This window comes from Ursus americanus, chromosome 8 (assembly GCF_024610735.1).
Source record: "Ursus americanus isolate L20-20 chromosome 8, mUrsAme1.1.p, whole genome shotgun sequence".
Taxonomy (NCBI): domain Eukaryota; kingdom Metazoa; phylum Chordata; class Mammalia; order Carnivora; family Ursidae; genus Ursus; species Ursus americanus.
Genome location: NC_142134.1, coordinates 18,899,859 through 19,022,613, shown reverse-complemented (window position 1 = coordinate 19,022,613; position 122,755 = coordinate 18,899,859). Strand labels below are relative to the sequence as shown.

The 122,755-nt window shown below is 41.7% G+C and overlaps 2 protein-coding genes, 1 long non-coding RNA gene and 1 other non-coding gene across 6 annotated transcripts; all 4 read right to left on the bottom strand.

Annotated features, from left to right (window-relative positions):
* Positions 1-18,470: 18,470 nt before the first annotated feature.
* Positions 18,471-41,030, bottom strand: LOC123787838 (placenta-specific gene 8 protein-like). Of its 2 annotated transcripts, none has more exons than XM_045790756.2 (5): positions 40,901-41,030; positions 26,858-26,987; positions 25,196-25,320; positions 21,022-21,136; positions 18,471-18,906 (listed from the first exon to the last, which is right to left on the bottom strand). In XM_045790756.2, exons 2-4 carry the CDS (start codon positions 26,955-26,957, stop codon positions 21,032-21,034), a joined length of 330 nt encoding a protein of 109 aa, XP_045646712.1. In that variant the 5' UTR covers positions 26,958-26,987; positions 40,901-41,030; the 3' UTR covers positions 18,471-18,906; positions 21,022-21,031. The 2 variants fall into 2 exon arrangements, with proteins under 2 accessions (XP_045646712.1, XP_045646721.1); XM_045790765.2 differs by lacking the exon at positions 40,901-41,030 and adding an exon at positions 28,108-28,213.
* Positions 32,258-32,388, bottom strand: LOC123789862 (small nucleolar RNA SNORA18). Its single transcript, XR_006778935.1, has one exon. It is a non-coding gene; the product is annotated as a small nucleolar RNA SNORA18 (small nucleolar RNA).
* A 3,728-nt stretch (positions 41,031-44,758) lies between the features above and the next one.
* LOC123787849 (uncharacterized) lies at positions 44,759-74,633 on the bottom strand. The gene is made up of 3 exons (XR_006778349.2): positions 72,892-74,633; positions 48,186-48,240; positions 44,759-45,129 (listed from the first exon to the last, which is right to left on the bottom strand). It is a non-coding gene; the product is annotated as an uncharacterized LOC123787849 (long non-coding RNA).
* An 18,313-nt stretch (positions 74,634-92,946) lies between these two features.
* COQ2 (coenzyme Q2, polyprenyltransferase) lies at positions 92,947-115,546 on the bottom strand. 2 transcript variants are annotated; one of them, XM_045790793.2, is made up of 7 exons: positions 115,266-115,546; positions 109,997-110,163; positions 103,784-103,905; positions 102,475-102,560; positions 100,948-101,081; positions 99,717-99,905; positions 92,947-96,909 (listed from the first exon to the last, which is right to left on the bottom strand). In XM_045790793.2, exons 1-7 carry the CDS (start codon positions 115,510-115,512, stop codon positions 96,862-96,864), a joined length of 993 nt encoding a protein of 330 aa, XP_045646749.2. In that variant the 5' UTR covers positions 115,513-115,546; the 3' UTR covers positions 92,947-96,861. The 2 variants fall into 2 exon arrangements, with proteins under 2 accessions (XP_045646749.2, XP_045646738.2); XM_045790782.2 differs by lacking the exon at positions 92,947-96,909 and adding an exon at positions 97,165-97,818 and having other exon boundaries at positions 115,266-115,545.
* Between the last annotated feature and the right edge of the window lie 7,209 nt (positions 115,547-122,755).

Genomic DNA, 122,755 nt, shown 5'->3' with positions numbered 1-122,755 from the left:
TTTGTAATTATTGAACCACCCTTGCAACTCAGGAATAAATCCTACTTGATCGTGGAGAATGATTTTTTTAATATGTTGTTATATTCAGTTTGCTAATATTTTGTTGAGGATTTTTGCATCTATATTCATCAGGGTATTGGTCTGAGGTTCTCGCTCTCTCTCTCTCTTTTTTTTTGTAATGTCTTTATTTGGTTTTGGTATCAGAGTAATACTGACCTCATAGAATGAATTTGGAAGCTTTCCTTCCTCTTCTATTTTTTGGAATAGTTTGAGAAGAATGGGTAATAACTCCTCCTTAAATATTTGGTAGAATTCACCTGTAAAGCCATCTGGTTCTGAACTTTTGTATGTTGGGAGTTTTTTGATTATTGACTCATTTGTATTGCTGGTAATTGGGCTGTCCAAATTTTCTATTTCTTCTTGATTCAGTTTTGGGAGGTTATATGTTTCTAGGAATTTATTCATTTCTTCTAGGTTGTCTGAGTTTTTGGCATATAATTTTTCATAATATTCACTTACAATCCTTTGTATTTCTGTGGTGTCAGTTGTTATTTCTCCTCTTTCATTACTGATTTTGAGTCCTCTCTCTCTTTCTCTTACTCTCTCTCTTTATTTTTTTTTTTTGGATGAATCTGGATAAAGATTTATCAATTTTGTTGAACTTTTCAAAGAACCAGCTCCTGTCTTTCAGCTTCTGGCTGGTTTCTTTGATCTTTTCTATTAGTTTTTTGTTTTTGTTTTTATTTTTGTTTCTGTTTTGTTATTTCTGCTACAATCTCTATTATTTCCTTCCTTCTACAGGTTTTGAGTTTTTTTTTCTTTCTTTTTCTAGCTCCTTTAGGTGTGAAGTTAGGTTGTTTATTTGAGATTTTTCTTCTTTCTTGAGGTAATCCTGTATTGCTATAAATTAAGTTCTGAAATAATTTTTGACTTCACAGAAAAGTTGCAAAAATAGGATAGAATTCTTATATGCCCTTCACCTAGCTTTCCCTAAAATTAACATCTCATATAACCATAGTAAGATTATAAAAAACAGCATAATCTTCTCTGGTCCCCTAATCCCTTGTCCCACCACACCCCTCACACTCTTTTCCTACCCATCCCCTGTAGGTAACCAATCTGTTTACTTTCTGGTTTATCTTCTTTTATTTCTTTTGTACTCACGTGGAGAGGATCTGAGACCCAGCCCACAAGCCCATCTGAATTCCCAGCTCACGGTCAGCACCAACTTGTCATTTATCTTGAAAGCAGAGTCTCCGGAGCTGATCCTGTCTGGAAGTAGATGCACTGTTTCCTCTGAGCTTTGCCTACATGGCGGATTTGTGAACAAAATGAGCAATTGCTAGTTTAAGCCACCAAACGTTGGGCTGGTTTGTTTCCAGAAACATATACCTGATGGAGCAGAGGGCAAACAATGTAATGTAGATGCACTTTAAAAATTTTTTACTATGAAGGAGGGAAATTTGGCACTTGAACAGATTTACTTCTGCCCACTCGAGTTCCCCATAGATAACAACCTTAAGAAATGATATGAAAATTGAAGAGGGAAAAAATTCACCCTGTACCATTACAAATTCATTTCTAAAGAAACAGATATATTCTTCAATCATCTCTGAACTGTGATCTATATTTACACAAAGCATTTTCAAAATAAAATTAACCTTTTCCTGCTCTGGATATGATGCCAGAGTATGGTGGGTAGGTGGCTGCTATATTTCTATGCTCTTTTCTATTGTACTGTTTTCTATTGTTTTTAAATTTCTTGTCTTCCTTCCTCCAATGTGTGTCTTCATATGTGCCCCTACAACTAGCATGCCCTTATGATGAGAAAAGGGATTTGATAAATGATTGTTAAGTGATGAATGAATAGATGAGTAAACATTATGTATGAATGCTGTTTTTCAGTTTTTCAGCAATTTATTTAATCTCTTGGTTTATAGTTTACTGCTCCCACTACACACATAAAAATATGTAATGTTTAATTTGGTAGTTTATATAGATCAGGAGAAAAGCCAAACAAAAAAACTGTGAGTTGAGACAGAAGGTAGATTAGTGGTTGGCAGAGGTTGGGGAGAGGGAAGGTAGGAAATGACTGCCAATGAGTACAAATTTTCTAAAAAAGAAAACATTCTGGAATTAGATAGTGGTGATAGTTGCATAATTTTGTGACTATACCAAAAATCTCTGAATGATACTTTAAAGGGGGGAATTTTATAGTATGTGAATTATATATCAAAATTTTAAAAGCTGTGAGTTGGAAATCCTTTTCTTTCCATGTTTAAATTTTATTTATTTTTTGTTTGTTTATTTACGTATTTAATTTAATTTAATTTTTTTAAAGTAATCTCTGCACCCTACATGGGGCTCAAACTTACAACCCCAAGATCAAGAGTTGCATACTCTAACAACTGAGCCGGCCAGATGCCCCTCATCTTTTCTCTTTCTATATGAAAAGAAAATTAACAGATGGAGCTAAACTCTTCATTCAATACACTTTTTTTTTAAAGATTTTTTATTTATTTATGTGACAGAGAGACAGCCAGCGAGAGAGGGAACACAGCAGGGGGAGTGTGAGAAGAAGAAGCAGGCTCATAGCGGAGGAGCCCGATGGGGGACTCGATCCCGGTACGCCGGGATCACGCCCTGAGCCGAAGGCAGACGCTTTAACGACTGCGCTACCCAGGTGCCCCTCAATACACTTTTCTAATCAGCATTTGGAATAACTAGAGCTATCATTCATATCAAACAGAAGGCCAGTTGCTTGTGAAATCATTATTCTTGTGAAATCATTAATATTCTCCTAACCAGAAAGCTGACCATTACATAAATATTTTCATAGAAAAACTAAACATTTGCAGATGTGAATGAGGACAAAGCATTTATATTCCTTGATAGGCTTTTATCAAGTCATGTGTAAATGAATCTGAATTTCATTCACTTATACTCTGGGCCCATTGTTATAAACATTGTTGGAAATCATGGCATTTCTCCAGATGAAGTAATATCCTAAAAGAACTGATGGCAAAGCTCATTTTGGCTTATTGTCCCTTGTTTTTTAGTTAAAGCATGCAGACTAAATACAAATCATAAAGCTTACTGGGAATGGAAGACTGAAGAGTCTACACCTTCTAAATGCTGAGGAACCCACTTTAACAATAAGCATGGTGCAGAGTAGTCTGGTTCACATAGTTATTTCCCTAACCAAACATTCTCTCAGTGGGAAGGAATATGAAATGAACAAAGACCAAATGATTTACATTCACTTGCTAAAGGAGAAGATGAATATTATAGTTTCTGTGGATCTGTTTCTGTGGTGAGAGCCTTTTTCACTTCCAGGTTCTGCCGGCATCTAAAGTCAATTAATTTATGTCTGGTGGAAACATAGTCCCAGAAGGTTATAACCAGGAATATGGTTTTATGATAATGAGTAGGTGCTATGGAAGAGGTTGTGAGATTTGTTTCCTTGGGTAAACTATATCTTTATTGTGGGGCTCCTCCCTGCAGACTAAAATACTCGATGAAAGACTCTCCATGGCTTGGGGAACATGGGCTCCATACTCAGTACGTAGGCCCAGCTTTCTTCATGAAATTTGATAACTCTTATTAGGAAGGGACCACGTACAGGCTACAGGTAACAAACAGAATCCACTTACCTGCCCGTCTTCCTCAAATAAAACAAAACAAGACAAAAAAGAAAAGAAAGAAGAGCCCGAGGGCAGAGATATAAATAGTCGTTAGAAATAACCAGAACCAAGAAGTTGAACAGGGTTGAGATCTCTATTTGTCATTTTTGTTCTTTTTTATTGCAAACTGGCTTTTTCTGAAATAGTGAGTGGTCACATGGCTCTGGATAGACAAAAAAATCATATAAAAAGATGGGATTCCTTGGAGAGCTTGGGTGGAGCAGTCAGTTATGTGACTAACTCTTGATTTTGGTTCGGGTCATGATCTCAGGGTTGTGAGATTGGTCCCAAGTTGAGCTCCCCTCTCAGCATGGAGTCTACTTGCGATTCTCTCTCCCTCTCCTTCTGCCCCTCCTGCTTGTTCTCTCTCTCTCCCTCTCTCTAAAAATAAATAAATAAATCTTAAAAAAAAAAAAAAAAGACGGGATTCCTCAATACAGGCTGGAGCAGAAACTGCAAGGATTCTTTGCCTGGCACTTGGGAGAAGCATGGGGAAGAAGGCACAGGTGTCCCAGTGTGTCTCTTGGTCCTTGTGTAATGGCTTAGGAGGAACCTGGGATCTTAGCTGTGTCTTTCTGGTTTCATGGGCACCACACCGCTGTCAGATATTCTAAGATGATTTAACTCAGCTCTGTTATTAAGCCCACAGACCCTCAAGAGATCTTAAACTTCCTCCCCAACATCAAGGAGGCCTCCTGATTCCTCTTAGCTTCCTCCCCATCCCAATAGGAAAGAAAACTAAGGTGTGTATGAGAAATTGTATCTATGGTGGAAGCTTCTGGAGGCATTAGAAAACTAATGATTGTGCAAAACTGCTAATTTGGGGGAGGAGGGGGAGAATATAGGATTAAAACAGTCCTCAACCAAGGCTTGAGGACTCCCAGGAAGGTGAGTCATTTGTACCCAACTCCTCCCTGTATCATAGGGAAATTTAATCTTTTTTTTTTTAATTGAAGTATAGTTGACATGCAGTATTATATTAGTTTCAGGTGTACAACACAGTGATCTGACAATTCTGTATATTACACAGTGCTCACCACGATAAGTGTAGTTACTATCTGTCGCCATGCAAAGTTATTACATTATTGACTATATTCCTCAAGCTGTGCTTTTCATCCTCTCACTTCCTTATTTTATAAGACATTTAGTCGTTGAGAAGTTGAAACAATTTAAGATGCCAATGATGGCAAATTATAGTAACCACTTAAGAATTTCACAATTGTAAAGTTGTCTCAAGAAAAAAGTGTAAATGTATACTTTTTACAAGTTTTCATTTTTCTTCAAAATAGTACAAGCAAATAACTAAAAGTTTTCAAATACTGTAGAAGGTTTTATAATGAAAAGCAGCAGCTTCATGTTCCAGCCTTTCTGTTGTTGAAATCCCGCTCCACAGAGGAAGTATTTTTAGATTTTATTTTTTATTTAAATTCAATTAATTAACATATAAAATATTATTAGTTTCAGGGGTAGAGGTCAGTGATTCATCAGTCTTATGTAATACCCAGTGCTCATTACATCACGTGCCCTCCTTAATGTCCATCACCCAGTTACCCTATCCTCCCACCCCCATCCCCTCCAGCAACCCTCAGTTCATTTCCTATGATTAAGAGTCTCTTCAGGTTTGTCTCCCTCCCTGATTTCAACTTGTTTTATTTTTTCCTCTCTTCCCCCATGATCCTCTGTTTTGTTTCTTAAATTCCACATATGAGTGAGATCATATGATAATTGTCTTTCTCTGATTGACTTATTTCGCTTAACATAATACCCTCTAGTTCTATCCACATCATTGTAAATGGTAAGATTTGTTTCTTTTTTTTGATGGCTGAGTAGTATTCCATTGTATGTACACACCACATCTTCTTTATCCATTCATCTGTCGATGGACATCTGGGATCTTTCCGTAGTTTGGCTATTGTGGACATTTCTGCTATAAACTTTGGGGTGCAGATGCCCCTTCAGATCACTACATTTGTATCTTTGGGATAAATGCCCCTATGCTGAATCATAGGGTAGCTCTATTTTCAACTTTTTGAGTAACCTCCACACCATTTTCCAGGGTGGCTGCACCAGCTTGCATTCCCACCAACAGTGTAAGAGGGTTCCCCTTTCTCCGCATCCTCTCCAACATGTGTTGTTTCCTGAGTGATTAATTTTAGCTGTTCTGACCGGTGTGAGGTGATATCTCATTATGCTTTTGATTTGTATTTCCCTGATGCCGAGTGATGTTGAGCTGTTTTTCATGTGTCTGTTGGCCATTTGTATGTCTTCTTTGGAGAACTGTCTGTTCATGTCCTCTGCCCATTTCTTGATTGGATTATTTGTTCTTTGCATCAGAGGGAAGTAATTTTAACTCACTTGTTTCTGTTTCTGTTTCCTGAGGTTTATCTCTGTATCTCTGAATGATATACGGCTGTGTCTTGGTGATTAACTTGAGGCATTTTCTCTGACACTGCACGATAGAGGTGGATTAGGCAATTACAGTTCTCCCCTTCCTCCTCTTTCTCAATATAGCACCAGCTCTATTTTTAGTTCCCACTTTAATTCCTTTATAACTTTAAATGCAATATGTAGACATTTATTTTTGGCTCTGTCTACTTTAGGCAGTATCCCTTGACTTCCCATTTTTTAAAAAATGATTTTATTTATGTATTTGAGAAAGAGTTAGCAAGCGTGGAAGAGAGGGAGAAACAGGCTCCCCGCTGAGCAGGGAGCAGGACACGGGGACTTGATCCCAGGCCCCTGGAGTCATGACCTGAGCCCAAGGCAAATGCTTAACCAACTGAATCACCCAGGTGCCCTTGACTTCCCATTTCTAGGGTGAGAAGAGCAATGTACTATGCCCTGCTACTCTCCTCCCCATTTCTATCTCCCAACTTCTGTAAATCTCTACTTTTACTTGTATATTTTCAAAGGTGATAAAACTTATCAGAACATTCTGTTCTGTACCCATAATTAAGTAATTTGTACTTTGCTTGATGGTTGAAACTCAATACTTGAAAAGGCGATATTAACATTATCGTGACTATGAGAATATCGCTAAGGGCATAGCCGAGCTTCAATTTTCTTTTCTTTTCTTTTCTTTTTTTAAGATTTTATTTATTTATTTGACAGAGATAGACAGCCAGTGAGAGAGGGAACACAAGCAGGGGGAGTGGGAGAGGAAGAAGCAGGCTCATACCGGAGGAGCCTGATGTGGGGCTCGATCCCAGAACGCCGGGATCACGCCCTGAGCCGAAGGCAGATGCTTAACCACTGTGCCACCCAGGCACCCCCAAGCTTCAATTTTCTTTATCCATTTACTAAACCCTTACTTATTGCTAGGCACTTTTCTAATTGCTCTGTAATTGTTAACTAACTTAGTCCTATAATAGCCCTTTGAGGAAGCACTATTTTTAACCTCATTTATTAGTGATGAAACTGCCAGGCAGAGAGGTTAAGCAAATTGCCAAAGGTCACAGAATTAGCTGGTGAGTCAGGAATGTTTTTTCTTTGAAGCTTCTATTCATTTTTCCTTACAACAGTTTCCCCCCCTTGTGATGAGAACTTTTAAGATTTACCTTCTATTCAACATCCAAAACTGTGAAACATTATTAGAGACTATTGTCCCCATGCTGTATATTATATCGCCACGACCTATTTATTTTATAACTGGAAGTTTGTACCTCTTAACCCCCTTCATACATTTCATTCGCCCCCCCCCCAATTCCTTACCCCTCTGGCAACCACCAATCTCTGTATCTATGAATTTTGTTTTCTTTGTTCATTTGTTTTGTTTTTTTAATTCCAGATATAAGTGAACTCATCATATTTGTCTTTCTCTGTCTGACTTGTTTCCCTTAGCATAATGTCCTCAAGGTCCATCGATGTTGCAAATGGTAAGATTTCATTCTTTTTTATAGAAGAATAGTATTCCATTTTACATATATATCACATCTTCTTTTTCTTTTCTTTCTTTTCCTTCCTTCCTTCCTTCTTCTCCTTCCTTCCTTCCTTCCTTCCTTCCTTCCTTCCTTCCTTCCTTCCTCCCTCCCTCCCTCCCTCCCTCCCTTCCTCCTCCTCCTTCTTCTTCTTCTTCTTTTCTTTCTTTCTTTCTTTTTTCCTTTCTTTCTTTCTTTCTTTCTTTCTTTCTTTCTTTCTTTCTTTCTTTTCTTTCTTTTTTTAAGATTTTTGTTTTTAAGTAATTTCTACACCCAATGTGGGGCTTGAACTTGAACAACCCTGAGGTCAAGAGTCACCCGCTCCACCAACTGAGCCAGCCAGGTGCCCCTATGCCACATCTTCTTTATCCATTCATTCACCGGTGGAAACTTAAGATTGTTTTCATGACCTGGCTATTGTAAATAATGCCGCAATAAACATAGAGGCACATATATATTTCCAGACTAATGTTTTTATTTTTTTTGGATAAATAACCAGAAGTGGAATTGCTGGATCATATGGTGGTCTTTTTTTTTTTTTTTTTTTTTTACAGAAACCTCCATATTGTTTTTTTGAAGGGAAAACGTCATACTGTGTCAATTTACATTCCCACCAACAGTGCAGTGCTCCTTTTTCCACCCTCACCAACTTTTTTTTTTTTTTTTTGTCTTTTTGATAAGAGCCATTCTTCCAAGTCTGAAGTGGTACCTCACTGTGGTTTTGACTGGCACTTCCCTGATGGTGAGTGATGTTGAATAGCTCTGCATGTACCTGTTGGCCACCTGTGTGTCTTCCTTGGGAAAACGTCTATTCAGTTCCTCTGCCCATCTTTTAATTGGACTGTTTTTTGTTTTTTGCTTTTTTTTTTTTTTGGTTGTATGCGTTCTTTATATATTTTGGATATTAACCCCTTATTGGATATATGATTTTCAGGTATCTACTCCCATTCCAGTAGATTGCCTTTTAATTTTGTGGATGGTTTACTTCACTGTGGGGAGGTTTTCTAGTTGATGGAGTTCCATTTGTTAATTTTTGCTTTTGTTGCTGTTGCTTCTGGAGTTAGATCCAAAAAGATATTGCTAAGGTCAATATGAAGGAACTTACCACCTATATTTTCTTGATGGTTTCTGGTCTTACATTCAAGTCTTTAATCCATTTTGAGTAATTTTTGTGTCTGATGTAAGACAGTGGTCCAAGTTCATTCTTTTGCACGTGACTGTTCAGTTTTCCCAGCACCATTCGTTGAAGAGACCGTCTTTTCCCCATTGTATATTCTTGCTTCCTTTTTTGTAAATTAATTGACCCTATATGCATGGATTTATTTCTGGACTCTCTATTTTGTTCCATTCTTCTATGTGTCTGTTTTTATGCCAATACCATACTATTTTGATTACTGTAGTTTTGTAGTAGTTTGAAATCAAAGAGTTCACTGCCTTCAGCTCTGTACTTTCTCAAGATTGCTTTGGCTTTTCGAGATCTTTTGTAACTCCATACAAATTTTAGAATTGTTTCTTCTATTTCTGTAAAAGTGCCGTTAGAATTTCGACAGGGATTGCATTGAATCCACAGATCGCTTTAAGTAATATGGACATTTTAACAATATTAATTCTTCGAATCCGTGAGGACAGAATATTTTCCCATTTATTTGTGTCTTCTTCAGTTTCTTTCATTAATGTCTTGTAGTTTTTAGTGTATAGGTCTTTCGCCTTCTTGGTTAAATTTATTCGTGGGTATTGTATATTTTTTAATGCAATATAAAGGGGATTGTTTTCTCAATTTCTTTTTCTGATAATTTATCATTAGTGTATAAAAACACAATAGATTTTTGTATATTGATTTTATATCCTGCAACTTTACTGAATTTGTTTATTAGTTCTAACAGTTTTCTGGTGGTGTCATTAGCGTTTTCTATATATAAAATCATGTCATTCTCAATAAATGACAGTTCTACTTCTTCCTTTCCAATCTGGATGCCTTTTATTACCTTTTTTTGCCTAATTGCTTTAGGTAGGACTTCCAATACTATGTTAAATAAAAGTGGTGAGAGTGGACATACTTGTTTTGTACCCGATCTTTTTTTTTTTTTTTTTTAAGATTTTATTTGTTTGAGAGAGAGTGGGGAGAGGGGCAGGGAGTAAGGAGAGGGAAAGGGAGAGAATCTCAAGCAGACTCCACACTGAGAGCCAAACCTATAGCAAGGTTTGATCATATAACCCCAAGATCATGACCTGAGCCAAAAGCAAGAATTAGATGCTTAACTGACTGAGCCACCAAGGCACCCCTGTCTTGTACCTGATCTTAATGGAAAAGCTTTCAGCTTTTCACCATTGAGTGTGATGTTACTTGTGAGCATGCCTTATATGATCTTTATTATGTTGAGGTATGTTCCATCTATATCCACTTTGTTGAGAGTTTTCATCGGAAATGGTTATTGAATGATTTTTCTGCTTCTATTGAGATGATCACATGATGTTTAGCCTTCATTTTGCTAAGGTGATGTATCATATTGATTGATTTGTAGATGTTGAACCATTTTTGCATCCCTGGAATAAATCTTACTTGATCATGGTGTATGATCCTTTTAATGGATTGTTGAATCCATTAATATTTTGTTGAGGGCTTTTGCATCTATGTTCATCAGGAATACTGGCTTATAATTTTCTTTTTTTTGTGGTGTCCTTGTTTGGTTTTGGTGTCAGGGTAATGCTGGCCTCATAAAACAAGTTTTGAAGCATTCTTTCCCCTTTAATTTTTTGGAATGATTTCAGGAGGATAAGTATTAAATCTTCTTTTTGAATGTTTGGTGGAATTCACCAGTGAAGCTGTTTAGTCCTGAACTTCTGTTCGTTGGGAAGTTTTTTATTACGGATTCAATCTTCTTACTAGTAATTGGTCCATAGATTTTCAATTTTTTCATGATTCAGTCTGGAGGATCTTATATTCCTAGGAATTTATTCATTTCTTCTAGGTTGTCCAGTTTGTTGGCAAGTAATTGTTCATAGTAGTATCTTATAATGTTTTACATTTCTTTGATATCTGTTGTAACTTCTCTTTCTTGGCTGTTTTTTATATTTGAACACTCTCTTTTTTCTTACTAAGTCTAGCTAAAGGTTTGTCAGTTTTGTTAATTTTTTTCTAAGAACGAGCTCTTAGTTTCATTGATCTTTTCTACTGTCTTTTTGTCTGATTTCAATTATTTCTGCTCTGATCTTTATTATTCCCTTGATACTAATTTTGGGCTTTGTTTATTCTTCCTTTTCTAGTTTCTTTAAGTGTAAAGTTAGATTGTGATTTTTTTCCTTGAGGGAGGCCTGTATTGCTATGAACTTGCCTCTTAGAACTGCTTTTGTTGCATTCCATACATTTTGATATATTTTATTTCCATTTTCATTTGTCTCAAAGTATTTTTTAATTTATTCCCTTATTTCTTCATTAACCCAGTGATTGTTCAGTAGCATGTTGCTTAATTTCTACATATTTGTGGCTTTTCCACTTTTCTTCTTATAATTGACTTCTAGCTTTATACCATTGTGGTTGGGAAAGATGTTTGATATGATTTCAATCTTCTTAAATTTATCAAGACTTGTTTTGTGTTCTAACATGTGATCTATCCTGGAGAATGTTCCATGTGCACTTGAGAAGAATGTGTATCCTTCCTGTTTTGGATGGAATGCTCTATATACATCTATTCAGTCCATCTGGTCCAATGTGCTGTTTAAGATCAACGTTTCCTTATTAATTTTCTATCTGGATGACCTATCTATTGATGTAACTGGGGTATTAAAGTCCCATACTACTATTGTAATGCTGTCAATTTCTCCCTTTAGGTCTGTTAGTATTTGCTTTATGTATTTAGGTGTTTCTATGTTGGGTGCATAAATATTTACAAATGTTTTATCTTCTTGCTGGATTGATCCCTTTATCATTATGTAATGCCCATCTTTTTTTTTTTTTATTAAAGTCTTTGTTTTAAAGTCTATTTTATTCTGATATCAGGGTAGCTACCCCAAGCTTTCTTTTGATTTCTACTTGTATGACACATCTTTTTCTTTCCCTTCACTTTCAGTCTATGTGCATCCTTACATCTGAAATGAGTCTCTTGTAGGCAGCATATAGATGAGTCTTGTTTTTATAAGCCATTTAGACATTTTATGTTTTGATTAGGGAACTTAGTCCACTTGCATTTAATTTTTTTATGTTTAATTATTGATAGGTATGTACTTATTATCATTTTGTTAATTGTGTTTTGTCTGTTTTGTAGCTCCTCTTTCTTCCTTGATTTCTTTTTTGTTTCTTCCTTTGTGATTTGATGACTTTCTATAATGTTTTGCTTAGATTCCTTTCTCTTTATCTTTTGTGTACCTACTATGAGTTTTTGCTTTGGGGTTACCATGAAGCTCATATATAACAGTCTATTAAAAAAATTTTTTTTAATTTATTTGTCAGAGAAAGAGAGAGAGAGAAGAGAGAGCACACAAGTAAGGGGAAGCAACAGGCAGAGGGATAAGCAGCCTCACTGCTGAGCAAGGAGCCTGATGCAGGGCTTGATCCCAGGACCCTGAGATCATGACCGGAGCTGAAGGCAGACACTTAACCAGTTGAGCCACCCAGGTGTCCCTATAACAGTCTATTTTAAATTGATAGTGGGTTAAGTTTAAACACATTCTGAAATTCTACGTTTTTGCTTACCCCTTATAGTGTATGTTTTTGATGTCATGTTTTACATCTTTTTTATTTTGTGTATCTCTCTTTTCTTGAGAGAGAGCTCATGTGCTTGAGGGGCATAAGGGGCAGAGGGAGAGGGAGAGAAAGAGAGAGAATCTTAAGCAGGCTCCACGTTCAGCACAGAGCCCAACATGGGGCTCAGTCTCATGACCCAGAGATCATGACCTGAGCCAAAATCAAGTCGGATGCTTAACTAACTGAGCCACCCAGATGCCTCTATTTTGTGTATCTCTTAACTATTATAGTTATAGTTATTCTTAGTACTTTTTTCTTTTAACCTTTATAAAGTGATTAATCTGCTTCCTCTACTACATATTTACCTCTACTAGTAAGATTTTTATTTTCATATTTTTTCCTAATTACTAATTACTACCCTTTCTTTCCAGGTTGAAGAAGTCCTTTTAATATTTCTTGTAAGGCTAGTTTAGTGTTGGGGAACTCCTTTATTTTTATCTTTTTTGAAGTTTTAATTAATTAATTAATTTGTCAGAGAGAGAGAGAGAGCACAAGTAGGGGGAGCAGCAGGCAGAGGAGAAGCAGGCTCCCTGTTGAGCAAGAAGCCTGATTCAGGACTTGATCCCAGGACCTTGGGATCATAACCTGAGCTGAAGGCAGACACTTAACCGACTGAACCTCCCAGGTACCTTTGGGGGGAACTCCTTTAGCTTTCATTTGTCTTGAAAGCTCTTTATTTCTCCTTTAATTCTGAAGGATAACCTTGCTGGGTAGAATATTCTTGATTGGAAATTTTTTCATTTCAGCACTTTGAATATATCATCTATTTTCTTCTGGCCTACAAAGTTGCTGTTGAGAAATCTCTGATAACCTTATGGGGCCTCCCTTGCATATAACAAGGTGGGTTTTTTGTTTGTTTGTTTCCCCTTGCTGCTTTTAAGATTCTCTCTTTATCCTTAACTTTCAGCATTTTAACTGTAATGTGTCTTGGTGTCGGTCTCTTTAGGTTCACCTTGTTTGGACTTTGTGGGTTTCCTGGATCTGGATGTCTGTTTCCTTCTTAGGTTGGGGAAGTTTTCAGCCATTATTTCTTCAAATACATTTTCTGCCTCTTCCTTTCTCTCTTCTTCTGAAACCTCATAATGAAAATGTGATTCTGCTTGATGTTGTCCTGTAGGTCCCTTAAACTATCTTCACTTTTAAAAATTATTTTTTGTTGTTGTTGTTGCTCTAATGGGTGAGTTCTATTACCCTGTCTTCTAGTTTACTGATTCTTTTTTTTTTTTAAAGATTTTATTTATTTATTTGACAGAGATAGACAGCCAGCGAGAGAGGGAACACAAGCAGGGGGAGTGGGAGAGGAAGAAGCAGGCTCATAGAGGAGGAGCCTGATGTGGGGCTCGATCCCATAACGCTGGGATCACGCCCTGAGCCGAAGGCAGACACTTAACCGCTGTGCCACCCAGGTGCCCCTAGTTTACTGATTCTATCTTCTGCTTCATTTAGTTTGTTGTTGAACCTCTGTACTATATTTTTCAGTTTGGCTACAGTTCAGTTCTGTGATTTCTTTTTGGTACTTTCTTATATTTTCTATCTCTTTGTTGAAGTTTTTGCTGTGTTCATTCATTCTTCTGCATTTGGTGAGAATGGTTATCACCATTGCTTTGAATACTTTATCAGGTATATTACTTATTTCTCTTTCATTAAGTCGTTTTCTGGGATTTTATTTCACTTGAAACATATTTCTCTGCTTCCTCATTTCGCTTGACTCTCATGTTGCTTCTATGTATAAGGCAAAACAACTCTCTTTCTAGTCTTGCAGGAGTGGACTTATGTAGGAGATAAGGTGGTTTAGACTTGCCCTAGCTCTTTGATGTCTCTTAATCTTTTGTGATTACCTAAGCAGTCCAATTTATTCTTGATAAATTCTAGTTGTTGAGAATGTGCTGAGACCTGTGAGTGTTTCAGAGGAAGGGATCTCAGTCAGCACCTATTTTCAGGCTGGTTGGAAACTAGACCCTTAAGGTATGCAAACATATATAGCTGTGAGATTATAATTGTAGACAATGCTAGTCTCCAGACCAAATGATCTAGAAGTGTTCCCTTAGTGACAACTGCAAAATTTGGGGCTCTAAACAAGTAAACACCTTTCTGGGAGAAGCAATAGTAAAGCCAGATGAGAGCTCAAAAGTGGCATTCCCCCAGCCTGCACCCCTGAGAGAACTTCTGTAGACTCTCAGTGTGTGGTAAACCTGAAGCCTGCCCCTCTTCTAAGGCTCCAGCTCAAGTACATAGGCCTTTTTCACAGGAAGTCTAGGGGTGTGTAGCAGTCTTGTCTATTCTTCACAAATGTATTATTATTATTATTTTGTCTAAAAAGTATAAAGGCTGTCTACTTTTGGTCACTTCTTTGAGTCTCACATGTTCAAGAATTCTTGTATATGTAAAATTAAATTTGTTTTTCTTCTGTTGATTTTTATCAATTTAATTATTAGGCCAGCCAAGAAGGGAAAAGTTCCTCCCAACCCCCAAACTAATTCATTACTGTATAATTTTCTTGATTGTGTCTCTCAGAGTTTTGACCTACATACTCTTGAAGACTAGAAACATTTAAAAAAAATAGCTATTGTTTAACTGCCAGAAATTTGTATCTTTCACACTCAGTGAAAATTGCAAATTTGTAGGGAGGATTCTTCTTTTGTTCTAGGAGAAAAAATTTTGCTTTCAGTTTTAGAAAGAAAAGGTAGTTTCTTTCTCTCTTTTTTTAAAAGATTTTATTTATTTATTTGACAGAGAGAGACAGCAAGAGAGGGAACACAGCAAGGGGAGTGTGAGAGGGAGAAGCAGGCTTCCCACTGAGCAGGGAGCTCAGTGAGGGGCTCGATCCCAGGATCCTGGGATCATGACCTGAGCCAAAGGCAGACGCTTAACGGCTGAGCCACCCAGGCACCCCGAAAAAGTAGTTTCTTGATTTGAACTAATCACCAGGTGTTTTAAAAGCAAATCTTTAACATGAAGGTCTAGAGTGCTCAGAAGCACCTAATGAGTTTTTTAAATTCAATTAGCCAAGGTACAGTAAATCATTAATTTTTGATATAATGTTCAGTGACTCATTAGTTGAGTATATCACCCAGTGCTCATCATATCACATGCCTTCTTTAATGCCTATCACCCAGTTACCCCATCTCCCCACCCACCTCCCTTTCCACATCCTTCAGTTTGTTTCCTGGAGTCAAGATAACCAGAGAAACCCAATTATCATATGGTTTCACTCATATGTGGAATATAAGGAACAGTGCAGAGGACAATAGGGGTGTGTGTGTGGGGGGGAACTGAATGGGAAGAAATCAGAGAGGGAGAAACTATATGAGACTCTTGACTCCAGGAAATGAGTTTGGTTTTAAATGTAAATAACTTAATAGTCATATCTGAACCTGAATACACAAAACAGGAAGTACTTCCCTTCACCAGCCATTCCTGGGTTGCTACAGGCCAGACTGAGAAGACTTGGTATGCGCTGTATCCTGAGAGTGTGCAGACTGGGATAGTGCTGGGATAGGTCCTAAAGGAGCATAAAGAGATAACCATTTAGGGGAAAGCACATTGGTTTCTGTTCTCAAATTTAAAACTAGAGATTGCTCAATTTCAGGGACTCAGATAAATACATCTCTATTTTGTTTTAGTCAATAAAACAAAAAAGATGAACAAGATGAACATTTTTGGGTATACTAATATAAGACCAATCTTTCTGCCAGTGTCCCCCTTTGCTATCCTCCCCTTTGCTATCCACTTCCTGCCACCATTATCTTTGGGAATATCTGGACTTTGATGAAGTTGTCCAAAGGCAAACAGATCAGATTAGGATGTTAAATATACTGCTTGATAATCTAGAAGTTGGTTCCCTAGTGGTGGTCTGGGGGACGTGGTGGGCAGGGGAAGGAGTACAGCAGGGAGATATTTTTCATAAGATGGCATGAAGCAAAGGGAGAGAGAAAGACATATTTTGGAGTTCTCTGAGTTGGGGGGAAGAGCAGGTGGGAAAAAAGGCTCTAAGAGAAGGTTAGGATTGTTGGGAGCCTGCTTCTATTTTTCTCCATTAAACAGTTCTGTATTGAGGTTATTTCTGAAGACAAGAAGTAGCATTGAATGAATTGCTCTTAAGTGTCCTTGTGTATCCTTAAGCTCATACTATGCTGTGTGGCTTTCAGAGCAGGTGCTCCACCACTTGCTGTTTCTGCGGAAATCACGTGGTCACCCACCGACGCATGTCCCCAGCTCATGGGTGTGTGATTCTTCTGCCAGGCCTTCTCTGAGGGTTGTGGCTTTGTGATGAAAGGAGCAGTCTGGATTTGCCTCCAGATGCAAATATTCAGCCCTCACTCTGACATCTTGCGCAATCTAATTTTCTTCTCTGGCCAAAAATTCTCGAAACCAATAAAGGAAACAACCCAAGGGATTACTTTGCAGGCAAAGTCCGCCATGCTGCCAGGCTTCACCGCTCCTGAAGATATCCCTTGTCACTCATTTTTATTCCAAATAAGTAGTTCTCTGGCTACATATGTGGCTATGTTATTATTGTTTTCTCTCCCCTCTTGGCAAATGAATAAGGCCAATGCTCAGTGGTGTTTTTGTGGTGTTGTGTTATAATGACTGAATTATGGAGCATAGTTCATTTTCCCATTCACAGCGTTTGTGACTAAACTCAGGTGAGCCCTTGGAGCCCAGAGTAGGAAGCACCAGGAATCTGTCTTCCCACCCAGACAAAGATTACATTGGCAGAAAAAGGCAACCTACAGAATAGGAGGACATATGTGCAAATCATATCTGATAAGAGATTAATATCCAGAATATACAGAGAACAACTCAAACTGAACATTAAAAGAATAAACAACATGATTCAAACATGGGCAAAGAACTTGAAGACATTTCTCCAAAGAAGATATATAAATGGCCAATAAGCCCAGGAAAAGATGCTCAGTATCACTGATCATTAAGGAAAGGCACATCAAAACTACAATGAGATAGTGCTTCACACTCATTAGGATGGCTACTATCAAAGAAAGAGAAAATAGCAAGTGTTGGTGAGTATCTGAAGAAATTAAAACCCTTGCGTGCTGTTGATGGGAGTGTGAAATGGTATACCCACCATGGAAAATAAAAGGGCAGTTTCTCAAAGAATTAAACAAAATTACTGGATGATCTAGAACAACCTTATCTGGGTATATACCCAAAAGAATTGAAAGCAGGGTCTTGAAGAGATTCTTGGACCTCCATGTTCATATAAGTGTTATTCAAAATAGCTAAAATGTGGAAGCAACCCAAGTGTCCACTGACCTAAGAAAGGATAAAGAAAATGTGGTATGCATACAATGGAGTATCATTCAACCCTAAAAAGGAAGAAAATTCTGGAATATGTACAACATGGATGAATCTTGAGGACAGAAAGTATTATGGTGACTGCCTGGGGCTGAGGGACATCGGGATGGGGAGTTAGTGATTAATGGGTGCAGAGTTTCAGTTTTATAAGATGGCTGATAAGGATGGATGTCATGATGGCTACACAACATTATGAATGTAGTTAAAACCCTTGAGCTGCACACTTAAAAGTGGTAATAAATTTTATGTTATGTATATTTTACCACAACAAAACACTTTGGAAAGAGTGGTAGTAGGAGCAGACAGAATCTGCCGCTGCATGGAAATTTGTGGCAGAATCGGATTTATCTACCACCTCCAGATGTTACATGAAAGCCAGAGCTGGAATTGAGTTAAGGCAAGGTTTAGGGGGCAGTTGTAGCAGGCTTGAAGATACCTTGCCTACCAGTGGTCGGAAAGTCTAAAATCAGAAAAGCCTTGGCAACATTTAAAATACTTTTTATTCTGGACATTTCCAAACATATACAAAGACAGAAAATTGGAATAAGGAATGTTTCTGTGTCAACTATACTTAAAAAAAAAAAAAAACCTTTCAAAATTAAAAAAAAAAAAAGAAAGAAAAACTCTCCATGTACCCATCATTCAGCTTTAGCGTTTTGACAACTTTGGGTTCATTAAAAAAATAATAATATTGTAATTTTTCATAAAGTTGTATTTAAAGACACCGATGAATCATTGAACACTACATCTGAAACTAATGATGTACTATATGTTGGCGAATTGAATTTAAATAAAAAATAACGACACAAGAAATGTTGAGGACATTAATTTTTTAATAGCAGCCATGTTAGAGAACAGCACTGGAAATGTATTTCTTTTTTTTTCTTTCTTTTTTTTTTAAAGATTTTATTTATTTATTTGATGGAGAGAGACAGCCAGCGAGAGAGGGAACACAAGCAGGGGGAGTGGGAGAGGAAGAAGCAGGCTCCCAGTGGAGGAGCCTGATGTGGGGCTCGATCCCAGATCGCCGGGATCACGCCCTGAGCCGAAGGCAGATGCTTAACGACTGCGCCACTCAGGCGCCCCTGGAAATGTATTTCTTTTGAAATAAACTAGAAATTAAAAATGTCTTGAAGCCATTGGAAACCATATGATTAGTTGAATTAGTTTCTAAGATTTGGGGTGAGATAGCACTCAACAGATGCAGTATGTGATTCTAGCATTTTTTTCACCACATTGTGAATATGACCTGTAGAGATCAGAAAAAAAAGAGAGAATAAATGAATGAACAAATTAGAATTTATCAGTTTCATCTTTCTTTACATTATCTTGTTCCAAATATCAAAACTTCCATTGCACCCATCCTCTACTGCCAAATTGCTACATATTTAAGATCTACATCAAATCATGGCCCCTGGTTCAGTACAATCTATTAGAAAGAGTCACAATCACCAGTTAAGATTCAGATGAGTCTCCTAAGTTAGGGCCTCATTATGCTTCCTTGCTTGAAAGTTGCATTGATTTATTCTTTCACAATATTTATTAAGTGCCTACTACGTGTCAGGCATTGTTGCTAGGTGGTTGAAGGAACAAAGAGAATGCTCTGCAGACTGCCAGAGTTAACATCTGTTATCAAATGTCAATGAGTCATCAACCATGCCAAGGTAAGAGTCTCCAACAGGCGGAGAACATCAAACAATCTTTTTCATGGACTGTACCAGTAAACTGTCACATCCTCCTTCCCTTAGGGCTATTTTGGCCTCAGATTCTGAGCTAAGTTGTTAATATAGGACTTTTAACAAATGTCACTGCTTGGAAAGAGAGACAACAGTCAATTCTCAGGAGGTAGAGTACAAGGAGGAAAAAGAAAGATAAGAAAACTCCTCATCTTGACTCTGCCTGAAACTGAGTAAAGCACTTTAGTCATTCCGGGAAGCCACCGAAACAATCAGAAGACAAATGTTAGGATACAAAAATGCAACATGAAATGAACTAAAATCGTCGTGAAGAAGACATTATTTTGTGGGGCAGGTGGCAAAATAGCTAAGAAAGAGACAGATCGGGCCAGTGACAACTTATCATACACATGAATGTACCATCCTGGTCAAACATTCTCCAAGACCTCTTGGGAGAAAGGATTTTATAGATCATAGTCCTTTCCAGGTGAAAACTAAACTGTGATTGCAAATTCCAATGGGACTGGCAATAAGAGATTGAAAGACAAGACAAGTAAACCATTACCCGCCTGTCTGAGAGAAACAGGTGCTCACTCAGAAGATTAAAAATGTGACTAAGGGACTAGGAAATAGGTAAATGAGCAACTACCCAAATTCGACAACACAGCCACCAAAAAGTCAGTAACCCCTCTTCATAGTGGGGGCTTTGGGAATTCTGGATAACTGGGTGAAATGTCCACACTGAATTTATAGAGACTAAAATAGCTTCCCTTCGCTTTGGAGGAAGGATTTTTTTTTTAATGATTTTTTATTATATTATGTTAGTCACCATACAGTACATCCCCGGTTTCCGATGTAAGGCTCAATGATTCATTAGTTGTGTATAACACCCAGTGCACCATGCAATACGTGCCCTCCTTACTACCCATCACCAGTCTATCCCATTCCCCCACCCCCCTCCCCTCTGAGGCCCTCAGTTTGTTTCTCAGAGTCCATAGTCTCTCATGCTTCATTCCCGCTTCTGATTACCCCCCTTTCTTTATCCCTTTCTTCCCCTATCTTCCTAGTTCTTATGTTCCATAGATGAGAGAAATCATATGATAGTTGTCTTTCTCTGCTTGACTTATTTCACTTAGCATTATCTCCTCCAGTGCCGTCCATGTTGCAGCAAATGTTGAGAATTCGTTCTTTCTGATAGCTGAGTAATATTGTAGGAAGGATTATTATACGAATATTCTGGTGTTGTCAAGAACACAGAACTAGGCACCTGACACAGTCGCCCTTAGTGTGACACCTCAACTGGTCAGTGTTGGTAGCAGCAGACCTAGGAACTAGACTTAGGGAAGTGAATGTCTTGTCACACACATATCTTGACTACCTCAAATCACGGTCTAGTTAAGACGTGCTTGGTTGATATGGGGCATGCTCATCTGGTACATCACACAGCTGTCCTCCTGTGGCGGACAACCTAACAAATCTCAGAATTCTTTCCTATCCTTCCAGGGTTAGCCCTCTCAGCCCATGGAAGCTGACTACCAACCGTTGGTGTAGGCTGGCAATTAAAAATCATTTGTCCTCCATTTTGTAAGGGATGTTTCATGTGTTTGTGACAGAGGACCAAGGAAATAAAGGATGTTGTTGAGCGTTTGTTTTGATACTCCTAAATCAAAGAATTCCCACCAACTTACCAAGTCCCTTTTAGAAAGCATTCATTGCTCTTCTCTTGTCAATATCTCGCTTGAGTTGACAAAGACTGCATAGAAGGCAACATCTCAGCCACAGGAAATCACTGCAGATAGATCCCTGTCAAAAAACAAAGAGTGGATCCACATATAGCCCATAAATAGAGTCAAGCAGGTCCTTGCATTTGCATAGCTTTTCAAAACTCTTTAAAAGGTACATTTTATGTTACTGGTTTATCGTGAGAATTCTCATTATCTCCATTTTTCTGATGACCCAAGTGAAGGTAAATGACTTGTTCAGATCACGTAACAAATTGGTAGCAGCACTTGGTCTTTCTTTTCTCAAGCCAGTGCCCTTAACCATATATGACACAATTTCAACCGATCTGCAGGTTGTGACTCTAGCCCTCATCCTCTAGCTCCTCTTCTGAGATGCTTCCCTTCAAAGCATCAGTTGTGAAATGCACTCATTTTTCTGTAGTTTGTGAGCAGAGCCAGATGAGGCCCCGCATTGTATCCCTCCAGCCATTTTCACTGGCGTCTCTCAAGTTCTGCAATGGAAGAAGTTTGGCGCAAAGAGGAGATACAGAAATTATGGGCAAAAGAAGAAAGAACAGAATGAATACTGTTTGGAAAGCCATGAAACAGGGGACTTTGCGAGGATTTGAGGGCCCTCTCAATGAAAGGGTCCAACTGGGTTCTCAATGACCTTCTGGGAGACATGCCGTTGAAGGGATTCCTGTTCTGATGCAGGAGGCACTGAGTGAACCAGGGAGTTATAATAATAACTGGTTTTATTACTGCGTGTCTTGACAGATTGAAATAATTTTGAGCTGCACTATTTGATAGCACTTATGTTTTTAAATGTTGAATTTAATATAATTCCCGATTTACAGTGGGAGCTCATGGGGCAGGGCGGGGGTGGTGGTGTATAGTTAGGAGCTTCTAAATGGTGAGATTATGAGTGATTTATTTTTCATGAAAAAAAGTGTTCCCATTGCTACAATGATTTTGATCGTCATCTGACAGAGTAAGCATTTGGGCCAAAGAGCCGATCCATATCTATAAAGGGAGGTAACAATTGCCACACCATAAGAGTTTGCAAGTGGTAAATGAGCGAATATATGTCAGAATGATATCCCAGCTCATGGTAGTACAATCAGCTCTTGTCTCTTTTCTTCCTCCTTCTCTCCTGCACGGGTCATGCCCTGGCCAAAGGGATGCTTTCTTGGCTATATCCACGAAGGGAGGGGCAGATCAGAGAGGCTGCGTTGTAGCAGCCCCGTAAAGATTTGCAGAGATATGAAAAGGAAACAAAGCAGAGAGCCTGAATGATACGAATCTGTCCTGGGAATTATTTTTAGGGCTGTTCTAAGGAGGAAATAGAGATACACTGTCTATAAATATACTGTTTCATTGTATGTTGAGGAAACCTACTATATCTAGAATCCTAGACCTAGAAATCATCTTGCACAACTTCCTCGTGACAGATGAGAAAACTGCTGCCACCACATGGCTCATTAGAGACCGTGCTGAGCTGTTCCCAAAGCCTTTTCTCCAGGATCCAGCCCAATGCCCCTTCCTGTAGACTATGTTGGGGTCTGGGGCTGCTTGGAGAATTTTACCATCACACCATATACATAAGTACACATGCTTGACACTTTGCATACAATCCAGGAAGTTAAAGGTCCAGGCCCAAGGTTTAGACCGGCTGTGTATTATGCTGCCTTAGGAGCAGTGTGAGTGAGAGCAGCGTTGAGCGCTGAGCAAGTAGGTAGCTGAGCAAGCACACAGGAGGAACGAGGCCAGGGCCCTGCCCACAGCTCTGCCCTGAGGAAATGGCTGAGTAGTTCTCTGAGAAAAGAACAAAAATAAAAGTAGGTGTTTACAGAGCACTTACTACTTGCCAGGTCCTGTGCTAAGCCCTTTCCATACATTATCTCACATGACTCTTGCTACCGCATTAAAGGGGAGGTATTGTTGTGACCATTTATCAGTGACGGGGTCGAGGCTTAGGGAAATTAATAACTTGCTCCTCTTCCCATGGGAGCAGTGAGTGGGGCAGAGGCTATGTTTCCGGGAAAAGAATCCATCATGTCACTTCTTTGTTTAAAACATTTCAGTGGCTTCCCTGCTCACTCCGAGTAACAGCTAAAGTTCTTACAATGGTTCTCAAGGCCCTAGTGTTTCTAAATCTTGCTCTAATGTCATCTTTTTCTATGACAGCCTACTCCCACCCTCTCACTCATTCTATTCCTACCTCTCTGGCCCCTTGCAGTTTCTGGAACATTCCAGATAAACTCTACTTTAAAGCCTTGGGTGACACTCTTTCTTCTGCCTGGCTCTTCCCCAGATGAGTCATCTTCTCATCCTTTCACTTTTGTACCAAGAGCTTCCCTGATAACCCTATTTAAAAGTAGAACAACCTTTCCAAAAATGTGGATGGGCATTGAACTTTGTTGAATGTTTTTAGTGCATGAACTGAAATGATCATATGGTTTTTCTTTTGGAATCTGTAAATAGAGTATTCTGATATTGAGCCATCTTTGCATTCCTGGGATAAACCTTGCTTGGATAAAAAGATACTTTGTGATGCTGAAAAAAAAATTAGAACCCTTCAACATTCTTTATTCCTCTTCTTTGCTTTATTTTTTTCTGTACCACTTACCAGCATCCTACGAGGTTTTTACTTAGTTACAGCATTGCAATCTTCTCCAATTAGAGGGTAAGCTCTACCACTGACAACCATCATAGTAGCAATTTATTCATGTGAGAAGCTTCAACAGATGTTAATCCCAGTGGGTGAAGGTTTGACGAGGAATAGGATTTTTACATCTCTCTACAAGGTCCCTACTCATTATAAAGGAGAAAATGGCAACCTTACCAGGGAGAATCCCAGCAGAAACTACCTTAACTAAGTAATGGAAGTAAACAACAACCATAATGGGATACACTGGTGTCATGTGCCTCTTGGTAGGAAGCACAGCGAATATTGCATGAGTTCTAGGGAGGTTCGGCCCAAGTGTAAAAGTGTAGCCATGAGGACACATTTGACACACCAAATTGAGGGATAGTCTACAAAATAACTGATCTGTATTGAGGGGGGGAAGACAAGGAAAGACTGAGAAACTATTCCTTATTGCAGGAAACTAAAGAGGAACGACAACTGAATAAAATGTGTGATCCCAGATTGATTTTCTTCTCATCCACAGAATGTTACTGGGTGAATTGGTCAAGTTTAAATCGGATCCACGAATTAGCTAATAGTACTGTATCAGAGTTAAACTCCTGATTTTGATCATTGTGTTATGGTTATATAAATGAATGTCCTTGTTATTCAGAAATACATGATGTCATAGAAGTAATAGGACATCAAGTTTGTCATTTCCTATCGATGTTTCAGAAAAAAAAAGAACAGACAAATAGGTGGAGGAAAGACTAAATAAAACGAAGGTGGCAAGATTTTAGTGTTTGGGGAACGTGGGTGAAGGGTATTCAGGAATTCCTTGTATCGTTTCTCCTCCCCCCCCCATTTATTATTTCTGCAACTTTTCTTTAAGTTTGAAACTATGTTAAAATAAGGGTCTCCAAAAGTAAGAACAAGGATGTAAGCTACATGCAGACAGGACTTTTGATTTGCTCGGTTCGCTGAGGCGCCTCCAGCCTCAGGAATGGTACTGGCCATCCGTCTACCTACAGGACAAATCGCTGCCGAATGAATGAAGACCAGTTAGGACTTAGCCAGAGGCTAGATGCTCAGTAATCCCTTTTGTATGAATGGACACTGACTTATGAGGCAGATGTGCCAGCTCCGAAGGGATCGACCACACACCCATTGTCTCCCCAAGGCTTTCTAACAAACTATCGTCCAGCCTGCAGGTTTGCAGGGTCCTGGGTCTGACCGAGTAAAGCGGGCAGAGGCTAAGGGGTCTCCGTGCCTCACCTACTCCCCTCCAGCAACTGTCTCAGAGACACATCTAACTGGAACAACGGAAGGTTTTATTACTAATACGTTCCACGGTATGAGCAGCAGCGCGGCTTTAAAAATTTAGGCTGGGAATGGAGCAAAGATGAGGGTCAAGCCATGAAGGCGAGCTGGGCAGTCACACAGATGTGGTCAGCCTGACGGGAGCCCTCGGGTGTCCGGGCTGGCGATTCACAGTGCGCGCGGGTGACTCACCGGGATGCCGTATCGCGTCCGATACAAGGTCCTCATAGCGACACTCGCTCCGCACAGACAGCATTCGTTCATGTCAGAGGCGATCTGACATGAAAGGCACAGGGGAAAGAAAGTCCCGCAGAGGCCTGAGTGCGAGGGGAAGCCACACAGAAGAGTTAGTGAAAGTCATCTTGCCTTCGACGAAATCACACCTCTTTCAAAAAAATGCTGGCTCAGGAAATGGCTTTAATGGGCACTCGGAGAAAACAATGTTTGTCACCTGGCTCTTTCTGTCTTGCTTCTAGAGCCCTCTGTCCAGGAATTGGGGATAATCTGTGAGTCACTATAGCAGGTCCAATTTAAGGGCAGAAGCTCCTGCCTTGCCAGTGTGAGCGTGTTCACATGATCTTTCTCCCCTGCCCTCCTTACATTTGGGTCATGCCTGCAGAGGAAGTTTGTGGCGTCAGGATGTCTGAGAAGCCCTCTAAAAACCATGGGAGGGTTTGAGGGTCAGAAAACACCGAGTGAAGAAATCATTAGGGACAAAGAGCGGAAATAGATTCTAGAAGGTCATTCAAGCAAAAGGACTCTATCATCATTATGAGGACTGGAGCAAGCAGAAATTAAGGGATATGGGTATCAGTTGTTTAAAAAGTTGAGCGCAATTTCACTTTAAAGAGTCTCTGCGAGGCAGAGGAAGGGCCCAAGAAAATAACAAGAAACAGGAAACTGTTCTCAAATATGCTTTGAGTAAAAGTCTATTTTGAACAGTGATGGGGTGGAGCTGTGGTATGGCTGTGCCCTCGATGTGATAACAGAGTCAGTGGTTTTTTTGATTGATTGTTTTTAAGTAAAGGCTATCTCCCAAAACCCTGGAACTTCCGTCATGCACAAAAGAAAGGAGGCTGTTTCTCACACACTATGTCAACACGAGCCCCACAGAGAATGTCTGCGCCCATACGGCCTGAGACTGAAATAAGAAAAAACCTTCTCACACCAAAGTAGAAGTCAGCAAAGCTAACAGCCTGCAGTGCTTCCTGAAACAGAACTGTGACAAGAGTCGCAAGAATGGCATTGAAAGCTGGAAGACAGAACGGCATTGTCGGGAAAGGGAGAGGTACGTAGAAGACAAGCTGGAGCCGTGTGTCAAGAGCACGGTGAGACGAAGAGGTGAAAGATGGTAGACGGAGATTGAGCTCGATAAGGATCACACACTCAAGGTCATGCAGGTACAATGAGTGAAATAGATTGGAAAAAAAACACAAAAGAGCCAATAGCGGGCATAAATAAAGACAGCAAACTGTAGAACGAGAATCTCTTTTAATGGGATTAGCTAATGCCAAGCCACAGCTGAACTCTGCCATGTGTGATGAAGGCTCATCTTTCCAGATTTTCCAATTTTCGAGAGAAGTTGGAAATCTAGACTGGAAAGCCAGGTTTTTACGTGAAATCTGATTTTTATATGTTTCCTTGCATTTTTAAATTACTACACGAAGCGAGTTCATCGTGTACAGGACAAACAAAACACCTCCGGCGGCTAAATCCACCCATGGGCCTTCAGCTTGTGACTTCCGAGCTGGCCAGTAGAGCAGGAGCTCAGTGACAGGAGAAGTAGACGAGTTTCGTTAGGTCGGGAACCTGCATTATGGGAGTCGAGGAGGAGCAGTAATTAGGTGCACTTACAAATCCCCAGGTCATCAAAGCAGTCAAATATGCCAGTTTGCCAGTCACTATTCATCACACCCCCTGAACCGTATCCTGGCTGGGAAACAACTGGATTCATTTTTCAGGCTAAGTTCCAAAAGGGCACTGCCTGTGAAAATAAAACCAAAAAGGTATTAAACACCTACAGGCATTGGTTGGATATCATGTAGATCCCAGTCGAGAAGACATTTCATCACACTTCTCCTGATTAGGGCTGGCCACCCTCAACTGACTTAGCAAGACCTTTCCAGACTATTGTCAATACTTGGTGATGAGAAACATCAAAGAAATGGGGTGAGGGTGCCTTCCGCAGGTTTTCTGGGGGCTTTGTTGCCCCTTTCTCCGGTCCTTTTTTTCTTTTTATCAGCAAGATGATTTTTTTCTTCTACTTCAAGACAACCATCCTGAACGATGTCTTTTTTGCACATGACGTGTTTTATTTAATAGTGATTGTAATAACTTTTATAAAACTATCGCACAGATATTATCTCAATTGCCCCTTCAGAGAACTTTGTGAGATAGAGTTCTTTACTTGTCCAAAAAGTTGTTATTACACCGATGCTTCTAGCTGATGTCAGTCCTCATTGCATAATTGCTAGTGGTATCCTGATAGCTAAAGTTTTAACAGAAGTCCTAGGTTACTTAAAAAACGATTAACTTCTTTTTGTGAAATTGTCAGTCTAGAATCTGAAAAAAAAGAACGGGGGTGGGGGCGCTTCAAGCTTCCACAGAAAAATCCAGTAGTTGCAAAACCACTAAGAAATAGTGTCCCTCAAACCAAGCAGAGCCTGCATACTTCTCAGATTTCATTCAGGGATCAAGTGAAGTTTCCTGGGCTCTATCCAGTCGGAAGCCCCAACGGAGAGAACGTGTTTGGTTTCGCAAGGGCTAATGTTAAAACTTTCTTCTTTACTACTTCATATCTAACCATACGCTGTGCTCTGTAGCCTTCGCCCCCACTCACCTCTAACACGTCCCTTAGCCAGGTGCAAGGAATATCCGGTCCCATTACCCGTCCACCTGCTCCTCCCTGTTGCCAGGGAAGGCCCCAATCAAAGATGCTTCCAGAGTGCATCTCAGGGCTGACTGGTTTGAAAACACACATACTTGATTCTGATTCAGTAGCTGGGGTGGACCCTGGGCAAGTAAATGTTTAAAGAGGCGACTGTGATGCGGACAGCTCTGGCGACCATTGATGACAGGTCATTTCACTCTCGCTCAGCCCTTACCAGTCGGTCTTCTTAGCTCTTCCCCTGCCCTGTTCTTTTTCCTGATTGATTTTGTCTCCACTGAGATCGTGGCTGTGATCAGTTGATTCCCTCAACAGGTGAGCCCCTGCAAAAGGGGTGGAGGTATTATGGAATAACAAAGGCCAGGGCACTGTGACCGCCCTAGAGGGCTGCCTCTCATATTTATTATCAAGAACCTGCTTTATGACACAAGGGGAAAACCACCAGACTGAGAAGGCTCTGTAATTACTGTCACCTCGCACCAGGAATTACGGTGGAAACTATGGGGCTAGATAAACATTTCACTGGAGTCCAAAGGTCTTTCTCCTCTCTGATTATTTAGGAAGACTACGCTATCTTTCCTACTATCATCTAATCGGAGTGGGCACATTGTGAACTCAGTCTACTATCTGAGAAATAGTGACAAAAGTTGAATAAATTGCACAGGTAATGTGTTGTTCGATACTGAACGTTATAGATATACCTCCAGCCTCAAGGATGAATGATCCAATACCTTCAAAATATATACTGGGAAAAGCGTGACACAAAACGTACACAAAGCTGTTGCTGCTGCATGTGTATCATTAAAGAAAGAGAAATACACCAGTAAGGCTGTATTCTTAATAGAAAATTATTTCTTAGAAGAAGCAATGCTTTGGGTAGAAAATTCGCGTAACCAAACAAATCAGTTTAGCCAACATATCAAAATGGAAAATTATGTTCAAGTTCAAGACCCCAACCCTAAAAATTATTCCAGGGCAAAGACTCTATCTTAACTATTCCTTCAGTGAGTCGTTACCCCTTGTACAGCCCTGGAAATATCTATTTGTTGTGGTCAGTAGTTTACAGTAAGTATAAAATTTGCTGTGTTTGATGTAAAAACAAAATGCCAATGAGCAGGGGCGCCTGGGTGGCTCAGTTGGTTAAGTGTCTGCCTTTGGCTCAGGTCATGATCCCGGGGTCCTGGGATCAAGCCCCCCTTAGGGGCTCCCAGCAGGTGGGGAGCCTACTTCTCCCTCTCCCTCTGCCTGCCTCTCCCCCTGCTTGTGTTCTCTTCCTCTGTCAAATAAATAAATAAATAAATAAATAAATAAATAAATAAATAAATAAATAAATAAATAAATCTTTAAAAAAAATGCTAGTGAGCAGGCTGAGGAATCCATTCTGATAGGAATCCTGAAATGGGCATCTGCTATGATTGCCCTACACGCAAATCACATCCATCCTAAATTGTACCGTGGGTGTTAATTCAATTAATTTAATTCCTAATCTAACACAGGGACTCTTGCCACTTGTTTTGCAACCCCTAAATTCCCTTTCTTAAAGTAAGAGGTTTAGAAGTATATTTTTTAAAACACACTATCTTGTATGTGCGTATGCATGTGTTGTGTGTCTATTTATAGGTTTCGTGCTTCTCTGTGTGGACGGATCTACACCGAGCAGCACCTTACGCCACACCATGCGCAGGACTCACTTGGTATCCTTTTAGAGGGTTGAACCTAATTGAGTAGGTCCAGAATGGGACCTGAGGCTTGCCTTTTAACAAGCTCCGTGGGGGTGCCAGTCCTGCTAGTGTCTGGCCCACACTTTGACTCCTCAGGGCCCAGATTGTGATTAGGAACTGGGTTCAAATCTATCTTCCACACTGTGTGTGTTCTTCAGCTAGTAAACTGACTTCTCTGTGCCTCAGTTTTGACATTTTTAATGTGAATAGATAGCACTTTTCTCACGGGTTGTTATGTCACTGTGATGAGAGTATGTCAATAGGCCATGTCTAGTCAACAATGTGTTTCCTGTATGTCGGTGAGCTGGCATAAGCACCCATATGTCTATTTGAGGCTAAATGTCCTTAAGTAGCAGGTCCTATTCCTGATTCATTGTATGGGGCCATGCCTGGGATCACAGCTCCAGAGAGCTAACACAGTGTGGTGATAGAATGAGCAATGGGGTAGGAATCTGAAAGCCTGGATTATAGTTATTGCTGGTATTTGGCAGGCTCGAGTAAGATCCCGTTATGTGAAGACATTTTGAAAACCGCCAGTCACCATATACAGGAGAGAGAGTCTACAGAGAGGGGTGGAAAATCTGAATGAGGTCTGTTGCCAATATGACGGCTTACGTTTGCAAGGAGCATTCTACTTTGTAAAGCATGTTGTTGTTTGATCTCTAGTTTAATATTCCTAGCAGACTGAGGCACGCAGGGAATGAAGGCTGATAAGATGCTTTCTACTGCAGACATGAAAACTGAGGCAAAGAGTTTACATGCCAGGGCCAAGGAAAAGTCGTGATCACTAGTCCAACATCCTGAATTTATGGATGAGGACATGAGGCTTGAGGACATGAGGACAAAGACTGAGTGTTGTCCCACATCCTCTTCCCGGTCTCACCAGGGAAAAGACATGGAGATGCCTCACAGGAAACGTTACAGAAACCTAAAGACGAAAAGGTGGAGCAGGCAGCATGATCTAGTGGTTTCCATCAAGGACACTGGCCACAGACTCCAGCTTTTCAGTCACTAGCTAATGAATGACCTTGTGCCTCAGTGTCCTCATCTGTGAAATGGGAATATACAAAGTATGTAGCTTCTAAAGCTGTCGGGAGCATTAAATAATATTTGAAAAGCCCTTAGAGCGATGTCTGGCACTGGCTAAATTCTTCACGAGTAGCAATTATATAAAAGAGAGTACTTGGCCCTAGAGGGAAATCAGCAGAATCCCTGCCCTTCCCTTACACTCTCCTATGTCTTCCACAAGACCACAGATGAAGGGGAAAGAAACAGAAAGTCAGTCACTTGTCCACAGTGACAGAGTGGCAGGGCTGGGATTTGAATTCAGTTCTTGGGACTCTAAAGCTCTTACGCTATTTCCACAGAGTCTCTCAATCTGGGATTATGAATCTTGGCCAACTAAAGTGAGCAAGACCTCCTCGGGAAGGAAAGGTAAGCATTTCTTAGGGTGTCCCCTCCCAGGTAAATTCTGGAACTATTGGAAGTTGGACAGTTTGTGATTAACTTCGCTTTCTTAAGTCTGTCTGTCGGTCTGTATGTGTGTGCTCGTGTGTATTTATCTAGGTAGGTATTTTTAGTATCTTGAACTCAGTCACTCAAAAACTTCCTCTAAGTTCCACCCTACACGTTCAGTTAACTGGTTCACAACCAGGATTATTTTGCACCTCCTCCGGGGGACATCTGGCAATGCTTTGAGATATTTTTGGTTGTCACAATTGGGGGTGAGGTGCTATGGTCATTCTAGTGGGGGGAGACCAGAGATGTTGCAAAACACAGCACAGCCCCCACAACAAATACTGTTCTATCCCCAAATGCCAACAACAGTGCTGCGGTGAGAAACCGTGGTTCGAAAACATCAAGGGCATCGTGATGCATGAGCTTCCGGAGGGGTTCTAATGGTGCCTGATTCATCTCAGGGGGGCAGAAACCAGGTCTACAGTAGCCAGACAAGCAGTCCTTGTGAGGAATGGGACCTAACACGTTGCTTCCTAGTCACACATGTTTCAAAGGCTAGAACTCAGGGATCATTACATGCCTCGGTTTCCCCATAGATTTGTTCACGCCCTGTTCTGAAATCCCTCTTCTGTATGGCACATCCTGCTAGTGGCTCCCCCCGCACCCACCTGCCTCTTTTCTCTTCCTTCTGCTTCTTGTTCCTATGTGGACAGCGAAACTTTCCGGTTCTACTTTTTCTTCCTCTTTCAATAAACTTTTTTAAAAATTTAAAGTCAATAAATTTTTATTTAAGGAATTTTACGTGTGAGTCCTTCCACTGCCAATCACCATAGTTCCTCCAAAGTCAGAATCATAATCTTCAAAGTAGCCCTTTAAAATTTTGTTCGATACGGTAGAGTTCTTTCTTTCAGTTGGACTTCTTTGATCTCCACTTGAACATGGACATACTTCAAAAATTCCCCACCTGTAATCTTTGGGGTCCAATTTCTTTACGTTAGGACCATGTTTAAGGACAAGTAGATGGAGCTGCCTGGTTCTCAGTTTCAGACACCCTCTAAACATGAATGAGTTCAAATCATACTCACTCCTAAACTATCACACCCTAGAGCTGTACAGATTATTGGGATACACCAATACCTAAGTTTTTAAAAATGTGACTATTAGGTCTTTCACATAGTTTTAGCAGATAGATGTCTTACAGTTCCTTCCCACAAATTTAACACATAGTTCTGTGAATAAAGGAAACCACACATATACTCTAGGAGGCGTTTCCAACCATGTGGGTCTACAGAAAAAGCCCCATCAGGGTAGACCTCAACTCATTCAGTAAACTTCGAACTGAAGTGCAATATACATTCAGTAAAGTGCAGAAATCATCAGCACGATTGATGAATTTAACAGTGAACAGTTCTTGTAACCACAGCCTGATTCAAGAAGAAGGACATCACCAGCACCACAGAAGTACCTCTGCTTCTGCCCGTGTTTGAGCCTTACATATATTGAATTATATGCACTATTTATTCTTCTGTGTCTGGCTTCTTTTGCACAAAATTAGGATTGTGAGATGCAACCATGTGCATACAGCAATAATTCATTTATTCTCATTGACATGTGATAAATGATCACATACCTATAATACAACTTATTTATCCATGTTACCATTGTATTGTTTCCAGTTTGGACTATTAGGAATGGTATCCTAGTGTTATGAACATTCTCGTACATATCTTCAGGTGGACTAGGTATGTATTTCTGTTGTGTCTACACCTAAGAGTAGAACTGGTGGGTCCTAGGGTTGGTAGATAGTGCCAAACAGTGTTGTCAGGTGGTAGTATCAATTTACACTCCCATCAGTAATGGATGAAGAGTTCCATTGGCCTCATCCCTGTCAATATCTGGTGATGCCACCATCTTTCTTTTTACCCGTAGGGTGCTACAAGAATCTGGGAAGTGGAAGACTAGGCTTAAGACTGAGAAAAACAGAAATTATGGTTAAATGATTAAATAGAGTTGCCACATTTCAGAAAACAAAAAATAAAGGAGATTCTGTTAAATTTGAATAAGTAAGTCCCAAACAATATTTGAGACATACTTATACCAAAACATTTTTCATTCTTTAGTTGAAATCAAATTTAACTGGGCATTCTCCATTTATCTGGAGGGTTTGGGGAATAACTTTAGAATTAGAGAATATCATGGTGGGTGGGGTAGTTTCTGCCTCCTGATTTACAGGAATGGGATTGGTGTGGGGGAGGTGAAAACAATGGGGCTTTCCTAGGTTGTGCAGGAGGCTGTCTCCCACCCCCCAGGGAGTGAGCAGAGGCCAAAGGACACTACTGGTGGCCATGATTTCTATCTAAATTCTTAGACGAGCAGTTCCTCTGGGAATGCAGTTGTTTATTCATGGATAAAGGAAGGAAACTGAAATTTCTTGAGCGGTTTTTACTGCCGGTTCCCATGTTAAGCAATCTTAGGTACATGATGGGACTTTAGCCTCATAACAATCTTTTCTCCTAATTTGAAACCAAATTCCTGGAGCAGCCTAGCCAGGTTCCTAGGCAGGTGAGCTGAAGCCAAAGTCCATATTCTTCCATTCTACCAAGTCCTATCTTCCAAGTCCTATCTTTGGAGGAGTCCCACTGACTGGCCTGGGGCCTGCATGGGCTCCATTTCTCTCAACCAGTCTCAGCTATGCTGACAGGACCCACCAAACCACTGAATATTGCTCACCTTGGGTTTCCCCAGGCTCCTCATTCCCTCTATTTCCATCCCTCCTTTTTCCTCTGGCTTTCAGCTTCCTACCAGACCATTCCATGGGTTACAAAGCAACCCATTTCTGGAAAAGCAAAGTAAATAAAGGCAATTGGGAAGGCCCTGCTTTGAGTCACTCTGAGCTTCTCTAGCACCTAAACTGCCCCCAACAGGCCTATCTTTTAGTGCTGGGTCTGAGCCTGGATCTGGAACCAGTTGTCCCACTACCCTGCATCTCAAGCAGAATTCTGCGGTCTCCGCATCGTGAGGGGACTCTGTCTTTGTGCCCGTTGTGTGTAGATCAGAAAATGTCACTCCAAAATATGCCTCTTTGGCATAAGAGTTATTTTGAGTCCATTATTTTGAGAAACAGCACACACAGGAGAAGCTCTGAAAACAGAGTCAGAGTTACTCTTCAAGGGAAATTTTCATTCATAAGGGAAAATTTCCATTTGTAAGTGTCCCCCTGTCCTGTCTGGGAGAGAGATATGACTCTATACCAGAAGAGACTCTCGTCAATGTAAAACTTATGGACTTAAATCTGCATGTCAAACCTTACCCTTATTTTCCTGCTCCCCTCCCCAGAACTGGCTTCCCCCACACCTTCTCTCCAGTGCCTTTAGCCGAAGCTGGTGTTTAAGTCCAAAGTCTAAGCCAGCTCTGAAAGTTACTCATTTTCCTGCGTATCTCCCATGTATATGAGATACACGTGTGATCAACTTCTGTTTTTCTCTTCTTAATCTGTCTTTTCTTTCAGGGGCCATAGTTGAGAACGTGGAAGGTTAGAGGGTAAATTATTTTTCTCTCCTACAGAGTCATTTCTGAAATTTTAGGCAAACCATGAAAACTCTCAGTTATGTGGAAATTTAAAAATGATTATGCATAGTCGGAAGGATGACATTTTTTCATTTAAACTAAATTATATCTGGAAACAAAAACCCTCTGGTCACTGTCCAGGGTGATGGCGTGGTGGGAGGAGGGCCTCCTGCCCAACTTAGTGAAGCCGCCATGTTGGGCCTTAGCTGAGGGTGTATCCCTTCTCCTTCTAGACCTGGACTGGGGAAAGGAGGGTCCTCACTTACCAGTATCTGGCTTCTAGGCTTCCCTCCCTCCCCAGACACACTCAGATCCCACTTCTCCCAGTAAATCTCCGTCTTTGGGCTTCTCCAGCACCAGGAAGCGCACAGCAGGCCAGCTCCCAGTCTTGGGTCTGATTGGCACCCGCAGCCGATGATCACCTACAGAGCCCTGCACTGCCTGTATCACAATAGCTTCCTTGACTAATGCATCACCAAGCACATCATTTTCTGAAATTTTAGCCAAAACAATGGAAACCATGCTATGTGTAGATTTAAAACCGATTGTGTGTAATTGAAGTTATGGCATTTCCTAATTGAAGCTAAATAATTTCTATAACCAAAAGGCCACTCCAAAACATTTCCCCTTTTGTTAAAAATGGTGCTCATGCTTGGTCATCCTTAAATGAGGAGCCCCCTCAGGAGTATTTGCATATTTGATAGGGCTCGGCTGGGAACTTTTCTGACACCAGCGTCCTTTATCCTACTTTCACTACGGAAGTAAAGGTTTTTGCTCACTGAAACATTTAACTGGGGTGAGGGTCGGGGATAAAAAGCACAGGATACATTGAATCCTCCAGGTCTCCCATCGTCCCATCATCACTATTCTCTCTGGTGACCTAATTAATTCAGCTTCTTCACTACTTTTGTCTTAAAATTTGTTAATCTGCTGGCAGGCATACATGGCTGTCAGGGAAGAATGCCTGTTCACTTCTGAACCATTTCAGGGCACCCTCAGAAAAGGACCCACCGTATTTTTTTCAGTCCTTTGATTACCATTTCTTTCCCTTATCCAGTCAGGCCAAGTGCTCACGTCTGCAGGAATTCCCTCCATCCTGCTACCGCCCTGAGCTCCTGCCCCTTGTTTCCCTACTTCTCTGTTAACATCTCATCTCAAATGCCACCTCCTCCATGAAGCCAGTCTTAATCCTCCAAGTGGGATTTGTCTGTCTTCCTACTCAACTTTTTCAACGCTCTCATGATGTGGTGCAGAGCCCGCTGGACCTGGGGGTCAGCACGCCGGGCACTAGCTACACTACATACGTGGCTACCTCTGTGCCTTTTTTGTCTAAATGCCAATAACAGTATCTCTACTTCCTTTTCCCAAGGGTCATCGGGAAAGCACTCAGAAGCTACATTAACTTCAGATACGAGATTCAGAGATGTGCAAACTCAACACTTATATTTTATTTTGTTTTCTTTTTTCTTTTTTCTTTTCTTTTTTTTTTTTTTTTTTTTGAAGGTTTTTCTGAGGGTGAAAGTGGGCTTCAGTTGTCTGGGTCCCCCCAAAACAGTGACTTGCACATAGCCTAGAAAATATTAAGTACTGGGGTTCAGGACACACTACCCTAAAATATGGCAGCTTGGCATGTTGAATGTTATTAAGCTGAAGGAGTTTGAGAAAATGGCAGAAGCTGGAAGGCCATTTTTACCTCTTTTTCTTGCCCTTCTTCCCTAAAAGCAAGAGATAAATCCGTCATGTGAAAGGTAACTTCTCAGTACCAGGAACTACTATTGACATCTAGCGGATAGAAGCCAAGGACGCACCCCCCCCCCATTCTTTCCTCCAAATCCTCTATTTAATCCCCCATTCCTGCCAACAATAAATTATTTGACCCAACAGTGTCAAGGCTGAGAAACTCTGATTCATACTCTCATTTTGTTCTTAAGAAGATTTAAGCAGCTTACAAACTTAAATATAAAACAAGATACAAAATGAAAAATGAAGAAATCAGTCACAGGGAAAATAAAGTCTGGAGCAAATTTAGCACATGCGTTGAGTCCCCTAGAGCACTGGACATGGGCTGTGTATGAGGTTTGGGGCTTCCTGCCAGGCAAAGCAAGATTGAGACCTAGAGAAATTTCTCATCAAGCTCCTCAAAAAGGAGATGGTATACGACACACGGTGGTCAAAGCCTTTAACAGTCTCTCTGCAGTAAAGGGAACGGTGACTTCTGAGAACTTACTTCCTCCTATAGGGTTCAAGTGCAATGCTGGAGTAGAATCACTGAGAGCAATCTCCAAGCCATTAAATGATCCCAGAATACTACTTACCTCTCGGATCACCTGGATGAGTCAGGATTAAAAATCAGATTTAAAATGTAAATTGTTCAGAGAGATACATGGATGCATATTCTTGGGCAACCCTCCACGAGCAGTATTTTCACCAGCTAGGATGTGATAAAAATTGGGAAGCAATGGGTCTGAATTAGAAGTCTTTGGTGAGAACCCGAGTGCGGATTCCCATGAGGGCTGCTTATTATGCACAGGAACAGGTGTGCACAAAGAAAGGCAAATGCATGGTTATAAAAATTAAATGCTGCAGTCAGGCCACACACCTGAATAGAAGGCGCCCCGTGTAGCGTGGGGGTGAGCTAATGGGCATCCTAAGTCAACGTGGACATAAGCTAAGGGCATATTCGTGAGAAAGCCTGTGTTTTCCTGGGCCTGCTTTAGCAAGTGGCCAGCGGGGAAACTGAGAAAGGAAAAAAGGTCAATACAGGCAACAACTGACATTTAAATGATCATTTAAAAGAAGCAGAAGAGGTACATCTTCCGCATGTGCTAATAATTTAGTATTATTAGTATAATTAGTAATAAATTAGTATCTGCATGTGACCAGAAGAGTAATCAAATTCCCGAAGTTGTGCACCATAGAACCTGGAAAATGCTTTTATTAGGTGTTAGCAAAACCCTCCCACTGTGACAATAAAAGAAGGCAGTAAACCCCCTGGGAGTCCAATTTTAAGTAACTAACTTCCTGGTCAGCGCCATGGAGATCAAAGAATTGCAACATGGAATCGTAGATAGCGTAAAGTGCTGACCTTTTACAAATACCAACCACTTGGCTCCGCCCTGATTCTGACCCATTAGTCTGGGTGAGGGGGTTAGTGGCCTTGGGGCGGACCTGTTTAATGCTTCCCCGGTGACTCCGAGGTGTGGTGAGGGTTGAAAATCAGTGTATTAAAGAAAGTCTAGCAGAAATGATGATTTGAGTACTGAAGTAGTGGAGCTTAAGTCTTTTACACAAAAATAAAGCACACATCCCCCCCCCCAATTTCAAATTTCCCCTACCACTTGAGTTTTTCCTGCAAATGTGTGTAATTAAAAAAATTTAGCCCAAATAATATGTTCGATGAAGATAGTCTAAAAATCACAAAAATATCAAAAGAAAAAAGTCTCTCATAAATCCACCACAGAAAGTTAACCTTATAGGAATCTGTGATGTATGTCCTTATGTTTAGCCCAATAAAAAAATATTCACGCACAGGACCATGTTTTAATGAAGATTCTCCTAATACGGCGATAAGTGCATTTCTCCTACAGGGTAGAGAAGGCTGCTGCCCTTGCTGCTTGTTACACTTGGGGAGCAAGCATTCATCTCTTCTAGAAGTGATATCCAGTCATTGTGCTCTCCAGCTCAGAAGTATTATCTGATTAGTTAAGACCCTTACTATGACTCTTGAGTTGGTATAAAAGAGCAGAGAGCGTCTTTCTTTCTAAGGAAGAGTTTACTTGGAGCTCTTCCAGCTCATCCCACAATCTACTTCTGTCTGCAGAATTGAAGGTTGAAATATTATTGAGTGAATCAATCTTTGAGTTAACTTAAAAGTCCCAACTCCTAGGCAAATATCTTGAAATCCCTCAACTAAAACCAGGTCCTTCACTTAACCAATGGTCTATTTCCCCCGACTCATGTCTTGCCTTTATGCTGTTTCTCTCTTCGTGTCCTTCCTGGGACTCTTTGTCTCCAGTAGGAGCTCGGCAGAGAGGAATCCCAAAAGGAGAAGAGGGCTTGGCTCCCCCATGCTTAGCCTACCTGGTATCTGGTATCTACCACACCCACAGGACAGCAGTCTCAGATCTAATATTTTGGCTAAAAGAACTAGAAGACCTATGAAGCATAGCGCTCTCTTTTAAATCTTGCTGCGACTCAAGTTTGAATTGGAGTTACCTGTCCTTTTTAAATATGCGGGCCAGAGGTCTCTTACCTGAGCCAATAGCTGCATCCACTTCTGGACAGAAACATCTCCAGCAGACTTTATTATTATTTTTTTAAATTTGGCTAAACAGTCCAGTTTGTTAAGTGATTTTAGATTTCATTTTATTGTAAGTGGGTGGAAGCGTCCCCTCCCCCCTCCCCCGTCCCCCCTCCCCCCTCCCCCCTCCATTGCCAACCTACTTATACTGGTGATGGAAGTAAAGAGGGCTAAGATAGTGCTGGTCCTTAACCATAAAATCAACCATCAAAACTTGCAGATTGTTGAGTTTGGGTGGTGTCTGTAATCTAAAACTTGAGCAGGACCCATCCAATACTTCATAGGAAAACAACAAAACCATTTTTCGTGCTCTAGTTGGTATAAATAGATCTCAAAACTCCAATGAAAATACAATTACTCACATCCATGAAACACTTAAATGTTGACAAATTTAGCTCAGGGAAAAAGCAGCAGACTCTACAAACACTTGATTATAAAACATTTTTTTTCTGAAAAGCCTCCAGACGTATTCTTCCAGAACATGGTCAATGAGCTAAGAGGGTCATCCATTGAATTCACACATATTTGTCTCCATTTTCACTCCGCCAGGTTAAACCCAAGTGAACTTTCATGCAATATTCGGTGCTAATGTCCCAGTAAAACCGATGGCTAACCATGGGGTGTCCGCTCAGGCCGCTGGGCTCCCTCTACATTTTGCCAACACTTCAGGTGCTCTTAAGGTTGGTTACCGACCAGGAGGTAAACTAAGCCCAACCTTAGGGCACCAAAAAAGTTGGGGCAATAAAGTAAAATAAATGAGAGAAAGTTTTAGAAAAATATTAGCCTCCCTGCTCAAATAAATGTAACCCTTGAGGGAAAGAATCATAATTATATTGGACTTTACACTTATTTACATATGAAGGGGTGAAGACAGGTAGCGCAGCGTAACTTTTTCAACGCATTAGGATGTCTAAAGATGCCCATCACATCAGCTGATTCCAGGTCCTTCTCTACTGGAGTCAGGGTCACAGCACCGCTGGTGCTGGCCATTGAACTTTTTATTCTACTATAGAGCCTGGAGCAGAGTGGATGCTCAATGGGTGTGTTTAAAAAAATAAATGAATGAACAAAGGTATGAAGATAGAAAGTGTAAGTTTCATACACACGATTTTAAAGTCTCTAGCCTAGACATCTAGATGTCAGAAATACCACCTCCCGACGCCCCCCGCCCCACACCTTATAACAACCATTTTTAAGAAATGTGCTTGCCTTAGGGGGTCTGGACAAAAGAGGGAGAAAAAGCCCATCCTTTTCCCTCTTCCTTTAACTCATGCAAGTGAGAAAAGCTTATCATTCCCTCAGCAGGCAAACGACTGAGAGCTGCCTTGGTATTATCGCTGGTAATAACAATGTTACAAATTGGGAAAGGTAACAAGTGGCCAGACCATCATGATTTCAAAAAATTTGTTTTTGTTATATAAAAACAGAGACAGAGTGAATTCTGACAATAAGATAATAATAAACCTCAAAATGAAAGCAGAAACCGTGCCTCCCTATCAGCAAAACTAATTCCAACAGCAATTCCTGAAACCAATTATAAAATAAACTTTCTAGTAGCAATTTAAAATATTCTGTTTAAACACACCGGTCATAATGGTAATACAATGATTCTTCTGTAATGATTAAGAACATTTTTTTTCCTCTTAAAAATGTCTCTCTAGTAGCACATTTTAAAGAAAACAGTCTACGATACATCTAGGCTCTTAAGAATCACTATCGCCAAATTTAATTTAAAAGACAACTGCATGTTGCAGACATATGGGTTTTCAAAAAAAAAAAAATTCACTGAGGCAAATAATGAGTGCCTACCACTCAATTCTACCCTGGCTTGTGTTAATTACATGCTAAGGTTATACTGGTTCTATGGTTTGTTTTTTAATAATTTGTTTTTCTTTTGAAAGAAGATGGAAAGACAAAAGGTTAGACAACTGAAAGCTATTATTTTGTATTGCAGTAATACTTACACACTCTGGTTAACTGGAGGACTGCAGCCCAGGCCAAACAGGAGAAGTCTCAGGAACACAAGTGCTTTGCTGGCTGCGCCTTGGCTGTTACCAGGCAAGGGTGGGGTTAGGGGTGGAGAAAGGAGGTGGGATCTAGTTGTCTCTACTGCCTTGGGTCAGTGTTTTTCTATTTTAGAAAGTGGACACTGCATTTTATCTCATTATATTTATTTTCTGTGACAATTGCCTGATACCCTTGCTCCCTTAGACAGCGAGATTCATTTGTGATTAGGCTGTGACATGTTTTATGAAGCTCCGAGTCTTGTTTATTTATTTAGGGTTTCTCTAATTTATTCACTCCATAAGGCATTTAGGGGGCATGAAATGTGTTTAAAAGTAAGCACTGAGCCGCTGGTCGGAGGTCTCAGAAATGCTAAAGAGATATACAACCTTCCATCTGGCCAGGTGGTTGGGACTTAAGTTCCAAGCTAAGGAGCTGGGTGGCGGGGACAAGAGGGGAGTTTGAAGGATAGGGAGCAGAGTGGGGACGTGGTCAGTGGCATTTCGGGGCCCCCTGTCTGGTGCCTGTGTGGAGCTTGGTTCTCGAAGGCGAGACCGACGTCAAGGAGCCCACGGTGGGAGCAATTTCATAGCGAGTGAACAAGGCAGAGGGCTCTGAGCAGGGATGGAAGGCAAGAGCATAAAAAATCATAATAGGAAAAAGTAGCTCTTTGGAATTGGGTGGAGGAACGGAAGAAGCAATGACTCACTGAGTCATTAGATAGGCACACAGATACCCAATACTGTATATAAAACTTCAATTACTTCCAGGTTGCTAACTAAAAATATGCTTGCGGGGGTTAAAATGTCCTTCATTCCTATCAGTGTGACCCTAACAAGTTGTATTTTCTTTCACGGTGTTTGAACAGAAAGCTTGAATGACTCACATCATTCAAACTGTTTTCTGTTCCCCCAGGTTAGAGATATGTACAGAGGGAGTTGCTCCTGGAGGCACAAGATAAGTGGAAAAGGGTTCTCGGCTGCTCGGTTCTCCTGAGGGACATTTGCCTAGAGTGTTCGCATTCACACCTACCATTAAGTAGAAAACTCACTATCGGTATAATAAATGTTATCTTTTTTTTTTTTTTTGAGTTATTTATTTATTTGGGGGGGGGAGGAGGAAGGGCAGAGGGAGGGGGAGCCTGATGCGGGGCTCCATCCCAGGACCATGAGACCATGACCTGAACCGAAATCAGGAGTTGGACGCTTAACCAGCTAGGCCAGCCAGGAGCCCCTATAATAAATGCCATCTTACTTCAGGATCCTGGTATGCGAGCAAGAACCACTGTATACATAGGCCATTTCCCTGTCCTGGAAGAGCGCACAGCCGGGAAGTGAGACGAACTGTACAGCCTGTGTAGAAAATATCGTAGCATCTTACAAAGCACGAGGTCATCATGTTCTAGGCCCCTGACTGTGTGGCTCTTGGACAAATCTCTTGATAAAAAATGCTGTGATTTATTGAGGACTTGGTATGTGCCAAGCACAAAATCGTTTCATTCCAAGGAATGTATCAGTATATGTCTTCACCACTTGATATTCACAGCAACCCCAGTTGTTTTTATCCTCCTAATAAAGACAAAGAAATGTAAGTGCCTTGCCCAAGAGCTCTGGAGTGGGTAATTTGGGAGGGTGAAATTTGAGACCAAGCCTATCGACCCAAAAGCCCATGTTCTGCGCCTACCCTCAACTACGAAATGATGGTAAAAACATTAGCTGTGGGGCCTGTGTGAGCTTGAATGAGATAACATGGGAGAGAGTGTGGATACCAGAAAGGTGGGCAGTAAATAGAGTGCCGTGTCCACCCCTCCCTTGTCATCCCCACTCTTCCTCACGACTCCGCTCCAGTCCCCTAAGTCCCCTCTCCCTCCACAGCAGGAGGCTCACCTGCCCTGAGCCCAGCTCCCCAGCTGGACGCTGAGCCTTTGAGGAAGGTAGGGCTTTGTCATTAGCACGACTTGACAGCTGGGGCCAAGCCAGACAGAGGCATGAAGTTCAAGGTCTCGTGGGGTAACATGAAAATGTTTTCAGACAATTTGCGGTAAACGTCTTAGCTGCACAGGAACAGAAGAATCCATCTATCAAATGGAGAAGGATCCAGGTCTGGGGGATTTTGCCCATTTCGCCCATCTATACCAATCAAGCAGGTTAAAAGAACCACACCGGGTCATCTGGGATGGAGGTGAAATCAGCCTCCCAGGACTTTTGTCCTAGTCCCTCATCCTTTTTACCGTTCATCCAACAAATACATGTTGAGAATTTGTTATATACACCAGGCCTGCATGAAATACTGGGGACACGAGAGCGACCACCAGTTTCCTGCTGTCGTGATCCCTATTCGGTCTCATTCTAATAAAGGAGAAAGACAAAAGGAAAACATGCAAACACAAAACCTAGGTACACATACAAACAGGCAAAATAGTTGCACATTGTTCTTTTTTTTATTTTAATGTTTTTTTATTATATTATGTTAGTCACCATACAGTACATCCCTGGTTTTTGATGTAAAGTTCAATGATTCATTAGTTGCGTATAACACCCAGTGCACCATGCAATACGTGCCCTCCTTACTACCCATCACCAGCCTATCCCATTCCCCCACCCCCCTCCCCTCTGAAGCCCTCAGTTTGTTTCTCATAGTCATTGTTCTAAGGGTCTCAAAGAAAATTGTCAAGGGGCTGAGATTCGGACTAAGGGGGTGGTGAGACGGGGGCCTTATCGTGGACAGGGTGGGCAGGAAGGGCCTCCAGGAAGTGGCGCCAAGGGGAGAGCAGGTGCTGGCTGGGTGGAGGAGGTGGGAGGAGCATCCTGGTAGACAGCAAAAGTCCCAGCGTGAGCTCAGTGGATTTTAAGGAACTGAGAGGGGGTACCCGAAGGACAAGCAATGAACATTCTCATTCAATATGAGGAGCCCAGGAATGGAACTGGAAATAGTTTTACAGGACTATTCAGGAAAGACTCCATGGAATGCTGTATTTTAAAGACAGATGGGCAGACTGAATTGTCTGAGGCCTGCATGTGTGTACATGCATGTGAATTCATGCTGGGAAAATCCCGGGCCATGTGTTAGTCTTTTCGTGATTGATTAAAGGAAGTGGCACGGCCATCACCTGGCTTCTGTTTCTTCTCTCTCTGCGAACAGGCTCAGCAAGCTTTGGGGCTGAGAATGGGTAGATTCAGCGATGAATGAGCCATTCCCTGAGAAACACAGTCAGGACGGGTGTGACTCCTGACATGAAAAAACTGCGTTAGGGTCATTGCCATTTTCAAAAAGGACTAAGGAGCCCTGGGCCTGTGCCATGTGGGGTAGAGCCTGGAGCGGGTTCTGTGGGACTGCTCCTGGGGGTAGCCGTTCAGCAAATGTTTATCAAGACAGTACAGCAGAGTGGCTAAGTGTGGCCTCTGGAGTTGGAATCACCAACGGCTCATGGGGCGGCCGGGGACTCATCAGTCACTGTCTCTGAGCTTCCGATTCCTCTCAGGGTTGTTGTCAGGATTAAAAAGTGAACATGTCCTCGCAGTCTGTGAGTACGTAATGGGTATTCGCAAATATTGATTTTCTTTCTTCAACCCTGAGTTAGGGAAATGGAGAAAAGGCATCATAGTGAGAAGAAACCGAGGAAGGAGAATGCTCAGACTTGCCACGTAGCATGTGGACGGGAGAGGGGAAAATCGAAACGGCTCCCACGTTTCTAGCCCAGCACACTGCTTGGTAGCTGTATCATTTAAAGCTTTCTGACTCAGTCACAGAATGTTTTTGTTTGTTTGTTTGTTTGTTTGTTTGTTTGTTTGTTTAATTTATTCAACAGAGATAGAGACAGCCAGCGAGAGGGGGAACACAAGCAGGGGGAGTGAGGGAGGAAGAAGCAGCCTCCCAGCAGAGGAGCCTGATGTGGGGCTCGATCCCAGGACTCCGGGATCACGCCCTGAGCCGAAGGCAGACGCTTAACGACTGAGCCACCCAGGCGCCCCTCAGTCACAGAATGTTAAACAAAAAAGGGACTTATTGTCTGATGTCTGAAAAAACCTGGGCACGATCAGCTTTGGGACCAACTTGTTCCAGGGCTCAAGCCTGTGAGGGCCCTGGGTCTGTCCTCCCCTTGGCTCTCCTTTTCTTCATGTGGACTCACTTCTCCTCAGACTTCACATGCCCTGGGCTGCCAACCGCTCCAGGCTTGTCCTCTCAGGTCCTGGGGCAAGAGAAAATGACAACAGTTAAGACCCATATTTGCACACCATATCATAAGTCCTGTTCTAATTTTTTTTTTTTTTAAGTAGGCTCCACACTCAATGTGGGGCTTGAACTCTCAACCCTGAGGTCAGGGGTCACATACTCTACAGACTGAGTCAGGCAGGTGCCCCCTGTTCTAATTTCTTTATATATATTTTTAAAGATTTTATTTATTCATTTGGCAGAGATAGAGACAGCCAGCGAGAGAGGGAACAAAAGCGGGGGGAGTGGGAGAGGAAGAAGCAGGCTTCCAGCAGAGGAGCCTGATTAGGGACTTGATCCCAGAACGGCTGGATCACGCCCTGAGCCCAAGGCAGATGCTTAACGACTGAGCCACCCAGGCGCCCCTTAATATATATTGATACTTGTAAGTGTCACAGAAATGAGGTAGGTAGGAAAACTGCGACAGATTAAGTAATTAACCCAAAGTTACAAATAAAGGACAGAGCTAGGGTTTGAACTAGTGGTCTAGTTTCAAAGTCTGTGCTCTGAAGAGCCTCTTCTGAACAAAACAGAGGAGCATAGAGGAAAGGAGGGAAAAGTCAAACAAGATGAAATCAGAGAGAGAAACAACCATAAGAGACTCTTAACTCTAGGAAACAAATTGAGGGTTGCTGGAGGGGAGGTGGGTGGGGGGATGGGGTAACTGGGGAATGGGCATTGAGGAGGGCACGTGATATAATGAGCACCGGGTGTTATATAAGACTGATTAATCACTGCCCTCTACCTCTGAAACTAATACTAGATTGTATGTTAATTAACTGAACTTAAATTGAAAAAAATATTATGGTAAAAAAAAAAAGAGAGTCTCTTCTGAAAAACAGCCACCATCTTTTGGGACCCATTTGTACTATGGTAGTTGTGTTTGGGTCCCTAAGGATGGAAGAAGGTGATGTCTACTTGGCCAGTGGCAGTCACATGGCCATCCTGATGTGGGCACAAGGAAACACCAAGCCTGGGCAAGGGGAGGGACTGTGGGGCAGGAGGGGATCTGGATACCCTATTCAGACCAGACAAACAAAACGAGAGCTTTTCATCACGACCGAGATGGAAAAGAAAGAAGAGGAGGGGGCTTTAGGGAGAAAATGACGAGCTCAGTGTTAGAGAGCTAAAGTTTGAAGCGCTCGGAAAGCATTCATGTGGAGATACGACCCATTGGACATACTGATTCATACTTGAAATGAGATGATGATAAAAGGGTGAGCAAAGAGACACCGGACAAATGAAGACAAACAGAAAGCAAGAGTGGTAGCATTAATGTCAGACAAGGTAGAACTTCGGGCTAAAAGCGCTTAGAGTATTAGGAACATCGGTATGTAGTGATAAAGGCACAAATAATAAAGAAGGCATAAGTCAAGACAGGCATCAAAGAACATAGCAACCAAATACGTAACGGCAGGAAGAAGACTTTATATACCATTATAATGAGATTCTGAAATACCTTGCTCACAGTTAGCCAGAATTAATAGAAAAAAAAAATCACTCAATTCAACAAGTAACACAATGTTATACCAGTCAAAACTTTATTCAGGTGAACTGAATAATATAATCAAATAACTTGGGATAGCACATATTAAGACTTCTTATATCCCACAGATACAGACACATTTTTCATAAAGACGAAAAATGAGGGGCACCTGGGAGGCTCAGTCGGTTAAGCGTCTGCCTTCTGCACAGGACTTGATCCCAGGACCCTGAGACTTCAGGGTCCTGGGATCAAGTCCTGCTCAGGGGGGAGTCTGCTTCTCCCTCTCCTCCCTGCTCATGTTCTCTCTCGTTATCTCGGTCCCTCTCTCTCTCAAATAAATAAATAATATCTTTAAAAAAAAAGAAAAATGATAGATACATGACAGTGATCTAAAAACTTTAAATAGAAGTGAAGGCACAAACTCTTGGGTAAGTCTTGGATCAAAGAGAAAATAAAAGGGAGTTCATTCAATCTCTAGAAACCAGTGAAAAGCAAACCACTTTCTATTGAGATCTATGGGACCCTGAAAGTAATACTAAGAGGAGCGTTCAGAGTTCCAAAATGCCTCAGCGATTTAAAAGTAAAACCAAAAAATAAAGGAATTAAATATTTATCTTAAAAATTTAGAAAAGTAAATGAGGAAACTGGGAATAATAAAGGTAAGAGTTGAAATGAATGATTTATATAGAAAAAATAAGATAAAAGCAGTAAGAAGATAACTCAGTCAAAATCTACTGAAAATGATTCCAAAAAGTTTACTGAACAGACTCTTCCTTCAGATCTTTGCCTCAGTGACATTCCCTGTCTTCCCAGGCGTGGCCCAGGGTCCCTGTCATGATCTCGAGCTGTCACTGCAAGTCCATATGCTGTGATGACTTGATCCACACCTGTCTCTCCACCCATGGGGGCAGCCTGCTGAAAGCCACAATTCGACTGAGGACATTTGAAAATCAAATTGCCTTTATTAAGCAATTCATGAATCGGGCAGCATCTCGCCTAATAAGCAGACAGATGCTCGGAGGAGCTGTTAAAAAAAAAAAAAAGGAAGGTTTTAATAACTTCCTGGGGCAAGGAAGTTTTTAGGAAAAGAAAAGGTAGAATTATTTCAGACATGGTCCCTTTCAGCTCTTCTGTTACCGTTGCTCTAAAGGGGGAAGAAACGGTGGTTTTATCATGTGGATTACTGCATCTTCCTCTGTGGGATCCAGAGGGCGCATCTGACAGATTGCCTCATTGGGACTTACCAGAAAATTCCCCACTGAGCAGTTAAAATTGCATTTCTGGGGGACTTTGAAACTGCAGTTATATTGAGTATTTAGCCTCAGTTTGATGACTTGGCCTGGCATCAGTGGCTCTGTCTTGGGCCTGTGTTTTTCCTTTTACCAACCCCAACAGTGCAGGCTGAACATCTGTTTTGCTCCCCACTGGGAGTATGGTGCTTGGTACACTGCAGTCCCTCCAGAAATATCGAGTGAATACAGGAGAAACAAGAGAGCAAAGACACCAGGAAGGATGGAGTCAGAGAAGGCAGAAGAGAAAAACCATACCTGGAGACGAGTAGGAACTTTCCATAAAGGAAGTCAGGGCCACGATGCTGAACGCCTGAAGAAGCAAACGTGAGTGAGGGATTACTCGTCTTGTTTTCCACCCTGAAGTTCTTTTATAACCCCAGTGCTAAAATCTTGACCACTTCGCTGATTTTGCCTGATGGGCTTTGAATATCTACAAAGTCCTTTCGAGCCCGCAACCACATTTGCTTCTTAGAAATGCCCCAGAGGAGGACAGTATTATTATCACCCTCATCATGTGCATGCAGATGGAGAAATAAAAGCTCAAAAAGGCCAGGTAACTTCTCCAGAGTCACAGAGGGAGAAAAGGTGGAGTCAAGGATGACACTCAGCTGTTCGGATTAAACATCCCCACAGGTGTTGGTCACAGCTAGAAGGTCGGCAGTGGCTTGGTCCTCAAGACACCCATTTGTTGAGCACGTCCTGTGCCAGGCATCCAGTATAGGGTAGTGAATGCGATGCAAGAGAGCCAGTCCCTTCCCAAGGCAGAAACTCCCAACCCCCACTAATGCTAAGCATCGCAAAGGGGGGGGGGTTTGGGAAAATAAAACACAGGAACCACCCCTAGGCTGGGGTGGGGTTGGGGGTGGGGGTGTGGAAGGTGTCACGCACTTTGTTTTCCTCAGAAAACAAAGTTTCAGGACCCTGTCCTTGTTTGCTGTTGGCTGCAGCCAGACACAGCCCAGCTCGTTTTGTTCGGGGGAGGGTTCAGTTAGTGCACAGGTGGGTTCAGCAGAATTGTGGGCAGAAACTCTGATCCCCACCCAGACCAGCTGAAACCGGTTTCAGTGTTTTCACAGCCTAGGAAATACATACTCTGTGAAGTGTGTCTGTTTAAATACACTCAGTGTGAACCAAAAGTTGGAATTAGGCCCCCTGGGTGGAGAAGTGACCCGGGACCCATCTCCGATTCTGTTAGCCTTACTTTAAGCAAGGGACGGCCATCTCTCACCTCTGTGTGAGGAAAAAAGTGCTGTTTGACTGCATGCAAATCTTGAAAAACTGACTTCTATCTACATTCCTCCCTTTCCCCAAATTGACATGTAGAAAACATTGACAGGAAAGTACTCACAAGACAATCGCAGAAGTTAACATGAACACCAGAAGGAATTCATTTCTGTTAAAGCAAAAAATAGGGGAACAAGTTTGTCTTGTCCCTTGGTTCAGCGTGTTTGCATATTACACGTACTTAATAGATGAATTGTGTGTCTGACAACACAGAAATCAGAGTCACCACAATTTGCAGCAGACGTTTAATTAGGCCAGAGTGTCCGTGGAGAATCGCCGTTCATTCGTTTGCTCGTGTACTGAGAACCGGTTACGGCGTGCCTGCAGCGAGCCACACGCTATCGTAGGTGCGAGGGGAGCAGAAGGCAACGAGACAAAATGCCTGTCCTTGTGAAGCTGACGGCCCAGGAAAATAACGTAGGGGAGGGAAATGGGAAGTATAGCAGGGGGGCTCTTAGCAGTTTTCGATAGAACAGTCAGGACACTGGCATTTGAGCAGACATCGGAAGGAGTTTTACAGTGAGCCATCTAGAAACCCAGGAAGAACCTTCTGGGCAGAGAGACTGCATATCAAAGCATGAGGCGGGACCACGCTTGACACTTACAAGGAAGGGCAAAGAGGTCAGGGTGGTTTGTGCAGTGATGGAAGCAGGAGATAACTGGGTTCAGCTCCCGTAAGAGTTTCATAGGCCATTGTAAAGACTTTTACTCTGAGTCAGAGGGGAAGGTGCAGATTTTTGATTAGAGGATATTGATGCTGATAACAGTTAACATTCATATAGCATTTCCTAGATGCTGGACACTGTTCTAAGTACCTTATGTATATTAACTCATTTATCTCCTGTATCAACCCTATAGGTATCATTCTCATTTATACAGATGAGGAAACTCTGATTCTAAAAAATTAAGGAACTTGTTCAAGGTCACACAACCAGTAAGTAATAGAACCATAATTCAAACCCAGGCAGTTTGGCTATGGCCCATTTCCTCTTTTCCAGGCCACCCAGTGAGACTGCATTTCCCAGCCTCCCTTGCAGCTAGTGTGTGGCCATGTGACTGAGTTGTGGCCCGTGGAACGTGAGCAGAAGTGAAGCACGCTATCTCCAGCTTCTGCATGCAGTCCTTCATCCTCTTACCTCCTCTTCCTGCTGGATATAGAGAACTTCAAGGTCCTAGTGGAAGGTAGACAAGATGAAAGGAGCCTAGGTTTCTAAATGACCAGGTGGAAGCCTTCCTGCTGATCAGTAATTGTCCTTTGAAATTCACAATGAACTTCTATTGTGTAAGCCACTGAGAATCAGGCATTATTTTAAAAGTCCTGAATTTAGGGGCACCTGGGTGGCTCAGTCAGTTAAGCGTCTGCCTTCAGCTCAGGTCATGATTCTGGGATCCTGGGATCAAGCCCCACATCGGGCTCCCTGCTCAGCATCAGCGGGGATCCTGCTTCTCCCTCTTCCTCTGCCAGCTGCTCCCCCTGCTTGAGCTTTCTCTCTCTCTCTGTCAAATAAAGAATAAAATCTTAAAAAAAGAAAGTCCCGAATTTAGGGTTGAAGGTGGCATGGCCCTCACATGGAAGAGTGCATAGTCTATTAAGGGAGACAGGCCTGTGAATGATGGCAACGCACTCCTCTAATACAGGCATTAAGAGAGAAGTCTGCTGCTCAGAGGGAGGAGTTCTAAACACTATCTAGGTATGTGGGGGGTATCTCTGGCCTGGTGACATTTGAATAGGGTGATGAAGGATGCCTAGGAGTTTGGGGTGAGGAAGTGTGGGGAACAGTGGTGGGGCCAATTCAGTGACAGCTGGTGCAAAGGGATAAGGAGTCTGGGAAGGATGAGATGTTCAGCCATCCAGTTTATCTCATTTTGTGCTAACTCCTGCTTTCCAGCCTCCTACCTCTGATTCTTCACATCTTCAGCTCTCTGACCCAAGGAGGCAGTATACCCCAGGGGTTAGTTATGTTAAAAATTTATTCTGATACTTGTCAAAATGGTAAAGAGGGCTTTATTCAGGACTATTGTCACAGGTGTCAGGAAAAGAGAAAACAGGGGAAAGAAATTGAGCTTAACTCCAAACACAGCAAGGCAGCTGGGGAATGACAGTCAATGAGCAGACTGTGCGTGGAAAAGTACTAAGAGAAGACATTAAGGATGGGGGTTCCTGCTGAAGACTGGCCAGACTGATGCGATATCAAGGGCGGGGGATGAGGAATTTGATCAGATGTCAAGGGGGGGAGGATTCTCTCAACTGACTTAGCAAGGTTCTTGTTACAACTAGACACAGCAAGGATAGGGTGGGGGCAAGGTTGAGGCCTAGTGGAGAAGGGGGTTCAGAGGAGTTTCAAGTTGGGTTAAAGAGAGCGTCTTTATTAGGTACTTGGGCTCTTGAACAGGAATGACTGGATCTGGATTCTCATTCTGTATCATCTTGAAATAGTTGCTCTGATCTCTGATCTCTTTGTGCCTGTTAAATAGGGATGATAATACCTATTTCATAGGGATACTGTGAGAAATAAGGGAGTTGAATATACAGAGCACTTAGAACAGGGCTGGGCATATGGTAAGTGCTCAATAAATGTTAGCTGCTGATGCTGGTGCTGCTGCTTCTTATAATTATTATTCATTTCTTTGACCATAGAACAAGCATTCAGAAAACATGGAAAGTGAAGTTTGGTCAAAAGACCTTATTTAAGTCTCAACTGGGCCATTAACTTAGGTTATCCAAAGGAACTTGCTTGACCTATGTTGAGTCTTTGGTTTTATCACTTTTAAGTGAGGTCATTGACTGTTAAAGCTCATGCCTCCTCCCTGCAAGCTTCCTGTGAGAGTCACTTTTGCAAAGTTGTAAAGCTCCATTCAAATGGGAGGGATTATAAAAGGTACCACACCTACCGTTGATTCACTTCCTGGCCCAGCCTTGATTCCACAGGCCCCACAGCAACATCTCAACAGCAGCCCCTTCCCTTAACCTCCAAACTTTGCTGGAATCTACCTTGATACTCATTCTATTAGGCCTCACTCTCTGGCCTTCCCTCCATGGAGCTGCTCATTCCATGCCTATCGCTCACAACCCAGTCTAGGTTTCAGGCTGCCCTGATCCCCGTCTCTTATGCTCGAGTTCTGAGCAGCTCAGAGTGAAGGTGTAGGCAGAAAGAATTAGGGGTCCCCAGAAAAAGAAAGACAAGACATAGCTTTCTTGACATAAGAAAATTCATTTAGGGCCCCAGCCATCTTATGAAAGAGTATAAGAACAAATAGGAGATAACCTAATCATACAGGGACAAAAAAATCAGTGGTAAAATTCTCAGTATTGGTTCAAAGATCGATCTGACACACATACTTAAGTCATCTTTGTAAGATCTAAACCCATTTGAGCACTCGGATACTAGACCAACTGAAACCAGAGAATTGATAATACTGACCCTTCCAAGCCCTCGTGACTTCAACCTGGACTCTGTCACCTTAAGATGGCTTCTGCCCCAATTCCATGCTATATTCCCATTGCTCAAGCCCCTTTATGAATATGTATGCACTCTTAGCTTAAAATTTCCCTAATTTTGTTGTTCAGGGAGACTTGGCTATGGAAAATACCCCCAGTGCTCTCCTTTACTTGTTGCAAATAAAACCCTTTATTTTCCTATTCTTTGACTTGGTTGTGTCTTCCATCTCAGCACCCACCAAGAGTTAGAGCCGGTTTTGGGTAATAAAGGTGCCCTCTGGTACCATTACCAGATGAGATACCGGAAGCCTAGTTAAATTTGAATTTCAGATAAATAATGAATACGTTTTTAGCATAAGTATGTCCCAAATATTGCATGAGACATACTTTAAAAATTCTGATTGTTGAGAGGGAGGAGTTAAGATGGCGGAGGAGTAGGGGACCCCTTTTTCAGCCTGTCCCCCGAGTCGAGCTGGATAGGTACCAGACCAGCCTAAACAACCATGGAACCAGCCTGGGACGCAGGAAGACGCATCTAGATCTCTACAAATGAACATCTCCAGCGCTGAGTATTGAGGTACGAAGCGGGGAGCCATGAAACCGTGCACGGATATCGGAAGATAAACGGAAGGGGGAGGGAGCCGCCGTGTTCGGGTGCCAGGAAGCGGTAGCCACTTGCACGGGAGAGCGGGCGGGGCTCGCGGACGGCACCCGCAAAACAGCAGACTGAGACCGTGAGCCGGGTGCGCGCGCCACCAGGCATCTCGCGGAACCCCGGAATCCCGGTGCGCTCACTGGATCCAGACTGAGACCGGGAGATCCGGGAGCACGCGCGGGGCGGCTGGCGGCATTAGAAACACAAAGGACAGAGACGCGCCGGCCCTGGAAGTGAGGGCTGGGACGCCGGGTGTGGGGCGCACATCCCGGACGCTGCAGGGTTGAGCAGCACCAACAGTAACAGAGTTAAAGTGGCCAGAACATCAGTAGAGAACGGGCCGCAATCCCTCTGTTCTGTGACAGAGGCTGAAATTCGGCCGCTGCTGCTCTGACTCTCAGAAGAGGCACAGCAAACCGCCAGGGAAAGCCGCCAGAGAACAAAAGCCTGGAAATACCGGTTCAGAGAGTGCCCATTACCATCCCCCCTCGCAGGGGACACGGAGACTCTACCCAAACAGGGTTGCCTGAGTATCAGCGCGGCAGGCCCCTCCCCCAGAACACAGAAGGCAGGTTGAAAAATCAAGAAGCCCACAACCCGAGGCGCCTGGGTGATGCAGTCACCGAGCGCCTGTCTTTGGCTTAGGGCGTGATCCCGGCGTTCCGGAAAGGAGTCCCTCATCGGGCTCCTCCGCTGGGAGCCTGCTTCTTCCTCTCCCACTCCCCTGCTTCTGTTCCCTCTCTCGCTGGTTGACTGCCACATAAATAAATAAATGAAATCTTTAAAGAAGAAGCCCACATCCCTAAGATCCCTATAAAACAAGGGGCACGGCCTGGGACCCAGTCAATAATTTGGGCTCTGGAAACCCCGCAACCTCTCTTCATCAGAATGACAAGAAGGAGAAGCCCCCCCCAGCAAAGAAAAGACAGTGAGTCTGTGGCCTCTGCCACAGAAATAATGGATATGGATGTAACCAAATTATCAGAAATGGAATTCAGAGTAACGATGGTCAAAATGATGAGTATAATTGAAAAAACTATTAACGAAAAGGTTACTGAGAATATAGAATCCCTAAGGACAGAAATGAGAACGAATCTGACAGAAATTAAAAATTCTATGAGCCAAATGCACGCAAAACTAGAGGCTCTGACAGCCAGGGTCGCAGAAGCAGAGGAACGGGTTAGTGAATTGGAGGATGGGTTAATAGAGGAAAAAATGAAAATAGAAGATGGTCTTAAAAAAATCCATGCCCACGAATGTAGGTTACGGGAGATTACTGACTCAATGAAACGATCCAATGTTAGAATCATCGGCATCCCCAAGGGGGCGGAGAAAAACAGAGGTCTAGAAGAGATATTTGAACAAATTGTAGCTGAAAACTTCCCTAATCTAGCGAGGGAAACAAACATTCGTGTCCAAGAGGCAGAGAGGACCCCTCCCAAGCTCAACCACGACAAACCTACGCCACGTCACGTCATAGTGCAATTCACAAATATTAGATGCAAGGATACAGTATTGAAAGCGGCCAGGGCAAAGAAATTTCTCACGTACCAAGGCAAAAGCATCAGAATTACGTCAGACCTGTCTACACAGACCTGGAATGAGAGAAAGGGTTGGGGGAGCATATTTAAAGCTCTTTCAGAGAAAAACATGCAGCCAAGGATCCTTTATCCAGCAAGGCTGTCATTCAGAATTGATGGAGAAATAAAGACATTTCAGAATCGCCAGTCACTAACCAATTTTGTAACCACGAAACCAGCCCTACAGGAGATATTACGGGGGGGGGGGGTTCTATAAAAGTAAAAAGGCCCCAAGAGTGATACAGAACAGAAAGTCACAGCCAATACAAACAAAGACTTTACTGGCAACATGGCATTATTAAAATCATATCTCTCAGTAATCAGTCTTAATGTAAATGGTTTGAACCATCCCATAAACGCCACAGGGTTGCAGATTGGATAAAAAGAAATGACCCATCCATTCGCTGTCTACAAGAGACTCATTTCAAACCCAAAGATGCATTCAGACTGAGAGTAAGGGGATGGAGTACCATCTTTCACGCAAATGGTCCTCAAAAGAAAGCTGGGGTAGCAATTCTCATATCAGATAAATTGGATTTTAAACTACAGACTATAGTTAGAGACGCAGAAGGGCACTATATTATTCTTAAGGGAAGTATTCAACAAGTGGATATGACAATTATAAATATATATGCAGCAAGATACACAAGATACACAAGCCAACTCTTATCCAGAATAAAGAGACATATAAATGAAAATACATTAATAGTAGGGGACCTCAACACTCCACTATCAGAAATAGACAGAACACCCTGGCAAAAACTAAGCAAAGAATCAAAGGCTTTGAATGCCATACTCGACCAGTTGGACCTCATAGATATATATAGAACACTACACCCCAGAACCAAAGAATACTCATTCTATTCTAATGCCCATGGAACATTCTCAAGAATAGACCATGTTCTGGGACACAAAACAGGTCTCAACCGATACCAAAAGATTGAAATTATCCCCTGCATATTCTCAGACCACAACGCTCTGAAATTGGAACTCAACCACAAGGAAAAATTTGGAAGAAACTCAAACACTTGGAGACTAAGAACCATCCTGCTCAGGAATGACTCGATAAACCAGGAAATCAAAAATCAAATTAAACAATTTATGGAGACCAATGAGAATGAAAATACAACAGTCCAAAACCTATGGGATACTGCAAAGGCAGTCCTAAGGGGGAAATACATAGCCATCCAAGCCTCACTCAAAAGAATAGAAAAATCTAAAATGCAGTTTTTATATTCTCACCTCAAGAAGCTGGAACAGCAACAGAGGGACAGGCCTAATCCACGCACGAGGAAGCAGTTGACCAAAATTAGAGCTGAAATCAATCAAGCAGAAACCAGAAGTACAGTAGAGCAGATCAACAGGACTAGAAGCTGGTTCTTTGAGAGAATCAATAAAATTGACAGACCACTGGCAAGACTTATCCAAAAGAAAAGAGAAAGGACCCAGATTATTAAAATTATGAATGAAAAAGGAGAGGTCACGACGAACACCATTGAAATTGGAAGAATTATTAGAAATTTTTATCAACAGCTATATGCCAATAAACTAAGCAATCTGGAAGAGATGGAATCCTTCCTGGAAACCTATAAACTACCAAGATTGAAACCGGAAGAAATTGATTCCTTAAACAGGCCAATTAATTATGAAGAAATTGAGTCAGTGATAAACAACCTTCCAAATAACAAAACTCCAGGCCCGGACGGTTTTCCTGGGGAATTCTACCAAACATTCAAAGAAGAAATAATACCTATTCTCCTAAAGCTATTTCAAAAAATAGAAACAGAAGGAAAGCTACCAAACTCATTCTATGAGGCCAATATTACCTTGATCCCCAAACCAGGCAAAGACCCCCTCAAAAAGGAGAATTACAGACCGATTTCCCTAATGAATATGGACGCCAAAATCCTCAACAAGATACTTGCTAATAGAATCCAACAGTACATTAAAAGGATTATCCATCACGATCAAGTGGGATTCATACCTGGGATGCAAGCGTGGTTCAATATTCGCAAATCAATCAGCGTGATACATCATATCAACAAGAAAAGACTCAGGAACCATATGATCCTCTCAATCGATGCCGAAAAAGCATTTGACAAAATAAAGCATCCTTTCCTGATTAAAACCCTTCAGAGTGTAGGAATAGAAGGTACATTTCTCAATCTCATAAAAGCCATCTATGAAAAGCCTACTGCAAATATTATTCTCAATGGAGAAAAGCTGGAAGCCTTTCCCTTAAGATCAGGAACTCGACAAGGATGCCCACTCTCGCCACTATTATTCAACATAGTACTAGAAGTCCTTGCAACAGCAATCAGACGACAAAAAGGGATCAAAGGTATTCAAATCGGCAAAGAAGAAGTCAAAATGTCTCTCTTTGCAGATGACATGATACTCTATATGGAAAACCCAAAAGAAGCCACTCCCAAATTATTAGAAGTTATAGAGCAATTCAGTAACGTGGCAGGATACAAAATAAATGCTCAGAAATCAGTTGCATTTCTATACACGAATAACGAGACCGAAGAAAGAGAAATTAGGGAATCCATCCCATTTACAATAGCACCAAAAACCATACGTTACCTTGGAATTAACTTAACCAGAGACGTAAAGGACCTATATTCTAGAAACTATAAATCACTCTTGAAAGACATTGAGGAAGACATAAAAAGATGGAAAGATATTCCATGCTCTTGGATCGCAAGAATTAACATAGTTAAAATGTCCATGCTACCCAGAGCAATCTACACTTTCAATGCTATCCCGATCAAAATACCGAGGACATTTTTCAAAGAACTGGAACAAACAGTCCTTAAATTTGTATGGAACCAGAAAAGGCCCCGAATCTCCAAGGAACTGTTGAAAAGGAAAAACAAAGCTGGGGGCATCACAATGCCAGATTTCGAGCTGTACTACAAAGCTGTGATCACAAAGACAGCATGGTACTGGCACAAAAACAGACACATAGACCAATGGAACAGAATAGAGAGCCCAGAAATGGACCCTCGGCTCTTTGGGCAACTAATATTTGATAAAGCAGGAAAAAACATCCGGTGGGAAAAAGACAGTCTCTTCAATAAATGGTGCTGGGAAAATTGGACAGCTACATGCAAAAGAATGAAACTTGACCACTCTCTCACACCATACACAAAAATAAACTCCAAATGGATGAAAGACCTCGATGTGAAACAGGAATCCATCAAAATTCTGGAGGAGAACATAGGCAACAACCTCTACGACATCGGCCAAAGCAACCTTTTTCATGACACATCCCCAAAGGCAAGAGAAACAAAAGATAAAATGAATTTATGGGACTTCATCAAGATTAAAAGTTTCTGCACAGCCAAGGAAACAGTCAGAAAAACTAAGAGGCAGCCCACGGAATGGGAGAATATATTTGCAAATGACACTACAGATAAAGGACTGGTATCCAAGATCTACAAAGAACTTCTCAAACTCAATACACGAGAAACAAATAAACAAATCAAAAAATGGGCAGAAGATATGAACAGACACTTTTCCAATGAAGACATACAAATGGCTAACAGACACATGAAAAAATGTTCAAAATCATTAGCCATCAAGGAAATTCAAATCAAAACCACCTTACGCCAGTTAGAATGGCAAAAATAGAGAAGGCAAGAAACAACAATTGTTGGAGAGGATGTGGAGAAAGGGGATCCCTCCTACATTGTTGGTGGGAATGCAAGTTGGTACAGCCACTCTGGAAAACAGTGTGGAGGTCCCTTAAAAAGTTAAAAATTGAGCTACCCTATGATTCAGCCATTGCACTGCTGGGTATTTACCCCAAAGATACAGACGTAGTGAAGAGAAGGGCCATATGCATCCCAATGTTCATAGCAGCAATGTCCACAATAGCTAAATCGTGGAAGGAGCCGAGATGCCCTTCAACAGATGACTGGATTAAGAAGTTGTGGTCCATATATACGATGGAATATTACTCAGCTATCAGAAAGAACGAGTTCTCAACATTTGCTACAACATGGACAGCACTGGAGGAGATAATGCTAAGTGAAATAAGTCAAGCAGAGAAAGACAACTATCATATGATTTCTCTCATCTATGGAACATAAGAACTAGGATGATCGGTAGGGGAAGAAAGGGATAAAGAAAGGGGGGTAATCAGAAGGGGGAATGAAACATGAGAGACTATGGACTATGAGAAACAAACTGAGGACTTCAGAGGGGAGGGGGGTGGGGGAATGAGATAGGCTGGTGATGGGTAGTAAGGAGGGCACGTATTGCATGGTGCACTGGGTGTTATACACAACTAATGAATCATCGAGCCTTACATCGGAAACCGAGGATGTACTGTATGGTGACTAACATAATATAATAAAAAATCATTAAAATAAAAAAAAATTCTTATTGTTTATCTGAAATTTAAATTTAACTGGATATTCTGTATTTTTATTTGCTAAGTCTGGCAAATCTACACCCAAAAGGTGGGGCAGATAAAAGTACATAGAAGGAAATGGAATTGAGACAATGAATAGAATGAAGGAGTGAGAGAGTTGTATTAAAGTTTCCAGACCCATTACTCTCCTCGTCTTACAAAATCCAAAGCCTATGGCCCACCGTGGTGCACATTTCTCTGAGCTACTCCAAGGAGAAGCATAGGGAAGACATAATCTTTCCACTACATTGCCCAGAGTGGTCTTTAGAGAATGAAAATCTGATTACTTCCTGCTTTAATGACCTTTGATTTTTCAGGGGTCTGCAATCTATGGCCTCCAGGCAAAATCCATCTGCCTTCTTGTTTTTGTAAATTAAGTTTTATCAGAACACAGCCACGTTCATCCTTTTATGTTTGTCTGTGTCTGCTTCTGTGCTACAGTGGCAGGGTCGAGTGGCTGCAACAGAGAAGCCTGCAGAGCCTAAAATATTTACTATCTAGCATTTATTTTTCAAAAGTCCCAATGTCCTTCTTCCTCCTCTTTTTTTTTTTCCCTAGTGAAATCCTGCACTAAATGTGAGATTTCTCTCTATTCATACCCTAGGATCCCTATTTCTCTGTGCCCCCATAATATTTACACCACTTTAACATTAAAAAAAAATCTTTGTAATTACAGGTTTGGTATCTGTCCTCTCTACTAGCAGTGTTTCCTTGGATGCCAGGAGCCATCTCTTGTTTTCCTTTGTAGCTCCCTGAGATCCTAGCACAGGGCAAGTACATAGGAGATATTTGTTGAATGAATGGGAAAGGTAGCTGCAATGGAAAGAGTCTGGGTGTTAGATCCAAAAGCACCTATTTTGAGGTCCAATCACTTCCTCTTACTGTCTGCTTATTTAACTGTGATTGAACACGTTACTTAACTGAGCCTCAGTTTTCTCAACTATAAAATGGGAAGAGTAATACTTAGTGAGGCTTCAATGAGACAATTCATATTAAGTGCATGGTATATTATTTCCTCTCTTTCTTCCCCCTTTGAATGAAGGAAGGGAGTAGAGAGAAGAAAGGGGAGCAGTGGTTTCCAAGGAAGGGGTAGGTAGAGGAAGTAATAAGGAGACCAAATGGACTATCTCCCTATCTGTGGCTAGTTCTCTCTGAACTTGGGGACAAGTTTAGGTACAGATACATCTGTGCTATGCAAGGGACAGTCATTGCACTACAAACCAAAGCTCTGTCTGGACAGAACCACAAATAGACACAAAGCCTCCCATGGAGATAAGCATCATGGTTTCCATAGCTGGTTCTGATGACACTTCTTCAAACTGGGCATTTCACAGCCTGCATCTTCTGAGTCTATACTGTGCAAGAGAAGAGCTCTGACATGTTTGCACCTGGTCTTCTAATCATTTGGATAGAAATGTCCCCCCAACCCCAAATTGGGAAGTTAGCTCTTGAACCAATGGGTCAAAGAATAAATCACAAGGGAAATTGGAAAATATTTTGAGAGAAATGAAAATAAAACACAACATACTGAAAACTTGTGGGATGCAGCAAAACATAAGAGATAAGTTTTACAGTGAAAAATGCCTATATTTAAAAAAAAAAAAAAGAAAGACCTCAAATCAACAACCTAATTTTACACTTCAAGGAACTAGAAAAAGAACAAACTAAACCAAAGTTACCAAAAGGAGGGAATAATCAAGATTAGAGCAGAGATAAACAAAATAGAGAATAGAAAAACAATAGAAAAAATCAGCAAAACTAAGAGTTTTTTAAAGATCAATAAAATTGACAAACCCTTAACTAGACTAAGAAGAAAAAGAAATAGGACTCAAATAACAAAAATCAGAACGAAAGAGGAGACATTACAACTGATAACCACAGAAATACAAAGGATCGTAAGAGACTAAGACTACCATCAACAGTTATATGCTAACAAATTTGATAACCTAAAAGAAATGGATGAATGTCTACCAATATACAACCTAACAAGACTGAGTCATGAAGAGTTAAAAAATATGAAAAGACCTATTATTAGTAAGGGGATAGAATCAGCAATCAAAAACCTTCCAACTGGGGCGCCTGGGTGGCTCAGTCATTAAGTGTCTGCCTTCGGCTCAGGTCACAATCCCAGCATCCTGGGAACGAGCCCTGCATCTGGCTCCCTGCTCCGCGAGGAGCCTGCTTCTCCCTCTCCAGCTCCCCCTGCTTGTTTTCCCTCTCTCACTATCTCTTGCTGTCAAATAAATAAATAATAAAAATCTTAACAAAAACAAAAAACCTTCCAACAAAGAAAAACTCAGGACTAAATGGCTTCATTGGAGAATTCTACCAAATATTTAAAGAATTAACACCAGCCTTTTTCAAAATCTTCCCAAAAATTAAAGTAAAGGGAACTTGTCCAAATTCATTTTATGACTCCAACATTACTCTGAGATTAAAATCAGACAACAATACTAAAGGAAAACTGCAGACCAATATCCTTGATGAATATTGCTGTAAAAATCTTCAACCAAATACTAGCAAACTGAATTCAATAACACATTAAAAAGATTAAACATGATAACTAAGTGGGATTTATCTCTGAAATGCAAGGATGGTTTAACCTACAAAAATTAGTCAAGGTAATATACCGTATTAGCAGAACGAAGGAAAAAACCCACATGTCTGCCTCAGCTGATGTAGAAAAATATTTGACAAAATTCAATACTCTTTCATTTACTCAACAAATTAAGGTTAGAAGGAAATTACCTGACCATAATAAAGGCTATATGTGAAAAGCCCACAGCTAACATCATAGTCAATGGTGAAAAACTGAAAGTTTTCTTTTTAAGATCAGGAACAAGGGAAGGATGCCCATTCTCACCACTTCTATTCAACATAGTACTAGATTCAGAGTAATTAGGCAAGAAAAAGAAATAAAAGGCATTCAAATCAGAAAAGAAGAAGTAAAATTATCACCATTTAAGATGACATGATCTTATGTGTAGAAAACTGTAAAGACACCACCAAAAACTGTTAGATCTGAGAAACCAATTCAGCAAAGTTGCAGGATACAAAGTTAACATGCAGAAATCAGTTGCATTTCTATACACTAACAATGAATAACCTGAAAAGGACATTAAGAAAATGATATCATTTACAATAGCATCAAAAGTAATAAAATACTTAGAAATAAACTTAACCAAGGAGTCAAAGGACTTGTACATTGAAAACTACAAAACATTGTTGAAAGAAATTTAAAAAGACACAAATAAAATGGAAAGAAATTCACATTCATGGATCAGAAAACTTAATATTGTTAAAATGTTAATACTACCCAAACCAATCCACAGATTCAATGTAATCCCTATAAAAATACCAATGGCACTTTTTCTTTGTTTGCAGAAATAGGAAAACCTATCCTAAAATTCATATGGAATCTCAAAGCACCCTGAATAGCTAAGACAATCTTGAAAAAGAAAAACAAAGCTGTAGGCCTTACACTTTCTCATTTCAAAACATATTACAAACCTACAGTAATCAAAACAGTATGGAACTGTCATAAACACAGATATATAGACCAGCAGAACAGAATAGAAACCTCAGAAATAAACCCTTACAAATGTGGTTTAACTTATCTTCAACATGAGTGTCAAGACATCGCAATGGGGAAAGCATAGTCTTTTCAATAATTGGTGCTGGGAAACCTGGATATTCACTTGCAAAAAAAAAAAAAAAGAACTTGGACCCTTACCTTACACTATATATAAAAATTAACTCAAAATGGATTAAAAACCTAAATGTGAGACCTGAACCATAAAAAATTCCTAGAAGAAAACATGCCATACATTACAATACTGTATTTGGAATGATTTCTTGATAAGATGCCAAAAGCACAGGCAACAAAAATAAAAATAGACAAATATGAACACATCAAACTTTGAAACTTCTGTGCAGCAAAGGAAACAATCAATAGAGTAAAAAGGCAACATAGAATTGGGAGAAAATATTTACAAATCACATATCTGATGAGGGTGTCATATCCAGGGTATGTAAAGAACTCCTACAACTCAACAACAAAAGCCAAACAACCTAATTCAAAAATGGACAAAGGACCCGAATAGACATTTCTCCAAAGAAGACATACAAATGGCCAACAGACACATGAAAAGATGCTCAGCGTCACTAACATCAGGGAAACGCAAACATAAACCACAATGAGATGTCACTTCACATCTAACAGGATGTCAAAACAATAGAAAATAGCAAGGATGTGGAGAAACCGGAACCCTTGCACACTGTTGGTGGGAATGTAAATTGGTGCAGCCACTCTGGAAAACAGCATGGAGTCGCCTTAAAAAATAAAAAATAGAATTACCATATGATCCAACTGTTCCACTCCTGGATATGTATATGTATAAAAAAAATCCTGAAAACAGGATCTCAAAGAGATATTTGCACATCCATGTTCACTGTAGATTATTCACAATAGTCAAGAAGTGGAAGCAACCTAGATGTCCTTTGATGGATGAATGCATACAAAAATGAGGCATATACATAAACTGAAATATTTTTCAGTCTTAAAAAATAAGGAAATCCTGGGGCACCTGGGTGGCACAGTCCGTTAAGTGTCTGACTCTCAATTTCAGTTCAGGTCACAATCTCAGGGTCCTCGGATTGAGCCTCAAGTTGGGCTGCTCACTCAGTGGGGAATCTGCTTGAGATTCTCTCTCTCTCTCTCCCCCTGCCCCTCCCCCTGCTCATGCTCTCTCTCTCTCTCAAATAAATAAATAAATCTTAAAAAAAAAAGGGAACTCTTGTCCTATGATACAAAGGATGAACCTTGAAGACATTAAGATAAGTGAAATAAACCAGTCACAAAAAGAAATACGGGGTGATGTCACTTACATGAGGTATCAAATATGGTCAAATCCACAGAGACAGAAAGAATGGTGGTTGTCAGGGGCTGGGGGAGAAAGGACTGGGGAGTTCTTGTTTAATGGGTACAGAGTTCAGTTTGGGAAGATGAAAAAGTCCAGGAGATGGAGAGTGATGCCAGTGACACAGTGATGTGAGCTTAATGGCACTGCGCTGTAGAGCTGAAAATGGTTAAGATGGTGAATTTCATGTTATGTATATTTTACCACACACACGCACGCACACACACAGTTATTCCCGACTATCATCTCCAGAGATCCTGCTTCTGTAATCCGGGGCCCTGGAATCTGCATTTGGAACAAGCAGCGGAGGGGATTTGTCTAGGGGTAAACAAGCGGTTAGGCGTACAGGGAGGTGAACCTTTGCTCACCATCTGGGAGCCCTGCGTGGGGGGCGAGCCGCGGGGTGGAGCTCTGGGTGACTGAGACGCTTCCCGCTGTGCTGATCACTTGCTGTCAAACACCATCTATGCATGAGGTGCTGTGCTAGAATATGGGTGGGGAGCAGAGAATCTAGTTTTAATCTCAGGGGAGCTGGTCAAAGTATGAAGCTCCAAAGCCCAAAGGGACCCTTTGTGACTTATGGCGTTTCAACACTCCCTTTCCTCTTCTGGGCAGTGAGGCCATGATGCGGAGTTCACAGGGCGGTTTTGCAGACAAAATGAGATCAAAGATGTGAAAGTGGTTTTTTATTTATTTATTTTTATTTCTGTAGTCGCTTATTCAGTGTTTACTTACAGGGTGGTGCTGGGATCTGGACACCGTAAAATGCCAGGGCAGAAGTTCTTAATCCTGAGTCCATATTTAACGCTACTGGGGAATTTTTTTTTTTTTTTAAACGTCCCTGTTGATCTCCTCCCCTCTGAGATACTCATTTCGCCGGTCTGGGGAAGGGCCTGAGCAGGGGTATTTTTTTTAAAAAAGCTCTCTGTTGGGACGCCTGGGGTGGCTCAGCTGTTAAGTGTCTGCCTTTGGCTCAGGTCTTGATCCCTGGGTCTTGGAATCGAGCCCTGCATCGGGCTCCCTGCTCCGCTGGGAGCCTGCTTCTTCCTCTCCCACTCCCCCTGCTTGTGTTCCCTCTCTCGCTGGCTGTCTCTATCTCTGTCAAATAAATAAATAAAATCTTTAAAAAAAATAAAAAGCTCTCCGTTTTTTCAACAGGCAGTCAGGGTTGAGAACCATCGCACTACAGAACACACAGGAAAGAAGGGTGCACTCAAACTGCAGGACGAGACGCACTCACAGAGAAGGCTGTGTTTGTGCTAGACAGTCAAAGGACATGTAAAATTTGGGGAATCATGTTTTGGACCAGGCAACATGGACACATAATATAAAATTCCGAAGTTCTAAAGTATCTATCATGAAAGGCGTATCTTCCTCTCTCTCTCCGCCTCCTCCTCTGTTCTCTCTGGAGCAAACATGACTTATCAGTTCTTGTTTATACTACCAGAATATTCTTTCAGTTGCTATTAAGAAACTTGTTAGTTTGGTAAGGGGAAAGGAGAAAAAAGGAACGGGTGTCATTTTCTCTTGCACCACCTTCCACTAGGCACAGAACGGCAATTATGTGGGAATAGTGTGATTGAGGAAGTTCATCTAATAAAAAACCAAAAAGTTGATTTTCAGAATGGGGCTTTTGGAGAGGGGGGAAAGATGGCTGAGGAGTAGGGGACCCTATTTCAACCAGTCCCCTGAGTCGAGCTGGATATCTACCAGACCATCCGGAACACCCACAAAATCTGCCTGAGACGTAAGAAGATCTGTCTGGATCTCTACAAACAGAACATCTCGGTGCTGGGTCCCGAGGTACGAACCGGGGAGCCGTGAATCCGCGCACAGATATCGGAAGATAAACGGAAGGGGGAGGGAGCCGCCGGCTCGCGCGCGGGGAAGCAGTAGCCACCTGCACTGGGGAGCGGGCTGGACTCGTGGACTGGTAGCCATGGGGAAAGGTCTTTAGGACGCTGCACCGGACTGAAACCTTGAACTCGAGCGCATGCGCGGGAACCGGAGGCGGCTGGCGGTGTTAGAAGCACAAAGGACAGAGACGGGCCAGCCCTGGAAGCGAGGGCTGGGGGGCGCACAACCTGGGACGCTGAGGGGTTTTAGCAGCACCGACAGAAACAGAGTCCGTGTGGCCAGGAGAGCTCAGTGGAGAGCGGACTGCGATCTCTCTGTTCTGAGACAGAGGCTAGGATATGGCCATTGCTGCTCTGACTCTCAGAAAAGTCACAGAAAACTGTCAGGGAAAGCCACCAGAGAACAAAAGCCCCCCAAAACCGGTTCTCACTGTGTGCATCCCCCCCCCCACAGGGGGCAGGGCAACCCTGTGGGCAGCAGACCCCTCCCCCAGAAGGCAGGCTGAAACAACAAGAAGCCCACATCCCTAAGGTCCCTATAAAACAGGTACATCTTGCTTGGGTCCTGGTCAATAATTTGGGCTCTCTGCATCCCCGCAACCTCTCCTCATCAGAATGACACAGAGGAGGAACCCCCAACAAAGGAAAGAAACAGAGGCTGCGCCCTCTGCCTCAGAACTAATGGATATGGATATAACCAAGATGTCAGAAATGGACTTCAGAGTAACAAGTATGAAGTCGATATCTAGGCTTGAGAAAAATATTATTGACAATATAGAACCTCTAAGGGCAGAAACAAGATCTAATCCGGCGGAACTTAAAAATGCTATGAATGAGATGCGGTCTAAACTGGATGCTCTGACGGCCAGGGTAAACGAGGCAGAAGGACGAACTAGTGAGTTAGAGGATGAGATGATAGAAAAGAAGGAAAGAGAGATAACGTGGGGGAAAAAACTCCATCTTCATGAAAAAAGCTATGGGAGATTACTGACTCAATGAAATGTTCCAAATGTCAGAATCATCAGCATCCCCGAGGGGGTGGAGAAAGAGAGAGATCTAGAAGAGATATTTGAGCAAATTGTAGCTGAGAACTTCCCTACTCTGGGGAAGGAAACAAGCATTCATGTCTCAGAGGCAGAGAGGACCCTTCCCAAAATCAATGAGAACAGACCGACACCACGTCATATAATAGTACAATTTGCAAATCTTAGATCCAAGGAAACAATCTTGAAAGCAGCCAGGGTGAAGAGATTTCTTATGTACAGAGAGAGGAACATCAGAATAACGTCAGACCTGTCCACAGAGACCTGGCAAGCCAGAAAGGGCTGGCAAGACATATTCAGAGCACTAAGTGAGAAGAGCACGCAGCCAAGGATACTGTGTCCAGCAAGGCTGTCATTCAGAATGGATGGAGAGACAAGGAGCTTCCAAGACCGGCAGAAACTAAAGGAATTTGTGACCACCAAGACAGCCCTACATGAGCTATTAAGGGGGGGGGGGTTCTATAAAAGTAAAAAGGCCCCAAGAGTGATACAGAACAGAAATTTACAATCTATAGAAACAGACTTCACAGGCAACATAACATCATTAAAATCATGTCTCTCAATAATCACTCTCAATGTGAATCGCCTAAATGCTCCCATAAAATACCACAGGGTTGCAGATTAGATAAAAAGACATGACCCATCCATATACTGTCTGCAAGAGACTCACTTTGAACCTAAAGATACATCCAGACTGAAAGTAAGGGGTGGAGAACCATTTTTCCTGCCAACGGACTTCAAAAGAAAGCTGGGGTAGCAATTCTCATATCAGACAGATTAGATTTTAAGTTAAGGACTGTAGTTAGAGATACAGAAGGACACTATATTATTTTTAAAGGGTGTATCCAACAAGAGGCTGTAACAATTATAAATATCTATGCCCCCAACACCGGAGCAGCCAACTACATAAGCCAACTATTAACCAAAATAAAAAGGCATGTAGCTAATAATATGTTAATAGTAGGCAACCTCAACACTCCACTCTCAGCAATAGACAGATCATCTAAGCAGAAAATCAACAAAGAAACAAGAGTTTTGAATGACACACTGGACCAGATGGACCTCATAGATACATACAGAACATTCCACCCTAAAACAACAGAATACTCATTCTTTTCAAACGCACGTGGAACTTTCTCCAGAATATACCATATACTGGGTCACAAAACAGGTCTCAACCAATACCAAAAGACTGAGATTATTCCCTGCATATTCTCAGACCACAATGCTCTGAGACGGAAACTCAATCACAAGAAAAAACTTGGCAGAATGGGGCTTTTTTTTTTTTTTTTGGAGGAGTGAGTGGGGTTGCTATTTCTTTCTTCCTGTTGTAGGTCATTCTGAGAAGCCTGATGTTTAAAATTGCACTTTTTATTTTGAGAAAACTGTAGATTCACATGCAGTGGTAACAAACAACACCGAGAGAGCCCATGTACCCTTTGCCTGTGGGACTTAATTCTAATTCTGGTACTAATAAAGGTATTTCAAATCCAATTCTCTGGTACACCAGGTTTTGAAAAACTGTGGCTGGGAACTGGGAGCGAACTTGCAGGGAAAGGGTGGGGAGTGGAGGGGAACAAAGTGTTTCGGTTTCCCTGCGTGGTTGCTGGGAAATCAAAACTAACATGTGAACTTGCTTACTTCTTCACAGTGACAGGTGCTGCCCCTCTTTGATACCATTTCCCTGTGTGTGCTGTGAGTCATGGCCACACCGGGCGACAGACGCCAGCTGGAACAGAGGCTTTCTCTAGTGGAGCCGAACCAGCAATTTCTACCTGTGTCCAGGCTCGAGGTCAGGAAGCGAGCCCTGCTCTTGTGAATCCCATCTTTCTGATTTCCAGACACGCGGGAACAAACAGGTGTAGGCAGCAAGCCATTCCCGACTCTCAGTTTTCCACTTTCTTTCTGAACTGTTAATGGATTCCTAAATAATGCAGCCCCTCTGTTAGAAGAATCATAAAGGAATCACAAAATGATAACAGGGTAGCCCTGGTCCCTTCGCTGCCTCCTCCTTTTTGAACTGATTTGGCAGGAAGGGACACTACTTGGAAAGCTTAAAAGGGGGTCGATCTTCCCTATTTACCTGTGTCCTGCATGGCTGGTGTCTTACTGATTGAAAATGCAAATTTCCAGGGTTGAGATTCTGTCAGTTGTATGAGATTTCTTGAGTTATATGTCCCCTCGCTGTGGCTGATCTCGGCCCAGCGTCTGGTTCTTACGCTGACCTCGTTTGCGTTAATTCTTCCGGCTGCAATAATATTTAGTATTTTTGTGGTGCATTTTGGTGAGGAGACAGGCACAGACACATTGGGTTTCATCATCTCTATTCCTCAAGATATTTAAGGTATACAACAGGGGGAAAGAGTGGACCCCAACCATTAATAAACGTGATCCCTGGGCTTTGTAACCATGTGAAATAAAAAGTGTGCGTATGTGTGAAATTCGGGCACATTCTTTTCTCTATGGATAAAAGCTACCATTTACTGGGTGCTTAATACAATCCAGCAGAATGTTAATGTTTTATACGCACGAGCTCATTTAATCCCTACAGCAGGTCCTGGAGACGGGCTGTTATCATCTCCATTTCACCGTTGGAGCCGCCAGTGCTGGCAAAGGTGAAGGGATTGCTCAGGGACCACAGGGCTGGGAGGCGAGGCAGGGTTTCAAGCCAGATCTGTCTAGCATAGAGCCGGGACTCTTAACCTCTTCGTGCTACGTGTAGCTAGAGAAGCCCTTGGACCTCTTCGTAGACTCATGTGTTTAAATTCAAAAAATAAAATACAAAGAATCGCAAAGAAAAGCAATTATATTGAAACATAGTTGTCAATTGTGATATGCGGCCTTGGAGGTGACCCTCAGTGGTCCTGCTTTTGGTATTTGTACCCTCGATGAATTCCCTCCTTTTGGGGATGAGCTGGACCCAGTATAGTGACTCATTTCTAATGACAAAACATGATGGAAATGATGGGATGTCACCTCTGAGATTAGGTTATAAAAGGGCTGGCTTCTCAGGTGTGTTCGCTTGCTCTCCCTCGGGTCACTCTGCACAGCGGGGAGCCAACCGCTCTGTCCTGGGGCAGCTCCGTGCACAGGCCTGTGTGGCAAGGGACTCAGACTTGCCCACGGCCACATGCGTGCGCTTGGAAGCAGATTCTGCCCCGTTCAGCCTCAAGAAGTCTGAGACCCTGGCTGATACCTCGAATCTGTCACCGTGAGAGAACCTGATCCAGAACCGCCTGGCTAAGCTGCACCCGAATTCCTGACCACGCACACCGTGAAACAGTAAGTGTTTGTGGTTTTCGATCACTAGTTTTGGAGTAACTTGTTACGCAGCAGTGAGTAGCTAAGAGGTCAACACATTAAAATAAAGCAAATTTGGGATACATGTGTGGTATTTAGTGATGAGAAAGTATGTTTCCGATATAGGCAAATTAAAGGTAAGATTGTATATTTTATAGGACACATCAGTATGAAGGCTGTTGCTCTTCAGCTTGAATAAGAACAGTAAAAACTGGGACAAACGTTGACATGTGTAATAACCACATTTTCTAGTTTCTGTATTTGATGCTATGCTATCTGGGCCTTGCTGACCACGGAGAGGCTGCCCCTCCCGGGGTTAGCCACTTCCTAGAGATGGTAAATGACAGGCTTTTCATGTGCAAACCAATCACTCCAGATCCCGTACACACCCTCTCCCACTCCACTATCCTCTATCCACTGGCCCTAATCACCCCGGGCCAGGCACCAGACAGCTAGGGACGGCTGCTATGCCCCAGGGACCACTGAATGGACTCAAACTAACCAATCCTTTTTTTTTTTTTAATATTTTATTTATTTATTCGTCAGAGATAGAGACAGCCAGTGAGAGAGGGAACACAAGCAGGGGGAGTGGGAGAGGAAGAAGCAGGCTCATAGCGGAGGAGCCTGATGTGGGGCTCGATCCCAGAACGCCGGGATCACGCCCTGAGCCGAAGGCAGACGCTTAACCGCTGTGCCACCCAGGCGCCCCCCTCTCTTTTTGCTTCTTGTTCACATGCACCGAGGAAAGGCCCTGGGAGCCTACAGGGAGAAGGGGACTGACTGTCTCCATCCCAAGGGGAGAGCTTGCACCAGTGCTAACTCTGCTGAAAACTTGACTGGGGACTTCTACCTTCTCGAACTGAGAGAAATAAATTTTCTGTTGCTTAAGCCACCCAGACTGTGGTGTTTTGTTACAGTAGCCTGAGCAGATAAATATAATAAACAGCTATCTTGTCAAGGGCAATGGTCTCTGATGTACTGGCCAGCCATACCTGAATAATAATAAAACCTATGTTTTAAAGCAACAAGGCAATATGCATGTCATACTAGACTTTCAGTGCATTTTAATTTTATGATTTGATATTCAAGGGCTAAGAACACTGTTTCACAAACATATTATTTCAAAGGAAATGAAACCTCCCCTATCTCATTTTACAAAGCAAACACAGGAGGCTTCTTGCAAGGAACAACAGAATCATCCAAGACTTAAGTACAACTCTACTTGAAATAAGCATTTTGTCAAAGATCAATAGATGAATGTCAATAGATTATCAATAGATCAATAGAGCGACTTATATTAAAAAGAAAATGATTGTAAATTCATGGTCACCTTTGATGCCATTATGACAGAAATACGTTTTGAAAGAGTTCTAAGTGTTTGTAGATGTTCTCAGCTCAGTTCAGATATCCTTTCTTTTTAAAGAAATCGAGAATTTTGTAGATGTGAAGAGCCAAGAAGCACTGTATATCTCTGACAACCAATGTAGAATGCGGGACATCTGGGCTCATATGGCTCAATGGCAATGACACACGAGAATACTGCACCACACAGGATCTGTTAGGGATCTGAACACCTCCGCACATTGAAGCAGTGATGAGTGGAGTGATATTTCAAGATATTTCTCTTTTTTAAGATTTTATTTATTTATTCGACAGAGACAGAGACAGCCAGCGAGAGAGGGAACACAAGCAGGGGGAGTGGGAGAGGAAGAAGCAGGCTCATAGCAGAGGAGCCCGATGTGGGGCTCGATCCCATAACGCCGGGATCACGCCCTGAGCCGAAGGCAGACGCTTAACAGCTGTGCCACCCAGGCGCCCCTCAAGATATTTCTAACAACTGAATTGGATATGAGAATATCTTGATTTCTAACTGGTGAAAATGTCCTGGGTTCTGTTAAAATGGCTGGAGTGTGTTGCCTACATTCATAATTGAAATACATGCTAAATTTCATTTTAAGGCTAGTGAGAAAAAAGATGTATTTGTCCCTCATCCATGTTCCAGGACCCCAGTTGAGAACCTTGCCTTCGAGCCGTGGTGTTCATACTTCCTTTTCCAGGGTTAGGGACTAGGGTGGCAGTGAACTTACCCATAAGCTTGGTTCTCATGGTCAGAAGTACCCAACCATGGTAGCTTCAAGGGTAATGGACCACAAGTGTATTTTCAACAGGGTTACAGAGAAGGGAACTGTAGCTATGCTCCGAACCTGTGGCTTTTCTAATAGTATGCAGAAGAGTGATCACACAGGATTAACCTGAGCTGGGCCAGTGAGGGAAGGGTGGTTGGTGTGTTCTAGAGGCCTTCACAGCCGGAGCCCTATTAAGACCAGCAGAGACCTTGAGACAGAAGAGATGATTTCTCCCTTCTTCCCCTTCTATGTAATTAAAATTTAAAACCATGCCAAGTCATAAAATAATTATTAGGCAGTCAAAATTTTATTTTGGAAGGAAATATCTCATTATCTTACCCAAAGCATTGTTTGGAGGCCTCTGCTTTAGTCGTCTGTTGGGTAATTCAGCTCTGGTTAGGGTATGGCAAAGCAGGGAGATCCATTTTCATCTTGGATCCAATCAAGCTCCCTGCCCAAAGGAGCAGAGGGCGCCAGTGACGGCGCCTGGCTGTAACGTGTCCCCTCCCTGGATCGGTGATCTGCTGGGCTGCCTGGACAGGGAGGGCTGATCCAGGAAGAGCACGCATTAGCGTGAGGTGCCATTCCTGACATAAGAAAGACACCAGGAGAGGTTAGAATTGGAATAACTCACATAGGAACAAGGGTGATTCTTTCAGATGCCCTAGAAGACTAGAAGAAAGGTTCCCACCAGTTCCTCATGGGCAAAATACAAATATAGACTCTAAAGCCAACCCTTCTCAGACTTCTGCACTGACATACCATTACGGATAGAGAATTGGAAAAGCACCTCTGGGAGTTTGGAAGAAATAGGCCAAAGCAGCCTATTTTGAACTCCCTAAGTTCAAAATTTCTTTGAAGTTTCACGCTTGATTTAAAAAATATGTGTAGACACTGCATTTTACCCACGGATACAGATCTACAGTTGTTTCAGGATAAAAATGCTTTCACATTGCATACCACCACATAAAGTCGCTCCTGTAAGATCCGACCCTGCCTGTGCCCTTGCCCCCCTGAGCCTTCCACCGCATCTCCCTGCGAATACGGGTCCCCTAATTTGAGAAGTAGGACCTTGAGTTATGTATAATAAAATGGAGATGTCTACATGTAAAAATTCTCAATAAAGCCTTTGTTATTTTCATAAAGAAAATAAAGAGCTCCTCCAGGGATCAATCTATCTATAAACATACTCATTATGTATGTATATGTCTATATATGCCCATATATAATACAATATACATAATAACATACCATATTATTACATTGTTTCCAGAGCTAAGTGAACACTACTCGACCATCGTAATGAAAATATTACATTACTTTACACACAAGGTAAATAGTGTTCTGTACAGAATGTTCCCTTAATGAGGTTCATGGAGGTTTTAACATATGGCCACAAATTCTTTGATACATTTCCCTTCAAAAGGTGGAGCCCAATTCACCTTCCTTTGAATGTGGGCCAGACTTAGTGACTTGCTTTTAACAAATGGAATGTTCTGGAAGGGATAGTATGTGACCAAGCTAAATTGTAAGAGCCATTGATGTTTCTATCCAGCTATCTGGATTAGGTGCTGGAGGCGGGGGAGGTGGCATTGATTTGCCATGTAGCAGGGAAGCTCTAGCAGCCTGGGGATGAGGCCTGTGGAGACGATCTTGTCAACAATCAGCACCAATGGGGGAGGTCCGGGAGTGAGTCATCTTTAAGTGGCTCAGCAGGCCCCAGTCAAATCTGCAGATGACTGCAGCCTCAGCCAACATACTGATTGCAGGAGACTTTGTAGCTGTTTGAAGAGAATGAGAAAGAGCTCTATGAAATCATATAGAATAATTTCCAGGTTATATTGTTACATGAAAAAAGCAAGTTCAGGTGGGTGCATCTCCTACGCTACATCTTGTGAAGGAAAAAGTGGAGATTACGTAAAGCACTCATACATACGTAACACACTGTTGGGCTAGTCTAAGCCTATCCACAGCGGTGCTCTCAGCGAGGAGTGCCCCGGGCCCTTTTACCTGTAGTGAGCCTTTGTAGACTTTCCCTGACTACAGCCAACGTTGGCATTGACCAGTCTTTGTGGGTCTTTGACTGCAAGATGCACCCCTCAGCAACGACCAGCAGAGGATTCTGAATAACAAGATTTATTCTCACAGGTTGTGAGGGGTACACGGCTCAGCTCGCCTGGGGCCGCACAAGTTTGCAGGTGAAGGGAAGGGGAGGGATCTGGGGCTCTGCTCCAGGGGTGTGTGCCCAGGGTCTCATGGGTTCACTCTTTACTGCCGAATGTATAACATAAAGAGCGGGAATTAGGGAGTGGGAAGGGAAAAGCAGGTCACTCAAGTGTCAGCTCTCTAGGTTACCAGGGGCTTTCTCAAAGGGCAACTTCATGGGTGGGAGCAGCCTGGTCGGTTTGCTAGTAGCTGCCATACAGTTAGCAATGTGCTTATTCAAGGTGGGTATCATTGAAATGGATGCCTGGACAATCAAGAGCTTAATGTCAGGCTCTTACCCTACAAACACTTATTTATGAAAAGAAAAAAAAATTAGAGAGACCAGAAACTAATGAAAATGGCTACCCACAGGGGATGGAGGGGGGAGTGGGGAGCGGGAAAGAGGAAGGGGGTGCAGATGTTTCTACACAGACTTTATATAGTTGTGACTTTTGAACCATGTAAATGTTTTATATATTCAAAAACACAATTGAATGAAAGTAACAAAAAAATAAACTCTAAAATTGAGCACACACAGGAGCATATAAACTCTAACTCTGTATCCAATGGATAGCATAATCACACAAAGAAAAGTATTATTTCAAGCAAATTTTAATAGAGTATTCTGATTGTATATATTTAGTGGGATATATTCGAAGGGTATAAAGAACTGCAAGGAAATTTTAGACTTCTCCCACTGGAGACTTGTTAGTAGTGATATTGGTATCATAATTTTCAAATAATTTTATGTATAATATAAAATTAAAAAATAAGTAAACACATTAACATCTTTAGGATCGTGATTTTCAGTGCAAGAGGAAATAAATATAAATATGAAATAAGCTCAGTTAAGAAAAAATTCTTTAAATATAAATTTGAATTGAAAATATCCATATGAGCTTATTAATTAAAAGAAATAGTCCATAGGTCTGTCCACTGAAAGGGTCTAGAAATGATGACACTCTAGTAGCAAGAAGTATGGCTAGCACCCAGATCTTGGTTTCTAAAAAACATCCCTCTCAGTAAAAAGAAGCAGGACTTCAGGAAATAGCCGATTCCATGTTCAGGGCCGGGAAAGGACAATGTGAACCTGGAACATTTTGTTGTGTTAGAAAGTAAGGAAAGAAAAATAGAATTCAAAAGTCATTTTGTGCTCCAATGCAGTAATAAATTTAGGCAATGACCATCAGTGAATTAGGCGAAGCTTTCTTAGGGAATGCAATATCCCCATGATGCCAAAGGATCACTCCATAGTTTGTTTACTAACTGCGAAGGGGCGAAGCGCTGCTACCGTAGACAGACCCGGCACTCACCATCTTAGCCAAGGGACCAAACGCAGCATCATTAATAATGCAGCGTTTTCTGCTTCTGGATGAAGTGCAGGATGAAGCACGTGGCATCGCTGATGGAGTACAGGTTTCTCCCACTATCTGAAAGGAGAATGTTCCTATGAAACCTTTTGTAAACTGAAATGGCATAAAGCGAGAAGTATCTCTTACTTTCTGAAAGTCTGCCTCATGCCGCTTCGCCTTTTCGAAAGACCTACACAATTGGCACGGTAGCAACTTTTTTTTTTTTAAGATTTTATTTATTTGAGAGAGAGAGAGAGCATGAGAGAGGGGTGGGGCAGAGGGAGAGGGAGAAGCAGACTCCCCACTGAGCAGGGAGCCCAATGTGGGGCTCGATCCTAGGACCCTGGGATCATGACCTGAGTGGAAGGAAGATGCTTAACCCACTGAGCCACCAGGCACCTCCTCATGGTAACAACTTTTTTCATAAAAGCAAAAATCCTCTTTGGATTTCTTTCGGTTAGTGAAAACAGGTGCTACCGGAGGTCTGTTGTGAAACGGCATAACGTGGACTTTTAGAAAGTGGGGGATACTTGTATTTCACCCCAATTAACATGGATCAAATTAAATTAAGCTTTAAGACCGAACTTCTAGTTTGACTGTGATTCCATTTTAAAATGGTAAAGGGAGGGGTGCCTGGGTGGCTCAGTTGGTTAAAGGTCTGCTTTTGGCTCAGGTCATGATCTCGGGGTCCTGGGATTGAGCCCCACATCTGGCTCCCTGCTCAGTGGAGAGTCTGCTTTTCTCTCTCTCTCTCTGCCTCTCTGTCTGCTTGTGCTCTCTCCCTCTCTCTCAAATAAATAAATAAAATCTTGAAAAAATAAAATAAAATGTCAAAGAGTGTAATTATTTACACTTTTAAGTCAGATTCTTATTAACTTTCTTAATTTAAAAATTAAAATCACCATGTTTATAAATTTGATTTATTAGATTTGTGTTCATTATTTAGATTCCCAGGAAAGTTTTAATATTAATCAAATAGTTCTATATTTATGAGGAAAATAAAATATTAGATTTCTAAAGGTACTTTAAAAGGTTTGGGGGAGTTTATTTAATAACATTTATAAATGGCAACAGATAATATTTAAGGGCCTTAAAAGTGGTTTTAAAATTTTTCTCTATTTATAAAAGAACAATAAAAATTCTAAGTTGAACTTAAAATCAAGCTAAGTTTTTAAATTGTAACACTAGTAAATTAAATAGTAATTTCTAAAGCTAACCTCTGAATAATCTTTTTCTATGCACAAAAGCTACCCTCAAGGGCACCAAAGACTCACACTGACAATTTATATTTGAACTCTGTGACCCCTGGTTAATGTGTACAGCATGCCTTCTGGAACTGGAAGGACCACGTATAATGGGTAAACTGCACTCAAAGGTCGAAAAAATGCAGCATTCTTCTTTTCTGTAATATGCTCTGGTTCTGAAAGTGCCATTTCCTCTTATGGGGAGCTGGGATGGTAGAGTGACGATAGATCACTGAGCACACATTTTTCAGTTAAAGATAATATCAGAGACAAATTTTGGGTTAACCCAATGTCTTTTGTGTAAGTGCTTTCAGGTGTTTTCCTCTTTCCCCCTCCCCCCAGCCAAAATGGTGTCTGGGAGGCGAAAAGTTTATCCACCCACATGGCACTGGGTGGAGTGAATACTGGTCACAGCGGGACTTTGTTTTACCCAGTGCGCCCTTCCTGGGGGCTCTTGGTTGCAGTGCCTTATCCCATGTAGGCCGGGACATTGGTCTCTGCTTTTATTGAATCCTCTTGGATTCCAGTACCAACTTTGCATTGACTTGGGTCTCTGCAGGTCCACTAGGCCTTTCTACTTTTGCCCACTCATCCAAGGCACAGAGGAGGCACCCTACAAAAAGACATCTCCCGTTGTCTCAAGGAGCCTTTCCAGGCTCTGCCTCTCAACTGCTCTCTCTGTTCTGCTCATCTCCTACTCCAGACCTTTCCCTTGGGATTAAGTTCTTGTCTCCTTGGACCACGTCCTTTATATCAGACTGAAAGCTGAGTTATGGGTAGCTGAGGCTTAAGCCTTCCTTTGCTCCTGCCCCAGAGTCCTGGGACAAATCTCATTCCAAGCGGAGTCCCTGGCCCGGCTCTGCAGAAATAAAGTATATCAAATCTATGAATGTCCTGGATTGCTTAAGAACTCACAAAACAAGTGTGCCTGGGTGGCTCAGTTGTTTAGGTGTCCAGCTCTTGATATCGGCTCAGGTTATGATCTCAGCGTTGTGGGATGGAGCCCCACGTAAGCGAGGAGCCTGCTTAAGGCTCTCTCTCTCCTCTCCCTCTGCCCCTCCTCCCTGCAGCATGCACTTGTGCTCTCTCTTGCTCCCGCTCTCTCTTAAAAAAAAAAAAGAAGAATTCACAAAACAGCATTTGAAAAAGATATAATAAAAATTGTTAAGATCTATGAATGTTATAGGATATTCTTTTAAAATAAAAGTGCTACTGTATGGTGACTAATATAACAAAATAAATATTACTAATAAATAAGTAAATAAATTCTACCTTTAGGAAAAAGCATATGAGCTGCAATAAATAAATAAATAAATAAATAAATAAATAATAAAAAATAAAAAGATAAAATAAAAGTGCTAAATTTCTTCCTGATAAAATTTTAAAAAATAAACGTTTACATTTGAAATAATTTGGAAGAGAAGTTTGAGGATAGATCACAGCCACTATTGGCCAAATGGTGCTTTTATGAAAATTAGAGGGAGGCTGTCCCTGTGAGGCGGGGGAGAGCCTCCAGCAGGGCCCAAGCTTGGCGAAGGAAGCGGGGCCCACACTAACTTCAGTTCCCACTCAGCCCTCGGCTGGTTGCCCCCGGGCAATAAACATCCGGCCCAACAGTACACAGTGGTCTGATGAAAATGAGGGTTCAGCGTAGAGTTTTATTCACTATCTGACTTTGGGCAAACACCTCCAACCCTTAAGGACCTTAGATGTCTCATATAACACAGTAAAGCAGCGGTTACTGACCTCAAAAGTCTTTTTTATCTAAAAACTATCATGCCCTAGGGAGCCAGCACTTTTTTTTTTTAACGTGGAAGTTTTCTCAGAACGTAGAGGAAGTAAGTACCAAGAGCTCACCACAAAAGGAACTGGTCAGAGAAGTAGAAGTGACACGAACTCATGGGAAAAAAAGTAACCCGGTGACTCTAGGGTTCATGGTGGTCAAGAAGGATTGGACGTGATTGGACACATAGCCTAGACTTCAGGAAACAGACCTGAAATTTTAAGATTTTATTTACTTTTTTATTTTAGAGAGACAGAGAGCGGGGGAGAGAGAAAAAATGGGGGAAGGAGCAGAGGGAGAGGGACAAGCAGACTCCTTGCTGGGTGCGGAGCCCGATGCAGGGCTCCATCTCACGACCCTGAGATCAGGACCTGAGCTGAAATCAACAGTCGGACGCTCAACCGACTGAGCCACCCAGACGCCCCCAGACCTGAAATTTTTTAATAAATGGGAGGAGTCGCTAGACAGACCCTCAAACGGAAGATGACAAGTGTCTAGAAGTGCTTCAAAATTGAATTCTAAATCTTGCAGGGGCGCCTGGGTGGCACAGCAGTTAAGCGTCTGCCTTAGGCTCAGGGCGTGATCCCGGCATTACGGGATCGAGCCCCACATCAGGCTCTTCCGCTATGAGCCTGCTTCTCCCTCTCCCACTCCCCCTGCTTGTGTTCCCTCTCTCGCTGGCTGTCTCTCTCTGTCAAATAAATAAATAAAATCTTTAAAAAAAAATAATAAATCTTGCAAACAAGGATGATCTTGGATAGGAAGAAAAGGGAGAATTATCTAAAGTGACACACTGGCAGCCTAGCAAATTCTCTAGAAAACTCAGCTATCAGAGGACATACACAAAAGATGGATGAGGGTTAGCTTCAATTGGTCCTGAACTGAAAGACAATTGTTAGGAAGCTCAATCCTTAGAATGATGTGATGCCTGTGAAAAATGTCCAAGGCAATAAAATGGACTTAAAAATCAAATTTATTGAGATATAATTTACATACAATAAAACACATACATTTAAGTGGGCAGTCTGATGACTTTGACAAATGACAAAATACACAACATTTGCAACAACCTCAAAGTTCCCTGGGTTCCGTTGCAGTGAGTCCTCCCCCCAGTCCCCCAGGAGACCACTGACCTGGCTTCTGTCACTATAGATTAGTTTTGCCTATTCCAGAACTTCTATACATAGAATCATACAGTCGCATGCCTCCCTTTGTTTTCTTAGAAAAGACCTAGAGCAAAGAAAGGGTTTGCCCTTAAAGCTAAGGATTCTTTTTTTTTTTTTTTAAGATTTTATTTATTTATTCGACAGAGATAGAGACAGCCAGCGAGAGAGGGAACACAAGCAGGGGGAGTGGGAGAGGAAGAAGCAGGCTCACAGCGGAGGAGCCTGATGTGGGGCTCGATCGCAGAACTCCGGGATCACGCCCTGAGCCGAAGGCAGACGCTTAACTGCTGTGCCACCCAGGCGCCCCGTAGAGCTAAGGATTCTGAGTTAATAAAAAATGAGGAAGCATGGGATTCCTTTATGCTGAGCTAGGATACTCTGAGATGAAGGCGGACTTTGAGACCACACGTGTAAAGCCTATAGAGCTTAAAATTGAAGCCTCATAAAACTCACCAGCCTAGGGCTCCTGCCCCACAAACTCCCACTATTTCCCCATTGACAAGGAGGAAGGAGGAGGCAGTAGAAGATTATTTAGAGACCGTGGGGGACCAAGGCTGGCTGTTGAAGGCTGGTTTCAGAGTTTTGACTATAGACATCATGTAAGGCAGATGACTGCCTCCAATCTAGAAGAGGAGTTGACTTGTTTTATCTGTTCATGCTATTGGACCAGACCAATCACAACTGAATGTGACTGCTATGAGTGCCTCCTAAGAATGTCCCCTGCCCTGAGTGCAAGGACACTTTGAGTTGAGAAATCCTAGGTATCTCAGATGGGGATGATGACTCAGGTAGCAAAGGATCTGGGACCTCACTTAATGGATTTCCAGATTACCAATGTGAGATACGGCACAATCCAATGCTAATGCCCTGTGTGGTAGAGCAGGGGCCCCGTGTGAGACCTGGCTTTGATCCCAGGACCGCAAGCTTCACGTAGGATTTGCCGCTGAGAAAGCCAAAGAAATCTCTGTATGATCCAATAATTCCACTGTGGGATATCTACCCAAAGAAAATGAAAACACTAATTCAAAGGGATACATGCATCCAGCCCTATGTTTACTGCAGCATTCTTTACAATAGCCAAGGTATAGAAGCAGCCCAACCCTTTTTATCCATAAAAGGATAAAAAATATGTGGTATATAAAAACAATGGAATATTATTGAACCATAAAAAAGAATGAGATCGGACACCTGGGTGGCTCCGTTGGTTGAGTGTCTGCCTTCGGCTCAGGTCATGATCCCAGGGGTCCTGGGATTGAGGCCCCCATCAGGCTCCCTGCTCAGCCTCTCTCTCTGCCTCTCTCTCTCATGAATAAATAAATAAAATCTTTAATAAAAAAAAAAGAATGAGATCTTGCCATTTGCAACAACAGGATGCAGCTAGAGTGTATAATGCTAAGTGAAATGTCAGTCAGAGAAACACAAACGCCATGATTTCACTCATATGTGGAATTTAAAGAAAAAAACAAATGAACAAAGAAGAAAAGAGATAAACAAAAACCCCCAGCCTCTTAACTACTTGGAACAAACCAGTGGTTTCCAAAGGGGAGGTGGGGGCGGGGGGATGGATGAAACAGGTGATGGGGATTAAAAGCACACTTAACATGGTGAGCACTGAGAAATGTAGAGAATTGTTGAGTCACTCTATTGTCCACCTGAAACTAATATAACACCGTATGTTAATTATACTTCAATATTAAAAACCTCAAAACTGTAAAAAAAAAAAAAAAAAAAGGAAAGAAAGAAAGAACGAACGAACGACTGAATCCACTCTGCACTTTACACAATTCTAAAGGTCCTGATGTCAATTTCCAGTTCCTCTCCTCTGAGAAACTGGCCGTAACAGTTAACCTCTGTGGCCAGGGGAATATTTCCGGGATGGCCTGGATCCTCTTTTTGGCATTTTACACTGCTCTCACTGCACAGTTTAGGGATGCCAACTTCCTTGTTCTGGGTCTTTATTATACATAAAAGTGGTTCTTGCTTTTTGTTTCAACCCTTGCTCAAGATAGTCTGTGACCACTGAGTCCTTCTCCATCCGCTGGTGTGTGATCGCATGAATGCCTGTGAAGGGGCAACATGACTAACATGTACAGCAAGGACTCTGGACTCTCTGGTCACGGGGACAGAATCCCAGCATCACCATTTACCACCTGGACGGCCTGGTCCCTCTTCCTCCATTTCCTACTGATAAAATCAATTAATAAGTGCAAACTGTTTGTGCCCTGAGTCCTGGCACACGGTGGCACTATGGTTTGGGGTTCTTATCATCAGTTTCTCCCGTAGGGGTGAGAACTTAAGTCTTCTCTTTTTTATTTTATTTTATTTTATTTTATTTTATTTTATTTTATTTTATTTTATTTTGAAGGAAACCAGTAACAAGTACTTCTATACTTTAATTATCACTCTTAGTATGTCCCATGACCTACCTCTCCGTTAGGTAACTCGGCAGCCAGATCAGATGGCTGCTAGGGTTGTTTTGTGGTTTAATGTGCTTGAACCTGTGATTCCAGCATGAAAGAAAATTGCTTCTTTATTGTCCTTTATCTGTGGCCTGCCTTCTAAACATTTACGTGATTATTAGTCTTTCTATAGGAAGAATAAAAGGGTAAAAAAATATGAAAACTGCAATAATCTTTTGTATTATTTTTTTAAAGATTTTTTATTTATTTATTTGACAGAGAGCGAGCGAGCACAAGCAGGGGGAGCTGCAGGCAGAGGGAGAGGGAGAAGCAGGCTCCCCACTGATGCTAAGCAGGGAGCCCGATGCTGGACTCAATGCCAGGACCCTGGGACCGTGACCTGAGCCGAAGGCAGATGCTTAACCAACTGACCCCCCAGGTGTCCTTGAAATAATCTTTTAAAGAAAAAAAGGCTCAGTGGGCAGGTGTTGAAAAAAGTCTGAAAGAGTTTCCACATTGTCCGTGCATTAAGTTTATCCATAGACGATTTGTTCCCGTGAAAAGCTATAGATTTTTTAATTGGTGTTAAGATACGCTGAACATTCTGAGGAAACTATTTTGAAGTCAAGTTTGTTTATGATGGACTTTATGTAACGTGGGGCCACGAGGCTGCTTCACATGAACTATTCATCCGTTGCGTTTATGGTAAATATTTTACCATCAGACTGGAATCAATACTAGTGGCTAAGATATATATAAAATTTAGAGTGTATTTTATCAAAAACATTACACATAGATTGACATACTTCATTCAATCCTCAAGGAGAACCCAAATCAGGTAAGATCTGAGCGACTCATTGTTCTGTTTCCTTGGCCTCCTAGGCAATGCAGCTGCGGGATGGGGGCAGGACACCGGGATGATAAGGGAGATAAGAGATAACAGTGGTTAAGAGTAGCGGCTGGGGGGCGCCTGAGTGGCACGGCGGTTGAGCGTCTGCCTTCGGCTCAGGGCGTGATCCCAGCGTTACGGGATCGAGCCCCACATCAGGCTCCTCCACTATGAGCCTGCCTCTTCCTCTCCCACTCCCCTGCTGTATTCCCTCTCTCGCTGGCTGTCTCTATCTGTGTTAAATAAATAAAAAAAAAAAAAAAAAAAAAAGAGTAGCGGCTGGCATTCAAATCCCTGCCCTTCCCCTTACTAGGTGGGGGGGCCCAGAATTCCACTCCGTGTACAGCTCTGGTTCGTGTGGGCCACAAGACCCTCACCCTCTTCATTCGAGGACCTCTGACTCTGTAAATTCACTTAGCTCGAAAAACTGCGTACATGGCAGTGAGATGCCAGCAAAATAACTCAAGCCCGCTACCAGGGTTGGAGTTTTCCCGGCGGTACGGATCAAGCCACATGGCAGCCTGCCCAGCTATTCTGATCACTTAGCTGCTGCCAGATCCGTGTGAGCCAAGGCATTCTGATTACTGATACGTCCCTGCCGTCCTTTACGGTGACTATGCCCCCACAGCAAGTTCTTGGCTGTTAAATGCATTTGGGGACACTGGGGTGGCTCAGTCAGTTAAGCATCTGCCTTCTGCTCGGGTCCTGATTCCAGGGTCCTGGGATCAAATCCTGCATCTGGCTCCTTGCTCAGTGGGGAGCCTGCTTCTCCCTCTCCCTCTCCCACTCTCCCTGCCTGTGCTCTCTCTCTCTCTCTCTGACAAATAAACAAATAAAATCTTAAAAACAATAAATGCTGCCAGTTGGCCTCTGATTCTCTGGGATCCCATCCATCATCCCATCCCGTTGAAATCAGCTAGCCCCTCTCCATGCTGACGCCCCCTAGTCACACCCAGCCTAAAGAAGACGGTAACCGCAGAGTTTCCAAGGGCGCAGACGCCTTAGTGCAGACAGCTGTCTTCTGGGCCTTTTCCTGCAACGTAGATGGCAGGGGGATGCGCAGCTTGCACGTGATAAACCCAGTCCAGTGTCCCTAACTCCCTAAGGTTTGGACTCCCTCCCCCTCGCCATGCCGGGAAGGCTCTTAGGAAGCACACTCCCAGCGGTGAATTTGGCCTGGCCCAGTGTTGTAGTTCCCACTTCTTGTTCTCACATCTTTAAAATGAACTCCCACACATGTTCCCCAGGTTTCTACGATACATATTAGAGAAGGGTGGCAGTTCTTTGGGCACGTAAACTCTCTCTTCCTGGGTCAGAGGGCTCCCCTGGCCTCTGGGAACACACTGATTTCACCCGAGCGGATGCATCTAGTGTAAAGGGGGGTGGCTGGGCTGGGCTGGGCCTTGAGGAGAATCAAAGTCCCCTTCCAAGAAACCGGCGCCGGACGAGGTTTTCACGGGTATTTAAGCAAAGGAAGGCTAGTTTGCTTGGACTTAGTTTGCGAGCTGCTTCCACAGCAAAGAAAGGCTCAGAAACCGTAACTTCAACCATTGTTGTAATTCAGCAACCAAGACAATTGCAAGTTATGTTTAGTTTTCAGCAATATCAGCCCTCTGGGTAAAAAGAAAAGAGTGTTTTAGGGCTATCATGGAAGCTTTCTGGCTTGAGAAACCTGAGGGTTCAAAGAGTCGCGTTTGTCATTTTATGAGCGTTCAGGTGCCCTCCCCACACTCAATCTCACACCACACTCCTCGTTGTCCTCATCAGCTGCCTCAACAGTCAGATGCAGCGACCACTTGGGCTGCTAAGACCCTTGCTTCCGTTTCCATCACAATCAAACACGGGTGATGGTGTGGCCGTGATGTCCCCGCATGCCAGGGATTCCTCGCTTCCCGTTTCTCACTGGCAAGGAGCTCGGCGCTGATCTCTAACCAAACAGCATGACCAAGCCAACCCCCAAATCCCCATTGCAGGCCTCCCTCCTGGGGCTGCCCCCAGTGCCAAATCCGTATCCGTCCGAGTGTACCAGGAGAGTCCAAGCAACATCTGAACAGGGAAAGCTTAATATAAAAATTATTTACTAGGGGCGCCTGGGTGGCTCAGTCAGTTAAGCGTCCTACTCTTGGTTTCTGCTCAGGTCACAAGCTCAGGGTCGTGAGACCGAGCCTTGCTCGTGTGGGGCTCCGTGCTCAGCACAACGTCTGCTTGAGATTCTCTCTCTCCCTCTTCCTCTGCCCCTTCCCCTGCTAGTGCCCTCTATAAATAAATAAATAAATAAATAAATAAATAAATAAAATCTTTAAAAAAAAAAAGAATTATCAAAGATAATAGGGTAATAACTCTAAGGAATAGAAAGAGGGCTAAAGAATGTCCTAGTGTGGAGAAAAGTACCCAAGGAAGAAATAAACTTGGAAGGGGTCCCTCTCCCGGAGCTGGGACGCGAACCTGGTTGGAGGAGTGGTTTCAGCCCACTAGATGGTGACCAAGTTGCTGGGTAGCCCTTGGCCAGAGCTGGTCTATAGACACTAGACAAGCAGGGAACACTCTTCTGGAGGGTAGGAGGGCTGAGCCTGGCTCGGAAATCATGGGCCAGGACTGGCGAGCAGGAAACAACCTCTGGGGTACATGTGGGCAAGGCCGGCGAACCACTCCAGAGTGCAGTAAAATGAACGCTGGCGGACGGGACTGTGCAGGCATTTGGGGCATCGAGAAGCCCATTTTCCAGCTGAGAGTCAGGGTGGCTGCAGCTAGGTGGTGGCTGGGCTGCAATGGGGCTAGGGCTTGCCCTAATGTGCACTAATGGTATATTCGTTTACTACAGCTGCTGTAACAAAGCACCAAACTGGTGGATGGAACGACAGGAATTTATTTCCCCATAGTCCTGAAGGCTAGAAGTCCAAGGAAAAGGTGTTGTCAGCGTTGATTTCTTCTGAGACAATTCTCCTGGGCTTGTGGATGGCTTCTTCTGATGTCTTCACATGGTCTTCCTTCTGTGTGGTCTCTTCTTCTTATAAGGACACTAGTTATATTGGATTAGGGCCCATCCTAATGACTTCATTTAACCTTAATCACCCTTCTAAAGACCCTATCTCCAATACAGTCACATTCTAAGGTACTGGGGGTTAGGACATCAACCGGGGAATTTGAGGGGTTCACAATTCAGTTCTTAACACCTAGGAAGGAGCATTACTGGATGTCCCCATCACATGCTGCTGACAGCCACATGTAGAAACAAGAAGGAAAGGGAAACACACCTGAATCAGGAAGAGGAGCCCTTCCTCATGCAGGGTCCCTCCAGCGCCCTCTACTGACAAAGCTTCGTATCATGCTCATTGCCAAGGAGAACTGCTTACAGGGTCCACCTCCATTATTGCAGAGCAGATAATGAAGACTGAATTTAGAGCTGAGAGGCAATAAATTAATAATTAGCATACTGGTTCTTAATTTCTGGGAGCTTCCTGATATTCTCTTGATAAATCGTCAGCCTAGGTTGCAAGTAGGAACACTGATAAATTTGTTACAGCTTCCCAGTTTTCTTTTGACAGTAGTTGTGCATATCTTCAAGTAATCATTTTGAAAGAGAGAGACCGAATTTTTCTCAATATTTTATAATTTTGATAAGTGTTAATTGGTGCTCCAGTTGTTACACAGCTTCCCCCATCACATCACGGAAACCTCTGTCCAGCTGTCATTCAGGATAGTCTCCCTGGCATCCTATAAAATATCCTCCCTTCTTGTAACTCTTTCCCTTTACCAAGCTTTGTTTTTCTTCATAATAACTTACCACTACGTCAGATTATATTATTTTAAATAGTATATTTACTTATGTACCCATGCATACTTATTTACCTATTCACTTCTTTATTTCTTATTAAAATGCCAGCTTTAGGAAGGTAGGTCTCAGGAAAGGGGTAGTTCTTCTGGAACATAAATCCATATGCAGACAGACTTACAGCAACAGAAGTTTAGCTCCTAACTGAATGAGCACAGCAACAATGTGTTTGCATTTGGGCTCTTCTCACCCCAACTTGATGAAAATGAGTCCCGTTCACTTTGTGTGTGGTATAATTAACATACCGTAAAATTTACTTTTGTGTGTGTGTGTGTGTGTGTGTGTGAGTGTGCAGTTCTGAGTTTTGACAAATGCGTACAACTTTGTAAAATCACTGAAATCAAGATACAGAACAGTTTCATCACGTCCCAAATTCCCTCGTGCTCTTTTGTATTCAACTCTTCTCCTGACCCCGTTTCTGGCAACCACTGCCTGGTCTTCCGTCCCCATAGTTTTGCCTTTTCCAGGAATCCTCCAGTACGTTGCTTTGGGAAGCCTGGCTTCTTTCACTTAGCATTTGAGATCGATGCAGGTGGCTGCATGTATCATCAGTTTGCTCCTTTTTATTGATGAGTAATATTCCATTTCCTATCTATATATGTACACAGCCACGCCCACCCACACACACCAGTTTGCTCACCCTGCACCCATTGAAGGACCTTTGGTTTTTTCCAGTTTGGACTGATTATGAATCAAGCTACTGTAAACATTCATGTGCAGGTCTGTGTGCGAACCAAGTTTTGTTTTCTCTAGTATGTAGGTGTGAGATTGCTGGATCATATGGTAAATGCATGGTTAACTGCAAGAAACTATTTTCCAAAGTAACAACACCATTTTGTCTTCCACCAGCGTTCTCACTACTGCTTTTTATAATGTAGCAAAGCTATGGAAATATGATCAGAAATTTGACCTTTTTGTTCTGCTTGATCTGTCCCTATTGTAAGGCTTCACACTTGTGGTTCCTTCTTTCTAGAACACATTTACATGTGTTACTGTAACTTTCACTGACATTGACTTTAGAGGAGGGCTTGTCTACACACATGAGAAAGACCAGCCAGAAACAAAAGGAAGAAACCAGAAACACGAATGGGGAAAGATGATGAAGCCATATGCCTTTTTCCTACATTCTTCTGCATATCCTGAGACCTCAACAATTTTCAAGGAATAGTTGATTAGTTTGTGCTAAAAACTTTCTTATTTGTAATGTTTTCAAATGAGTTTAAAGTATTTATGGAGTGTTTATTTTTAGTACTAAAATACTGGTGATCACAGACATAAACTCACTCTTGATTCTAAAGTGTTAATGTTGTTCTTATCTCTCGTGGAGGAAATAACATAAACGGAAAGCAATTTGTGTTTATGAAGCATTCCTGAAACAGGACCTGACCTCGGATCCCAGTAATTCTCTCACAGATAGTGTCATATTTCTACTGCCTAAGTATAAAGGAAGGAAGGGTCATGATAACTTACTTTTGTTGCAATGCTCTATGTTGCCTAAGGAAAAAAATTAATACATTTTATTTTATTTTATTTTATTTTATTTTTAAGATTTTATTTATTTATTTGACAGACAGACAGCGAGAGAGGGAACACAAGCAGGGGGAGTGGGAGAGGAAGAAGCAGGCTCATAGCGGAGGAGCCTGATGTGGGGCTTGATCCCATAACGCCGGGATCACACCCCGAGCTGAAGGCAGACGCTTAACCTCTGTGCCACCCAGGTGCCCCATAAATTTTATTTTTAAAAGAAGATTCTTAGAGTTTTAAACTAAGTAATCAAATAGAAATCCAATTAGCATTTTGCATCGCTTTCGAGTTCTTCACACTGAATTTATACTTTATTAATGGGTAGGATATCCCTTTGAGAATTCATCCATAATTTTAACAAGTTCTCCATTCTTTGTTCCATATTCCCCACCCCTAATAAATCAAAACCATTTAAGAAACTCAGGCTTAGGAACTGATTATTAAAATTGTTCTCCTAATAGCACCTTAGGGGCGCCTGGGTGGCTCAGTCGGTTAAGCATCTGCGTTTGGCTCAGGTCATGGTCCCACGGTCCTGGGATCGAGCCTGGTGTTGGGCTTCCTGCTCAGGGGGGAGTCTGCTTCTCCCTCTCCCCCCCTATTTGTGCTCTCTCTCTCTCAAATAAAGAAATAAAATCTTAAAAAAAATAACACCTTAAAATCAGCTGTCTCTTAAGTGAGTAGTTCCTCCTAGATGGCTTTTAGAAAGCAAGAGCGTTTGGAGAGGGAAACCAGTGCTGAAAATGGTTGCAAATGATGACAATATTTAATGAGCGCATAGCGTGCTGTTAAAAGCTCTCCATATATGATTCATTCAACAAGTATTTAGGGAGCGCTTACTCTGTGCCAGGCACTATTCCAACATTGCAGATAAAGTATTGATCACAGCAGAAAACATCTACGCCCTCATGCAGCTTAGGTTCTAGACAATGATGACATAAAACAATACCGTGTGTTTTACCACGAAGGAAAATAAAGAAGACAAGGAGAAAAGGGCATCTGTCTGTGCAGACCGTGCCGATTTAGAGGGGAGACCAGGCTGCGCTGTGGTGGTGCTCTTTGGGCAAGGACGGCAGGAGGTGAGGGCGGCCTGGACGACCCCTGGAAGATGCCTTCCAGGAGCTATTGTGAGGCCGGTGAAGGCTGGAGCCACTTTGCAAGGGAGAGGGCAGTGGGAGAGCCAGGAGGTGACAGGCAGCTGGGTCAGACAGCACCTGAGGGCCATGCTTGGGACTTTGGCTTGACACTGACAGAACGAGCAGCCACTGAGAGGTTCCGAGCTGAGGCATGGCAGGTGCTGGCTTATGTCTTAACAGGATCACCCTGGCTCTTGTGGTGAGAGTGGAATGAAAGGGGAAGGGAAGAGGAGGGAGACCAGCTAGGAAGCACTAATCTGGGGAGAGAAGCTGGTACTTGGACCAGGGTGGTACAGTGGAGGTGGTAAGAAAAGGTGGGGTTCTGCATACATTTTGAGGGTAGAGCCAAGAAGCTCTTCTAACGTCTTGGACATGGAATGTGAGAGAAAGGGGGCATCGTGGACAAACCCAAGGTTCTGGGCAGAGCAACAGGACAAGGAGATGCCATTAGTGAGATGGTGCGGAGGGTGGGAGGAGGTTTGAAGGGGAAGGTCGGGAGCTCAGTTTCAAACAGTTAAGTTAGAGATGTCTGTTTGGCACTCAGAGAGAAATATCGAGTAGGCAGTTCAATATCCAATTCTGCCCAGTTCAAGTCCAAGGGGGAAGTTAGTCTGGAGGTACAAATTTGGGAGTAATCAATATACAGAGGACATTTAGTCATGAGACTGGAGATTATTTTATTTTCTCATGCAATCCTTACACTGCCACCATAAGGTAGATGTTATTTTAATCCTCATATCAAACAAACTGAACCCAGAAAAGTTTAAATATTTTGTTCTAAGTCATACAGTTAATAACTGTATGAATTTAAATGTTCATTCTTTTTTTTTTAAGATTTTATTTATTTATTTGACAGAGAGAAAGACAGCCAGCAAGAGAGGAAATACAGGCAGGGGGAGTGGGAGAGGGAGAAGCAGGCTCCCAGCAGAGCAGGGAGCCTGATGCGGGGCTCGATCCCAGGACCCTGGGATCACGCCCTGAGCCGAAGGCAGACTCTTAACCCAGGCGCCCCTAAATGTTCATTCTTATCTCAATTCTCATATGACAATAACTTATGATTATAAGTAAATTATTTCTCTAGGTCTTGGTTTCCTCACAAGCAAAATTAGGGGATGAACAGTTTTCAAGCGGGGTTGTGTGAGAATCCCAAGGCTCCCTGGAAGTCCAGCAGGGGCTCTCTTCAACAAGAAAGGGATGGTCAGAAGGGAGGATTCAGGCCTCTTCACTCAGGTTACAGTGACATGGCTCTGCTTTCCTGTGTTTATATATTGGGGCCTATGTCAGATTTTATTTGAAAAATGTATTTCTGTTGCCTATTTAACAAAAGAGAAATTCACGGGTCTAGGTACTCTCTATGACCCCTACCTACTCCAATTGTTCCATTTATTCACCCAAAAAGCAATTAGCGCCCACTCATGCTCTTCTAGTCACGGTGCTCTCTGCTCTTACGATTCTAGCTCATCCTGAGATTTCGGATTAAAATGTCCATAGATGAGGAAGAGTAACTAAATATCTCTGTACCTAAGTGGAACAATGTATTATCTTGCCTTGTAATTGACAGGGATTAAAAAATGACTTAGTATTTCTAGACTCCGAGGAAAGACGTCCTCATGTACTGCAGATAAAAATATAGACCTTTCTTTAAAATGTGCATACCGCCATGTCTAACCTTCTCATCCCACACCACGTTCCCTGGAAATATGCACACAGAGACGTTCTGCTTCTAGTAATTTACCCCATGGAAATAATCAGAGATGTGCCCAAAGATATGAATCTATTCGTAGCACTACTGTTTGTGAGGGAGGAAAAAAGTAAAAACCCTATGTAATCAATAATAGGATTAAAAAATAGTACAGGCATATGTGATAACCTATGCAACCAATAAATGCTCATATTTTGAAAGAAAGTTTAGTGACCTGGGAAAATATTAAGTAAATAGAAGTAGATTTTGAAAAAGAAGTGCAACGCAACTCCAATTTTATTAAAAATGTTTATATGCCTATTAAAAATATAGAAAACTATCAATCTGGTAATAGTGCGTACCTTTGGACAATGATATTAAAATCAATTCTATGTTCCCCTTTGTGCTTTTCTGTATTTCTAGACTTCCCACACGTACATGTTACTTTTGCACTAGAAAAAAAATGTGGTTAATATTATTTTTAAAAGATAGAAGAAAAGAGGGCTATCAGCAACATTTCATTTCATGCCGTTTGTCAGTTATTCCCAAGGACAAAAAGGTGGTGTTGCTCTTCCTGGCCATATGTTTCTGATAACGAGGAAGGTGTGGCGACTCATTGCCCAACATTACAAGAAGCCTTTGGACATCACTGATTAAGAAACTACGTTGACTCCATAGGGAGACGGGGAAGTGACAGTTTTACAGTGTGACTTACTGGTATAGCCAAAAGGATGTTACAACTTGGGTACTCTGTTGGGGTTTATTTTCTTTGTTAGAACCGTAATTCTTTTTCAGCTGTGGGTAACGATGATCACTTAAATGAAGGCACGGAAGGCCGAGACTGCAGTTCTAGACCTTCCAATAGTCTGTAATCCTATCCTTTATTTTGGAAAGAAGTTATTAACATAATGATAATAATCTTCTTTTGTTTTTATAGGGACTACATAGAGGTGGTGTTGAAGTCTATTTTTTAAATGTAAATATTAGTGAGTAAAAATACTACTGGAAGAACTGAATGTTACATTCATAAATTAGCTTAAAACATGAAATTTAGGGCCAATGCCCCCTTAATTTTGTTATAAAGCAAAATTATAATGACTTACTACCCATGACATAGCTTTCTATTTTTGTTCCTTTAATCTCTATTATATATATCTTTACAGTTTTAATCACACGTACATGAAAATGTGTATTTTTATTATGGTGCCTCGCGTGGTGAATTTTTTATATGTTGTTGTATGGCATTGATAATTTGTAATGGTTGCACCTAACGGATGTGGCAGGTACTCAAACGTTAGCACACTAGCATTGCATAATGTATAGAACTGTTGAAACAACTATGTTGTACACTTGAAACTAATGTAACATTGCATGTCAACCATAGTTCCATAATAAAGACGAAAAAAAGCACACTGACGTACGACAAATTACAAATATTTATCGAGTGTCTATGGTATGGTGTATGGGGGCTATTTTAGTGACTAAGACAAAGTCCCAGTTACCATGGACTCTGCATTCTAGTAGATGGAGACTGACGATTTCCATGAGAAGGGCACCACCGTTAGTCCCATTTGAAGAACTGAACCCCATAGAGATCGCGTAACTGGCTCAAGTTCATCCAACCAGCAGGTGTGAGAGCAGAGATCCCAATCCACAAGATGTTTCCTGGACTTGCGTTCTTAGTGACTGCCCCGCTGGTACTGAGCACACGCTCGGGCAGTTCAGAGGACAGGTCACTCAGAGCTTGACTGGTTCTTGTATTAGTTTACTTGTTGCTGCTATAACGAATTACCGCAGATTTAGTGGCTTACAACAACACACACTTACAATCTTACAGTTCTGGACTCAGAAGTCCAAACTCAGTTCCACTGGGAGGAAGTCAAGATGTCAGCTGGTTGGTTCCCTCTAGAGGCTCTGAGGAGAGAATCTGCGTCCTTGTCTCTCTGGGCTTCTAAAAGCCATCTGCATTCCTTGGCTCGTGACCCGCCCCTTGCGTCACTTTTACCTCGTTCTTCCATTGTTCCACCTCTTGCTACTGACTTTGGTCTCCTTGCCTCCCTCTTACAAAGAGCCTAGTGATTACAATGTGCACACCTAGATAACCATGATAATCTGTCTCAAGATTGTTCTCAATCACATCTGCAAAGCCACTTTTGTATATATCCTATATATTTAGTATAAAAGGTAATACACAAACTGCTTCTGGAGGTTAGGACATGGACATCTTTGGAGGATTTTATTCAGTACACCACTGTTGTAATTACTAGAAGGGCTAAAACTTGTGTTTTAGGACAAAAAGGTAGGATTGGGTAGAAAAGAAGAGCTTTCTAGTGAACTGCATTTGAAGAGTGTCTTTTTCTGTGCTAAGTTAGGTACTGGGGCTTTGCATTAAGTTTGCTAGGGCTGCCATCACAAAATATCAGATTCAATGGCTTAAAAAAGAGAAACTTACTTTTCTCAGTTCTGGATGCCAGAAGTGTGAGATCAAGGTGTGGGCAAGGTTGGTTTCTTCTGAGGCCAATCTCCTTGGCTTGTAAGTGGTCATCTTCTCTCTGTGCCTTCACACAGTCATCTCGGGATGCAAGTGTCTGTGTGTCCAGACTTCCTCTTATAAGGACACCCATCACAGTGGATTAGGGCCTACTCTTATGGCCTCTTTTTAACTAAATAACCTCTTTATAGACTTTATCACCAAACATGGTTCCAGTCTGTTACTAGCGGGGGTAGAATCTCGATATATGAATTTGGGGGCAATACAATTCAATCTACAACAGGCTTGAACACATGCTACCTCGGTCTCATGCTCCCAACAGCCCAGCTTGGGCAGATGAGAATGCGGTGGCTGAGGGCAGTTCATCACTTGCCAGAGTCTCCAGCTGACAAGTACAACAGGGAGGACTCACACATGGGGCTGCCTGCTCCAAAGACCAAGCCCTCGCCATGTCCCAGCTGCCAGGACAGTTATAATGGCAGAGCTGGGTAGATGAGCATGGCCTGGGGCTAGTGAAGAGACTAGCCTAAGGGGGAGAGTGTATGTTGATTTGGGGGAGATAGCAGGTTGTGACCCGAGGAGGGCTTTACCATCTGGAAGAGGCATTGAGTGATTTAGCAAAGAAGTCCAGGAAGGGGAGAGACAGCACTCGTGATGGGTTATTTTCCGACTCTGTGGTCAGATTTCCTGTAGCTCCCAAGCCACGTACACCCTCACCATGAACTTCTACTAGGTAACTGTTCAGTCTACAAAGTTCTTTCACATGCTCTTGACCTCACAGTGATTCTACAGCAGCAACTTAGGGCAAGGGCCCTCTCCATGGAATGGATCTCCCCAAAACAAGATGTAATTTCACTATCTGAAGCTACGACACCCCTCATGGCCATGCAGGAAGGAGACCCCCTGGCACTAGATGACTGGATGGATGACAGCTGCACCTCTTTCCATCTCTGAATTGTTTAAAGTCCATGATTTAGAGGCTAAAAATCTACTTCATCTCTCCCAATAATCTGCCCCTTATGTATTTATACTACTTTTTCAGCTTTTCTACCTGGCAGAAGAAAGAAGAAATTAAATGTAAAGGAACTAAAATAATTAAGTTTAAGCAACTTTTTGAAGGCAAGACAATCTCTGAATTTTAATCTATATTCTCTCCTGTTCCTGTTTATCATTAATGGCTGCAATTTTGCTGATTCTAGGATTTGTCCCATATTAATGTTCATCAACCAACTTAGGAAAATAAAATTGAAATACATTGTACTTATCTTCCTCTAATTGGAATTAGTGCTAATGGGTTAAGATTTTAAGCATTTTAAAATACAGGGTGATCTGCAAATTATGCAGCCAGTCTAGAACAGCTTATGTAGACTTTGGCAAATCATACAGTCAGTCCTCAACAGAGTTATTGCTCTTTTAGACACTGGAACGTTTTCCTAAATGGAAAGGGATTCTGCTCTCAGGTGTCCTTCAGGGTACGATGTAGGGGATGCCATACCAGGCCTCGCTGCGCTAAGCACAGATCCCCACCGGCCGTGCTCCTCCACCATTTAACCTGGCCAATGTTCTTCTAGAGCCCATGCCTGGAAAAAGGCATTTAGAAATCAACATTTTTTGCTACGAGAAACAGTATTTTTTTAAGAGGCATAACCCTTTTCTACGTTCAATTTTTTCTGTTTCTTCATTTCTTTCATTATTGAAGACATCCCTCCATCTGTTTAAACTCAGTATTTTTACTATTACTGAATTTTTTAGAAAACTGTATATTTCCCTAAATAATTTTTTTCCAAAGGATAAAATATATGTATTTGTAAAACAAACAAAAACCAACCCAGAAATCAACAGATTTAAAGTTTATCTATCCTGATACAACGTGAGAATTAGATAAAATAGAAGCCGATCATATTTCCCTTAAAGTAGGATACATTTCTATTCTCCCCTTCGACTCATTGCTGCTATAGTAGAGTAGAATTATGGCCACTACTACTGCTGTAAATCTAAACACTCACTTTTGGTGATTCAGTATTTGCTGAATAAACAGTTCACTACATTTTCCTGTGCTTATTTATCGGGGCTTGGCACACGTAAGTGCTCTGTCAGCTGCATAATCACCACTAACATTATCACCATTACACAACTGAGTGTTTCCTGCCACCCACAATCCACATACACAAACAACAGCCTCCCCTGCACCCCACTATCCACGAGAGCCACTTAAATCAAGCAAAACATATTTTAGGTTAATAGTGTTAAGTTCTGAAGAGAAAAAACAGTAAAGGAAGCATAGGTAGCATTTATTATGTAATTTTATAAACAGTGGCCAGAAAAAGCCTCTGGCAAGGTAACATTTAAGAAAAGACCTGCTGTGAAGAACTGACATAATTCAAGGACAGCATTCCAGGAAAGAGGAAGTGTACATGCAAAGGCCCTGGGGCAGAAGTCCACCAGCCTGCTGAGCAGCAGTGAGGAAGCCAGCGGGGCTGGAGAGGGGTGTGGGAAAGTACCTGCAGATAAAGCCAGATCACAAAGGGCCTGGCAGGTGACAGGACTTTTGGTCTGTACTGAGGAACCTGGGAGATCCTGGAGGGTTCTTAATAGAGGAATGACGGAATCTCACATAGATTTTAAGGAAATCACTCTGGCTGCTGTGTTGAGAACATTCTGAAGGGGGCAAGGGAAGAAATTTTTAGGACACTTAACCAACATGCCATTATTCTATATATCACAATCTGAGAAGATAAAAAAAGAAAAGAAATCAACAGAAATTAAAATAGTCCCTGGGACTATGTTGATCAATTTGCTTTCGGAGCAATTCAACTCAACCCACAACCTCTGGTCACCATGGCTATACACAGAGACCGGATGTGCGAAGTAAACGTCGGGACTGGTAACAACAGAAGTACGTATGGATGCAAATTTTTATTTGTATAAATTTTTATTTACTTATTTAAATTCTCCTAAGATATAAAAAACAGAATGGTTTCCTCAATTACAACTTTTGGTAGTGAGTAAAGGCCACAACAAAGAACAATAAACCCCAACTTTCTACAGCAGCTTTTATTTTTCCCTAAAAATAAAGTCCGTTTTCCTACATTCATTCATTTAGATGAGATACAAATCAGGCGTCTTGTAAAGTGCCCAAAGTCATATCATTCCCGTCATAATGAGCAGAAGACTCAAGGTCACTCAAATCCTAAAGAGTTCCTGGTTTCTGAGACAGGGGAAGGATTTTGCTAATAAATACTTGAACTAAATCCAGGCAAATATGGTCTACGTCTTCATCTTCTGGTTCTTAATTCATTAACATATTGCAAGACTGCTTGTTCAAATCTAACTATGTGCTAACAAGACCTGAGAGTGTTTTGCCAAAGTCTGTTTTAAAGATTCCCAGATCAACGTCATTTGCTACTTTTCTATTTTACTATCTATACTTTTCTTTGCTTCATCTGTCTTCTTTTCCTTCTGCAAATTCCCAAGGACAATCCCTAACAGAAATATTAGTCCTAGTGTTCGGTTGGAGGTAAATTTATCCCAACAATCCTCAGGTCTGTGGATGTCTAGAGTGTAAATCTGTAAGAGAAGATATCAATGCTGCATCAGCACTTAGTATAAACTTCTCGCATCGCCAATAAACACATCAGTACGGAGAAGATAACAGCACTTTGTTACAGGATCTTAAGCAATGGGAAGCCCTTAATGTACCCTAAGCTGTTTCCCTGTGTAGAAAAATCTACCATATCTCTACTGGGTAACATCCAAACCGTGTCCTAACACCTTCCACTTGAGCGGTGCATGAATGCTCGGAGAGGCAACCCCTGCTATTTGTACTTCTCTTTAGAAAGCTCTGAACTAGTTACACTGACTGATCTAAAATCTGCCTCCTACCAGTCCTACCCTCCAGTTCTAGCTTTACTCCTTGCAGCCATGTTTCTTAACAGGTGGACAAGTCACCTTTGGGAAGGACAGCTCCCTACTGTGCAGGGCTGTCTAGTGCATTGAAAGATATTTAACATATCTGGCCCCACTCACTAAATGGCTGCAGTGACTTCTGCCCAGTTTATGTATGATAACCAAAATACCCCTATGCAAGTGTAAATCTCCCTCCCATCCCCACATAGAGAAAGGAATCCAGCAACCTAGATCTGCTACTAGTCACCTAGAGAAAACATATTCCTTCTTCTCCATAGTAGTCCTGTAAAAATATCAAGAAAGTCCCATGTCCCTGTCTTAGTCATTCCTAGGCTTATTAAGCATTAGCATCCCTCATTTTCCCAACTATTCTTTATTATATGGCCTGTGAACTTAAATCATGATTATTTCCTTTTTTTCCAAATCTGAGAAGGCTATGTCCATCTTAAAGTATTGTGTCAAGGACTAGATAAAAGACCACAAATGCCATTTAGAATTATAAGGTGGGTTCCAAATGTTTCTTATGGTATTTGTAATTTTCCTTGTAATTTCTGCCTTCCTCCACTAATATCCAGGTGCTTAATTAAATATGGCTACACATCCATTATCCTGATCAGACAATCAATTGATGGTGACAACCCCCGCAGAGCTGAGTTATGAGTAAGAGAGGGCTACAAAATTTTGAGGAGGAAAATGGTGAAATCTAGAGAATGCTGGAGAATCACCAGTTTCTGTCTTTTAGTTTTCCTTGTGAGGAAAACAATGAAGATGATACAGCATGGGGTTTACTTTATGGACACTGGAGTTTAGTTTCCGTCATACTGCTATGCAAGTCTGGCTTATACTGGTAAGTAATCTGCAATAATCTGTATAAAACAGATCATCTACATACAGGCTAACATCTTTTTGGATCCATCTGAAGAAAATTAAAGTAACACTGATACAGAACTAGAGTCCAATTTCAAGCAATCTATTTCATTAAGATTAGATTTAGTTCATTCATTTTACAAAAGTCACTAAAGTAGATTCACAATATAAGCTTGTGGGTGCTGGCTGGATATCTTGAAATGACAGCTTCCCTCTATCTAGGCAGAACTCTGACAAGTTAGCACTTCATGTCTTATCTGGCCTTGGTTGCTAATGCCAGGGGGACCCAAACTTATGAATGATTAGTTTCCAAACTACCATATCCATCACTGAAGACCACATAGTAAAAATACAGTTATGTTGATCAGAGTTTGCTTTCAGAGCAATTCAGCTCAACCCACAACCTTCAGACATTGCTGAAATTTTTCCAGACATGAATCAGAAGAAATTCCAGAAACATCAGAGGGGAAAAAAAAAGTCTAGGTTTTGTTTTAGAGTATTTCTCTAAAATAATACAGGTAGCTTTGTTAGATGACATGTTGGGAGCAGGGAAGGGATGGTTCAAGGTAGCATAAGCCAAAGTTGTTTTAAGAAGTACCTTGCTTGGTAAACACAGAGGCTGTTTTGGTTAAACAACTTTTACAATTTATACCAAGGAAAAATGAGGGGGAAAAGTAAGAAAAAGGTCTAACCTGGTGTGCCAGATGGGCTCCTACAGCGGCCAGAGCAGTGTAGTAGGGCGCCGTCTGACCACTGTTCACTCCCACCAGGCTCAGAGCCCCCAGCATCGCCACACCAAAGCCACTGAGCCACTGCTTCGTGTTTTCACGGAACCGCAGCGCCGTGGACTTGAGGCCAATCAGAGCATCATCTCTTTTGTCCTAACATCAGAAAGCAGTAAGACACTGTCCGGTTTTTATTGACATGCTATAAAATTCACCGTTGTCGTTGTATAACCATCACCACTATCTGATCCCAGAAAAAAAAAGAGTCTTTCAAAGGACAGAAGCTATGAAAGCCGACAGAAACCGAGACACAGGCTGGTTAGCAACGAATGTGCAGGCCGAATCGAAGGTGTCACTGCTAAGATGTCTTCCAGCTCCATTCCCACATGTCGTATTTCTTATAACCCTATTAGTGACTCTTAACTACACAGTGACTACATTCAAAGTAAAACGCAAGTCTGTTTGCAAAGCTTCTTCTTACCTCAGAGTTCTCAAATCTCAACAATTTCCTATACATTTTAGTTTCAATGTTGCTAAAATCACAGATGTAGAAAAATGCTCAACTGCCACCTAACCAAATCCATTCACGTTTCACTTCTAGCTCAATTTATTCCTTGCCTCTCCCATCAAATCCTTTCTGTGTATGCAGAGCTGGGTTTTGGTGATACACTCACATCTGACTGATCTCCTCCAGCAATTTAATTTCCAAGCATTTCCACATACTGTTGGAATTCTGGTCATGTGTTATCAGAGGCTGCACGCTGAACTCTGCACCCACCTACAGGCAGACGGCTATCCAATACACTATCTTCTGGACACCAGATCCAATAACGAACATGGGCTTAGTGTATGTGTTTCTTTTCATACTGTGAGCTCAGAGAGGAGTGTGCTTCTCTCCCTTTGCCTCCCCCCGCCCGCGCCACTCTCACACTCTCTCTCAATCTTTAAAAGAAAAAACAACAACAAAAGTATTTATATGCCTGGCACATACTGTTTGAGTGCTTGTAAATAAGAGTAGATTTCTTTAGTAAACATATATTACACATGAAACAAAAATATTTTGCTGGTATCAAGGAAGCGTGAATGATTTTCTTTTCAGAAAAAATACTTTCCCCTTAATGTGGTTCATAAAGTCCTTAAATGGCAACAATAACTAAACCAAAGTTAAGAAAAAAGTGTTGTTGTTGTTTTTTTTTACCTGGTGGGCGTAGATAGTATCATATATTAGAGTCCACATAATTCCAGAAAAATAAAGAGGCAGGCAAACAGATGGATCGCAGGAGCCCTTGACAGCAGACCATCCAAGTAATGCTCCCCAATTAAAAGTCAGCCCTACAGATGGTGAGACAGAGGACAAGTCTAAATGCACTTTCGACTCCCCAGAAGAGGAGGGGGCATCAGCATGTAGTAAGTGCTTCTATGCATTAGGCTCTGTGCACTGTTTTCTACTATGTCTCTTCCTGAAATTCTCTTGGCTCTCGTGGTGGTGACTAACTACACTGAACAAAAATGGAGACAGGCTCAGAGAGGTGAAAGGACAATTAAAATAACAAAGGTAACAGAAGGAATAATATCACCCTGATAAACAGGAGGTTTCGTGAGAACATTTACCCTCCCTAGTATGGTGCCTGGCACAGTCAATGAGTAGTAGAAGCTAGGGTTTCAACTTAGACCTACCTGAGTCAAAACCTTGTGTTCTTTCCTTTATGACTCAATTTCCCCCCTAAACTACAGAAATAAGAGTACAGGCAGGTACACTTATTTATTCTGTAAGCATCTTCTCTGAGGACTATAAACAAATATCCTCATGTGAACAGCTCCTAAATCTCCTTGTGCAACCTGATCCCTTCCCTCCACTTCAGACTAGACACTGAACTGTCTGCTGACATCTCTACCTGCAAGTCCCTCAGGTACCTCATACTCAGTGGGTCCCACGTGTCTTTTCTCAGAAACCCCTTTTCTTCTTTTATTCACTAAAAAAATAGTTCGAACAACTAGAATAGTTCTAGGAATATTCTTATTCTAGGAGTAGGTGTTTCTGCAATAGATTGTGATTTCCCTACCTATCTACCTTTTGCTCCCATTGCCAACAAATATTTATGGAATACCCGTGATATACCAAGTGCTATGCCAGACCCTGGGCCATCCCCATGCAAAGAGAGCTTTATCTGTTAGGCATTTACAATTTACAACTGGCGGGACAGAGGCAGCCCTCAGCATCTTCTCTTGTAGTTACTGCCGGTGAAACGAGTACGTGCCACACTAGAGCACCTTGGGAGCCGGAGGCAAGACTGGCTTACTTTCTCCTGGGACGTCTAAGGAAGGCCTCACAGAGATAGGCTAGCTAAGCTTTCACATACTAGCCCTGGTTCTCTTGTCTGACTCTGCTTTCTACCCCACTCCCCCAAGTCCTCAGGGCATCCAGGTTGGTGACCTAAAGAGAAGGGTAGGGTCCAATCAGTTAATTTTTTCTTCATGACATACCTCGATTTTTAAAAGAGAATTTCAGAAAATAATAATGATGAGAATCTTAATAATACGCAAAATTCCTTAGCCAATAAATATGGCTAATTGTCCTCCCTTAAAATATGAAAATCTACTCTTGGTTTAGAAAATTTCATGACTGACTTGACATTTTATCTCTACCACATTACACACATACACACACACAAAAGTACAAGTTTGAGGGTATCGAAGGAAACACTTGTAGTTATTTCAAGCTCACCCAGGGCTAATTGAGGCCAGTATGTAATTCTTTTCATTAGTGGGTAGGTGATGACAAGAAGCAGGGACGCTGCTCCCAGAGCTATACTGAAACCAAGAAAAACCATTGAAGATTAGTATCCCCATCTCTTAGAAATCACTAAAGAAGACAACAGTAGTAATACTAACTGGAAAATGACTTAAGTTATCTTTTTTGTTATGTAAAATTATTTTCTTACACTTTAATTAGGATAAAAGATGATTAGAAAATATTTTAGGTGTTACAAAACAACTGAACAAAACAGTAACACATATAGTGCTTTCATGTATTAGGCGCTATTCTAACTGCTTCACATATGTTAACTCATTATCTTCACCACAAACCTAAGAGGCAGACAGTTTTATACTATTTGTTTTTTGCAGATGAAGACACTAAAGCACAAAGCGATTAAGTACTCTGTTGACTGTCGGTAGCAGGGCCAGGATTCAAACCTAAGGCAGGATGGCTCCAGAGTCCAAGTTAAGAGCCACCATATGCTACTGCCTCTCTAAGTGCTGTTTTCCAACAGAACCGGCGTCAGGATCCCCCTCCCGATATGCACGATGGGTGTTACTTCTCGAGGAGAGGGCAGAGCAGCTATAAAAGCATGACAGCATAAGGTGTTCCTAGGTATTGCACAGCTCACCTAACACCGTCCTTCCAGGAAATACCTTCCAAAAGCATTTTCATGTGAAGCTATCAGGGCAAAGAATGCAATTAAGTCTAGTCTCTATAAAGTGACACTTATTTTTTATCTTTTTTCTTTCTCATTTCTATACTTTGCAAGCAGCCATCTGATAACCAGAAGTTTAAACCTGTCTCTATTGAAGAGACCTAGGAATGAATCCCTCCACTTTTCCCCTCTGTCATCAATTATGAGTGTGACTCTGGGAAAGACCTGGTTAATCTTTTTGCAAAATGAGTCAAATCACTTCTATCTACTTTAGAGACACTGTCAGGATAAATAAAATTATACATAAGGGCATATACACACATCCATGTATGCATCTGGAAAGGCTACGAAAGTGCCATGCGTTTCTTCGGGAACACGTAACCGAAGTACAATGGTGGTGCAGAATAAATGAAATGCTCATCTTCTCATTCCTTTGGGTGAAAGCATTCTTGATTTTAGGACATGTGGTGATTTCTTTATACTTGCTAATTTACAGATGCTCCATAAGTAGCCAATAAACAATTTTGTGATAAAGATATCTCAATTTTATTTATTTCTACTTTCTCCATTTCAAAAGAGAGCTTTCATACGTGATTCTGAAAAACACATTTACTATACCTGTAGTAATTCAGACACAGAAGAACACCCAGTGCCAAGGTCAGCTGTCCCCCGAGGAAAATAAAGGATCGAAAAATGGAAATGTCTCCAGCAGCTATTGGGCGACTTGCTGTTCTTATAACCTTAATACATAAAAACACATACCTTAGCCGCATGTAATGGTTCAATCATGGATTTAAACATGCAATCAAGAGAATGGCCCAAGGCAGGCACGAAGGCAAAAATACAAATAAAAAGTGAAATCAACATTGGAAGCACTGCCAAATATCAAATCCTCATATTTAAAACAGCTTTGAAAAGCACTAAAAATTCCCACCACTCATTCCCCTTTCTTTTCATTTCCCATCTCCGACCACACAAAACGAAGCAACTTCCTTATCTGGCTAGTTAGCTACACAGCTTATTAGCAAGTATATGTTTAATTTCCACAAAGAAAAAGGAGACAATAATACTGGTAATTCTCAGGAAAGAGAAATTGCAGTGAATGTTTTGATTACAGGAAGCACTGCAATCAGCAAACAAATGTAAATAAAGAAAGAAGACAGATTATCTGGGTTTGAAAAGGGAGTGCTATTGCCAGGCCATTTAAAGATGGATCTGTAATCTAATATTAGTTGTACCCAAATATAAAGGGCAGACTCAATATAAGAATATGAACAGACAGAGCTATTATGTGGACAAATAAGATATATTAGTTGTTCTTTTCCTGTCTAAAGATCATGAAATGTGATTATTCTAAACTGAAGCATAAAAAAAAGAGCATAACCAAAATTTTCAACATGGTTAGAAGAACTCAGGATCTGCGATCCAAGAGCCCAGCGTGTGAGTCCAGTTCCATCACCTACCAGTTGGGTGAATTTTGGCAAATTACCTAACCTCTCTCAGACTCAGGTTACTTACCTGTTAAAAGAAAAACAGAGAGGAAGAAGAAGAGAAAGAGGTAGTAAGAGTACTACCTCACAGAGTAAATGCAGTGTCTAATGCACGTAAGTATGCAATAAATGTTATTGCTATTAATATAACATATTTCCATTTTGATTTTGATTTATATCAAGGGTTAGCAAGCTATGGTCTTTGGGCCAAATCCAGCCTACTGCCTATTTTTATATGGCCCGTGAGCTAACAAGAATGGTTTTTGCTTTTTTAAGCAGTTGAAAAACAGTTAAAAAGAGAGTACTAGTATTTTGACACATGAAAATAATATAAAAGTCAAGTTTCAGTATTTATAAATAAAATTCTTTTGAAACAGAGATATCCCCATTTGTTGACCTATTGTATATGGCCACTTTCATGCTCCAACATAATCAAATAGTTGCAACAAAGATGGTACGGCCCACAAAGACTAAATATTTACTATCTGTTCCTTTACAGAAAAAATTTGCTGACCCATTTTATAGCATGCTTCACTGTGCAATAAAACAGTTTGTCAAAAATTATAATGACTCACCTTGGTTAAAGTGCCAGACTTGGATCTTTTATCTTTGATTTGATCCCTATACTTTTAGTTAGAAATACAGTCATGTCCTGTATTTGTTTTAGAATATTATGATTATTCCAGCTAGTACGTGAGTGCTCACAATGTACCACTATTCTAAAAGCTATGTATGCATCACACCATTGAGCCCTCATAACAACCCTGACTTTTAGCCACTCACAAGTTCCTGCCATTTCTGTTTTAGGAAACTGAAGCAGAGGGTCAGTAACTTTCCAAGGTCACGGATGGTAGGCAGCACCGTCTGTCTAGTCCCCCTGACCACACTACTAACCACAGATTACACTGTCCCTTCAGTAGTGATAATTACCTGGCTACATTCAAAAGCTGAAATTAACAAGCACTCCATCAAAAGACTAAAAATGTTGTAATACGATGATCAAAACATACTCTATGAGGTTTTTAATAAAACCATTTGCTCATAGCTTATAAAACTAAATCACTGGGGCGCCGGGGTGGCTCAGTCGGTTAAGCATCTGACTTCAACTCAGGTCATGATCTCGGGGTCCTGGGATCTTTGGACTCCCTGCTCAGTGGGGAGTCTGCTTATCCCTCTCCCTCTGCCCCTCCCCTCGCTCATGTTCTCTCTCCGAAATAAAATATTTTTAAAAAATAAAATAAAACTAAATTATTAATACCTGTATGTTGAGATTATTTCAATGTTTATGGGCCTAATGCTTATGACATGGTTGGGAGAGTATACAGAACATCAACAGAACACACTTAACTCATATACCCGAATAACAATTCACTTATCATTTAATATATTAACAATTTACTTATTATCTAACATACTAAGCAAAACCCTGAGCCACAAACATATCCTTAATGATATACAGTCTTTAAGAAACTGTGAAATAAGCATTACAACTTGGCCAAGCTTTTTAACTCATCCTTTAAAAATCTGTTGTGTTCCTTTACACTGATAATGAACTATCGGAAAGAGAAATTAAGAAAACAATCTCATTTACAATTGCAATAAAGAATAAAATACCTAGAGACAAACTTAACCAAGGAGGTGAAAGACCTGTATACTGAAAACTACAAGACATTAATGAAAGAAATTAAAGAAACAAATAAATGGAAAGATATTTCATGCTCATACATTGGAAGAATTCATATTGCTATAATGTCCATACCTCTCAAAGCAATATATAAATTCAATGTAATCCCTATCAAAATTCTAATGGCATTTTTCACAGAAATAGAATGATCCTAAAGTTCCTATGGAACCACAAAAGACCCCAAGTAGCCAAAGCAGTCTTGAGAAAGAACAAGCCTGGAGGCATCACACTTCCTGATTTCAAACTATACTACAAAGCTACAGTAATTAAAACAGTATGATTTTGGCATAAAATAGACACACAGATCAATGAAACAGAATAGAGAGCCCAGAAATAAACCCACACGTTTATGGTCAACTGATTTATGACAAAGGAGCTAAGACTATAGAATAGAAAAAGAACAGTCTCTTCAATAAATGGTGCTGGGAAAACTGGACAGCTACATACAAAAAGAATAAATCTGGACTCCTATCTTACAGTATACACAAAATTAACTCAAAACGGTCTAAAGACTTGCACGTAAGACAAGAAACCATAAAACTCTTAGAAGAAAACATAGCAATAAGCTCCTTGACACAGGTCTTGGCTACAATTTTTTGGATCTGACACCAAAAGTAAAAGCAACAAAAGCAAAAAAAAAAGTGGGACTCCATCAAACTAAAAATCTTCTGCACAGCAATGGGAACCATCAACAAAATGAAATCAACCTACTGAATGGGGGAAAATATATGCACATCATATATTCAATAAGGGGTTAATATCCAAATATATAAAGAACTCCTATAACTCAAAAAAAAAAAAATAAAATAAAAAAAAGAACCCAAAAATCCGAATAAAAAATTGGCAGAAGACATGAATGGACATTTTTCCAAAGAAGACATATAGATAGCTAGGAGATGCATGAAAAGATGTTCAACATCGCTAATCATCAGAGAAATGCAAACAAAACCACAATGAGGTATCATCTCACACCTGTTAGAATGGCTATTATCAAAAAGACAAGTAAAGTTTTGGTGAGGATGTGGAGAAAAAGGAACTCCTGTGCATTACTGGTGGAATGTAAATTGTTGCAACCCCTGTGGAAAACAGTATGGTGGTTCCTCAAAAAATTAAAAATAGAACTACCATATGATCGAGAATTCCATGTCTGGGTATTTATCCAAGGAAAACAAATACATGAATTTGAAAAGATATATGTACCCCCATGTTCACTGCAGCATTATTTACAATAGCCAAGAAATGGAAACAATCTAAATGTCCACTGACGGATAAATGGATTAAAAAAACGGTGGTACACACACACATCCACAGAATGGATGGATCTCAAGGGCATTATGCTCAGGGAAATAAGTCAGACAGAAGACAAATACTAAATACTGTACGATCTCTCTTACACGTGGAATCTAAAACAAAAACTCAGCTTGTAGAAAGAGAACCAGGTTGGTGGTTGCCAGAGGCAGGGGCTGGGGAGGGGATGGTGGTTGGGAGAAACTGATTTTTTTTTCCTTCTGTTTAAATACATTGAACAAAAATTGGCAAAAAAAAAAAAAAGAAAGAAAGAAATTAGGTTAAAAAAAGATGAACATAACATTTTAAGTCATGTTAACAAAACCTCCTCAATAGCTATAAAACACTCATTTAAGAGCTCTGTTGTATGTGTATACAGAATCTGGACTCTTCTAATCAGAGAAAAATGTCATAGGGGAGATAAAAGGTAACATTTTACCTAAGGAGAAAAAAAAATCACTCAAGGGGAAACTAAAATGATCATATTTTGTTAATTAAAAGTTGGTTGGTCTGAATATATTATTTTTTAATTAACCTTTTTCTTTTGAGATAACTGTAGATTCACAAGCAGTTTTTAAAAAATGTAAAGATCCCACGTACCCTTTATCCAGTTTCCCCCAAGAGTAACATCTGCAAAACTTTACAGTTTATTTTTTTTTAATATTTATTTATTTATTTTTAAAGATTTTATTTATTTGACAGAGAGAGAGACAGCCAGTGAGAGAGGGTACACAAGCAGGGGGAGTGGGAGAGGAAGAAGCAGGCTCCCAGCGGAGGAGCCTGATGTGGGGCTCGAGCCCAGAACACCAGGATCACGCCCTGAGCCAAAGTCAGATGCTTAACGACTGAGCCACCCAGGAGCCCCGAAACTTTACACTTTAATAAAATATTACAACCAGGATTTTGACATTAGCTGCTCCAAACATGTTCAAGACTTAACTAGAAGCCTCAATCATATGGTTATGAACCCCAAATCAAGAAAGTATGCATCTCCTGGCATGAACTGACTTATCCCAGCTGGGTCAGCGGGGCAGAGAGATGTGTTCAGCATACAGTTCCTGCCACAATCCTATCCTCCAGCCACACACAAACCCCATCGCTGCGGTGGTTAAGCTTCACACTTTATCTCACAGCCATGCCTCTATATCTGTTTCCTCTGACCTTCCCTCGCAAGCCCACCCTTTTTTTGCCATCTTATTCTGACACAGTTCAAAGGTCACCCCCCTGGAAAGTTCTCTTTGCTCCCTTCGGCAGAGGTAGGGGGGTCTTCAGCAAGTTCCCCTGTGGGTACGACTCTGACAACAGCACTGCTGGAGTGTAACCAGGAAACTGTGAGGTCAGGAATACTGTCTTTCATCCACGCACTCCTCCTAACACCTGCCACTGTGTCTCACACATGGCAAGTATCAATCAATATTTTTTTGAATTAAAAAAGACATTGTGATACTGTTCTTATAAACTAAAAATTATTACAGGTGTGTCTTGCTAAAGGAAAATTCAGACCAGTATGAAAGGCAAACTAGGGATGATTATTCACTTTACATAAGTGTATACAAGATCATTCATTTTATATAATTCACCATGGGTTTCTTTTAAACTGAAAGTTTACTTGATTATTTACTCAAGCATTTAATGAATGATCTTATACTTGTTTATGGCAGAGTCGCTAGGATAAAAGGCAAACAAGATGGACGCTTCCCTTGAGAAAACAGCTGTCTGTTGACGAAGAAATAATTATACACATGCATTAGAATACGCACAGAAAATAATCCAGAGAAACAAAATGCAACAAACTGTTGAGTGAAGCTTCTCTGAGGGTCTGGCAGAGGAGATAAGAAAGACTTACACTTTCTATACTTTCTGTTTCTGTACTGTCTGAATTTTTCAGATTAAACACGTACTATTTTTCTAAGAAAAAAAAAGAATAAAATTACATTTTTTAAAAAAACAATTATAGCAAATGCTAATAGGGGCTTCCCTGGCTTATTTAAATTAAGATTTGATTTACAGAAGAATAGTTACAACTCCAGTATGTATCTCAAAGGAAAGAACGAAAGTTCTTTTGGATAGACAAAGGTTCAGGATGAACTTTTCACTTTGCTCCTAACATCCTTACCTTGGCCTTCTAAATTCTAATTCATTTTGTAAACATGAAGTACACACCCTGTCTGCATGGCCGCTCTTGTGTTGAGAAAGGAACTACACTGCACTTTGCAATACTAGCTACTCAACTGAAAAACGGCACTTCTCAGGCTGGATTTCAGTAAGTCCACTAAGTGATCCTCTGCCTTCTGTACCTCAAAAGCGATGCCACATGTCACTCTGCAGACTTGAGAAGAGCCTCCCTATTTCTTTCCAGGAAAAAACTACCTTTTTATCATAGTCCCGGTCCCACATGTCATTAATAGTACAGCCTGCTCCGCGCATCAGCACAGCTCCAGTGCCAAAGAGGGATAACATGTACCAATCTGGAAAACAACCTGGTTCAGCTGCTAACCCAATGCTCCAAGTACATGGCAGATACAGCAGCCAGGTGCCTAAGCAAAAATAAAAAGACAAGAAAGGTACACATTCAAGTTAGTTAACTGTCTTCATTTGTTCAAACACTACACCCCAAAGAAGTAAAGAACACAAAATCAAAAACACAAGATAAAACTAGGAAAATAAATGAACAACTCATATCACAAAGGACTCTTTTGCCCAATACATAGGGTTCCTAGAAACTGAAAAGAGATCAATAGTCCAGTGGAAAAACAGACTAAAAAGACTACAGAAGTTCACAGGAAAAGAAATACAAATGACTCTTATTTATATGAAAGATCAACTTTCAGAAATACACATCAAAATTACATTGAGATAACATTTTTCACATGTTAGACTGGCAAAACCCCGTCTGACAACACACCCTGGGGAGTCAGATACTCATACATTTCTCATGAGGTTACAAAGCAGTCCACCCCTATGGAGGGCAACCAAACTATTTTTACCGTGCGTGTGCACCCCCACACACCAAATACATACATTTGAATGTCAGTGTGTTCACAGGCCATGTCAGGGAGGATACAGTAGAAACTGATAATGATTTTTGCCTCTGGGGAGGGGAACTGGGTGGCTGGGAGACAGGGGAGGAAGCCTTCGTTTTCCACTCTACACCTTTGCACATTCTGAATTTTGCATTATATGCATGGATTACCTGCTAAAAAAGAGTTAGCAAAACTTTCTTCTGTTGTTAGCACAATAAAATAAAATGGTCTTGAAGCAAGGAGGTCATTAACCTACTGTTTTTTAAACATTTTGCAGCTACATGCACAAATGGCATTAGTTCTTGGTACTCAGCCCATTAACTAGATGAAATTAAGCTAAAACCAAATAGATTGTACAGAAAAGAGATTTTACATGTAAATTTTGATATTCTACTTTCAAAAGAAAGTCTTTCAACAAATGTTTGGAGATGGTGCCTATTATGATAAATTCTGACCTTTACTTCCCAATTTAGACACATAAGAGAAAAAGGAGATGTGGCTAAATAAAGAAGAGATCCTATACAAAAACGGCCGAGTGCCAAAGTGCCTATAATCATATTTAGGGGCAGCCAGGTGGCTCACTCGGTTAAGTGCTGGTTAAGTGCTCATCTGCTTTCGGCTCAGGTCATGATCCCAAGGTCCTGGGATCAAGCCCTGCATCAGGCTCCCTCCTCAGCGGGGAGTCTGCTTCTCCCTCTGCCTGCTGCTTCCCCTGCTTGTGCTCTTCCTCTCTGTCAAGTAAATAAATAAAATCTTAATAAAAAAAAACAAACAGGGGCGCCTGGGTGGTTCAGTCGTTAAGTGTCTGCCTTTGGCTCAGGGCGTGATCCTGGCGTTCTGGGATCGAGCCCCATGTCAGGCTCCTCCACTGAGAGCCTGCTGCTTCTTCTCCCACTCCCCCTGCCTGTGTTCCCTCTCTCACTGGCTGTCTCTCTGTCAAATAAATAAATAAAATCTTAAAAAAAAAAAAAAAAAACAAAGTGCCTATAATCATATTTAAACTTATTAAGTTTAAGCTTTTTTCATTTATAGATATTTATAAAGTCCATACAGGAACTGAGAATACAATAGTGACTAAGGGAGAGAGGCTTATAAATGAAAAGGAAGAAACACAGTTAAACAAACAAAAACAATAAAATCGATCAATTACAGGGTCCTACAAAGGCATAAAACAGTGCCACCCAAGTCACTGGGGAAGGGACCAGGGAGGACACAGCAGAAAAGGCAAGGAGACGCTGAAAACAAGCAAAGGCCAGTTCAGACTCGAATTCAGGCTCAGGTTGTCCTGGACAGAATCCTATTTGGTGTGTCCCACATAAAACAAAAGCAACAAAAGCTAACATTTACTGAAATGTTAGCTACTGTTCTAAATGCTTTATACACACAAACTCACTCAATCCTCCACCACACCCTTACAGAGTGGGAACTACTACTGTTCCTATTTGACAGAGGAGGAAACAAACACACAGAGAGGTTAAGCTTTAACTACTTCTTTTTTCCTGGATCTACCAGTATAGCTCAGAGGGACAGAGGGACCCTGCCCTGACAAAAACAAAAGAACACCACTTCAAAGGCATGATTTTCCTGGTGCAATTAGAACTGAAGGGTCTATTTAAAAAACAATTCTGGAGAGAAAAGATGTATAGTCACCTACAGCATTTTTGTGTCAGCAACAAAATTTCCTTTGCCATTCGTCTACATTATAGGTACTATATTCACTTACCTATAGGAATCTGTAGGGCACCCTTATGGATGGGGGGGGGGCTTCCTATAACAAAGGGGAAAGTCAGACATTTGGTCTGATGTCTGCTACTAATAAATGGAATGATGCTAGACACTAAAATATATTAAACTTTAAGGTTCAGTCTTCTTCATGTATACATGAGGGGAAAGACTATCTACCTCTCAGAACTGTTATGAGAAAACAGTGCTGGTGATGATGAAAATAAAAAACAGTAAGAGCAAACATGTAACTGTTACTATGTCCCAGGTGCTGTCATGCAACACTTTTGGTTCTCGTGACAAACCTAAAAGACAGGCAGTGTTTTTATGATACCCACTTAACAAATACAAAACTGAAGCACAGAGGAAGTAATCTGCCCAAGGTCACAAAGGCCAAGAGTGGCAGAAGAGAAATTTAAACGCAGGTAGCCTGGCGCGAGTCGTCTAAGGCCAATGCTATCACTCAGTATACCTAAATCTCTACATACGCTGAAGTTCTTACTGCTCCTCTGCGCTCCCGATTCTCAGCCACGGTTCTTGCCACTCTTCCCTATGGCACTTTCATTATTCTCTCTTCCCTGAAGAAGGATGCAGACGTGACAAGGATGCAAACAGGTTACAGTAAGAAATGTCTATTGTAGAAAAAGGAAAAAATCCTCTGGGAGATGAAATAAAATGAACAAGTTCTGAGAGGTGGTGGGCAGACCAAAAAGCCTGTGAAAATGGAACCTAAGATTCTTTACTAATCACATATCATCTTCAAGACAACAATAATCACCCATAAATGCAGTAAAACAAAAATTACACCACCAATTTAGTGTAAAGAGTGCCACCTCCTGGAACTTTCTGAAATACCGTCGTTTGTGACACTGGAAGTTGTAATCTGCTCTGAAAAACAATGAATTCCACTTTGGTTTACAAAAACAAGACCTAACTTCAACAAAGTAAAACAACAAACATAAAACTGCCCCATGAAAGAATAATTTAAATAAAAAAATATCAAACTTGCGATTCTACTGTCAATTTATTGTCCCTGGCATATAGGAGGGGCTCAAAAATGTTTGTTGAATGAATCGTAACATAGTACCATTAGTAAATTGTCTAAAAAACCCTGCAATCATCATCTTCCTTAGAAATAAAGCATGCAGGCTGGTATCTTCTTTTTTTTTTTTTTTTTTTTTTTAAAGATTTTATTTATTTATGTGACAGAGAGACAGCCAGCGAGAGAGGGAACACAACAGGGGAGAGGGAGAGGAAGAAGCAGGCTCCCAGCCAAGGAGCCCGATGTGGGACTCGATCCCAGAACGCCAGGATCACGCCCTGAGCCGAAGGCAGACGCTTAGCGACTGCGCTACCCAGGCGCCCCCAGGCTGGTATCTTCTTAACATACATAACTATTAACCCAGTCTTCTTCAATTCCCTCTTCTTGAGTACTAAGGCCTAACTTTCTTGAGCACTTATTATGGCAGGCACTGTTCTAAGGACTTCACACACATATATATAAATGAATTCTCATGACAACCTTATAAAGTCAGTACTATTAGTATCTTCATTTTATAGGTGAGAAATGAAGAGGGCTGGTTCCAGAGCTTTACTCATAACCTCTTAGTAGCTAGACCCTCGTTATGTGGTGCAGTGGTTTAGCCACTAATGTAAAAGCCAGAGGTTTATGGAAATGGGAATAACGGCAGCTGTTGATCTGTCCTGGATATTTGTAGGCCTATACTGCTGCTCTGTGACACAGACACCAGGACAGAATCATAGTCATGCTTCAGATTAGAACTGGGCTTGGAAATTTATGCCTATCAACTTTTATCTGGCCCCAAAATGCAAGGAGTTGTGATGGCAGGACTGTGCTTTTAATTTGCTTTTATACTTTAATAGCTAATTGTTATAACATTTAGTGCTCTGATCCCAAATAAGTAGTGCATAAACCTAGAATACCATAAGCAAGACCTAATTTGGGGTCTTGCCTGGGCAGAGGTGGAGTGACTATATCTAGGGATTTCCATGCACTGCCATGGCAAATGTCATCATCTAGATTACCTGGAGTTCAGGCTCCGCCCCTCCCTCCCCACTGTCCATCCTTCTTCTGTCCAGCTCTTATCCAGACTTGTCTCCTAGTGTTTTCTACACCCACCTGCCATCCCAGATCAGCTCATATCCTTGGTGTTTCAACTCTCCACCCTTGAGTCTTTGCAAAAACATGTCCCCGCCCATTAAGTTTTCTTCTCTCTTCTGTAAAATCTACCTGCCCTTTGAGATCCAATTTGTTCTTGACACCTGCTAGCAATGGAGATCCATGGTAACTACTCTTTTAACTGTAGCACTAGCCATCTGTACCACTAACATTTGATCTCCTACTTTCCTAGCTCACCCAATAATTTTTCTTGTTCAACTAGGCCACGAGTTCTTGAAAGCGGGGAGTTTCCAAAGATCTTTCTGTTCCTGAGACTAGGCGATGTGGTAGGATTCGTCTGATACTACTGCCAGGCTTTATAGTAGGCCCTAGATAGAAATGTCCCATATATAGTTCACCCGGTCTGGCTCTGCTTTCCTCAACGTCATTACAGTTTTAGTTCTTTGCTTTGGGAGCCTTACAGAATTATGGGGAGGATCAAACAATAATGAATGTGGAAGTGCTTCAATACTGTAAATCTGTGCAAATAAAGGGACACGAGAACGGAATTTCCGCTCGATGCACTGTTTAAACAAGGACTGTGGAATGAGCCAAGTTTTCGCTCGGAGCCCTCCGGATTAAGGGGGATGGGAAAGCCGGAGGGCCACTTCGGAGTCCGGGTGTCCCGAGAGCACCGGGCGCCTTGGTTTCCACTACACCCGCAATCCCCCTTACCTGCGGCGCCGCGCGCCACGGCCCGTCCGCCCACACTCACCAATGGGCTTGTCCAACCGCATGAGGCGCAAGTAGGGCTGCAGAGGGCGGGGCGCCGAGTTCACGACCTCCGCGGCCGACAGGCTGAGCCGACGCCTGCGCGGTCCCGGCCCGGCAGAAGGCTGCCAGTGCCCCGCGCGGGGCGCGCTCACAGCGCGCGCCAGGGCCAGGGCGCGGGAGTCCCGCCGCCATGAGCGCGTCAGGACCTGCAGGCCCCGCGCGAGGGCCGCGCCACGAGCGCCCAGCATGGCGCTTGGGAGGGCGTGGCCCCGCACCGGCCTGAGGTCATTCCCTGGCGTCAGGTCGCGCCAGGCCTGCGCAGTGACGTCAGTGGATGACGGTCCACGCCAGCCTGGTCTGAGTGGCGGAGTGGTCCGAGCCTTTCTAGTAACGGTAAAGGAGGGTTATCGTGGTCGCTTTAACCTTAGGGGGCGGGGTTCCCCAAGGTACTTAGCGTTAGGAGGAATTCCTATTATCAGCTTTCCCAATAAATGCACAAGGAAAAAGAAAAAAGAAACAGAACAAGAAAAAAAGAAAACCTCGAAAAACCTACCAAAATACTGGTCTGCGGGCAGGTGTTTCCTTTTTAAAGCTAAAAGGGCACCAAGCGCCAAATATAAGAATGCAAATTAAAACCGTGCTCAGAGGTAAGGGACATTCATTACACAAGTGAAAACCTTAAATTTGACAGTCAATTCAGAAGAGTTTGTGTTATCAAACTTGTGGGATGGTAGAAGCCTGCAGCTAAAACATCTGGTCGTGCTCATAATTATAGCCAATTCTTGGATAGCGCTGGCCACCAGGCACTGTTACAGGCGCTGCGCATGTATTATCTCGTTTAACCACTTACTTAGTAACCATGGGTAAGTCACTCATTTGCATTGTAGTGTTCTAGAGAATTGGGTTTGTCTTTAAGCTCCTTTCCTTAAAACCAGAACAGTGATTCTGTGCTATCTTGAGGCTCCGATGGTGGTGAGGAGGGGGTGGCCCTTCATAATTCTCCAAAACTAGCTCACCACTTGTGCTCTGATTGTAGACAGAGGGATCAAGGCATCAGGATATTTTGCTATATAACTGTAAAGGAGAAAACACACTCCCTCCGGTATATGTTACCTCTACTCTCAGTACTCCGCTACAATGTTTCTTCACTTCTGAAACCAGATGGATGGGTTTTCCACATATTAAGCAATTCTGTGACAACTTGTGGTATCCTCTAATTTAACCCAGTGCTGGTACTAACTACCTGGAGACACCATCAGACCCCACAGCTTAAGGGCCTGGGCCCACAAGACAGCCCCTTGTGCCACTTCAGATGCTGAATGCAAGTCCAGATCATTACCTGTGCTTCGGACCTATTGGCCATAGATTGGACGTTCCGAAGACCCCTTCTGGCATTTGATTAATAAACTAGAGTGGCTCACAGAACTTAGGAAAACATTTTACTTACTATATTCCTGGTTTATTATAAAAGGGTGTAACTCAGGAACAACCGGATGGAAGAGATGCATAGGGCAAGGTGTATGGGAAAGGGCACAGAGCTTCCATGCTCCACTCTCCCCAAACCCCTGTGTGTTCACCAACCCTAAAGCTCTCTGAACCTTGTGGTTTTGGGTTTTTCGTGGACACTTCATTACATAGGCATGGTTGGTGAAATCCCTGGCCATTGGTGACTGAACTCAATCTCTAGTCCCTTTCCCTTCCTTGGATGTTGGGTGTTGGGCTGAAAGTTCCAATCCTCTAATAACACATGGGTTAGTTCCTCTGGCAACTAGCCCCCACCCTTCAGGATTTTCCAAAAGTCCCCTTGTTAACACGACTGAGGTGTGCTCAAAAGGGGCTCCTTACGAATGACAAAATACATTCCTATCACTCAGGAAGTTCTAAGGGTTTTTGAAACTTTGTGCCAGGGATTTGAGACAAAGTATATGTCTTATATAAATTTTCAATATATTCTATAAATATTTATTTATTTAGAGAGAGCTGAGTGGCATCTGGAAATTTACTTGTTCCTGCTAGCTTTGCAACTTGCTCTCAGAAGTTGAAAACTGATGAGCTCACTTTTAAGGACAGATAACTGGAGGACATTGATAAACAGTAACCTAGAGACTCCCAGTCTTTTGCAGCCAAAATAAATAGATCAACCTCAGGTAAAACACTTCAATTAATAATTTATAAACCCACCTCTAGGGGTGAGGAAAGCTCTAAAGTGACAGCCTTTGCTGATTCGGACATGTGGCATGGACTTTTCCTGCTTATCCTCACCCAGTTATAAAAGTTACAATATTTTGCTGGATTGGACTTGCTATAGAGGGACAGAAGGTCTTGCAACCCTGGTTATTGGAGAACAGTGAAGAACTTCTGAGGCTGCATTAGCTCTGGATAAGGGTACTTTTTGGGGATCGCACCTTCAGGGGATGTCACTGCAGTTGGAGGACAGGTAAGATGTTTAGGCAGAGGGCCGCCTTGCTGGAGGGGAACTCCTGTCCTTCCAGCCATCCTCAGTCATGTGTTTGGCTAAATTAATTAAACAAGGAGGCCATTAAACTGATGTGGCTTGAATGCTGTGACAGGCAAAAATCCAAGCTATAAATGCTACAGGATTATGAATTCAAAATGCTAAGAACAACCAATCACAAGTAGCCAATTAGGCTTTAAACTGTAGCCAATCAAATAATTTGCTTCTGCACTTTTTCCATGTAAAAGTGGCTCCTGTCCAGGGAGCATTCCTAACCACTTCCATTTGGAGCTGCCTGATTCAAACCAGTAAAGGTTCAAGTAAACTCTTAAAATTTTTAATACGTGTCAAGTTTCTCTTTTAACAGTTTCAATGCCTTCTTCATCTGAATTCTCAAACTCAAACCCAACAAAGACATTGCCTTGGCCTTTGGAAAGATGGGTTTCTGTAGGCATATCAAGGATCTAGATTGTTCCCAAAGTGGAATATATCTATGTCATGTGATCCTTAGTTATACTTCTTGGAAGCCTTTCAGTGTATATTTATGTAGAGGGGAAAATCCCACCTTTTCCTTTCCTTTTTATTTTTAAAGATTTTATTTATTTATTTCAGAGAGAGAGAGAGGGAGGGAGAGTGCGCAAGCATCAGGTGTGGGAGGAGAGAGGGAGAAGCAGACTCCCTGCTGAGCAGAGGGCCCTGGGATCATGACCTGAGCTGAAGGCAGATGCTTAACTGACTGAGCCACCCAGGTGCCCCTTTCTTTCCTTTTCATCATTTTTAGGAGATTTAAATTTGAGGTGAGAATGCTGTACATTGTCCTGTCTCTGATGAAAGGAACTCAGGGGAGGTACAGAGAAAACTGAGACTTCCAGAGTGGATAGCCCTTCCTCTGCAGCTTGGTGCAAAAGTGCTCTTCCCAGACATGGTCCTGCAATTGTCACCGTCGATGAGAGTGCCCTTGTCTGGAGCTAAGCTTCTAGTTCCCTTGATGGGCTCATTACTTTAGAGCAATCATTGGACCTGTCATCAGAGCAGTTTTTGTGTTTGTTGGAGAAAAAGCCCTAGAGCTGGATTGGGATGGGGGAGGTGAAGGGATGAAGGTGAAAGTTGAGTTTCTGAGTTCACTATTTTGTTTATTACACTATCTACCACTGAAAGTTACATGAGAGAGCAGCAGCTTTCCATTACTACTGCTGTAGCATTTGGAATTGTAGACATAGTCCTTAAACTATATATATATTTTTTCTCCTTAAACACTAGTAGAACTTTGCTTTTTCTGTTTTACAGAACTTAAGTAATTTTCCTTTGTATTATACTAATTTTATGTTCTCATTTTGGTTGTAAATTTCTTAGATAATTAACTAAATTTAACGAAATATTTATTGAATTCTTGTTTCACGAGAGCACCGTACTTAGCACAGGGTATGCCAAAGGCGGAAAGTCCTATTGTCAAGGAGCACACAGACTAGAGGGGAAAACAGACAGTGTTCGATTCTGGGTGACAGCACTGTGTTCTCTAGACCCACGGCACTGTGGGCACACTCCGGAAGAACATCCTGCTGAGGCTGGTGTGGTGAGGTCAAGAAAGTCTTCCAGAAGAAGCCATGTGTGGTCTGAAATCTGAAGCTCAGGTCCCAAGTAACTAAGCCAAGATAGGATAGGAGGTGGAGAGGGATGGAAGCAGGATGTGCTAGTCCAAGAGCACATACAAAGTTCTGCAGAGTAAGGAAAAAGATCTTCTGAATTGCTCGGTGCTCCTATAAAAAGCACTGGCCTCCTGGGATACTGAGATGTATATAGTGTAACGATAGAGAATGTTTGCCTTCACTTCCCCTAGAAGCATTTTATTTTTTACATACCATGAAGATCCGATTATAGCCATTTGTCTAGTGAATTGCTCTGCTCCAGAAGGGTAATAAAATTTCTTATCTCCCTGGGGGCGCCTGGGTGGCCCAGTCGTTAGGCGTCTGCCTTTGGCTGGGGTCATGATCCCGGGGTCCTGAGATCGAGCCCCACATCAGGCTCCCTGCTCGGCAGGAAGCCTGCTTCTCCCTCTCCCACTCCGCCTGCTTGTGTTCCCTCTCTTGCTGTGTCTCTCTCTGTCAAATAAATAAAATCTTTAAAGAAAAATTTCTTACCTCCCTGGAAGGGACACATAATTACAGGCCAAACTAGGCTCCTAGGTTAAGTTCTGTGTTGTTTCCCCAACAATTACCAATTCTCCTATTCTCTGAAACCACCTGTGTGTCCTACAATTCAATTCAATTCTGTAACTCATTGGACAGAGTTGGTGCAGACCCCATAAGTTAAAGGCTCAGTCCCCCAAGACTGCCTCTACCTCAGATGCCGGTAACAGATGGGGTCTTCAAGCTAACTGCACTTCTGCCTTATGGATTACAAATTAAGACATTCCTGTGATCCTCCCTCAGGTTTGATAATGCTCTAGAATGACTCACAGAACTCAAGGAAGCAATAGATTTATGATTATAGTTTATCATAAAAGATGTAAATGGACAGCCAGATGAAGAGTTACATAGGGCGAGGTTCAGAAGGGTCCAAAACACAGACGGATCTCTGGGGAGTCAGAGTGAACCATCCCCCTGCCACATCAACGTGTCCAACAACCAGGAAGCACTCTGAATCTTGTTGTTGAAGAGTTTTCATCGAGGCTTCACTTTATAGGCACTATTGATTAAATCATTGGCCATTGTTGATTGAACTTTGTCTCCAGCCTCCCTCCTCTCTCCTGAGTCTCTTGGGGCTCTTTCCTGGGTCTCTAGCTTGCTGTTCTACTCTAAAGATGTTGGATTCGTCAACCTCCATAACCATGTGTGCCAATGTCTTAAAATAAATCATATCTATATATTTATATTTTTATATAAATTCTCCTATAGAATCTCCTGGTTTTATTTCTCTAGAGAACCCTGCCTAACACAGGAGCATAGTACCTAGTAGATGGTGAATAAATTCATTCCACAAATATGTGTTTAAATGATGAGTCAAGCAAAACATTTCACTTATCGTAATCCCTCCCCCCACCCCCGTTCTCCAAGCTTTCACTTTCCATGGTTTCACTTACCAAGGTCAAACGTCATCCAGAAGCAGATGATCTTCCTTCTGATATATCATCAGAAGGTCAATAGGAGCCTAATGCTACATCACAATGCTACATAATTTACTTCACTTCATCTCATTGTACAGGCGTTTGATCATCTCACAAGAAGAAGGGTGTCCTACAAGAAGAAGGGTGAGTACAGTACAATAAGATATTTCGAGAGAGAGAGAGGGAGACCATATTTACATAACTTTTATTATAGTATATTGTTATAATTGTCCTATTTTATTAGTAGTTATTCTTAACTCTTTATAAATTATAAACTAAACTTTATCATAGGTATGTGTGCATAGAAAAAAATAACTTATTTAGGGCTTGGTATTACCCACAGTTTTAGGCATCCACTGGGGGTCTCGAAAACCATCTCCTGTGGATAAGAGAAGGCTAATGTAAAAGTGTCCTTCATTTTTATGGATTTACGTATTTTAAGTACTTCTATATTCATCATAATATTTGATCCTTGGAACAATTTTTACTTCTCTACTGTGTTTCATCTGATTTGGGGGTGAGTCCTAAAAAAGGTATTTTAGATTAAAAAAAATCATTTGGGGCGCCTGGGTGGCTCTGTCGATTAAGCGTCTGCCTTTGGCTCAGGTCATGATCCCAGGGTCCTGGGATCAAGCCCCACATCAGGCTCCCTGCTCTGCAGCAGAACCTGCTTTTCCCTCTCCCTCTCCCTGCCGCTCCCCCTGCTTGTACTCTCTCTCTGTCAAATAAATAAAATCTTTCAAAAAAATAAATAAATGTTTAAGGAACTCGATCTACTAAGTTTGTGTGTGATTTATTAGCTGTATAAGAGTTTTTAAAATGTGTTTAGAAATAATAAGCTAAATATGCAAGTTTGCCTTATTAAGTTTGGAGTGCCGCAGAGTGGAATAAACTAGCCTTGTTATTGTCCTTTGAAAGGTCTATGGTAATCTAAATAAATATGTAAGCTGGACTTAACAAAGTAAACTATCCCCCCCCCCCAAAAAGGAACCTAAAAACCAATTTAAAAACTAGTGGGCTGTCATCAAATGTATGAAAATAAAGAGCAGATTTGATTTAAATCGAGGGTATCATAAAAACCTATAGCATTTAGTAGGCATTTAATCTTGAAATAATAATAATTACACTGATAGAAAAGGTTTTTTTAAAAAATACTGTTTAATCTTTAAGTATCTAAATTTCTCCAGGGTTTTCCAACCCATGTCGGTAAAATTGAGAATGGAATAAAATTGGAAAAGGACAAGACTGAGTGTCCTACCTTGGAAAAAACCTCAACTCTGACCCAGACATGGAGCAAGTATGGGAATTGTTATTATCGCTATTATGTTTTTCTAAGGCATGTGCTGCGTGAGCTGGTCTACACATCATCAGTAACGTTTTCTAAAAGATCACTGAAGATATTTACAATTGAAACTAGTTATTCATTCTGCTATTTATTTTTAACACTCCTGCTTTGATTTTGTATTGCACTGTCAGATAAGACAGATGGGTGTTTATGTTAGTTTCGTTGGTAATCAAAATTCTGGTTAGAAGGATAATTAAAAGATTTACCAGTTGGGAGGTGATTCAGCAGCCTGATGAGACACATCAGAGTTTAAAAAAAAAAAAAGGAAAATGAATGCCATTACTGAACAGACAAGCCCTTTGAACACACGAGCTTCACAACAGGCCTTAGAATTTCCTGGTACCAGGGAGATGAAGAGGCCCACAAGGCCAAAATAAAAGACAAAAGTAAATTGGAACCAATATGATTTGTAGGAAATAAATGTATATGATATGTAAATGATATGTGAGGGCTCAAAATGTCTCCCCAACAGGACAGGCAAAAGCTTTCTCTAAGGAAACTTAAAACCTTAATATTAATTCATGTAATATTCATTAATATGGGGGCACATGTGTGGCTCAGTTGGTTAAGTGGCTGGCTCTTGATTTC

Coding starts and splice junctions, on each gene's coding strand:
- LOC123787838 (XM_045790756.2), bottom strand. CDS start 26,957: ATGAATCCAGTTGTTTCCCAGCCAGGATACGGTTCAGGGGGTGTGATG. Junction 25,321..26,857: donor CTTTGATGACCTGGGGATTT/GTAAGTGCACCT, acceptor CCTCGCACTCAG/GCCTCTGCGGGACTTTCTTT. Junction 21,137..25,195: donor GGACGCGATACGGCATCCCG/GTGAGTCACCCG, acceptor GTTTTTTGACAG/GGATCTATCTGCAGTGATTT.
- COQ2 (XM_045790782.2), bottom strand. CDS start 115,512: ATGCTGGGCGCTCGTGGCGCGGCCCTCGCGCGGGGCCTGCAGGTCCTG. Junction 101,082..102,474: donor CTGGCCTCAATTAGCCCTGG/GTGAGCTTGAAA, acceptor CACCATCTGTAG/GGCTGACTTTTAATTGGGGA. Junction 97,819..99,716: donor GAGCCCATCTGGCACACCAG/GTTAGACCTTTT, acceptor CTTCTCTTACAG/ATTTACACTCTAGACATCCA.